Genomic DNA, 144,179 nt, shown 5'->3' with positions numbered 1-144,179 from the left:
AAAACTAGGAGTAATGACCGCAAACTCCTGGAAGATCAATTCGGGCTCAACATTAGGAAAAACTTCTTCACAGTTAGGATGTCTGTCACAGGTTGGCTAGACACTGTGAGTGTATCAGCCATGAGGCTGGTGGGTTCAGTGTCAAGGAGGTGAGTCAGGAGTGAAGTAAAGGCAAATTTACTTATAGCTTAGCATACAACAGTTAACAGAAAGGTTAATGCGACAAACAGATAGTACAGTAATAAAGAGCTAATAGTGAATGATAACAACAGATAGAACGACAAAGAGTTCCCACATGGGGTTGACAACTTATTGGGAGTCCCTCTATGCTAGGTGTGAGCCAAGTTGTTCCAGCGAAGTCAGACGTCCCCAATCAACGCTATCTGAGGGGTCACCGGAAAGGTCCCTTGGTCAAGATCTGGTCTTCACTCACACTGGGAGTCCAGGGTTGAGGCGTGGTACAGCGATGGTCCTTCTGTCCCATCCTTCATGCTGGTCACCTGACATATGTGCTTCTTTATACCTTATTTTATGCTAATCTGTTGGCTTTAGAGCCACTTACAATCTTGCCCTATAGCTGTTACTCTATGGGATCAAAAGGTATTAGAAATTATCATGAAAGGTTACCGCCTGAACTTGGGTTTACTCAATAAGCAAATTACACCACATTACTTTGAGGTTTGAAATTAGCATTACCTGCCTCAGCTCAACTCCTTAGTTTTTTATTCCTGGATTCCTTGGAATGTGCTGATTATACTAGGTGGTCAGATCTCGTTATGGCTTGATCTTTAAAAAACCTGTTAGATCAGCTAATCTTGTAGCTCTGCTTATTTTGGGGGATCAGTGGTCCCATGATCAGTGCAAACAGTTAGATTCAACATTTTGGTTAAATTGTGACAGACAAATTCCACTTGCAGGTTGCAAACTTACAAGCTTTGCATTAGCTAATCTTAACTGCTTAGACAATTACCAGATGCTTCCAAGAGCATATATTTTTTTATTTAACCCCTCTGGTTCTGGCTACCACTTGTGTCCAGACCATGGAATAAGCTTCCTCCAAAGGCAGTGAAATCACCTACCCTGGAAATCTTCAAGAGGAGACTAGACAGTCCCCTTGCTGGGGTCACCTGACCCCCAGTTTTTGTTCCTGCTTGGTGCAGGGGGCTGGACCCAATAATCTTCCGAGGTCCCTTCCAGCCTTACAATCTAAGAACCTATGAATCTAGGTTGTGGCATCTCCATTCTTAGAAGTTTTTAAAGGAAAAACCTCAGGGGTGATCTGATGGCCACCTACAAGTTTATCAGAGGTGACCACCAGGATCTGGGGGAATGTTTGTTCACCAGAGCACCCCAAGGAATGATGAGGTCAAACAGTCATAAACTCATCCAAGACCGTTTCAGGCTGAACATAAGGAAGAATTTCTTTACTGTCCGAGCCCCCAAGGTCTGGAACAGTCTGCCACCGGAGGTGGTTCAAGCACCTACTCTGAACAAATTCAAGAGCAAATTGGATGCTTATCTTGCTGGGATCCTATGACCCCAGATGACTTTCTGCCCTTTGGGCAGGGGGCTGGACTCGATGATCTTCTGAGGTCCCTTCCAGCCCTGATGTCTATGAAATCTATGAAATCTATGTATGCTAGAAAAATACTTGACTGAGATGGTCTAGGCAGGGATGTTTCTGCCTTGAGTAGTGGTAGGACTAGATGACCTTTTAAGGTCCCTTCTGGCCCTACTTTTGTATGATTCTGTGATTTCTCTTGCGTAGAAATGTGGTTATCTTATCAAAAGTGATATCAGGAGTTAACATTGCACCTGTTCTCATGCAAGAAAGAATGATGTCTTATTCCTTAGAGGGCAAAATTGATTTATCTGTTGCTTGGTGATTTGCTTGCAGAAATTTATAGAAATTGGGGACTGGGAGTTGGGAATGGGACTCAGTATTCCTGGTGAGGGTATAAGTAATGGGCACTTTTACCATGCTCCAGGCGGGGTTGGGGGAAGCACTTTGATTAGAGTAGTTCTGATAGCTGCTTTAATTAAAAGACCACTGCATCTCATGTGTCAGCATCCCTGTGCTTAAAAATGGCAGCAGGGGCACTCGAATTAAAGCTTGTTCGACAACCTTTCGTTCAAGCGTCCCCACCGCCATTTTTAAGTGCAGGGATGCTGATACACAAGATGCAGAAGACTGCTGGAGTGCAGTAATTGCCATGCTGCACTCGAGTCTGTGCTGACACGCTGGAAATCCAGCGAATTGGAGCAGGTTCCACACTTTTGTACAGGCACCCAATGATTCCTGCCTTTCATCATTGCTGAGAAGGGGTCAGAAATGATTTTGGTTTAAAAGCCAAGTTGTAAGTCCACCAGAAAACAAGGGTGTTTGTGTAGCAGTTTATTGGGGGAGATTTGATAGATAGTTTAATTTTTTTTTTTCCTTTAACAGTAGCATTTTGGAAAAGAAGACTGCGGTGGCTTCTGAAGGGGCAGTTGAGGAGACCTGAAGAATGGGTGACACAGTGAAGAGGACTGGATGGGGAAGCTTCAGGATGTGTTTTCTCCAGAAGCAGCTGCTGGAGAGAAACTGTTTATGCAGGATATATCACCTGGTAGACATGATGAGAGAGAAGGTCCAAAGGCTTGAGGCCTTTCCGGTGTTCAGAGGGAATTTGAGGAAAGGATGGAAAGCACTAGAGAAAAGGCATGGACAATTTAATATTTTCAGATGATTGCACAGGTAAGGCATCTAGAGTAGGGGCAGGCAAAGTCCGGCCTATGGTGGATTCCATTTCCCAGCAGCCCCTGCCCACATTGCTGCAGCCAGTTTCCATGGAGACCCCAGCAGCAGCAGGACTGTGACAATGGGGGCCCAGGGTTTCCATGGAGACTGGCCCCAGCAGCACTGGCAGGGTGTGCGGCTGGGCAGGGAACTGCTCCGGGGCTGGGATCTTGCAACAGCAACCGTGTCCAAAGCTGGGGCAGAACTGCAATCTGCTGCCCACATGCCCCCGGCATGGCTCTGCCCAGCTCTGGACCATGCTGTCACAACTGCAAAATCCCAATCCAACCTCAGAGCTGCTCCGTGCCCAGCCATGTGCCCTGCCAGTGCTACTGGGGCCGGTCTCCACGGAAACCCTGGGCCCCTGCTGTCACAACCCTGCTACTGCTGGGGTCTCCATGGAAACTGGCTGCAGCAATGTGGGTAGGGGCTGCTGAGAAATGGAGTCTGGGCCCTGGCTGGATCCATAGTTTTGCCCAGCTCTGATCTAGAGGGCAGACTGCTGAAGAAAGGATGACCCAAGGAAGCATTGCCCATACATTCAAGGAAAGGAAGAGCAGCTAGTGGGAGGAGAAATGGAATTGGGGGACAGGTTTCTCGCACTCAGGAATGAGTCGGAGAAGCAGGCAGGAGATGAGGTGTCACTAAACATAAAATCCATTAATGAGAAGTGAATTTTTGAGAGTTGATCATTTGAATGAATTGACTGTAGAAAACTTTTTGGCAGGCTAGAAGATGAGTGTTAATGGTACTGATGGTGACTCATCTGGATCTGGTCTTTGGTTTTATATAGTAATTCTTGATAAACATGTTTTAACACAGGAAATGAGAGAGAGAGTCTGTGGATATTTTAACCATTTCTTTAAACACTTGGATTTAAACCACTGGGTTTGCATTTTGCAAGAAGCAGGTGGCAGAAAAAACAAATTCTAGGAGAGGGTTCAGGCTTCTGAAACTCATTTGAAAATAAGTACTTTCCCAGAGTCTACAATTGGGCATCTAAGAGAAGGCTCTCTACTCTTCTGTAATTTATAAAGGATAGCTTAGGCTACTCAATGTGCTGACTTGTGTGAATCCTCCTCTTATGTACCCAGCTCGCTCGGTGCATTTTACAGGGAAGTGATTCTCAACCAGTATGACAAGACTCCTTTTTAAGGGTGCCACAGGGTGCTGCACTATATTAGCACGGTTGGGTGTGCAAACACATAACATAATTCACAAGATACACCCAGAGATTTTGAATAGGAACTCAAGTTGTGGAAAACATTTTGACTTGTGGTCTTTCTGGGTTCCTTGCAACAGAAGAATTGATCTATTATTTCTCTGTAGTCAAGAGACAAGGCCCATCTAAGAGCTGGTATTTTCCAAGAGGCTGCCTTGAATCTAATCAGGTTGAGAATAACTATTATAGGGTGTGCCTACAGGAGATGCTTTACTGCAAATTAGTGAAGTTTACTGCTCAGTAAGTGTGTGCACATACTTACTGGGTGCGTCTACACAAGATGCTACGTCACTATGGTGATGTAGGCATGAATCGTGATGCCGATGCTACTGCACAGTATTAAAAGAGCTTAAGCAAGTAGTAAATGACTGCACAGTAACAATTTCACAGTCTGGCAAATGTGTAGATGTGCCCATCGTGCAGTAAACTTTGCTACTCCTGAATAAATTTGCTATCTGCAAATGCAAGTAACAAATTTACTTACCAGTAGCTACTGTGCAGTAGTGCATGTGTTGATGCCAAATTTGCTCCCGTTCAGCCCTGCTACTAGATGGCCAGCCTGAGCTCAGCCCCAGGCCTGTAGGGACCCCAGGTGATGGAGGAGCTCTGGTATTGAGGAGGGAGGGAGGGGGGAGGCGGGGGTCTGTTGTTGGGGGGGGTCTGTTTGTTGTGAGGGCACTAAAGGGTTTTTCTGAGAACTGTCTGCAGTGAGCATGGTGTTGGGGGTGGACAGTGGGGTGGGGATCCATGGATGGCTGTCCAGGTGGGCTATAGCTGGGAGTGCAGGAGGAAGTAGTTGGCCAGCACCTCTTGCACCCAGTGCCCTGACCCCTGCTGATGCGTGTGTGGCTTGCCTGAGGCCTTGGAGGCAGGGGCCTGCTGGGGCCAGCAGGGCCAGCACCATGGCCAGCAGGAGCCCAGGACACTGGTCATTGCTGCCAGGGGCAGCGGCTGGAGTAGCTATGGCGTGGGGAGGCAAAGACTGTGGCAAGAGGGCCACCGTGTGCTGGCTCCAGCCTTTGCACGCTGCTTCTGGCCAGAAAGGTTGCTGGCCAGGGAGCAGGGAGCAGGGAGCGGGGCTGCCTTGAAAAGATACCTGCCAGCTGCTGACAGGTGTGGCTGGAGCCCTGAGTTCCTCCTGATGGTGGCAGGGGCCCATTGCAGGGAGCTCTGCTCCCATGTTCCTGAATGTGTAGATGCCTGGCCAAGAGCATTTCCTCATGAATAGTTTACTCACAAGTAAACTGGTCCCAGATCAAGTGCATGTGTAAATGCACCATAGGGATTTAGGCATCTAAGTCAGGGCTGTAGATTTGGTAAGTACTTAAAGGGTAGGTGCTGTAGCATGCAGCGTTGTGGTGCTATGGCATTTTTGTCTATCTAGCCCAATAAGTACCATCAGTACAAAATGTACTATCAGCTCCTGAAAAGACTACATCTTATTGCTAAGTTATATGGCCATTCAGTTTTTCCTAGAATGACTTTTATTGTTATAAGTTTCTCCACCATTATCACTGAGGTGGGACTCTGGGAAGGAAAACTTAATGGCTGTGACAAAAACAGCTGCTTTCAGCTAGTGGCTCCTGCTGTAGCGTCTATAATTCGTGGTCACACTCTGGAAAAACCTTTGTGGAAAACTAAACTAGTGAATTTGGATTTTTTTTACCACTGACTTTGCAAGGAAAAAAAATAAAATTAAGAAATCGCCTTGGCTTTGCTAGTGAAATTTCATACGGCTTTTTGTCATTAGTAAAATTAGAGTTATGCCAGCAAAAACAAAACAAAACAACCAACTAGGAGGGCTATAAAGAAGCTAAATAAAATAGTAAGGTTGACAAGAAAGAAATAAGGATTAGTGGAGAAATTATGTGAGAAGGAATTGAGGGAGCTGAATTTATATAGCCTATTATAGGGAAGATTCAGGAGAGACATCATCACAGTTTGTCTATATCTTCAGTTTAATAATAAAAGATGAACAAGAAGAATTCTTTGATCTTAGCAGATGATAGGACAAGGATCAATGGTTTGAAACTAGGGACAGTTTAGGGTAGATGCGGAAATAGCTTTTAGCAACAAGAATTACTACAGGCAATGACTGAAACACCATCATTACAGTGATTCAAGAACAGATGTTAGTATGGATGATATACTGAAAAGCCTGAAGATCTGATGGGATGTCTGTTAGTCTAGTCCTAGCGTTCTCAGCCAAAATTTCCCCTCTTGTCACAGAGTTTGGTTGTTTCCTTCCTTTTCAGACACAGCTGCATTTCAGTGGTGCTATATAATCACCATCCTGGTTTCCTTCTGCAAAGCAGCAGATATCAAGATCTTGTAGGCCAGCTTCCCAATGTGGAAACCATAGGAAGCAGAGATGGAAAAGACCTTCCAGATCCTCCATCTCTGACAATGAGAGATTATCTTGTGTCACTGCCATAAACTTCAACCTGTGCGGCCAAGAGTGGACCTAAGATATGGAAAGAGGCATTTCTCTTAAAAGGGACGTAACTGCAGCTATATGCAATAGGATTTTTACAAGCAGCCTCCAAGACTATCATAATTTTTAAAAATGAAAATACAATTCATTTTCATATTGAAAGAATTTTGTATTTAGAATTGCATCTTTTGTTAATATATCGTATGTTTGAATGGAAACAAAAATTGCTGGAATGACACTGCTAGCATATTGCAATCGATCCAAAACAGCGTCTTTTACAGAATTCTTTTACAAATAAATGACATTTTTTTTCTGCGTGTTTTTTTCTAATTTGGAATGAAGCCAAATTTCAAAAGCTCAAAGTTCTTTGTGACATGAAACTTCTTGCCCTGCTTCCGCTTTAATAATCCTTTCTTCCTCCCATGCTTTGTCTGTCTTAGGGTAGGGATGATCTCACATTTTTTGCATATATGATGTCCAGCAATATGGGTCACTCAACTCTAGGCACTGCCCTAAACAGTGACAACAGAAAGGGCTTGGCTTTCACAAGCAGCCTATAATTTTGCACCCACAAAAAACAGGCTGACAATTTCCATCTGCTATTAGCTGTGGGCACAAATGACAGCATTTCTGTGTCTAATAACTTGATCTGTTGGCACAGGCTGTCAGCTGAACTATACAGGCTCTAAATTGCTCCTCTGATTAATTGCAGGTGCAAAAATATTGGAGGCCCAGTGGAGTCCTTTTAGAAACATCCAGGTCCAAAGTGTCTCACATACCCCAGAGCATTTCTTATTATTAAATGAACTAGATAAGGAAAAGCATGCTGTAGGCTGGAGGGCAGTCTAACTGAGCAGCGCTGCAGTGAACAGGCTGCTTGGTGGTTGGCTGTTATGTTAATTCCTGTGAATGGGTAAAATGGGGCTGAGACATGACACAGCACAGGAAAGAATGAAGGAGGCAAAATAAAAGGGAAAGTGGGGACTGTCTTGGGTTAATGTTGTGTAGCCTGCTCTGCTTGGGCTTGTAGCAGAATTTGAACCCATGTCCTCTTCAAGATAAAATGACAACTTTTTATACTTGAACTAAAGGACAAACTGTTACCCTGCAAGTTTTTGTGCCAGCTTGTTAACAGCTGTTGATTTAATTCATAGATTTGTAGATTGTTAGGGGCTGGAAGGGACCTTGCAGATCATTGGGTCCAGCCTTCCCCCTCTAGGCAGGAAGACAACTGGGGTTAGGTGACCCCAGCAAGGTGACTGTCTAGTCTCCTCTTGAAAACCTCCAGGGTAAGTGACTGCACCACTTCTGGAGGGAGTTTATTCCACAGTCTGAACACCCTGATTGTGAAGGAGTTTTTCCTGGTATTAAGCCTGAAGTGGCCTTCCAGGAGTTTATAACTGTTGGTCCTGGTCTTCCCCAGGGGTGCCCTAGTGAACAGTTGTTCACTGAGCTCCTGATGCACTCCTTCGATATAGTGGTAAGCTGCTATCAAGTCCCCTCTCAACCATCTCTTCTTTAGGTTAAAGAGGCCCAGGTTCCTCAGCCTTTCCTCGTATGGCTTGTCTTGCAAGTCTCTGATCACACGGGTGGCTCTTTTCTGGACCCTCTCAAGTTTTTCCACGTCCTTATTGAAGTGCAGTGCCCAGAACTGGATGCAGTACTTGGGAGCCAAGAGCAGCGAGGTGAGGAGGTATCCCGCACGCACGTATGCCCCCTTACCGGACCCGAGGCAGAGGCAGACGCAGCAGCAGCGGAGACAGCAGCAGGGGCAGCATCAGCTGATCCCCCTAAGGTAAATGGGCAGAGGGACTGGACACAGCTGAGCCGGATCCAGAAGGGAAGTGCCCCAGAGCCCTCTTAGCTGAGCCGGTAGGGAGCCATGCTCCAGAGCTGCACCGTGTTAACAGATCGAGCTGGCGTTTGCGTCAGCGTTTGCGCCGGTGGGTGAGCAGGAAGGGCCAGGAGGGAGACTCCTGATAGGGCAGAGTAAGGGGGCTGCGGGTGCTTGACTACCTGGGCTACAGTGATCGTTGCCTGCTGGAATTCGCCATCCAGCGCAAGGTGGCAAAGGCCGGCAGCAAGGCAGCAGCCCTAGATTTCAGAAGGACGAACTTCAATGAGCTAAGGGGAATAGTCGGGGAAGCACTGAGGTCCCGGAGAGGAGGGGAGCCAGGTGTTCAAGAAGAGTGATTGCTCCTTAAGAAGATGATCCTCCAAGCCCAGAGGGAAGTAATCCCAACAAGGATCAAAGGGAGCAGGAGGGCACAAAAGCCCCCATGACTAATCAAAAGCATCTGGGAATGTCTCCTAGCTAAAAGGGAGGCACACACCCAATGGAAGGGAGGGGCCATCACCAGGGAGGACTATACTGAAGTTGCTCAGGGCTGCAGGGGGGCGGTCAGGAAGGCCAAGGTGGAGATGGGACTGGAACTAGCTACCCAGATCCAGGACAACAAGAAGTCCTTTTTTAAATACATAGGGGGCAAAAAGAAGGTACCGGGTAACGTGGGGCCCCTGCAAGACACGCTAGGAAATGTGGTCATCTCACCAGATGACAAAGCTAACCTATTTAACAATTTCTTTGCCTCCATTTTCCTGAGCAGGGAACAGATCACCCCCCCCCCCACTGGGCCCCCCTCAGGCCCCAGGGAAGGTGCACCTGGGCCAAGGGTCAGTAAGGATCTAGTCAGGGAACTTCTGGAGGGACTGGATATATTTAAATCAACTGGTCCAGACAATCTCCACCCCAGAGTGCTGAGGGAATTGGCAGAGGTCATTGCGGGACCCCTGGCACGGCTGTACGAGCACTCGTGGTGCCCTGGTGTGGTGCCAGAGGACTGAAAGAGGGCCAGTGTGGTTCCCATCTTCAAAAAAGGGAGGAAGGAGGACCCGGGGAACTATAGGCCAGTTAGTCTTACCTCAATCCTGAGTAAGCTTTTTGAGAGAATTATCCTGGCACATGTCCACGAGGGGCCAGCGGGGGAGATTATGCTTAGTGGCAACCAACACGGGTTCATTAGTGGCAGGTCCTGTCAGACCAACCTGGTGGCCTTCTACGACCAGGTCACCAAATCCTTAGATGCAGGGGTAGCAGTGGACATAGTCTTTCTGGACTTTTGGAAGGCCTTCGACACTGTCTCTCACCCCGTTCTCATTAAAAAACTGGGGGACTGTGGTGTTGACATCTACACAGTCAAATGGGTCGCCAACTGGCTGGAGGGCTGCACCCAGACAGCGGTGGTGGACGGGTCATTGTTGACCTGGAGGGATGTGGGCAGTGGGGTTCCCCAGGTCTTGGTCCTCGGGCTTGCGTTGTTCAACATCTTCATCAGTGACTTGGACGAGCAGGTAAAAAACACCCTGTTCAAATTTGCTGATGACACTAAGATGTTTGGGGATGTGAGCATGCTAGAAGAAAGGAATAGGCTACAATCGGACCTAGACAGGTTACAGGGGTGGGCGGATAAGAATAGGATGGGTTCAACACTGACAAGTGCAAGGTGCTGCACCTGGGGAGGAAGAACCAGCACCATACCTACAGGCTGGGGAACTCCCTTCTCAGCAGTGCAGAGGCAGAAAAGGATCTTGGAGTCATCATTGATGCCAAGATGAACATGGGCCAGCAGTGTAGCGACATGGTCAGGAAGGCCAACCACACCTTACATGCATCCACACATGCATCTCGAGCAGGTCCAGGTAGGTGATCCTCCCCCTCTATGCGGCACTGGTCAGGCCGCAGCTGGAGTACTGCGTCCAGTTCTGGTCGCCGCACTTCAAAAGGGATGTTGACAGCATGGAGAGGGTCCAGAGGAGGCCACTCGTATGATTAGGGGGCAGCAGGGCAGGCCCTACGAGGAGAGGCAACGGGACCTGAACCTGTTCAGCCTCCACAAGAGAAGGCTGAGGGGGGATCTAGTGGCCTGTTACTAACTAGTCAGAGGGGACCAGCAGGCATTGGGCGAGTCCCTGTTCCCCCGAGCACTGCCAGGAGTGACTAGAAATAACTGTCACAAGCTAGCAGAGGGTAGATTCAGACTAGACATCAGGAGGCGCTACTTCACGGCCAGGGCGTCTAGGATCTGGAATCAACTTCCAAGCAAAGTGGTGCTGGGTCCAACCCTGGGGGTCTTTAAGACAAGGATGGACAATCACCTTACTGGGGTCGTTTGACCCCAGTACTCTTTCCTGCCATGGCAGGGGGTTGGACTTGATGATCTGCTCAGGTCCCTTCCGACCTTACTAACTATGAAAATACGAAACTATGAAAGTGCAGTGCCCAGAACTGGACGCAGATCTCCAACTGCGGTCTCACAGTACATTGGGAATATCACTATCTTAGTTTTACATGAGATGCATTAGTTGATGCATGCCAGCATGTTATTTGCCCTGCTAACCACCACAACGCAGTGATGGCTCATATTAATGTGATGGTCAAGCATCACCCACAGGTCCCTTTCAGCCATAGTGCAAGTCAAGCTGTCACCAACAAGCCTGTAGGTATGTTGAGGGTTGTTTGCCCCCATATTGAGCACTTTGCACTTCGAAGTGTTAAACTTCATCTGGTTCTGGTCTGTTCAACTCTCTAGCCTGTCCAGATCTGCCTGTATCTGCAGCCTATCTTCTGACGTGACCACACTGCCCCATAACTTGGTGTCGTCCACAAACTTGGCCAGCAAGATTTTCACTTCCCCATCCAAATCATTGATAAAGATGTTGAAAAGCACCAGTCCCAGCATGTACTCCTGAAGGACACCACTGGCCACTTCTCACCAGGATGACATAGATCTGTTCATGAGAGCTCTCTGGGTCCTACCATGCAGCCAGTTTTCCACCCACTGAACTGTCGAGCAGCTGAGCCTGCAATCTTCCAATTTTCCCACAAGGATATCATGGGATACTAGATCAAAAACCTTTTGGAAGTCTGGGTATATAATGTCTACCTTGCCTTCCGTGTCCAGGTGGTGAGAGACCTGTTCGTAGAAGGAGATGAGATTGGTAAAACAAGACCTACCCATGACAAAGCCATGCTGGCTGTTGTTCAGAATCTTACCTTCCGTGACTGTATTGCACACAGATGCTTAATGAACTTTTCCAGGATTTTCCCTGGGATGGTGGTTAGGCCTATAGTTGCCCAGGTCCTCCCTCTTCCCCTTCTTGAAGATGGGCACAATGTTGGCCCTCTTCCAATCCTCAGGGATCTCCCTGTGCGCCACGAATTCTGAAAGAGATTTGCCAGTGGTTCTGCAATGACCTCAGTCAGCTGCTTCAGCACTCTCAGGTGAAGTCCATCTGGTCCTGCTGACTTATAAATGTCTAGCTTTTCTAGTTGGTTTTGCACCCACCCAGCATGCAGAGTGTCATTCCTGGCATGCCTCCTATGAGCCTTATCTCGCTTTTCTTTCCCCTTGGTCCGGTGAAATTCTGAAGCAAAGTGGGCTTTCAGGAGTTCAGTTTTGTCTGAATGTCGGTTGCCAGCTGTCCCGAGGTGTTGAGAAGGGGTCCCACACTTCCATCTGTTTTCCTTCTACCTAAAAGATGACTTCTTATTGTCCATGACTCCCGTGGCTCACCTAAACAAGTCGCCACCTTGGCTTTCCCACTCATTTCCCTACAAGTGCTGGCCACTAATGTATAGTCCTCCCTGAAGACCATCCCTAGCTAATAGTTGAAGTTGAGCATGTGCAACAGGAACCTTCATCACAAGCCTCCAGAAAGTATGCACTTTTAACCCGCTGTCCTCCTAAGACAGCATGGGCATGTGTGGATGAGTAAGAATGTTTGGCAGGAATTGTATGAGTGAGTCCTGTGGTACTCAGGAGCCAGTGACTGGGTTTGAGTGACCCGTCCAAATCATGTCAGAATCGTGTCATACCTGACAGGGGTTGTGATGTGAGCACTTCTGCTATGGCCCCCAGCATGCAAATGTCTGAAGTCATGCAGGAGCTTCCTCACCAGCATCCAGCTTCTCGATGCCACACCCAAGGAGACACAGCTATGGATGTGGAAAGAGAGGCTGAAGAAAATACATGCCAATGAAAAAATGCACTTTCCACCAGGGCTGACGAAGGTGGTATCGGTGGCGATGCCTCAACCACCCTTGTACCAGAGTCAGATGTTCCAAGGACCTAATGAAGAAGTGGGGTTTTAATGTTGGTTCAGTCACTTGCGATGGCAGCAAAGAGCCTCAGGTTATTCAACACATGCTGCGATGTTCGCTCCTCAAAGGCACGTGTAGGAGGAAAGATCTCACCAAGTACAACAAGCGGGCATAAGCATGTGTAACAAGATGATCAAATGTAGTGCTGAGACATGAGAAGAGGAAGAAGTGACAGGTGAATGTATCAGATGAGAGTACAGATGATTGGAAGATTCATGATTGACAGTGATTGAGTGCCCTTTACGCAGGATTGATGGGTTGCTGAAAGTTGTGTGATGAAAGCCAATAAAACTCGCAGTTTGGCACAGTTGAGGTTGTTCGAGTGTGGTTGTGCATGCAGTGATTGTGAGGGTGAGAAGCTGTTTGAAGCTGTCTGCATTTGAAAGAGTTGTGCCAGGTTGAGAGGCTGGTGTGAGCCGTTCTGTCTCACTCCCTGTGAAGAGTGAGTGGCAGTATTGTTGTGTAGCCCAGTCTCTGGGCACTTTCCTGCCTCCCAGCCTATCAGATCTGCTGACCTCCTTGGATTGTTTGACCGGTTTGGATCTTGGATTGCCACAGTTTTGACATTCTGTTGCTCTGACCAGTTCTTAGTTAGGAGGGTGGTGAAGCACTGGGACGGGTTGTCCAGAGAGGTGGTGCAATCTCCATCCTTGGAGGTTTTTAAGGCCCAGCTTGACAAAGCCCTGGCTGGGATGATCTAGTTGGGGATGGTCTTGTGTTGGGCAGAGAGTTGGACTAGATGTGACCTCCTGAGGTCCCTTCCAACCCTAATGTTCTATGACCCTATGATTCAAGCTGATTTCCATTTATTCACCTGTTTTGTATCTGGTAAAGTATTACTGCATCCTTGTCATTGTATGTGTTACCTGTTTTTACCCAATTGTTATTATCACTTTTTCCCTTTTATTTTCATTTCCTGTTCTTAATAAATTGCCTTTGTTTTGTGAACCCTTAATTTTGTTTCCTTGTGTTAGGCAAGGCTCCCAGCCAGCAGTTTTTAACAGACACCAGGGCTGCTGGTCAGCCTGATTCAGCTTTAACCTTCCTGTCCACTGGTGACAAAATTCATTTCCTAGTGGGTCCAAGTCTTAAAATTTGACTTGCTGCAGAACTTCCTCAACTGGTGTCTGCAGCAGACTCATTAACATTATTTGTGTGTCAACTGCTGAAGGCAACCGAACTCTGCTCTCTCAGGGTAGGCTGCATTTATCTGAGTGATTGTGCTGGGATTTTTAAATGCTCATTTGAAAATCCAGGTTGCAACAGCTAAGATCATCCTTTTTGCATGCTCTGCTTTTTCCTGCTTGATTGTTCCTGTGGGGCTGCTGTTCTGAAAGTTTTATTTTCACCACTCCCTCATGGAGGCCTCACTTTTGTTCCATCTTGTTATTTTCCTGAGGATATAATGTAGGTCAGTCAGGGCAGAACTCTTAATGGTGTATGGAAAGCATAACACCATGGACTGAAAACTAAAAAGACCACAAAGTTCTAATTAATGGAAAGTAGGTCCTTGGAGTCAGATCAGCTAAATGCTCTTCACTTCTGGTGGCTCTGCTATATGGCTCTGTCAAGTGCCGCTGAGAAAAGTCTACGCAGCTCTGTGGAAAAAGCCATTACAGACGAATTTAGTGAGAGAGGCCAGGAAACAGAGGTGGCAATGGACATGTTTTTGTTAATTGTGAGGCACAAACATTACGGATTCAGAAAGAAAGAGACAGGGTTTGGGCGAGGGACAGGCCTTACACAAAATGACATTACACATAAACTAGTTTAAGTGATCAGAAACTGGTTTAAACCTGTAACAGAACATCAGTTCAGTGCACATAAACCAGTTTCAAAATGGCCAAAACTGGTTTGTGATAAACCTGGCTGAATGTAGTATCAGACTTAACTGATGGAGCTCAAATGGGTTTATGCAACTTCTGTCCCAGACCCCTTCCTGGTTTAAGTTAAACCAGAGTCCTCCAGCATTCTGGCATGCTCTCTGGGCTGTGCTCTCTGCTCCAGCAGAGCAGGGCTGGCCCCACTCCTCTGCTCCCCAGCCGGAGCAGGGACAGGCAGGGGCAGGGGCTTAGCTAGGTGCTGGCCTCAGAAGGGAGCAGGGAAGAGGTTCATTCCCTGTCTCCCTCCCCTGTCCCACCAGCACAGCTTGCTTTTCTCCTCAGGCTGCTCACACTCCAGGACACCATGACAGGGGCTGCAGCCCCCATCACAGTCACTCCCGCCTTTCCACTCCAGCGGTGGGGTGGGGCACGGCCAAAGCCTGGCCAGCACGGCTCATTAGGCAAGGGGCAGGGTGGGGGTTTATTTCCCCTCCCTCCGGCATCTGGCAGAGGATGCAGGAGGGGCTCATCCTGTGGTTCACCTTGTGCAGGGAGTGAGTGACGGGGGTGGTGGCTGGGGTGGGTAGACCCAGCTGTGGTCCTCAGGTCCTGGCCTGAGTGACTGTAGGTATGTGCCTGCATTTCCTCAGTCCAGAGGGAATGTCTGTACAGTTGCAAATTGGTTCAACCTAGGCAAGTTAGACTAACCTGAAAAATTGAATCAATTCAGACTTTGACTTTTTGAATGTCGGTCCTTAGCCTTGATGTGATGTAATAAATTCAGAATAGTCCATGGGGCCAATGATCTCTACTACCTGAAGACACAAACTACTGCATTCCTCAGTTTTATTTTCAAGCTACCAGAGATTTCAAAAATGGAAAAAGAGGAAAAAAGCCTGTGACAGCAGGAATACTGTTTTTAATATTACATGGAGCTGCTTGATTGATTACACAAGAGAAAGCCATATGGTTGGGCTGCATTAGGTAGGCTACTTGTTGTCAATGTGTTGCAAATGTTAAACTTACACAGAGAATTATATAATTTTATGGAGATCAACAGTTTTTGCCAGGGACTGCCAAAACTTTGAACACAACAGAAAAGATGGGCAAGCAGCTTGGGTAGGAATTCATCTGCCTCATGGCATATGGTATCTGCCGATGTGGAAGTTCCTAAAAGATCCATCACTTAACTGTACCTGTCAAGCCATTCACTGAACAAGCTCCTTTCATGAAGGTGAAAAGCTCAAAGCATTTGTACCACTTACAAAAATCTCCTTTGTTATTGTTTCACATGCTAATTTTTATATGAAGAGGAAATAACTTGCTGAATCAGAACGGAAAGTTGATTGTAGTCTGATTTGTAATCCCCTTGTTATAAATAAGAGATGAAGGCTACCTCCATTTATTTTTAAAGTCATCAGGTATCATTACAATTGGTGCATTTGAACCTGAAACTTCAGTGTAATTTTCTAAAAGGTTTCCCAAGCTGACGGAGCCTATTTTAGGTGCAATTCCAAGTCTGTCAAATCTCCTGCAGTTTAAAATTGAGGGTAGCCTAGATAGATTTCAGCCACTAAAATGTTTGGTCTCGCAAAGAGCTATTCTGGGTGCCTTGTTGCTGTTAGTTTACATACTTCTGCTAGGATGACTCATTTCACAATCTAACTTGCATTTCCATTTTTACTCCAGCGCTACTCATCCTTAGTTTTCAGCAGTCCTAATAAAGGAACAGCTTCATGTAGTCATGAAGACTTGGCTGTGAAAGAATTTCTTGCACCTAAATTTAACTAAGATGCAAGCATCTGCAGAGGGATGAGCAGGGCCAACAAATTGATCTAGAGGGGTTTGGTTTAAGTCTTGTAAGTTATATTTAAGAAGCAATTTTGACTTGCTGGTTCAGCAATGCTTTACCAGGAGTTCTATCTTCCATCTCCTTGTCCCCTTTGCACAGATTAGACACAATTATTTTGTCATGTGAGTGCTTGGTAGATGTTTCAGTGATCTAAAAATACCGTGCACCAGTATCATTAAATGTCATGGGCTAGAACCTCAGCTCCGGCAGAGACAGGGGAGCAAAATGACAGAAACAGAAGGTGGCTGTGTTTCTCCTTTTCTCCCCTTGATCCTAACCCCTCAAGCTTGTTCCTAGCTAGAAATGGCTTTCTTTTCCTGACAGTGCATCTTTTCTGGGAGGGAATGGTTTCAGGCTAGTTCTGTATCAGCTGTAGAGTTTCCCTGTGCTGGGTACATCCTTTAGGAGCCAAGCGAGTTGGCTTTGAGGCTGGTTTGAACCACCAGACCATTGCAAAACAGTCACAGTGGGGACTTTAAGGGCACTCTATAGATTATAGAGAGAGCTGGAAAGCGTCCCAAGAGATCGTGTTGTCCAACCCCCTGCCCAGAGGCAGAATCCAGACTATGGAGAGCATCCCTGACAGATGTTTTGAATCAGCTAACAATAGGGAAGGGAAAAATAAAATCCATATTATTTCTCCACTGAGCTCCACCAGATGTTGGATGGGAAAAGAGATTTCATGGGAAGCTTGTTTCTAAAGATGGTTGCTATAGTATTGCTGTGTGGCTATGGCCTACCTCAGCAGCAGCCACAGCAAACATTAGCCAGGCAGGAAGGGCAGCTGGAGGTTACAGGAATAATTCTGCTATTCACAGCGATGTAAAGAAGGAGTAATGCTAACTGAAATCCTCTGTAGGTGTGAAACTGTATAGCAAAACAGTCAGGCTCACTGATACACATGTTTGTGCAAAGTAAGAGCCAGCATTGTGACAATAAGCAGGAAATCATGCAGGTAGAGCTGTATTAAAAGAGATGCTACTTTGGGACTACACGGGTGGGAACAGCTAAAACCTTAATTTATAATGGCATGTTGCAAATACTGTAGTGGCTACTATTAGTCACAGGGATTAGGCCGGTGGTTCTCAACCTAATCAGACCTAAGGCAATTCTTTTTAGACTCAAGGCACATGTTACAATATGCCAGCTTTTAGTTTCCACTCTTTATTGACTATACAAAAATAACAGTCTTTTTTTTTCCTGTGGCATAAAACTCAGAAAGACCACATCAGGTCAGAATGTTTTAAACACTCTGGATTCCTATTTGAAATCTCTGGTTTTATCTTGTGAATCATATTTATAGACCTAACATTGTGTGGCACCCTATGGTACCCTTGCAAGGACTGCAGGAGAATCAGTGCATACAGAAAACACTGGAACATCATTGCTATGCAGGTTCTGGTCTGTGGTTTCAACAAAGTGTGCTTGGAAGAAGAAATTAAATCATAATACAAGACTGTCACAGAGCAACTGGAGGGATGGCTGAGGTTTCTGAAGGGTCAAGAACTGCTGGGCCAAGGAATGGAAGTGAAGCCCTGAAAGGTCTTGGACTAGTTCCTATGAGAGCAGTGAATTTGGTGAGAGGTCTGGATGCAGCGATCTAGTGCTAAAGGGTTTTCACCAAAGACACCTTAAACTCAGTCAGATTCTGAACTGACATCTCGGGTATGCAGGAAACAGTGATGAGCTAGCCATAATGGAAGGAAGGAAGGAAGGAATCTTATATTTTATCCTGTAAATGTCAAAGCATTTGCTGTGGATGCAAAGCAAAGAGAGGAATTGGTTCAGCTGAAGGAAGAGCTTTCTGCTTCCCATTCAAAAACTATTTAGGAGGTCCATGAAGAGTGAGTCTATACAGATATTTAGGGTTCACACTGGGCATTGCCCTCTGTCAGCTTGAGGTATGTGAGCCATCTGTGCCTGGCAATAGCTTTCCCTTGAAAGCTTCAGCCCAACCATCACATTGTGATTCCTGTTCCTCATGCTGAGCCCTTCTACCTATCAGCCTGCAGACTACTTGTCTCTCCTTCTGTCTTTGGCTCTAATTATGATTTATAGAGACAGAAAGTAGGATGCAAAAGGGCTGCAAGTCAGGAGCAGCGGACTCAGGCCTTGATGTTCAGCACAGTTTCTGGGGTCAGCCTGAAGGGCCACCAGAGGTTGCAGTAGGGCTTTTCCTTGTAGCTGGCAGTTATGGCCTTGAGGACAGCTTTAAGTTTGATGCTAATGATTAGTGTGTACATAAGCTGAGAGGTCCAAAATTGTAAGGCCCTGAAGCACTTATTTCAAGATGGGCTTTGAGGAACGTCAGTCACTGGGATTACAGTTTTGAAGTTAATTACTAGGCTACACGTTCTGAGCACACAGGCGTGGGGCATGGGATGAAGTAGGCAAGCATGGGTAAATATGTCCTATAGGTATCCTTAAACCATGTGTCTATGGATCTATGAGGACCTATCCAGTGTTAAGAAATTCATGAGAAAAGCATGCTGATTCTGAATGGCACGGTTACCTTGGAGAGTTGGAGATTCATGCAACAATCCTTCAGCATTAACTTTCACACACTAGGTAAAATAGAGCCATCTCCCAAGAGTTTGAAAATAAATCACATTATACAAGGAGAGCAAGTCTTGTGACCAAAGAGAGGCTTTTAGCATAGTATTATGCTACACAGATTGCTTTCAAACTTATGGATATAAAGGAACCACTAAGAGAGTGCAGTAATGCTGCTGTATGTCCACCATGCAGCATGTGGCAGGGTGTCCAGGAGACAAATGCATTCAGGTGGCTGCTCCCTGTCTACTGGAGTCTAGGACAAAAATGCTTCCAGGAACAGCGCTCACATATCCCTGCCATCACTGTCAGATCAAGCGAAGTAAAATGCTGTAAGCATGCTGCAGCTTGTGCACAGTCCTGGGCCCTTGAATTTCCACTCCTACAGGAAGGGAAGGTCTTTTCACCCCTTTACAGATCTGCCCAAAGAAATCTTGGGGGCAGGTGGAGGGCGAGATCCTTGCTGTACTTTCGCCTCTTCACACTGTGCATGAAGTCAGAGTGGCACATAAGGGCCCTAAAACCCCCATATGGGGTCAAAAGAGGATTTGCTGCATAAAATGTGCGCTGCACAATACACCCGCCTGTGGATAAACAGATGCACAAATCCCCAGGGCTAGTGGAGGTATGTCAAGCACAGAACCCAGCTGGGCAGAAGGCCGAGACACTCAATATACAGGTCTGTTCTGTATTCGAACAAAAACATAATAGAGTTCTTGTATCACATGAAGATGATGAAGCACTCTCTAGTCTCTCAGTAACCAAGAAGAGTGTTAAACAAATATATTAGGATTATTTTAAATCACCAGGCCCATATAATTCACATCTATGAGCCCTGTAACAGCAAGCTGCTGATTTTTTTTAATACAGCTAGTAAATCTAGATGACTGGAAGAGTCCCAATGCTACACCGATATTCAAAAAAGGCCAGTGAGATGACCTCAGTATCTAGAGGTCAGTTAGTTTGACATCAGTCCTGGTCAAAATAATGGAAAATTTGAGACTTTATTCATTTAGATTCATAGACATTAGACGTTAGGGCTGGAAGGGACCTCAAAGATCATCAAGTCCAGTCCCATTTAAGAAGAAGTTAAAAGGATATAGTTAATGCCAATTCTTATGGTTTTTTAAATGGCATGCTGCTATTTCTATTGCTCAAGTTTCTAGAAGTCCTAGACACAAGGATCCCCTCAGAGTCAAAGGTCCTAAAGGGACATCAAGGTTAAAAAACACATCATTTTCTATATAGTTGGCTATTGACCCAATAAGATTGCATTTTTCAAGGTCAGAGAAAAGGAAGCTGTAGTAATTAACATGGCGATAGTAAGAACCTAGATGACAACTTTAACTGAGTGGATAGAAAGGAAAAGCTATATCTTAGCTATGTCAAACAGAAAGAATTTGCAATGCCTAGTCACTGCCTAAATGTGAAGGCCTAGAGGAGGATCCAAGACAAAGATGACAACCCGAGTACCATATATTTTTGCATACAATATGCCTCTCCCCGCCCCTCCCCACAAAAAATGGCTGCTAGAAATTTTAGTTCACATTATATATGAGAAATATGGCAAGGGCAGTCTCTGCCACTATCAGGCAAAAGTGAAAGTATAATTTACACATCGCCACAGGGAGCAGAACAAGGAGCAGGCTCAGCTTCCTGGCTTCTTCTACTCAATTAGTCAGTATAAGGAAAGACCTTTTTTTCTTTCATTTGCCTTTCTATAAGAAGTGTGCATTTTATTCTGGAACACGTTGAATATGATAAAATATGGTATGGACCTGAATGATGGGCAGGATGACAGTGCTGTTCACAGAATTAAGGAAGATAGCAGGGAGGGCTTGTGGGAAGAGATGAAGAGATCAGTTTTGGCCAAGTTAAGCCTTTGATGGCTGCTAGACCACAAAGAAAAAATGGAAGAGACTGGCCAAGGTTTTAGTCTGAACAGAAAGACAGAGGCCTGTCTTCGAAAGGTAGATCTTTGAACAGCATAGGGATATGTTTGTGAATTAGATTACCCAAAGGTAAAAGGTAGAAGGAGAAAAGACGACTACCCAGGACAGACCTCTGTGGAACCCCAAAGAAAGGTAGAAGGGAGGGTGAAACAAATCCACTAAAGGACTGAAGGGATGATCTGGGAGATGGGAGAGGCTTCCAAGAAGAGGAGAATGGTCAACTGCATCAAACGTGTTTGACAGATCAAGAAAGATAGGGATGGAGTACAATTTCTGAGTTTTTGCTAGGGATGTCAGTGGGAGCATTGTCATTGGAGAGCAAGGGGTGAAAATTAATTCAGTGGGAGCATCTCTGATGAAGCTGGAAGTGATGAGCTCCACACAGCAATTGCCTACTATGCGTTCAGTAAGTTTAGAGATAAAAGGAAGAAGGGAGATGGGGTGGTTTTTAGAGAATAATGTATGCAGTTTATGGATATCAGGTATTGTGAAACCAAACTAAATTTGATTGATAAAGATACTGAATAGATGCAGTAGACTTAGATGTTTGCAGAGCATTCGATTTAGTGCTATGTGGCATTATGAATAAAATATCAGCACTATACAATCTCAAAAAGCACTAACCATGAATTAAAAACTGGCTAACTGTTGATAGATCTGACAAAGTAGTTGTTGGAGAATATGCCTGGAAGTTATTAGGCTCAGCGCAGGGGTACTTGATAGAGCCATGCGAAACAGCACCATTTCATTTCGACTTCCAGTTTGACATTGTGACAGGACAGTGTTTCATTTTGAGTTTCTTTTCTTTTTGAAACTGCTGTTCCGTTCTGTTTCATCAAACCTGTTTCACTGCTTCCCCGCTGTTTTGACTTTTTGCCCATAGACTATAATGGGGAAGCACAAAACTGCCTATAACTTTGCCATTTCATGCCTGATTCAGATAAAAATCACAGGGATGGTAGCCCCTTCTGAGGCTATGCGGCCTGCCAGGTTTCAAGGAGATAGGTGCAGGGGTTTCTAGGAAACTGCACCTCAAGCTGCTGACAAGCAAAACTAGTGACGCGTGACTTTGTGCATGTGTTAAGGCACGTCCCCACTGGTGTTGGGGCCTCTGCATGACGTGGTAGCGTGCCTCAGTGAGGTAGTTTTGACTGCCCTCATTTTGTTTTGAGGCTGTTTCGATGCCCTTTGCTTTGTTTTGAGCTTTCTGTTTTGACCCCAAAATGAGTCGAAACATCATTGAAACAAAACAGCTGGTGAAATTTCACACGGCGCTAGTAACTGAGTGACACGTAAGGGTGTGTGAAACAGAGACCAGCTATGGAGAATGGATCTAATGATCCATTTTGAATGTATGTTCTCTTCATTTGTGCAACCTGGGGGTTGAGTTTTTGCCCACCTTGGTCCTGTAACTTTAAGCTAAGGCCTGCTTATATGATATTGGCATAAAAAGTGTCCTAGGACTAGATCCTTTCACCACATAATCTTCTGGTTTGTAATGTTCATCCCGAAAGTAACCTGGAACACCCTAATATTAGGGAGCACGGGGAAGAAAGGGTCTATCTATATGGCAGAGGGGTAGGGAAATACAAAGAGTAAGCAAACCTCCACTTCCCTTCTAAGTCAGCTTTACACTGTCTACACCATGCAAGGCAGCCGGACAGAAAGTGAAGGCTTTGAGCCCACTATCTCTAGGTTGTGTTTTGTAGATGAGTTAGTGAATGATTAGCATCCAGTGATACTCATAATGGAAATACTACATAAGACTGAGCTGATATAGGACTTGGCGTAATTTCTTCTGTTTGGACTCAGCATCAGATGACGTTGCAAAGGACTGAACCCTCAGAACATGGCTGTATCACATTTCTGGCTGTTGGCAGTAGGCTACAATTTCAGTAAATGACTAACCTCCCCAACCCCCACAAGATGCTGTCTGCATCAATGATCATAATCATCTGAAAACATTTTGTGTTGCAAATAAAAAAGGGTTACGGAAATTGTGATGCTCTTCCTGTGAAGTGCCAGTGTGGTGGGCCAACAGCTTTACTATAGACTGACCTTGAACAAGCCTGTGCAAATTGCTGAGTGGGCTTGTGGGTTAGGTGTGCAGTCTCACTGATATGCTGTTCTTGTAAGCATTGAAACTTTGTAGAGAAAATCAGTAGTTCTCAGTAGAGCAGTTTCAATACTAGGATGACTCATGGAGTTGTTTCAACATGATGATTCACGGAGCCATTTCAACATCATGATTCACGTTGTGTCCACTTCTGATTATTGCTCAAAAGCATGTAATCAGCAGATGCCTGATATAACCACAAGAAAGTGAAAAGGAGCCAAATTTCGCAGCTCCTCCCAAATGAAAACCCAGGGTCCTCACAGCTCAGGTGTGTGCCGTCAGCATCAGTTTTTACTGACTGCATTTGAACTACCTACAATTGAGTACAGAGATAGATCTTAATGATTTGTAATGGCAAAAGTCCTTGCTCATGCACATATTCCCATTTATGATTATTATTTGTATTATGGTAATGCCTACATGCCATCATGGAGATCTTGACCCCATTGTGTTAAGCACAGTACAAAGATACTGGGACAGGCCTTTCCGGAGCTGAAAGACTGCTCCCCAACTTCTGTTAGTATAGGCCTTAGCAGAATGGATCCAGATCTAAGGCACTAGGCAGGAAGAGAAAAATCTAGATTGATCCCTTAAATGCCTGCTTCCTCCTAAAATTAGGGTAGGTGCCAGGATTCTCCATATATTCGATGTGGAAAGTTAGACAGGTCCAGAGAGTGAATCGGAGAGGCCAGGTGCTGAGCAGGAGGGTGCCTAGACTGAGCCAACTGGAAACATTAGGGCACAGGTTGGTCACTGAACTCCCGTCGTTCTCCAGAACTTACACGCCTGATTCAGGATTAAACATTCGGCTCCTCTGCCGCGGTCTCTTCTGAGGGGAGGCACCTGACAAGGGGTGTCGGTGCCCAGTGTCTTAGGGCTTTCCCCCAGGAAACGGGGGTCCTGGGCTTAAGGCCCTTGCCAGCCCAAGGGGCTTCAAATGCAGGGTCTGCCACTTCCCAGAACTGTGCCCTACAAGTACACAGAATAGGTTGAGTGGGGACACTCTCCACCCCTTCTGGTAAGGATGGGCCACTACACAGCCAAGCATACATGTCATAGAGTCACAGAAAATGAGGGTTGGAAGGGATCTCAGGAGGTCATCTAGTCCAGAGGTAGGCAAAATATGGCCCACGGGCTGGATCTGACCCACCAGGTGGCTGGATCTGGCCAGAGGTTGTCCCTGCAGCTTTCTGCGTGGGGCCAAGCCCTGTCTACTCATATGAGGGCAGCACGTGCTTGGATCCGGCTGGTGCCTGGAGCCCGGTCTGGGCCAGTGCGTGCAGCTTCCAGCAGGGCTGTTCCTCGTGCGGCCGCAGCCAGGTACTACTCTGCTCCCCCCGCCTCTAGCAGTGGCTCCTGCTCCTGATCTTGCCCTTGCCACACTGCGCTGCACTGCTTCAGGTGACCAACTTCAGCTGGGTGGCTCTTGCCCCAGTGAACGGGGCTCCAGCTACAGCTGGAGTCAGAGCCTTGAGTGTTGGGATGGGAGACACCTGCCCAAAACTGCCTACCCACCTACCCAGAGCAGTGCAGTGTGACAGGGCCAAGATCAAAAGCAGAAGCTGGCACTGGAGGCGAGGGGAGCAGAACAGCACCAGGCTGGTCTGGGCCACAGGTGCCAGTGAGAGCATGGCAGGGGCTGCCCTGGGCAGGGGTCGGCCCCGTGTGGAGCGCCGTTTGGGCAGCACAGACTACACTGCCCAGACTGTGCCCCCTGCCCGCTCTCCTTCCCCTCATCCATTGCATCCATCCCAGCTAAGGCTTTGTCTAACTAGGTCTTAAAAACCCCCAAGGAAGGAGATTCCACAACCTTGCTAGGTAACCTGTTCCAGTGCTTCACTACCCTCCTCGTGAGAGTTATCCTTAATATCAAACCTAAAAGTCCCTTGCTGCAAGTTGAGACCATTGCTCTTTTTTCTGTCATCTGCCACCACTGAGAACAGTCCAGCTCCATCCTCTTTGTTACCGCCCTTCACGTAGCTGAAGGCCACTAAAGTTCTGGTTCCAGAGAGGGAACAACCAAGAACAAGAGTAACTCTGGAGTGAGGAGTCCTGAGTTAAGGTCCCTGTTCAAGGGCTATTTCTGTTTTTTTTTTTTATTCAGGAACAGAATGTCTTTAAAATCCTTAAATGGTCATGATACCACGTACTGTTGGTGTGCTGTAGGCATGGTCAGAGCACACCTACTGGGCTGTGCCTCTCTGCTGACATAGGTGGAGTTCAGGCAATGAGCCAGTTTCCATCCTGCATTGCAATGGAGCTTAGGTAGGAGTTAGATCAGGGGCGGGCAATTATTTTGGGAGGAGGGCTGCTTACTGAGTTTTGACAAGCCATCAAGGGCCGCATGATAGGCAGCCAGGGGCAGATAAATATTAATTTTCTAAATTTTTTAGGGGCCCCGCGGGCCGGATACGTGGATTGCATCCGGCCCCTGGGCTGCATTTTGCCCACCCCTGAGTTAGATGCTAGCTGCTCAGGCTGGAGCACTTCTGTGTATGTGTGCAAGCCTGTGCTCAGCTGCCCAAGGGTTGTTGCAGTCCAAAATGTAGAAGCAGAATGAACTGAGGAATCAAAGTGGTTTTGAGGCCCCCTGGAGTGGGGTTATTTGGACTGCTTTTTGTGACAGTTGCCTAAATTCCACGTGTATACCTTTAAGTTGCCCAGTGTACCAGCCTGGATTGGACGCAAAAGCTGGGTTTGTAAAGGTGCTAAGGATGCAGAGGGATGCTCAGTGGAATTTCTGCACGTGCCTAAGCAAGTTCGTCACCAACCTCCAATTGCTTTCATTGGTGTCTCCCCCTCAGGTGCTTTTGGAACGTTGTTTAGACACCTCTTGGCATCTTTAGGTACCCAAATACCTTCATCGCTAACTCTAAATAGACAAAGGGCAGAAAGAGAAGCTGAACTGAAATGAAATGACTTATTTCAAGGCACACAGTAAGTCTGTGGCAAAGCTAAGCATAGAAGGTGCACACATGCCTCCTTCTCCTGCCCTCCAGACATACCAAGTTCTACTGATACGGTGTTGAAGGATGGCTTGTCTTTACTGCCACAGCAGTGGGATGATTCCTGATGTGCCTAAGTGCTTACGTTGTGTTTATGCTGATAGACTCTGACTTCATCTACCCTTACATCAGGTATTAAATCAGCGTTTAATACGTAGCCTCCTTCAATACACTAGGTAACTCTTAGCCATGAACCCTACCATATTGATTGGCATGGCATTTCCATGGATTCACTTGCTTTCTTATAGATTGGGAAAATCCATAAATGCTTTCACAGTAAGATTGAACAATCTCTCGAGAACAACCTTTAACTCTTTTTGAGTGTACTGGAAAATTAACCAAAACAAAACACACAGAAAGCCACAATGGCAACCCTTCTGCTAGATGCTAATCATTGCAATAAGGATCAGGTGCCATTCTCCTTAAGGAACTTTTCTAAACTATGATCGTGACTTCACCTCCCAACAGATATTCCTATGTTTAGCTCTAGGAAGTTAAAATTAGATCTTGCTGGTCACCTTGGTAGGTGGTTCTTCCTTAGTCATAAACATTCAGAGCCCATGGCAGCTTGAATTGCATGGACATCTTTATTTGAGGAAATGACAAAACAGTCATGTAAATTCAGTGTGCGTGCGTGTGTGTGTGTGACTCAAATCATTACTTTGAGAGTTTGGCCAACCCCATACTTGATTACTTGATGGTGTGTTCCACACAATTCCTATGTCTTTCACGAATATTATCTTTTTTTAAATAAATGTTTACAGTCAGACAAATTCCAATCATAGAAACAAACCCAGAAGGTTGACTTATGGGAAGCAACCTTCTTCTTTATGTAAATGTAACTGGGCAGAGCTGGCTTTTCTTTCTCTTCCTAATAGAAAGGACAGAACAATCCATCTGTCTAAGTCTTCTATCCACGGCTAAAAGTGAGAGATTAGCTGGAAGTGCTGGTGTACATAGGATTGTGGGAAAATAGGACTCAAAGGAACCTCACCAGGTCATCTAGTGCAGCCCCCTGCTCAAGGTAGGATCGTCTGTAATTAAACCCTCCTAGCCCAGTGTCTGTCCAAGCCACTGTTGAAAATTTCCAAGGATGGAGATTCCACAACTCCTCTAGGTCACTTCTTCCAATGCTTGACCACTCTCATAGTCAGAAAGTACCTTACCTCCAATCTAAGTTTCCTCCACTGCATCTTGAGGCCATTGCTTCTAGTCCTGTTCCCAATAGCCACAGAGAAAAGCCCATCTCCATCCTCTCTATAATTGCTCTTCTGGTACATAAAGACTGTTAGCGTGTCTGCCCTCACTCTGCTCTTCTTCAGATGAGTTCTTTCAGCTTTTCCTCATGAGTCCTGCTTCCTACGCCTGTAATTTGTGCTGAACTCTTTCTAATCTGTTCACGTTCTTCTTGAAGTGTGGCGCCCAAAGCTGGACACAGGACACCAGGTGAAGCCTCACCAGTACTGAATAGAGGAGAGGAATCGCTCCCCTTGACTTGCACATGACACTCCTGTTGATACAACCCAGTATTCTGTTGAGCTTTTTTGCAACAAGAGCACTGTGAGTTCATATCCACCTTATGGTCTACTGTAACCCCTATGTCCTTCTCTTCAGTACCGCAGCCTATCCACTCATTCCCTAGTGTGTGTGTGTGTGTGTGTGTGTGTGTGTGTGTGTGTGCAAATATTCTATCCCATATGCAGGACTTTGTACTTGTCCTTGTTGAATTTCATCTGGCTGATTTCAGATTCTCTCTAGTCTATCCAGGTCATTCCAGATCCTAGATCTATGCTCTGGAGCACCTGTACCTCCATCCAACTTGGTGTCTTTTGCGAATTTGCTAAGTGTGTACCTGATTCCAGCATCCAAATCATTATTGAAAATGTGAAACAATAGTGGATCCAGGACAGACCTCTGGGGAGCCCCACTTGATCTCTCCTCCCAACTAGCTATTGAGCCATGGATGACTACTTGTTGAACACAATGATTCAATCAGTTATGCATCCACCTTTAAATACTTTAATCTAGTCTGTATTTCCTGTGTTTCTCCTTGGGTACATGGCTCATATGTCCTGCTTGTGCACTCAGGTCAAACTAATTGCCAGAATTCGGATCAGGAAGGAATTTTCCCTGACTCAGTGGCAAGGACCAATGGATAGATTTATCTTTCCCTGTAGTATAGGTATAACAGGGAGCCTTGGACTCCTGTTTCTTTAGGGAAGAAACAGAAGTGAGAGTCTCGTGTGGGGAAGGCTGCTCCTTATGAGCTCCAGAACAGGAGTTCCCTGGGAATTTATAGGCTCTGAGTGCCTATGGCAGTGTTGCCTGCTCTGAAATAGTCTAACAGGGTAGAGCCCTGCATAGGAGACAAGACACTGCAACAGCACAGTACTAAGCTGCCCTAGAGTTAACCCAGCAAGCCTAAGTAGAAAACACCTACAGGGAGCTAGAGAAACCACATGACCAGAAAGGGCAGGGCCTATGGGGCACATAAGCCTAGGGCCTGATTCAAGGCTTCCAGTTTGGGTTGGGACTATCAGGGGTGAAAGAAGGTGCCAGCCAGGCATGGTGAGGCTTGAGCCTTGCAGGGAGTGGGGCACAAGCTGCAATGTAACCCAAGAGGGTGAGAACTAGGGCTGGGTGCCCAGAGACAGAGATAGGGTCAGGGACCCAACACCCTGGAGGGGTGGAACCACGACCAAATGCCCAGCACCTGAGAGAGGTGGAGATAGGGTTAGGGACCCAGCACCCAAGAGAGTAAGAGACAGCATCAGGGGCCCAGTGCCCAAGAAGAGCAGGACAAGAAGACATAGAGGCTTGAGGAGGCATGAGACTGGACTTAGGCTGAGAGGCCACTGACACGATTGACTGGAAACACCTGCAAGGAGGGGCATGGCTGTAGGGGAGGTTGGAGGGCTCCAGCGCAGGCTGCAGGTGGCTATAGCAAGAAGTGCTAGGCAGTGTTGAGGGGGAGGGGATGCTTATCCCCCATGCTGAGCAGCAGTTTCTGCCTAGCCAGCACTGCTGCTGCTGCTGTTTAGTGTGAGCAGGCGAGTCCAGAGCAGGTGTAGGGCATGCCAGGTCAGGGCTGTGGCACAGGTCCCCACTGGTACCATGGGGTTGAGGCCAGAGGCAGCGGCAGATGGAAGGAGCTGCCACCACCTAGTCTGCATAGAAATGCAGTCCAGCTCTGGAGCTGTCCCAGCCACACTGCATGCCCAGGGGATTGGCAGGATGCACCATGACCAGACGATGCCTGGGCCAGGTGGGACTAAAGGACCCACTGTGGGCCAGACAAAGCCCCACTGTGGGTCAGATCCAGCAATATTTTCGCCATATTTTGCCTAGCCTTGCTGTAAGGCAATGAGTGCCCTGAGGGCATTGATTGACTAGGTGGGCCCACTTAACACAAGTGCTAGACAGGGATCAGTGGGAACCAAGGGCTAGATAGGCATCCAAGAAGGATATGTTGGCAGGCAGACCAAGGGTCACTCTAGGATCCTTGAGCAGCCTCTTTTTCCAAATGTAACCAAGTACCTCAAGGCATGGTAGGTGGAAGAAGAGGGAGGGTACCCAAGAGCCAGAGCAGTTCAGGAGTCACGAGGCCACTGGAGGGCATCATGGCTGCCCCTGGGACTCAGTCCTGTTGCAGTAGGGCATGGTCTTTTCATTATGATGGTGCACCTGACAATTTCCTCCACTGAAATGCCTGGGGGTTCATAGCACCCTCCCCCATAAATGGTGGGGGAAAATATTATTTGGGGGGAGAGGCTGAGCCCCACCTGACCCCCTCCCCTCCCTCCTGCAAAGCTGTCGTGGGGCCGGTGTACGCTGGCGCTGTACATGGCAGTGGAGAAGCGCCTGCACACAGAGTGGTGCTGGGCATAGCAGGATGGTGGCACCCGGGTGCTGCTGCTGTTGCCAGCTGCCATGAAATTTGGGGGGGGATTAAGCCCCGCTAGCCCCAGCCTTCCACCACCTATGCCCTTCCCCCTCTCTGTTACACTCTGTAGGGTTTTTCTGATCAGGTGGTTGTGCTGTGAGATGGGCCAGAGCCATCTTTTTATGGATCCTGTTACACAGATGCTTGCCTGTGAATGGAAGAGACTGGGCTTGGGTCCCGCCCAGTCAGATGTTTCTATTTCTTACCATCTCTTACTATATTTCAAGCTGTACAGGGGACCTGAGATTTACTAGACTTGACTACCAACAGTCATGAGCAGTTCCATAGCACCCATTTCAACATAAAAGGAGGTCCCTTAACTGCATTTGGTGAGAGCTTTGAATCAAACTGAAATCTCTGTTTACTTGCTTCAGTATGTCAGGACTTCAGGAAAATAAGTAGGACAATTGCGCTTCACTGCAGGAGACTCAGAAGCACCCAAGCATAGCATCCACTCCCAATTTTCACATGGGTCAGAGGCAATCTTGATCAATCCACTAGAGAGAATTTGGAAGCTGGTCTGATGCCATTTTGAAGAAAAACTTAGGAAGAGAAACTCTGTGAATAAGAAGTCTAACAAGTGAACCATAAATGTGGGATTCACTGAGTCATCTTTCTGGAAAGAACGGTGTACAACAGCAGCAGCATCTCTCCTTATGTAAGATCAGTTTGGCTAGCAGCCAGACCAAGGAGAGATGCAGAAGAAAACTTAAAGGGAAAAACCTGTTTGGACAGGGGCAGCGTTGAATTACCAAGTGGGACCGGGGGGTGTGGCTGGAAGTCAGTGGCACTGGCTTGGTAGGTTGCCACGTCTTGCATTTTTTGGTAAGCTGACTACCCAGCTTCTCTACAGATACATCCATATACTTGCATTTCACAAACCCAAGCAGAACTCAGGTCTCAAAATGACAAAAAAATGCATTTGAAAATACACCCCAGAAGCCTAATCTCATCTCAGCATTATATGAGAAGAAATCTTTTTCTGGAGATCAAGTCCGCAAACAGAATAAGCTGGCAATCTTATAGGTAGTAGGGGCTGCTGGTTCAGAAAGCACATGTGAGCGTGGAGTAATCGTACTCTTTTGAGTGCCACCTTTGCCCTATTTTGTGAAAGAGTAGCAGGGCAGGAGGATGCCGAGGCAATATGATAGCAGTCTTCCTGGGTGTTTTTTTTCCCTGTTCTTCCTGTCTTCTGTTTGCTGTGAGCGTTCTGTCTTTTCAGGTCTTTTCACAGACGTAACACAGCATTCAACCTCAGAGCAATTTTATGTAAAATGCTGATAAGTATGTGTTTATACTTCCCAGTCAAATTTTAACGCTAGTACTGTGCAGTTTTACAATAAACAAACATTTAAGGTCCATAGGGAACATTGTACCTAGTATAAAACGTGTAAAAAGTATTTGAAAGACTGGAGCTGTCTTTAAAAAAGGATCCTATTATACAGTAAATCTACTGCTGTTCCTCTTACAGGCTTCTCCACCATCTTCATATTATAACTATATATATATATATGTTATAGATATATAGATCATAGATTATATTATAGATGTATAAATACATACATACATATCTATCTATATATCTATATATCTAGATAGATAGATAGATAGATAGATACACTTATTATGTGTGTGTGTATGTATATGTGTGTATATATGTGTGTGTGTGTATGTATATGTATGTATGTATATATATATATTTATATTTAAATATAAGGTTTCAACATAGCATTTAAAAGCGTATTCTTTAGTGCACGCAGCCAAACATGCTTCTCTCTGCTGTTTGTTAAGAGGTGGGCTCTCAGTCATTTTATAGTTTCATAGTTTCTAGAGTCAGAAGGGACCTGAGCAGATCATCTAGTCCGACCCCCTGCTATGGCAGGAAAGAGTACTGGGGTCAAACGACCCCAGCAAGGTGTACATCTAGCCTCCTCTTACAGACCCCCAAAGTAGGAGCCAGCACTACTTCTCTTGGAAGTTGGTTCCAGACCCTAGCCGCCCTGACCGTGAAGTAGCACCTCCTGATATCTAACCTAAACCTACCCTCTGCCAGCTTGTGACCGTTATTCCTGGTCACTCCTGGTAGTCCTTGGGGGAACAGGGACTCCCCCAATGCCTGCTGGTCCCCCCTGACTAGTTTGTAACAGGCCACAAGATCCCCCCTCAGCCTTCTCTTGTGGAGGCTGAACAGGTTCAGGTCCCGTAGCCTCTCCTTGTAGGGCCTGCCCTGCTGCCCCCTGATCTTGCGAGAGGCCTCCTCTGGACCCTCTCCATGCTGTCCACATCCCTCTTGAAGTTTGGCGCCCAGAACTGGACGCAGTACTCCAGCTGCGGCCTGACCAGTGCTGCATAGAGGGGGAGGATCACCTCCTTGGACCTGCTTGAGATGCATCTGTGGATGCATGACACGGTGCGGTAGGCCTTCCTGACGGCCTCCCCACACTGCTGGCCCATGTTCATCTTGGAGTCAATGATGACTCCAAGATCCTTTTCTGCCTCTGCACTGATGAGAAGGGAGTCCCCCAGCCTGTAGGTATGGTGGCAGTTGTTCCTCCCCAGGTGCATCACTTTGCACTTGTCGGTGTTGAATCCCATCCTATTTTCGTCTGCCCACCCCTGTAACCTGTCTAGGTCCGATTGCAGCCTATTCTTCCCTTTTAGTGTGACTACAATATGTCACCCAGACTCCTCAGAGCTTGGGAAGAAAGGCCATGCCTTAGTCCTTTCAAAACAATTCAGAGTCCAATCAAAAAAAAAACAAAAAAAAGAAAAATCACAGGTCTCCCTAGCTAGCATCTTTCCTGCTTTTGGGTTAAGAAATGACTGGTCTCCTTCATTGCTGGTGGACCACAAGTCCATAGTATGTATCCAAAGCAGCACAGGTTAAGATCAACACATAAAACTTCCATGCTCTGAGTTTCTATAAACCTCATCTCTGAAGACCCCTAAGGCGAGCTATGTCATGTAAGACTATATAAGCCCCCAGCTCATTCTAGTCTTTCACCATTTTCTTGCTACTCTGAGATAGAAAACCATGGTATCACAGCTATATAATAGCTTACAGTAAATTCAGTAGGGTATGTAGCCTCCACTGGTGGTATTTGCTCAGCCCTCACACATGTCTCCCACAAAACACACCATGGTGAACCAACATTACCCTAATGGAAAGCTTCCCTATTAAGTAAAGGTGGAATAGCATTCACCTGTATCCAGGGTAGTGCCCTCACAGCGGACACATTTTGATCCAGCAATTGAGTCAACAGAGATGTCTTCTGATTTTATATCCTCCTCCCTGTGTTCTGATTGGCTCAGGTCTTGGAGATGTGACCTCCCTGGCAGCTTGTCCTGAAGAATAACTTCCTTTACAACTCCAGAAACAGCTGCTGAATATGTTTATTGACTGCCACACCTTATTTTGTCGATATTTCTGGATCCCCCTCTCATATTTTATATACCCTGTACCCTCCCTGACTGCAGACATATGGTGTATTCCAGCTCAAATCATGTCCCTTCCTGAACACCTCTCTTCTTCCCTTTGGGCCAAATTGTGCAGTACAATGCATACAGGTTGCATATGCTCTACAGCAGCATGCTGTTGGTACTGTGAGTCACGTCAGGTGGCAGAGCCTCTATCTCCTTTGTAAATGAACCCTACTGAAAAGGCAGCCCCTGGCATGTGTGTCAGAGCATGGGACGTGAAGCCATTTTGCTCAGCATGGCCTGGGCTGCCTACGGCAGGTGGTGGGGAGGCTGCAAGCAGCTGCATCGGGATCTGTGGCAGGCAGCCAGAGAGCTGTAAGGCACTGCACTGGGGTCTACAGAGCCCTGGCCTGGCTCATTGCCTGTGGCGGGTACACACATGCCATGGAGCAGATGGTGGGGAAAGGGCTGGGGTGCACTGCCACAAGGATTAAAACCCCTCACAGGTCCCTTGCCATCCACGCCTGGCACACCAGCACCTTACAAGTTAAGGGCACAGGGTTTTTTGATACTCTGCCCCAAAACATTGCTGAGCCCTGCATTACACTGTGTCCGGTGGAAAGACATGAATTTGTCTTCAGCCAGAAGGACCCACTGAGCTGGATTTTGAATCTCACAACATGTCAATGAGCCCCAGTCCTGGAACTCAGTCATTTCATCAAGTCCAACGGAAAATACCAATTCCATTGAGTTAGGTAGAAATACACCAGTCTAAATCCATATTGGGAGCACAGTTTGTCCCAATAACTTCATTAATGGGTTGATGGCCCAAAGTCAACGTAAGCTCCCTTTTTAATAAAGGACTTCAGCACAGGCTTAACACTTGAATATACATGCTGAAAGTTAAGTAGATGTATAAGCTTTTTGCTGATTCAGAGCCTAGAGAGAAAACTCAAAAGTATTAATTAAGTTATTGGGACAAACTGGGTTCCCAGTATGGATTTAGACTGGTGTATTTCTACCTAACCCAGTGGAGTTAGTGACTTACTTTGGCATCATCTGAAACAAAGGTTACTGTGCAAATACAAACCATTATCCTTATCCTTGAGTTCTAGTTTGTATTTGTGGTCTTTTGAGAGGCCCCACTGAAGGAAGAGTAGAAAGGCTAGGTGTCCTCATGGAGAGACAGCCAGATCCACCAGGAGCACAATCATAGAAAGATAGGGCTGGAAGTGACCTCAAGAGGCCCATCTAGTCCAGCTCCCTATTCAAGGAAGGATTATCTCTGCCTGACGCTTCCTGGATAAATATTTGACAAACCTGCACTTAAAATCTTCCTATGGCAGAGAGTCAACAATCTCTCAAGGATATGGTTTGGCAACATATGGCCTGCGAGGTGGACCTAGCCCACAGAGCCAGTGGGCTTTGTCTCTGTGTCAGCAGCGGGGGGCTCTGGTAGTGGTCTGGTAGCAGGAGGCCAGGTCCAGGTGACAAGGAGCTGCCTCCACGTTGCAGCAGGAGGAGTGGGGAGAAGAGGCAGTGGTGGTAGCAACAGGGTGGGAATACCTGTCTAGCTCCAAACTGAGCCAGGTCGTTCCAGCTCCTAGCTTTGAAAAGTTGCTGCCTGCTTCTCTATGTAACTTGCACTGATGTTTCACTACCCTCATTGTGAGAAAGTTAGAGAAGTTGATCATTTAAAGGTTAATAAATTGAGAAGGAAATGGGCAGAGCAGATGAGCCAGTTCATCCTAGTTTGGAGTCACTTGGAGTCTTGTTGGCATTTCATAATGGCCTCTGCGCATGCTTTGGTTGTGGCTTTTAGCCTGTCTTAGAAAGACGCCACGCAGAGCAAGGCTGTTGAGATCTCAGACCATCACAGGAAGGTTTTAACACTGACAGCCTTTTTCACCAAAATGTTTGGATTCAGTCAGAATCATCGTTTTTTATGCTGCAATTTACTCTCCTCAGTTTTTCCTTCTCACTTTCCCTCAAATTCCCCTGGGAGGGCTAAAGAAAAAATTCTGCTGTCAGCTATTTATTCTCGCTCAAATGACCTCAGTTATAACTGTAATGAGCCTGTTTTCCTCAGGGGAGGGTGGTGTGCCATTCTGCTACAGAGACAATATGTTCCAGGGGGCTTTAATGTGTTAGTGGTATAATGGCATGCTTCTGCAAGGCAGCTTTGAGCTCTCCAGGGCTGGGAGATCAGCTTTCAGGGGATGCTGTACAATATGAAGCTGAAGAGAGGAGTGAAGTTAGAGACTGCAACCGTGTGAGGGCTCTGCTAATGAAACAGCCCTGCTGGGTTTCAGTGGTTTGACACCAAGGTGATGGGCATGAGTTACAGGTATGTACTTTCAAACAAGTTGTTAAATTCTTGCTCATTAACACAGACAAACAGAGTAAAGAGGTATAGAGAGGTAGATAAACGGGCAGAAAAACAGACACTTTTTTTCTTCTTTAGAACATTATTATAGAAATATTAAAAGCAAAAAAGTAGAAAGTATACGTGGCCCCTCAAGGAGCTGGGCATGAAATCATTCATCAATCAATCTTATATCATAAGCAGAAAATTGAAACTCCTTCCCCTCTCCCCCTTACATCCTTTACAGAAACACATTTTTTGGACTAGCTGGACATTTGCCACTGTACAGAGTGCCACCGTGACACAAATTCATGTATGTTCTGTTGTTTGGACTCCAAGGGGACACACCTCCGGTCCAGGAGCTGGAAGAGTTGGGAGAGAGTCATCAGCCCCTGAGAACTGGTTCCTGCAGCTCTTTCGGGTTGCCATGCTGGCCTGGCCCAACAGGAAACTCTCTAAGAAGATCACCATCCCCTTGGCTGTGGTGCGGGATAGAGAAAATGCACACACTTTGGGAGAAGTCTAAGTCCAGTGTGCCGAAAAGGGTACTGAGGGTGGCAAAGAGGTCCTCTGCTGCTGTGCCAGGGGCAGTTAAGCAAGGCACAGAAGAGGATCTCTCAGAAGGGGCAGGCCACCAATGCCATTGGGTCTGAGTAACGGACACAAGTGCTGTTGGCCATGTCGCAGTCACCACTAGGGCTTGCCAGTCCTCTTGCAAATGGCCAGCATATACAGGGTGCACCAGTCTGTTCTGGCACTGCTGCCACTAGGTACTACCTCCGTGTTATGTCGGGGTAAGCAGCAAAGAGATGGGTGCAGCATACCCAGATTGTCCATGTGTGCAGCAGTTTTCCAAGCAGGATCTCCCATCACTGCCCTCACTGGGCACAGGGAAGGATAGCAATATACCTGGCTTTCCTCTCTCATTGACGTCTACTGCTTGAGTGACAGGCAGCAATGAAAATAGTGTATCAGCAAGATGCTGTCAGAGAGGGCTTGTCATGTATGGAGGAGGTCCTCCAGGGCATCAACAGTGTTCACAGGGAAGACAACCTTTGCTTCTGCTAAGAGGCATGTAGCAAAGCGATGGCATGAAGTCCCAGTCCCAGCTAGACAGACAGAGGGAACAAACACAGAAACAAAATAGGGCCGTGGATGTAAAGCCCTGTTAGATGGTTGCAAAGAACCCTTGTAACAGAGAGACAGAGGTCACTGGTAAGGTAAGATATCATCAATATTCAATGGGATTGTTGTTATATAATATGATTTCTATTGTGGTAGCACCTCAGGCACTCAGGCATTGCCCAGGACCCATGGTACCAGGCACTGTTCAAATGTATGAGGCTCTCATTGTTTTAAGTCTCTTTAATATGCCATCCCTTCCCCTGGCTTTTATTATTACCACCTTTCCCTGCCATTCAAAATGCTGCTGGAAAGATCATTTTCTGTTTTCATCAGTTGCCCTTCTCTTAGTGTCCCTGCATGGCACCCCCTTCTCCACAGCGGGCAATAGTTAAGCAGCTGTCATGCTGAGACAACTGCTTATCACATTGATTCAGATTCATAGATTCGTAGATGTTAGGGGCTGGAAGGCACCTTACAAGATCATCAGGTCCAGCTCCCCTTCTCCCTTTGTGCCCTGGTGCTTCTGTCTGGTTCTGCCCACGTGTTGTCTCTTGCCTTAATCTTGTCTTATATGGGAACAGGGACCATATTTTTGCTCTGTGCTTGTACGGCACCTAGCACACGATGCTTCAAAGGCTTTGGCAACACAAATGATAAACAATGGCAACAAGGCATCCCCCCCACCCAGTCTGTAACAAGCTTTCCTTTGATTTCCTATTTTAACACCTGCATATTTAGAGCCCAGATCTGTGGAGGCTTAGGGATGGGAAGTGAAAATAGAGAAGGCAGTGACAATACTCTTAGGGCATGTGTACGCCATGAGGGCCATGTGTTTGGCTGGGCAGTTCCCAGCCATTCCTCTCTCAACCAGGAAGCGTGGCGATGAAGAAGCTCAGAGGCATCTTTCAGCAACCACGCATGAGTCCTTGGTCTCTGGTGAGCATGAGAAGGGGTTTCTGTGGATATTACTGGAACAGCCTCACTGACATATCTCTGGGTTCACAGTGTGAGGACGAGGGAAATGCTTGGGCATGGCCTGACTGAGGCATATCACCGATTCAGTGTAGACATGATGGTACTGTAGTTACCGGCTGTTAGGGGAGACGTGTGCAGTGGCAGAGGCCCTGTCAGGGATGCAACTACAAACATCATTCACCCCACCATGGAAGTGGAGCAAGTGATCTCACATTTACTGCAGAGTAAGACCATCCTCATGGGTCGTAAGCAGGGAGTAGCTGTATGTCCACCCCCCAGCTTACCTTGTGGTAACCAGTTTGTGTACCCGTGCCTTTAGGCTTATACACCATGCCTCTGAAGGGGCTGAAAATGAGGCTTTTAAAGCTCAGCTGTTTCTGAGTTGCTTTTGAAGGCATCTTATGAAATACTTTCATACTAGGGCAGCATTACCATGCGCACTTGCCTAACGGGAAAATGACCAAACCAATTTTACTCAAATGTAAAATAGAGGAATAGATAACCTTTGGTTTGCAGTCAAGCCCAAAATGTTCATCCCAATAGCAAGGTTTTTGTTTCTTATTTTTTGGGGGGGCGATTGAGGTTAGGCCCATTTCTGATACCCAGATTCGTACTGGGCTGTATTCCACTACGGTTAAGACGTCTCTTTGTGGAGCGAGTTGCTTTTAAGCCAGAGTAAGGTTATGAGAATCCAGCGCTATGAAAACTGGGCTGTAACCTTGACTGTAACTATTGCAGCACCCTGTCGAATCACCATGGCAACTTTGCACGTCATTCCAGAACGCAATTTGGCCATAGCGGCGGCTTCTCGCATAAGTTTTTTTTGTACATTTTAACTCTCAGCTGAAGCTAAGTAGGTCAAATTATGCCCTGCATGCATTCCACTGCTTAGGAGTTGAATGCAACTGGGGAGAAGAAGAGACAGAGAAGAAAAAGGAGCCACATATGACAGATGGCACTCATGTTTCTTAATACACACAGAGGCAACGTTTTTTACAGTACTGAGCTAACCAAGGGTGCAGACAGGTACCCAGTGATTGTTTTTTTCAAAAGGGTTTTGATATCTTATTCCCACTCAGACATCTAGGATTTCTTGGAAATCCATCTAGGGCCCAGATCCTTAATGATACTTAGGCATCAGCTCTCACAGGCATCAGCCTCTGTAGGCACTTAAACGGCTTTAACATTTGGCCCTTATATGCTATGTTGAGGGCTTTTAAAAAATCTAGGTAGAATAAGACCTGGATTAAAATGTACTATGCATCAGGTGCTGACGGTGCATTTGCAGACATAGGTCCTGGCATTGCAAACCCTTTTCTTTGACAGTGGCCGCATCTACATGAGACGCTTACAGCCCAGTAGCTCATTACTATGTGCAGTAGCATTGCAGGGCATGACCTGTGATGCGACACTACTGCGCTGTAGTAACGAGTTACTGCTCAGTAGTAATGTGCAGTAATGTGAGTTACTGTGCAGTCATTTAGCGCTTGGTTATGCAAGTACTAAATGGCTGTGCAGTAGCAACTGCCCAGTCAGGCCAGTGAGTGGTACTATTCATGGCACCAATGTTTCCAGAATAACATCCAGAGGGTTGCTCCTGTCCCCTCTGAAGAGAAGTAGGAGGTTCCTATTGCCCTTTGGGGCAGGAGTTTGCAGTGCTCACCACAAGGAAGGTGTAGCCCAATGCAGACACAGCAAAAGTTTCTGCCCCTGGGGGCTGGGGAGATGTACTTACAATGGTGCATGCACATCTGGTGCTAGAAGTGGGTTTCACAAAACAAAGAGAGGCACCTAGGTTTTGTCCTTTTTGAACGGGAAGAGTTAGGTGTCTAGCAGTGGGATTCTTGATGCTCAGTAAGCTGCAGAGGGGGTGTATCTGAAAAGCCATCTCTCTCCAGGATTTTCACACCTACCTACAAGTTTCTGCTAGGTGCTTTTGCGAGACTGGAATTCCAGCCTGAAACCGGCACCTGACTGAGGGTCATCCCCATGGGTATAGGCAACTGGTTTGTCATCAGTGATGTTGGGGCTCTAACTACCTCCAGCCTAGGAGACAAACGGCTAGTGTACTTGCTGAAGAAATGGGAAGACTGGATTCAGTTTCTCTCTCAGCCTAAGTGGGTTCAATCCCTCATTTGCCAGGGTGGACTCTAACCACCAGACTCTAGATAAAGCTGGGAGGGGAAAGGGCCACTCCGACTGTGCAGCCAAGAGTGCAAATCATGGGGCCAGAGGACAGCAACGTCGAAGAAGTCTGACAGTCGCCTAGTGATGAGGACACTCCTCCAGGGGACAGGTGAGTCCTGGATTCTGGCCTTCAGCCTGGAGCTGCTTATTCCTTTTGTATTAGAGAGTCATGGACTAAAGAGCATCAGAAGCTGAAGCGAAGTGCAAAGAAAGCTCCATTACTTATGCTGTCAGTAATAGGGGAGACTGTGTGATCAAAAAAACCCTGGAGTCATTTTAGCTCAAACCCTGTGGTCAGAGAGGCCCGGGGGGAACTTGCACCCACATGGATCCCACAGTGTTCAAAAGACCCTCTCTGCAGATCTGATCATTGCTTCCTTGAGTGCTTACAGTACTGCGGAAAATGTCAGCGATGCAGCTGAACAATTCCAAGTCTGAAAGAATCTCTTATAGTTTGGCTTCCCACCAGACAAATTATGTAATTTATTATGATGACAAGTAATTGTCCAAATATTTATTTAAAGGGCAGTTTAAACTCTTTGATTTATATTCATGAGTAATTAAGCAGATAGGCTGTGCGCTCTACATATATTTCTCCTTGGCTCTGTAGTTAATCTAAGCTTCAGTGCAGATCCTAAAGATGTCTTCCTTATCCCCTCTCTCCTCAACACACCCCTCGTCCCCAGGGAATAACAATTATCTGATGCGTGACAGTGGATAGATAATTGGGACAGTGCAGTCTTATACTTCCTTATGGCATTTTGTTATCTCACCGAAGCAGGCGATGCAATGTATTTGTAACCAGAGGACCTGAATTCAGTTTGTCAGCTGGGGATAAATATGTAGCCATGCCTATTTTTTGTGATGGTGATTAAGGATGTCTGCCTGTCAGCTTGTGTTTGTGCTGGCTGGTATGGCTGTCCAAGACCACTGATGACAAGTGTGTAGCATCTACTGTTGTGCACGCAGTTGCTGGACCTGAGGTCCTGTTTGGTAAGCAGTAAGCTCCGGTTTATTCACACACTGTATAGAAGGGTAAGAAGCCCTTTCTTCATGAATGCTCTGTCTTGGGAGAAATAAAATCTGTGCTCCCCATGCCCAGGTTGGCACGTGTTGGCCAGGCCAACGCTTGTAGCCATTGAGTCATGCTATCTGCACAAGAAACTAATTCCTGTAAGTCACCTGGCCAGTTTTTCAGTGCTGAATGTAAGGAAGAATGGCTTCCTGCCCCCTACTGAGCTCAGCACACTCTGAGGCATGTGAGCTGATTATTCTTATCTTATTATGCTTAACACCAGCTGGTAAGACCCACGGACTTACAGAAGGCAGAAAGCAACTGTCAGTGGAAATTGGAAGTGACATGAAAAGAAGAGATGTCACAAGCATATCTGTGGCAATTTGGGTACCAACCTATATATGCATTATAAGACAGTGGGCATCCCACCCACTCCACTGTTACTGTTTCCCAGAGAGCTAAGACTTGAGCCAGCTGTGTGCAAATGGATGGTACGTTTTGGATCAAACAGGAAAACAACTGTAACGCAGGATTCTTAGAGTTTCTTTCCAAGCCCATTGAAAGCAGCAGGGAAACTTCAGTGAACTTAACAAAGGACTTTTAAAGAGCAGTTACACTCTGAGATATGATTCCCTAAACATGGAGTTCAGCATTTCTAGCTTCCTTCAGCTTCTGGACTTTGCTTACAGAAGTTAAAGGGTAAAGACATTTTCTTATAATTATGCTGAAAATCAAATAGCGTTCTTTCCAGCTCTCCCATTATCACCGCTTATATAGCTCTAGCTAGCAAGTCACTGCAGTCAATAGCATCCTTTAGACAGGGGCTGATATGGGAGAGGCCAGAGACAAATGCATGGATTGGAAGGAGAGGATGATCATTTAAGTCTCTCTTCCTACATGACTTAGGCCTGAGAATTTTACCCAGTGATCCTGCAGCAGAGGAAATTATCCTTTTTCAGAGGGAGGATCCTACGGTCGTACAGAAAATCCAGAGCTGATAGTTCAATCCCCTGTTGCCGTGGCAGGGTGCGGTGGGTGGCTAGAGAAAATGTACACTGATCTCAAGCAAATCGGCATTGCCAGGCGACCTACAAAATGTTTCTGATGGGTTCTGGACGCAAGATTTATGTGTTCTTCCTCATCCAGTGGTTGCTGCCCATGGTGTGGGAAGAATGGAAAAGCAGGGACAATCGAGGAGGTAGCAGGAGTGGGGAGTAGGAGGAGTTATTCATGACTGAGGAATGCTTCAACGAGCTCTGTTTCCGAGTCCCATTTGCACACAGAAAACTCTGCTCAGCTGCCAGCTGATGGGGACCTCCCCCTCCTCCCCCCCCAACAAAAAACCAAACAACCAGAGACAGAACATTTCAGATAAGATGCTATTAAACCCTCAGTTTTGGCATCACAGGACCCTTGATCTGCCAATTCCTACAGATGCTGATAACTGAATTTTCAGAAGTCATCTCCTTCTTTATGGTTCATATAAGGAATTGTACAGTCTTATATGGGGAAGGCAAATTCCTTCCTGACCACAGCTGTGGTCAGCATATACCCTGAAGCACATGAACTGATTATTTTGAATGGCAAAAAACTGATTATTTTGACCAGTGTCTTGTTATGGCTCATGAAAAGCGGCCCCTAGGGTTTGCTTACTTTGTAAACTGGATAGCTAGGTGATAATCCGTTCAACGACGGTTATGGGTTCACTGAGCGACTTGGAAAGAACAGTAAATTAGAGGGAAAAGTCTCACCAGCTACAGGAGGACTATAGATTTTTTCCCCCTTGTTGAACAGTGCTAATAGATGTCAAAAGCAGTTAAGTGCAAAGGCGTAAGTATGACTCCTGAAATCCAGAATTAAGAGGAATATTTTTGCAAATGATAGTGTCACAGATGGGCTAGGAAGGAGATTTGCAAATCATTGTAGACAAGTCCTCTGAGGCTTCAAGTCACCGTGCAGCTGCTGTGAAGTAGGTGACTGGAATGTGAAGCACCACGTCTAAAATGGCAATGTATCACTAGGAGAGATGATCCTTCCACGGCCTATTTTACATTGCAGAGGTAGAGCCTTACCCAGGGTAGCGTACTGTATTTTACTGCCTGTCCTAAATTCTCTCTCCTCTGAGGCAGTTACATTTTAATGTGAATCACATTAAGTACAGAAAAAAAGAGAGACAGTCCAGGAAATTATCACACTCTGGGCAGCCAGAAAACATGATTATTCTTAGAAACAGTTTTTTAAAAATAATAGAGCCAGGGTCAATCCTAAGCACTGTGATTAGATAATATATGCCTCCACACATTTTTTGCGTTGGACCCAATGGGAGTTTTACTTAAGTGCAGAGTTTAAGAATAAGCTTATGATTTCCTAGAGGATATTTCTTATTTCCTTTATTAGACTGGGCAGAGGGGTTTGTTTTGATTACTTTTCAGTTAGGGTTTTTTGTTCCTTTGTTCAGATCCTGTGAAACATCCTTGCATGGCTCACTGCAAATCCACCTTGACACATTGGAGCCAACTCTCCTGAAGCTGTCACTGAACCTTAAAATGTCACTGTTCCAAAATTATATGCTCTAAAAATAGAGGAAAAGCTTAAGAGGTTTTAAATTGACTTCGACAGGTTTAATTAATCATTGTGGTTTTACAAAGGAAGTAGCTTGCTCTTCTGTTGTAGCAGAGAAGGAGCTTGGATGCAGATCCATACACACCGAGGGCTTGTCCAGAGATGTCAGCATCCTGAGCAAGAACAATCCTCCCTCCATTTGGTCTCATGCTTTTCTGAAGACACATATAGGAGGAGATTTTAACATATCCCATGTGATCTTTGTCCAGCGGGTCTCCAACATAATCCAATCCCATTGTAGTCAATGCAGAAATTGTCTCTGGGTTTACTGATCGTCACAGAAGATCTTTGAAGAAATCTTTACACAAGGGGTCTGCTTGGAGTACACCATGGGTGACTGGTGCCTCTTGAGTCAGTGGGGGCACTTGCCCCCCCCAGCGGCCAGTCAGCAACCTGCGGGGGGAGGGTGACTCCCCGTGGTCAATCATGCCGACTGGGGCAGGGGGTTTCCCTGTAGCCAATTGCTCTGATCCAATTGCACTTCCCGGTTGGCATGATTGGCTGGGGGGGAACCCCCCACTTGCAGCTGGGACGATTGGCTGCCGGCATTGCTTCTTCTAGTGCCCCCACTCCCCGGCCAGCACTCTCAGGGCCACCCTGACCTTTCTAGAGGTTACCTATGGAAGCGGTTCTCAGTCTTTTAGGATTCAAGGCCCCTCTTCGAAAATGGCAGGTCTTAGATTTCACTCATTTTTTGACTATTATAGAAATAGCAGAGCAACTGTTATGTTGCAAAGAACTCAGCCAGACCATAGCAGGGAACATTTTTTGACACTATGGATTCCTATTTGAAATCTCTGTGCTTCATGTGTAGATGTTTGCATACCTAATGGTGTTAATATTACATGGCACTCCCTAGTACCTTTAAAAGGATTTCAGGTATTTCAGGGAGCTGCCTCACCCTGATTAAGAGTCACTGACCTAGGAGAATGCAGCATTCAATTCTACCCATATTCATGACAGTTCAAGAGGGACCATTCCAATTTATCAATCACATCTAACTTAAATGAAATTATTGATGTGCAAATGGTCAGAAGTCCCCCTGAGGTTGCATAGATCATTAGACAAGTGTGGTTAAGGCAGTCTGCAAGGATGGTAGGAACCACAGGGTAGGAATGAGAGTTACCATACTGTGTGGTAAGGGGACAGGGGATGGCTGTGCACAGTTGGCCTAAGAAGCCATGTAGACAAGGTCAGACTTACATGGCTAAGTTTCTAATTAAGTAAAGAGTTGAATGTTAATTAAAAGTGCCCAGTATTCAATAAAGATATTGCACATACCAGTTTTGTTGCCAAGGGCAGACAAGGGAATGATGTGACTAACATCACAACTAGTCAAGTTTGCCACCTCATCTCCCCCCAATTTGTACCCTTTTATAGCTGACGAGGACCTATTTGCCATGACTCTATAGTAAGGCTGTAGATCCAGATGTACAGGCCTTAACTGCTCATTCAGCACATCCCAAGAGACCCCAGAAATGCAGGTGAAACAGTCACTCACAAGCTGGAACCATGTTTTGCCAAACTCCAGCACGTGGCTTAGGATTTAATGATAGGTTATGTAAAAGTACAAACTACACATACTTAAATATTTTGCTGAATCAGGACCTACCAGATGGATATCAACATCTGCAATCCCCTCCAAAACAGAAATTCAAAACAAACTACCCCCAAGGGTGCCATACAAGCAAACCCTATTAGGAACCATCTGGCCTCCATTACTATAGCAGGGGGAATTCTATTATCTTACAACATATCTGGGAGGTAGGCAGAAGGCAGGGCACCTTAGAGACTAACTTGTTCAGCGAGGCATAAGCTTTTGTAGGTGACAGTCTACTTCATTGGATGTTACCTGTGGGATAGGCATGTCTATTCCCCCTGTTTTACAAATCTGAAGCACAGAGTGACCGCAGAGTAGACCATATTCAGTAAGAGGGATAGACAGTGCCATCACCATCAATACGCCTCCCTCCAACTAGCTTTCATTTGGTGGGCATAGTTCTAACTTTTTAGGAAATAAAGCAATTAAACCTGAGTTTCTCCTACTTCCTAGCTGAGTGTGCTACACATGGAGATACTGTACAACAGGAAGCAAGTGGCAGCACCACACCGCCTGTGTGTTGAAAGAAAGTGGCAGTTGCCAGGGCAAGCTGTGCAGGGCATGATTCCCCATACCTATCTCCTTGAAACCTTGGCAGGCTTTATGCCCTCAGAAGGGGCTACCATTCCTGCAGATTTTATCCAAATCAAGCCAGAAATGCCAAAACTATAGGCTGTTTTGTCCTTCCCCATTATAGCCTATGGGGGAAACGTCAAAACAGCGTCAAAACAGCTAAACGTTTTGACTTGCCTCATTTTGTTTTGAGGCTGTTTTGACCATATCTGTTCCATTTCAATTTTGCTGTTTCAACCTCAAAATGGGTCGAAACAGCATCAAAACAAAACCGGTGGCAAAATTTTGCACAGCTCTACTGAGGAGCTGAGTGTCCGAGGTGCTTCTGGGCTCGCGCAGGAACTGAACTGTAGGTGCCCAGGTAGCTTTAATGTTGAAAACCAAGGTTTCTATACGGACTTTTCAGGAGCTGAATTTTGGACTAATGCACCTAAATTCCACCTTGTCCCATGTTCAGTCCCTGAGTGAGGTTACATGGGAAATCTGTATAGAGCTGAAACTTCTCCCTGGTCCTATGCAGTGCCACCCTACCTACTCCATCCTCCCCCTTCAACAGAGCATGTGGTGAAATACTTCCACAGCTGAACAGTCATCCCCCCAAAAACTGAATTTCTAATGGAAATGCTGACAGCCCCTCCGTTTTGATAGTGCTGCTGGGTGCCAGTGTAATCAGTCAGTGTATATTCAGTGTAGGAATAATGGATAATGTGAGATTTATAACAAAGCCATAACTCAATAAAGGGGGTTTCAGCTCATATCATGAACCACATCAGTGAAGCCTGATTGATCGATGACACCATTAAGACACTGAGATGGAATTACCTGGTAATTTATCAGTCCCCTGTCTCATCATTTTTGTGATATTTGAAAAAGATTTACAAGTTTTTCTGCATTGCTTTCTTCAGGTCTATGCCCTGTAAGTCGGGTGTCAGGGGAGTGCTTTTAAATAAGGGAGTGGCTTGCTTTTGCTTTTGTCTCCCACTGCAGCCAGAGTTGCAGGCAGACAGTAAACTTCACTTTTCAATTATTTAAGATGCGGAGGACTGTGGAATTATTAAAATGTGTCTTTTTCTCTTCTGCTGCTCAACAGAGGAATGGAAAATTCCAATACAATAAGTGGTGAATTTGTTACAGCCCAGCATATTTATTGTACTAATTAAGGAGGAAGACAGACAATTCTTATTTTCCATGTCTGTGTAATTGGCTATTTTATTCTGTATTAATAAATGTCCAGTAATTCTTCTGAGAAGCAGAAATTTTCAGGAGCTGCTTTTCAGACTAATTTGGTGATTATTGCCTCTCTATAAGTTTTTCAGTGCACTGAAGGATGCTTGCGCTTTTATCAACTGAATAGACATACAGAAGGCTTGATAAATTAATGAGGCATCTCTATACTTCCTTGTCGATGGCAGATTTGAAGTTCAAGGCTTCCCTCACCCTGTCCCAGGCCAATGTAAAGGGAGAAGTCCAGTACGCCCAGAGTTCAGTCCCACATTGTGAGAAGGGTGGGCGTGCTGTGATTCCAGCAAGGGTGCGAACCCCAAGCCGAGATAGAGGGAAAAAGAAAAATGGAGCTGCTGCTTGTAATTCATGTTTAATAGAGCAGGAGCCAACCTTTTGGCAGGCAACCTCCCCGAGTGCTTGACCTCTTCCTCCGAGTCACCTGCTGCTCTGCTTTCTGCTCCCTACTCTGCAGTCCCTGCCCAATCTCCTGCTCTGATTAATGTGCTCCCTGCCTGATCTCTTTCTCTGCCTTCTGCTCCATAAGCTGCTGCATCGCCTGTATCTTCTCTGATCCGCTACACCCATCCTACAGGTGGTACTTGTGCCACCGGCTGGCCACCCATGGCCTAGACCAGAGGTTCCCTAACTTTTTCTTATTACGTACCCCCTTCCAGATTTACCAGCTGCCCACATACTCCCACCAGCATACCTTTTCTACTTTAACCCCTTAAATGCCAGTTAGTAGTATAATGAAAATTAAATCCAGCATTACACAATTTCTCCTGTGTACCTCCCAGAGGTGCCTTGTTCACCCCCAGGGGTATGCGTACCACAGTTTGGGAACCCCTGGCCTAGACAATATCATTAAACTGATCCAGGGGTTTATACGACCCTGTTACTGTAACACTTATTCTGTCTTTCATCCTTAATCGTTTAATGAGTGGTTTGTGGTCTTATTTACGGGACACTTTTGAAATCCTGCTCTGAATACATAATTATTAATTCCTAGCAGGGTACTTCTATGGTGCTCTCACCGCAGTACCCGAGTGCTTCACAAGTGTTAATGTATTTTGTCTTCACAAAGCACTCTGAGGTGATGGGCTGGATTATCCCAATTATACTGCTGGGGAGGTGCAGAAGCACAGAGTGATTAAAGTTGAAAGCTTCCACTCATTTTGGATGCCCTTTTTGAGCTGCCTAGGGCTCAGTTTCATTGACATATTGATTTAATTTGGTACTAGTGCATTTCATGTGTCCAAAGCACGGGCCCATTGTAGCCATGAGTTACTGTTTGTTCTGTGAATCAGCCCCAGTCTTCCAAGAGGGCCACTCAGGAAACAGTGCACAAGTAGTGACCACCTGTGGGTACCTTGGTCTAAGCAACTTGCCCGGTGTCACAACCCTGTTGTAGAGGCAGAGTCAAAATCTAGCTTGCCTGAGCAGCATTCAATACCCTTAGCCATAGTTTCTCTCCCTGAAGCCCCTGCCTCTGCTTCCGCACCTTTGAACATCTGCAGCCACGGAGGAAGGAGTCCTACAGAAAAGAGCTTCTTTTACTGGCCAACTTTAATTCATCCCCAGGCCACTGCCCATCCCAGGCACTGAGTGAGATAAGCATTCGCAATTAAGTACCGTATCATAATGCTGATCCACGAGGGAGATGAATTGAGGTTGGATTGGCATTTCTGAACATTTAAGTGCCTGACATTGCTAGCTGCATGTTCCTTCATGGAGTTTTTGTGTGTGAAATAGACCATCATTTGGAAAAGACTATTCAGTGTAGAGCAGATGGCACCCTGCAACCTGCTGGGATATGGGGATCTGCAGGGCAGGGGAACATGAAGAACCTTGTTCATGTAGAAAGCACTTTTTTTCAATTGAATTTAAGGTTTAAGGCTGTTAGAGATAATTGGATGGTCTAACTTTAAGCTGAAGCCATAGCATCAAATCAGTCAGCCTTAGAATGGCAAAACAATTCCCCTCCAGACAAGTAACAAATGAGCTTAAGAGTTATTCTTTTTTCCTTACATCCTTAATGCTTATGGCTCTCCAGTAATGAACCTCTTTATTCTTTATTGTTCCATGGTAGTACATCAAAACCAATACCAAGATCAGAGCCTCATTGTGCAAAGGGCTGTACTGACCGATACTTAGAGACAGTCTCCGATCGAAAGATTTGATGCATAAATTAGCAACAGAGACAATGCAATCATGTCCACAGAATATTGGATGGGATATTGTTAGGGGGCAACACCATGAAACATGTCCCACCCACTTACTCTTGCTCTGAATGCAACTCATGCCAAGAAAATATATTCTAGACATCCTTGTGAGCATGCTCAAGACCGAGCTAGGGTCCATATGACTTGTATTCAGCAATTGCCATGTTCCTAGTGGAAGCAAATGCACAGACTCTGTTTTCATGGTGGTGCTCTCTAGCATGTTGCAAAATGGGAAAGACATCTCAGGGTGCGAAGGGGAGGTGGACGCTCACGTGAGAGGCCAGTATCTGACCTGGTAACAGAGGCCATATCAGAAGTTCTGTATCCTGTTCCCCCGACCACGCTTCCTGTTCTTGGGAAGTTCTACAGAGAGTTAATTGATCAGTGCCTACAACTGCCTCCATGAACTCCTCAGAGCTGGCTGCAATCGTGAGACATTTTGAGTATTTTATGAGGCGAGAAGGGACTATTGTGATCATCTTGTCTGAGCTCTTTCCTAATAGAGAGCCCAAAGGACTTTCTTGAATTAATTGACATAGGAACTAAAGTGTATCTTTGAGATAAAACATCAAAGCTTGATTTAAGATTTGTTGCTGTTGGAGAAACCACCACGCCTCTCAGTAAGTTGTTCCAATGGTTAATTACCCTCAGTGTTATAAATAGTGGTGGAATTGATTTCCCAAGGAAGAACGGAGGGTGGTATCATGAATGCCTTTGGTCATGGGTAGTTTAATGAATTTCCAGCTTATGAATAGTCAAAGACTTCTCATGCAAGAAGCACCCCTCTCCATAAATTGGGTGTTTCCTGGGGAAAAATGGGGGAAAGAACCCCAAACAATAAACGGATCCCCTGGGGTGGGGAACACATGACAGAAAGGAAAAAAATATAAAAATAACTCAAAGGGATCATTTACCAGCAGCAGGTTCTGCAATGCAGCTGGGGGGAGCAAGGAAATCTGCGGTGATCATAAGCCATGTCTTTATCCAGCCATCACCAGCAGGCGGGGATAAGATGGTCTGCTGGGGAAGATGGCAGGGGGAGTGGAGCAGAGACGAGGAGGTCTCTGCAACTGGGCACTGCCTGGAATGTCTGGAGAGTGAGGGAGCTGGAAGGGGCTCTCTGCTATGGTGAGAGACGGAGCATGGAAAAAATAGAGGAGCCAGAAGAGGCTCCCTGCACTGACAGAGGCACGGTTGACAGAGGGATGACAGAGCCGGAGGAGGCTCTCCTTGCTGACAGAGGTGGGAGTGCCGGAGGAGCACAGGAGGCAAGGGAGGTTTCCCTGCTGACAAGAGACGGAATGAGGCAGTGAGGAAAACTGAGGTACAGCTCAGCCAGAGGCTGGGTGCCAGCCCATAACCCAAGGAGTGGCAGATACATAGGAAGACACCCCAGGATAACAGAAATGGGGCGCTCCCTACATGGGAGAAAGATGACAACGATCCATGTCATACAGGGTGGAGGGAGAGCAGTAACGACCTGGGGTGAAGGGCCACGGTTGGCACTGACCCCGTTGAGCCAAACCTCAGTAGTGTCAGGGGGTGTTGCCCTAACATGAGAGATGGGGAAAAGGACCTGTCAGGTCCTCACAGGCTAGGTTTTTGTTAGTCTTTCTTTTCTTTAGTTTTCCCCTTTTGGAGGGGTTGAGAGATAGGGTGAGGTGATATATATAGTAGGGCATTGTACTGTATTTTTCTTTGAGCCTCCATCTTTGGTGAGAGCACAGTGTGAATTTTGGAGTCCCAGGTAGCGACTGTCCAAGCCAGGAGGGCGTGATTTTTCCATAGCCCTACTTCTGTTTGAGTTAGTCACCTTGGGAGGCAGGTCCTAGAGCATGGCAAGGGACATGTTGAGCCAACAGGTCCCAGGGAAGACAACCATCATCGGGGGTACAGCCAAGAAGACCTGCCGACTTGCCGGAGGTTGGTGTGAGGTTGGGGTGTAGGGGAGGTGGAGCCCCACGGACTACCGCTGGGTGGTCACCACGCTGCAGCCGAACCCTGGGTGGCTGGCCCTTCACTGGTGTAACATTCAAAGTAATGGCAGGCAAGATTGGGGGAAGCCACTCAGGGGATAGACGTCAGCCCACAGCCTTACAGGAGATCACAGGACTCCCTCTACCGGCTGCCCGGACCAAGGCTGCACAAGACCGGATGTTTGAGGCAAGGCGGGTACAGGGTACTACAGTTTTTTGGACAGAACCTTATAATTGGCAGTTTCTTCCCTTCATAATGGAGTTCTACTTGTGACTATTCAGTGCTAGTTGAATACTTTTACCTGTACAGACATTAATAATCTTTAATAGAATCTTCTGGGGTTGTCATACTTCGGTACTTTCTTTAAGTATGAGGTTTTCATTGGCAACCAGATGCAATCCAGTGTTTGACTTCTGCATGCAGATGAAGTGACCACTCATCATTTATTAACAGCATCTGTTGTTATTATTTATTGTAGCTCTTATTCTTTCTCATCCTGCAACTCAGTTTTCTTTCCAGCTGGAAAAGTACATCGGCTCTTTGTACCCATCAATATTTTTAACAATTTTTTAAAAATTTAGACTAAGAGGAAGATAACAGTAATTCTTCTGCAATGTGTAAAACTTTGCAAATACAATTCCTTCTTTGGGAAGCTTACCAGTGAATCCTGTATAAAAGAATATGCTATTTTGGATAATAAAGCACATATAAGATCATATAGTTTGTACTCCTAATAGATTACACTTCAAAGCTACTTAAAATGATATGGTCTACAGTGCAAGTATGTTCAGGGAGGTTATACCATGCACAGAGAATTACATCGAAAAAGGTGCCAAAGAGACAGTCTGACAGAACAAACATGGATGAGAGCTAAACCTGGCTGGGAAATTTTCAGCAGAAACCTGTTTTGCTGAAATTACAGCTTTTGATGAAATTTCATTAAAAATCCTGTCCTAAATAAAGCATTTAGATCGGGGTGGGCAATTATTTCAGCTGGAAGGCCATTTAATGAGTTTAGGCAAGTTGTTGAGGGTCACATGGGTAACCCCTCCAAGACTGTTTCAGGCTGGACATAAGGAAAAACTTCTTAACTGTCTGAACCTCCATGGCCTGGAATAGGCTCCCTGTAAAGGTGGTTCAAGCACCTACTCTGGACTCCTTTAAGAAGTGTTTGGACCCTTATCTTGCTGGGATCCTTTGACCCCAGCTGACTTCCCGCCCGTGGGGCAGGAAGCTGGACTTAATGATCTCCTGAAGTCCCTTCCAGCCCTAATGTCTATGAAATTTATGAAATCTATGACAGGAGCCCTGCCCCTGGTTTCCATCTTTGGACTGGAAGTCTTGCCCCCAAACTCTGACCTTTGCCATTGAATGTCCCTCCCCTCACCCCAGAAGTACTTCCTTTGGGAAGGGGGTTTGCTATCTTGGAACTGGAAAAAAACCAAATTCTATACTAAAAATCAAACATCCACAATAACATATTTTAATTTTATTTAAAAAAAATATTTTTGTCTTGATTTGTGTATGTTTGCATCTTGTATATAAAGGTGATTGCATAATAGCTCAAAATGAAGTCTTACTCTTATATATTGTGGATGGTGTGGAGGGGCGTGGGAGGGTATGGGTGGGTGGCTTTGGGGTTTCTGGGGGGGTGTGGGAGTGTGTGTGTGTGGATGTGTGTGTATGTGGGGGAGAGGGTGGGGGTGTGTGTGTATGTGGGTGGGTGTGTATGGAGGACTTGTTGGGGTGTTTGTAAGGTTGTATGGCTGTGTGTGGGTGAGTATGGGGTTTGTGGGGTGCGTGGAGGGGGGCCATGTGTATGTGCGGTGGGTTGTGTGCACACAGCAATGAATGTGGCTCCCCCAGAGGCACATGGGTGTATGTGTAGGAGTGTATTTGGAGTTTGTAGTGGGGAGGGTGTGGGTGGGTGCAGCATTTGTGGGGTATGTGACTGTGTGTGGTGAGGTGTGCATGCAAATTCCCTGTATGCACCCCCCCAAGCCAGGCAGCATCCGCCCCCACCCTGTAATAGTCCAGAACCCACATGCCCTGAGGCACCTTCCTGCCACTGCCAGCAGTGCTCAGCCTCAGTCCCACCCTGTACCTGTTCTGGACTCACCCCAGCATGAGCAGATAAGTGGGGACCCATGCCACAGCCCCAACCTGCCATGCCCCGCACCTGCTCTAGACACACCTGCTCATGCTGAACAGTGGCAGCAGCAGCAGCAGCACTGGCCAGGCAGACACTGTCTTAACCTCAGCATGGGGGAAAAGCAGCCCCACCCTCTCGCCCAGTGCTTCCTGTTGCAGCTGGACTCTGTGCTGGGGTGTCCTGTGGCTCCACTGCTGCCACTACCACCTCTGGGCTGCCCCACAGGGCAGCAGTGACAGTGCAGAGCAGCCAGACAGCACCCCAGCTTGGGCTCTGGGCAGCTATAGCAAGAAGTTGCCGGGCAGCAGGAAGGGCCAGGGGCTGCTTTTCCCCAATAATGTGCAACATTTTTTGCCAGGCTGGTGCTGCTGCTGTTTAGCATGAGCAGGTAAGTCTGGAGCAGGTGCATAGCACTCTGAGTTGGGGCTGTGGAGCAGGTCCCCACCAGTACCACTGGGCTGGGGCCAACAGTGATAGCAGATGGAAGAAGCTGCTGCTGCCTCGTCTGTCTAGAAAGGCAATCCAGCTGCAGATCCACCCCAGCTCCTCTGTGTGGACAGCGGGCAGTGTGCCCACTGTCCAGCCAAGGATGTGCCATGGCTGGACAGTGCCTGGGCCAGGTGGGACCAAGGGACCTGCTACAGGCTGGACAAAGCCCCTCCATGTGCCGGATCTGGCCCATGGGGCCATATTTTGCCCACCCCTGATTTCAATAATTTTGAATGTTCTGCCTCACATTTTTGGGGGCAGGGAAAGTTACTGAGGATGGGAAAAGGAAAGGGTATTGTGAAAAACAACAAAGTAAGATAAGAAGGTATACTATTCAGGTTGTGGTGCCTGTTTTTCCCAGTAAACTTAGGTTTGTTTCTGTATGTTCATTTGGCGATTGACTCAGTACAGAAGATGCTGGAAAAAACTTATTTGGAAAAAAAAGCTTGAGAAATGTTTCTGCCTGCAACTAAAAGGTTAAGACAATGACTCTAAAGGGTTAAAGAATATGTATTTTGTTTTCTCTCTGTGCAGAGGGTTTTATTACCTGCCTTGTTTTTACGGGTACATCATGGGATTTACAACATAGGCTTGGAATGCAGATTATTGCAAGATAGTGGATAGTCTTGGAGAGGGGCAAAGAGAAAAAGAGCAGTGGACACCAACAACCAGAAGTAGTGGGAGCGATCAATCATCCGTGGAGGACTGGACTCCAGGAGCAAAGTGGGGTCAGAAAAGCCCTAGCCAGGTCTGGGACACAGCCTGCTGGGGAGCAGACTGGGACAGTGGAGCTGGTGCAATGGTAGTCACAAGTGGAGGAGAAAGCAAAAGGGTGGAAGCAGTGTCGTCCAGGGACAGTGAGTCTTCAAGGGACTCTGCCCCTTGGAAGTGAAGTTTCCTTCCTTTTGGGTTTTTCCTGCTTATCTGTTTTTTCTCACTAGACTGTGTTACAGGGAAAATGTGGATATTGACTGTCCCAGCAGGGTGGTGGCTGGAGAAAAACCTTTTCCCTGAGAGGGCACATTGACCCTGACCTAGGGGTCTGGACCCTGGGTCGCCGCTGGAATGTAAAGGCTGCAGGTTAATAATTCGGGTGACTATAAGAGGGACTGATATGAACTAACTGGTTAAGATACTGAGAGGGGAGTTGATTTGAGTTGGTTCTGGCATTGGACTTTCTACTTTTTTTCTCCATGAAAATCTCTCGGTAGAAGCTGATAGGCCCAAGCAGTAGGGTAAATTGATTTGAGCTTACCATTTCTGGAAACCTGGATGGATTGATTGATTTGTACCTTGATGGGAAAATTGATTTAGGTTTATCTTTGCTTTTGACTTTTACTGAACTGATTGAAATTAAGTGACATGGACATCACTGAGGGATCAACACAAGTTGTTTGCTGCCTTGGCCTATCTGAATCATAGACTGGAGGAGGGGGAAGCGACTGAGATAAGTTATGGCCATAAGAAGTGGCCAACAGCCCACCAGCCTTAGTGAAATCAAGGCTCAGAAAATCACCATCTACTGGGATGTGGCAAGGGTGGGGCATAAGGGAAGGAGGAGACCTACAAAGAAGATCTATCCGGGCAAGCAAAGGTGGTTATTACTCAGCCTGCATACACCTCCCAATAAGTTACCAGAAACATCAAATCATGGTGGCTGAGAGATGGGCATCACAGGCTGTGTATCTGCGGAACCTTCTAGAGCTTCCCACAGCTCACCCCAATAAGGTGCTGGGCCAGCAGGGACTGCACCTGCACTCAACACCTCTGCACAGTGATGTTTTTCTGGTGGTCAGGAATAGGCTCCTGTCTGCTGATGAGAAGGCAGCAGGTATGTTAGACCCTTTCTGATACACAAGTGCTTTGTCTCTGGTTCAGCTGGATGGCCTAATAAGGCTTCTTCAACTATTCTTATGACACAATGATTCTCAGATGTCAAAAATATATATAGAAAAAATACTTTGGAACTGCAGAAAACATGAGTGGATGAAAGCAGATCAAAAGAGCTCCCCAGACTATTTTATGTGGCTGAGTAACTGATATTTAGAGAAGCTGTGAAAGCACCAGTTGATCTTTTATAAACCGTGGCTTCTAAATTATTTGGAAGATTGATGTAGTTTTTTACTCCTTCCAGCACATCATCTATTGCCTTCGATAGGTATTTGCACTTAGCAAACAGATTTCCAGTGAGTCCATGACACAATGTGACATTAAAGAAAATCGAGATTGCAAAAAAGCATGATATATATTTCTGCAATGAAATAGACTCTTCCCTCAAAATAAGGAACAAAGGATGTTACTGAAGGGGTTCCATTTGTATATATATAACATCTGCAAGCAGCATGCTCAATCCCAGCAGGGTGAAGGCAGGCTTTCAGCCCATACCACACAACTGAACATCCAGGGTGTGGCAGTGCACCTTTGGTGCCTGCCACTTTAAGGGCTGGAGCAGGCAGCTGACAGGTGCCTAATTAAGGCGCCATTTTCAAAGAAAGGTCATCCAGGCAGAGACAGCAGTTAGCTGCTTGCAGCTGAGGGAGCAGCAGCATCTGGCTCACCTGTGGTGTGGAACATCCTGGAAGTAAGAGCAGGAACTAGGGGGATGGCTTGGAGGCTCCTGGTCCTGGGCACAACCTGAAACTGCACCCTTCTGGGTAAGGAAGGGCTAGGGTGAAGTTATATCTCTGTTTGGTGAATCAGCTGGCCACTACCCACGTGAGGGTTGCAGGAGAGGCCCAAGAGACTTCATGTTCTCCACCCAAGGTGCAATTTGGATAAGCCTGATGGCTTTCAGGGCCGCTCAAGGGAGCAGGGCAGAGTGAAGGGGGCGCAATATTATGCAGTGGGCAAGAGACCCTGTAAAAGAGGGTGGAGTGCAAGAGGCTGCAGTGAGAGGGGGTGATATGAGTGTGTGAGTGAATGGGACCTGACATAGGATTAAGTTGGCCTGGCTTCAAGCTGGGAGTGTAGTGACATACTGGATGCCATCTACAAGACATAAGCCACAGTGTAGGGATGGTACAGAGCCGTGGATAGTGCTCCCTGGCATTGGGGCATAGAATGGGCAGCCTTCCTCATTATACTACCAGTTATGGGAATAGCAAAGTCGTGGCAGGAGAGACTGGGCAGACTGTTCCATAGACAGGAGGGCAGGCCGACTAGAGACTCAGCCCCAAGCTTGCATCCTGTCACACAGGCCATCACAGATTGTATGTATATATGTTCATGTTAGGAATTAAATTCATGAGTAGACATCAGTAGACATCAATAACCCTTGTGTCAGGTGACTTAGGTCAAACCTTAAGTAGAGTTCAAGCCAGCTGAAAGGCCATACTGTCTTTGCCTGAGACACTTTTCCTGCCTCCCCTCTGTGTGTCTGGGAGCTTTTTCAAACCAGTTTCCCACTCAGGGGCTTATTTGCTTTTAGCAATTCCTGATTCTTGGATTCCAGTACGTCTTTGTGCACAGTTTGGTCTAGGGTGTTCTTCATGGCCCATTCTCTAGCAGCTGAGCCAGGTAGGAGTAAAGAGCCATGTTTAGTCCCAGGTCTAGTCTGAGGCAAAAGCTAACTCATTCTTTCTCAGTGAATATCAGCATATAGTCAAATAATGGAAATGGAGGCATGCGATGTTGACCGAGAAATGTTACAACAGCATGTTCAGCTTGTGGAAAAGGCTCTTAAGAGGGGACATGATAACAGTCTTCGGATACTTGAAGGGTTGCCACAAAGAAGAGCGAAAACACAATTTCTGTGTTGCTACAGAGAGTAGGACATGGACCAATGGCTTGAGTTGGTATCAGGAAAAAGCTTCTTTGCTTAGAAGAGTGAGGCAATGGATTAGCTTGCCAAGGGAAGCTGTGGACTCTCCATTACTAGAGGTGAGCTGTGCATACACTATACCCTGGGATGGACAGAATGTGGATGTCTAGTGTGGTAATGGGCACACACCAGTAAGCATGCTGACTAGACAGGGCTGAATGATGTGCTCCCAGCCTTGCACTAAGATAGCTACACAAGAAAGGACATTGCATCCTTTACTGTCACAGTCCCTGCCTAGAGCACAGGTATGCCTTTAATGTGTCTCAGCTTTTCCCTCATTAATGATGCTTACAACTAGGTCCCTGATCTCATACCTACATGAAATCTTGATTTAGGGAGAGGTGAATTTTGGGGGATAGAATAATTTCTTTAGGCCATGGAGTAGCATCTACTATAGCAGCCTCTGACCTCTTCAGCTTCTATATTGATCTTCCCCCAGTGGGTAGATTTGGCCAGTGATTCTACCCTCCCCTGGACTCGCAGCTACATTCTGTCATCCACTCACGCATGTGAGGCAGGGACACTTCCAAGTGTTACTGGTGGTCGTGGTGTTTCCCATATTCTTTTCTCTCATCCCTCACAGTTCCACTGGTGATTTGAACTGGCACTCTGGGAATGGAGCCCGTCAGCCCCAGACAAATAGGACAGGCAGTGGAGTGCTCTCACAATAACTGCGCCTGAATTTCTAAGTTAGCAACATCTTAGCATTTATTGCAGAAGAGCCTGAATTGAATTCATGGAGAATCTTCAGTATTAGTTTTGGCAACTGGCTAAAAAAATTGGACCATACTTATCAGATGTCAGAGCGGGGAAACACCTATTAGGAGCACTGTGCCCATAACCATTGCCAATGCAGGAAACATAAAGAGTATATTTTATACTTGTAGGGTGGACTGATGCATGAACAGTCCATCCAAAGACAGCATGTTAGAGCAGAGAACACCATAGAGAGCACTGAGGTCAAGCTGGGTATTTTCATCCAGGTCCGAGGTCTCGAGCCAAGGGTTTGGATGAAATCAGGCTCAAGGCAGGCTATAGGTCATACCAGAGACAGGAGCACTCAGGGACAGGCAGGACAGGAACAGGACAATTCAGGATGGGAATAGGGAGAAGTGAGATATGGGTTCATGTAGGCAGGGGCAAGGCACAAGTCTAGGCTAAGGCCTGGTGCAATCAGGAATGTGGGTATGGATAAGGCAAGGAAGGCTAAGCAAGGTTCAGAAGGGATCTAGGTAGGACTTGCAGGGAGGCCTGTAGATGCAGCCTGGCTCGTGGATGCTCAGACTTTTGCTGTTTGGCCTGAGCTTGTGAAGGCCTGTGTAGGGGTGGCCCTCTTCTTGAAAGCCCTTGGGATGACTTAGGTAGTGCCCTGATTACCTCCAGCTGGGGTCTGGAGCCAGATCAGCTCCAGCTGGGCATAGGCGCCTTATAAAATTGGGATGGTGGCGTGTTCATGTAGCACTGTGTCATGTAGTTCCTCCTTTTAGTGTGCAAGCACATTTTAATGGTTAAGGCACATAGTGTTGCTCTGAAGTTTTAGGTAACACATACTTTTGTGCAGAGGCAGCTTTGTGGGAAAGGAAGGTGTGCAAGCAATAGGGTAGTTTCAGTTTTCTTTGGTCTCTGCAGGCAGGATTCAGCTCTGGGGAGTAGGCAATGAGTGTTGAGCTGAGATTCCCTGGCATACTACATGACTGCATTGTTTCAGGACTGGTGCAGAGGAATATATCAAGCAGATCACACCAAGAATAGGCCTGATTTCTCCTCCACTGAGAAGCTGATTTGCTAGGCCTTTGCCTTGTGCCAATGCTCAGGACAGGAGCAGTGCTTGTGTCAGTAGACATGCTTATTAAACAGATGCTTGAGCTCAATCTGAAAATATTTCAGCTTTCTCCAATACGGTCTAAGAACGAACCCTGCTGAAAAGAGCCTGGCATGCAGCATTACAAGCAGTTCAGGACATCCAAGAATGGGCCACCCGTTTCTAAAAAGAGCTATTGGGTAACATGGAACCAGGATTGCAACCTTTATCTCTTTGTAAGTAACTTTCAGAATTACTGTAATGCTTCAGAAAGAAGGGCAGTCCTCAGACTGCTTTACAAGCATCAGCTCTAGTGCTTCAGTGACCTCTTTATGACCTTGGTGCCAAATGAAGCAGTGGCTGTAGGGCATTTTCCTTGACTTCAGTTGTCTATAAAAATAAATCCAAGCTGAACTGTGTTTATTTAGTAGACAGAACTATGGAATCATAGAAAATTGGGGAATTGCAGGAGGTCATTTAGTCCAGTGGTTCTCAACCTTTTCAGACTCGAGGCCTCCCTCCCTCCCTCCCGACCTGCAGCCCCCTGGCCCTGCTGGTGCCCCTCACTCTCAACCAACAGGCCCCCTCCCCACAGCTCTGCTGCTGCCCCTCACTTTCTCCCTGCCCCCGCAATGCATTGCTTATGCCCTCCCCATGACTCACCTGTGAAGGCTGCAGGAGCTGCTTTCCACCGCTGCCTGGCATACACATACATGTGGTGGCCCCTCTCATATCAGCCTTCTCCCACTCCCCTCAGTCCAAGCAACCCCTTGTTTCCCATGTTTTTTTCTGTTAATGGAGAAAACCCACATTTCTCATGAACTTGGTGGCAGCAGCAGCAGGAGGCTCAGCCGGGGTTTGGGCTGCCCCAGCTGAACTCAGAGATCACAGTTGTGCCAGATTTGCAGCCCCCCTGAAACGTGCTTGCAGGGAGTCACAGACCCCCAGTTGAGAACTGATGATCTAGTCCAACACCCTGCTCAAAGCAGGACCATCCCCAACTAAATTATCCCAGCCAGGCTTTGTCCAGCTGGGTCTTAAATACCTCCAAGGATGGAGATTCCACCACCTCTGTGGGTACCCTCTTTACTACCCTCCTAGTGAGGAAGTTTTTCCTAATATCTATCCTAAACCACCCTTGCTGCAACTTGAGATCATTGCTCCTTGTTCTGTCACCTGCCCCCACTGAGAACAGTCCAGCTCCATCCTCTTGGGACCCTCCTTCATGCAGTTGAAGGTTGCTATTGAATCTCAGTCATCTCTTCTGCAGACTAAATAAAACCAGTTCCCTCAGCCTCTCCTCAGAAGTCACGTGCCCCAGCCCTCTAGCTATTTGTCCACATCCTTTCTGTAGTCGGTGTCAGGAAAATCACAACTTTCCACATTAAAGGAAGCTAGCATCGATCAGGTGAGTGACTTAGATCAGTGCATCTCAGCCTTATTGGGTTGGTGACCTTGTTTAGATGCAAATATTTTCACAACTTCCCAGTTGCTTTTTGGCATCCCGGGGAGGACTTGTCACACACTGATCAGGGAAGTTTACCTTAAATCATCCTAGATACTGATCATTTCATTTGTAATAAAGGGGTGAACTCTATGTAACTCCTTTTCATTTCGATGCAGCGTAGCACTTTTATGACAAACCACCCGTCATCTTCTCACTGATTTGGGATCCATAGAACCACGCCTTCAGTACAAGAACATCCTATGCTATTTTTAACTAATTCCTAATGTGCCGTTAGGATGTCTCTGTGACAGACATGCGAGGCGACTTTAACCCAACTCATGGAAAGGACCGGGATCTCTGCAACCGTGTGGCACGTGGGTAGATGTATCAAGCAGTTTTGGGGTAGTGGCAGTTGCCAGTCTTGCATCCTATCTTGGTCAGCTTCTGGGGCTAATGCCCTCCTCACCCACTCCTAGTTACACTACTGCAAACAGAACAGGGAGCAACGATTGCATGGTAGGCTTGTGCTATCGCACTCTAATACAGATCATTCAGGGGAGGCTTTCTAGACCTTTGTTTTCATGAGAGAGATCTGTGCAGTGCTGCCCTAGATGTGATGCTGGAGGCTATGAACCCACATGACATCTAGACACATTCAATTAGTCTAAACTCCTATTATAGCAAGTCATCTCTATGACCAACTGTGCAATAGTATGGCAGCTTTAAAGTCTTGCTTCATCAGGTCATCAGGACAATGGGCCCAATTAAACAAAGCAATTTACCACATACTTGACTCTAAGGACTTGCTTAAACCCCTTTGAACTTCAGCCTGTGCTGTTTAGGTGTCAGCACCTGTTTACAATCAAGCACAAGTGGAAGTATTTTGCTGAATCTGGGCAGGATTTTTCTGAATCTACTGCAGACTATCAGAGGTGAGCTCTGAAAGGCTTCATGTTGTACAGCCCATGGCTTGGTAGCTGAATAGAGCTGTAAAATGAAGGCAGAATGTGAAATTACTCAATGATGGGCAGAGAGAGATAGACTGCTCTTAGGCACGAGCAGCAGCTGATGGGAGGAAGGGCAATTTCTGAAGAGGCAAGATTTTGTTGCTCTGTGCTGGAGAGTTTTGTTAGCAGAAGCAGAGAGGAGTGATGCATTGTGTGCTGTCTGCAGTTATTTATTCATCTGGTTACGCTTTATAAGCCACTTTTAAGTAAAAGTATTTATAAAACTTGAATACAAGTGCAGAGATGGGCCTCAATAATTCATGCTAGCGAACGATGCCTTTGATTCCAAAGACTTTTACAAATTATACACAGGAATCCCTTCACCTGCCACTGAACCAGAATGCCTCTCTGATGAGGAGTACAGTTCTTTAACCAGTAGCGTTTGGGCACAAAGAGAGAAACAGTATTGATGACCGGATGCCACGTGGGGTTGGGACAGATGTAGGATTAGGGAAGACGGAGCCTCTACAAATGGGAATGATGTGTAGTGAATGGCTTATAGCTAACATGTTCAGCCTGTTGGCTGTTGACGCTAGACTTTAGGAACCCAGGCCTTATACCTTTGTTCGGGGTGAGCACAGCTCTCAGACTGACCACGACACCTGCCAGTTGATAATGGTGAATTTATTGATACAGAGTAAGAACAGAGAAGCAACCATGCAAACAATCACACATGTCTATATCTACCAATCCTAGGGCTGCCATCCGAGTCAGGATGCAGGCTCCACCGTGAGGTTCTTTCTCTTAGGAGTCAGCAGTCTGGAGGTGGGATCCTGAGGCCCACAGCCCCCCTCCAGTAGGGCGCATGAGACGGGCTGCTAGTGTGTGCCCTTTGTCCGTGGTGGCCTTGGGGACCCTTCCCAGGGAACAGGGATGGGGATGGGGACCCCTTTTGGGGAGAACGAGGGACAAGAAGGAACAGGGAGGGACGGGACAAAGGGAGGGACCCTTTGTTAATCTCAAGTCTCTGCTTTTGTATTCTCCTTCCCCCTTGATGACTTCTGATGACTCTTCATTCGTGCTATCTCTGGTTGGCTGTCTCTCTGTGGTCACGTAGCCTTCTGGGCCTTCTCCTAATTTGGTCTGTTCTCCCAAAACCAGGACTCAGCCCCCCTGCTCTCTGAGGCCTTGTTGCTGGTGTCACTTACCTTGTGTTATGGGACAGTATGGAACATACTTCTTTGGTTCCCAGGCTGTGTGTCCTTGTTGTGTTAGACAACCTGACTGTCTTGAAGGCTGTGATCTTGTGTTATGGCATGCCCCACTTAATTCTCAGGCTGTGTCCATCCGTTGGCCTTGTGCTAGATAGCCTGTCTGCTTTCAGGGCCATGAGAAGCTGTGTATGTGTCTCCCAAGCTCTTTAGAAATCCATTTAACCCTTGTTGCCCATCTTGAACCCTTATAATGCATATATCTTTACCTATGAGCCAAGTACCAAAAAAAGCCAGACCTTTAAATGCCATTTCCAAGCCAACGTTGGTCAGCTCCTGGAGTGCCAGTGAGCAGATCAATAACTCCCTCATGTTCCTTCATTATTCCAGTGGTTCCGCAACACGTCTTTCAGACCACCCTGCACTTTTGTCATTAAACTTGTAGTTGAAAAGACCATGTGGTGAGGAGGCAGTGAGATCTGTGGACCCCTTTCCATAGCCTAATGGGCCACCAGAGATCCGTGAACCACAGCTTGGGAACCCCTGCTTGATTTGCTTCACTCAATGGATATGGTTTGCCATGTTCACTAAATTGTGGTTTAACTGTGACAAGGTCACTCTGAGATTTGGAGGTCTTTGACGTTTAGAATCAGTGATATGCTTAGCTGGGATCAGTCACAGAAATCACATGATATGTGTTCCGTTATGTGATTGGGTGATTGTGATTTATTGTCTGGGCTTTGAATTTCATCATCTTTTTCTATAGCAGGGAGATAATCAATTGCAATTTTCTTTGGTGGGACTAAACCGGTAGAAGTTGCACAATGCACAGATAACACATACATGCTATCCAATCTTCTTCAGACCCCATGTATCACTACTTGCATATTCTATATTCCTAAGCTAGTTCTGTGGTTGCTCTTTGTTGTCCTGGTCCCCTCAATACATAGTTCAGCTCTCTGGAGCTGAGTACATAATGATGACAGCTATAATGATGAAGAACTAGATGTCTATGCATAAATTAATGTGCATGCAATCTTTTCTGTTTGTTTCTTGTCCTGTCCTTTGTTTACGTATGGATCAATGATTTTTTTTTTCTCTATGTGGTTTCTTTTTAGATTATGACAGCAGAGATGGTGTGGGCTCAGTTCAGAAGATGAGCACCCCTTTGAGTCCCTGTATTCATGTTTCATAGATTTCATAGACATTAGGGCTGGAAGGGACCCTGGAGGATCATCAAGTCCAGCCCCCTGCCCCAGGGGCAGGAAGTCAGCAGGGATCATAGGATCCCAGCAAGATAAGCATCCAAATGTGTCTTGAAGGCGTTCAAAGTAGGTGCTTGAACCGCCTCTGGTGGCAGTCTATTCCAAACCTTGGGGGCTCGGACAGTGAAGAAGATCTTTCTTATGTCCAGCCTGAATTGGTCACAGGGGAGTTTGTGACCGTTTGATCTTGTCATCCCTTGGGGCGCTCTGGTGAACAGACATTCCCCTGATGAGCACCCCTCATAAACTTATAGGTGGCCACCAGATCACCCCAAGCCTGAGCGTTACTAGGCTGAATAGCCCCATTGCTCTCAGTTTGTCGTCATAAGGTCTGTTTTCCTGACCTCTGATCATGCATGTGGCTCTCCTCTGCATCCTCTCAAGCTTTTCCACATCCTTTTTGAATTGTGGAGCCCAAAACTGACGCAGTACTCCAGCAGCAGCCTCACCAAGGCCAAATACAGAGGGAGAACGACGTCCCAGGATCTGCTTGAGAAGCATCTATGGATGCAAGCCAGTGGTTTGCTTCTTTTACTAGCCGCAGCGTCACACTGAAGGCTCATGTTCATCTTGTGCTCAACCATGACCCCCAAGTCCCTTTCATCGGTAGTGCTAACCAGTGTACCACTACCAAGCCTGTAAGGTGGAGAACCTTGCATTTTTTGGTGTTGAACATCATCTGGTTTTCATCCGCCCATTTCATGAGTCTGTCCAGATCCACCTGGATCATGTCCTGTCCTCAGGTGTGGATGCTTTACCCCAGAGTTTGGTGTTATTGGTGAACTTGGCCAGTATACTTCTGATACCAGTGTCCATATCATTGATGAAGATGTTAAGCAGTATAGGCCCTAGGACAGAGCCTTGTGGGACCCCACTGGTCAAAGTGCACCAAGATGATTGGTTCCTGTCTGCCACCACCCTCTGGGTCCTACCGTGGAGCCAGTTCCTCAGCCAGTGGATTGTGGTGACATCAAGGATGCAGTTAGCCAGTTTAGCCAAGAGGTGATAGTGGGATAGCAAACCAAAGGCTGTTTTAAAGTTGAGGTATACGACGTAGATCTCTTTCCCCTTGTCCAGGTGATAGGTCACCTGGTCATAAAAGGAAATGAGATTGGTCAAGCAAGACCTATCCGCAACAAACCCATGCTGGGTATCCCTCAGGATATTGCCTTCAGCTAGTCTGTCAAGGATGGCCTCCTTGATAATTTTTTCCAAGACCTTCCCCAGGATAGAGGTCAGGCTGATGGGCCTGTAGTTTGCTGGATCTACTTTCCTCCCTTTCTTGAAGATTGGCATGATATTGGCCCTCTTCCAATCATCGGGCACTTCAGCAGAGTGCCAAGAGCTCTCAAAGATCTGTGCCAGGGGTTGAGCTATGATGCTCGCCAGCTCCCTGAGTACCTTTGGGTGTAACCCATCAGAGCCGGCTGACTTGAAGGTATCCAGCCTGTCGAGGTGTTCCTTCACGAGATCAGCTTCAATGGAGGGCAACGAATCTCCTTCACAGGGCAAGGAATCTCCCTCACAGGGCAAGCAATCTCCCTCGCTTGTTGACAAACTACCTCTTATTCCCCAAACTGCTGCAATGAGATTTCAGAGGATGTGCTTTGTGCTGCTTCTAGGAAAACGGGGGGGGTAATTACCGGGTATTCAAGTATCCTTTCTGCACAAGTAGACTTCCCAGTTCATCTTCCACCCAAATGTGGAAACTATCTGTTTAAGAGGGCCTGGCAGAAGGCAGTTAGCACTTGTTGCTGTATTGTGAAGTGTCACAATGTAAGCAATGGGGATCCAGTAGAATTTAAGATACTGAATGAAACATATAGGTCATCAAAGTTATGGCAGGAAAGAAAACATAAGATCCACTTCCTGGCAGACCTGGTGATCCAGAGCCAAGGTCTACCCTGTTGCCACCTGTAGGCAGACGAGCTCAGGGCAGTACTAGCAAGCCCTATAATACCTACTGATGTCACAGAAGGAAATCACCAAGTCAAGAATTAAATTTCTGAAGGGAGGATTTGCTCTGACACCATGGACATGGCAGAGTATCCACAATGCTACAGGAAAAGGAATGTGCAGCTCAGAGGTTGGAGTTCACAGAAAATAATGGCTTGAGTTGCACACATGCCATAGCAGACAACATGGACAAGGCAAAGCTCAGCACTGGGAAAATACTACAAGAATGGCAATGGAGTTATCACTTGGCAAGATGATGTACAACAGAACATGTATAGTGGGCAAAAGGCGTGATAACAGAACCACTGGGGCAGAAGACTTCTTCATAGGAGCAATGGAGAATATCACAGCAGAAGAGGATTGGACTATCTGTCTGGAAGCAAATGGAGCATTGATTAGTTTTAGGTTGGACTCAGGAGCCTAAGTCAGTGTGGCTCATCATACTACCACTGAAAGAAAAGATCAAGGTGGTAAAAGGTAAGTGGTAGAACTCAGAACTTACCATAGTATGCCATTTCCTACCAAGGGAAAATATACATATGAACAATGTACAAACCAGAAAAGTATAATTTCTGACAGTGCTGGGTAAAAAAAATTGGGCTGAAAATGTGTCAAGCCTCTCCCAGGGGACAGGAAACCTCCAGTGTAGTGCAGAATAAAGTTGAAAGAACCCAAATGTCTGACAACTCATCCCCATGTAAAAGCCCCATTATCTGTAAGGCAGTGTCTGAAAGAGGAGCTTGATAAGCTTATTTCTTTGGGATTTATAGAAATGAATGAAGAACTAATGTAGTAAGTACACTTGCTGGTCACTCTAGGGGGAACAAAACAAAACAAAACAAAACACTTTTCTCATTTATGGACTTAAAACAGCTAAATAAGTATGTAAACAGGGAACATTTTCCACTGCATAATAGAAAATATCTTGGGAGATGTAGATGATGCCAATTATTTTTTTACACTTGAATTGTCAGCAAGGTTCTGGCAGATGCCTATATTAAAACTGAACACCTATGTATGCACATTCAACACCTCCTCCAGAAGACACCATGTCCTCACACCACCACTTGAACTGTGTTGGACACCTGGGGTGTTTCACCAGGAAAAGAATGCATTTTTGATAGTATGGATTTTGCATAGATGATTGATCTCAGGATAAAACAGAATAGCAGAAGTAGAGACTGACAGATTTGGAAAAAAAACCAAAACAGGTCTTGTGGGCTAAACTGGAAGGAATAAGTCCATATAACAAATAATATAGCTGGGGAAGTAGTTAATACAACAAGAAAGAGATATAAAATTTCTTGGAATGACTATAAATCTGAGAAAATTGTTGCTTGCAGACACTCTTGAGAGTATTCATCAGAAGTGCAGTGGACTGAAGTGCAGAGCCAATATGGTAAGAAAAATGTCTGTCTGGTTGTAGGAAAATTGTGAACGGTGATTGCTAGAACTACTGCTGAGGAAGAAAGGCTAGAAAATAATTAAAACTATTAGTTCTGCCTGCCTGAGTCAGCACTTTTCCAGTTCCTTTTATCAATGTACGGGAGAGCTATCAGTACTAGATGCGATTTTGTTGATGGCACTAGGATGGTGATTCCTAAGGTGCTAGAGAAAAAAGTGTGTTAAAAAAGCTACAGAAAGGTGATTTATAGATAGAAAAATCTAAGGAAGAGGCCATAGATGTTTTATACTGGAACCAGGTCAATAGGGATATTAAAGAAGCTGTTGTCTTGCAGCATATGCCAAAATTGCAGTCCAAATTAAAGAAAAGAGCCACACTGGTAGAACAAGAAAATTTGGCTCCCTGATGCAAAGTAGACATAATTGTCTAGCTAGGTGAGGAGGAAAACCCTTATTAGTCTCACTTCCTTGATAAAGCCTTCTTAGAAGACAGGACGGCTTCATAAGCGAGTTTACATTTATTTTCATTACACATATCTGTTTTAATTACACAGGGAGGACCTGACATTTTCATGCCTGACATCAAGTTAGAGTTGTTAGACATCAAGTTTGTTGTTAGGCATACAAATTTAAGCAGTCTGGAGTGAAGTAAAGGTTATGACTTATGGGTATATATAAAAAGATGGGCAGGGCAAAAACAAAAATACCAGCACGATTTTGGTTCTGGGAGCTGCCAGCACTTAATGGAAAGGAGGTGGTAACTATCTGAGAAGGGAAACCATGGCCACAAAAACGGCAGCAATGTCACAAGCATATCTCCACAGTTGTATCAGGTTATCCCCCTGCACAGACAATGAAATAGGAGAATTCTTCTCCAAACCCCAGAAAGTGGGAGAGAAAAGGCACCAATTTGGCCATTTGTGCCTGAAGGTCTTAGCCAGCCAGCCAGCAGTCAGGGATAGGTGAGCCCCATAACCCAAGGAGGCCAACAGGAATTGATTTACTGCTATCCAACAACAGTGCTGCAGGTATATTGGATAGCCCCCTTGAGCATCTCAGAAACTAAATGAACACCACTGGTTATTTCGATTCATAGGATGATTATTCACATTTGAGAGCCTCTTTATGTTAATGCTGATTGTTAAGTGTGGTTATTGTTAGGTTTGTCTGAGAAGGGAAGGAAAATGCAAGGACCTGTACCATTTAGAAATTTAGAGGTGAGGTCAGTTAGACCCAATCTAATAAATAAATAAACACATAAATAAATAGTTCAGTTATAATAGTGGGGTCCCCCAAGGCTCTGTCCTTGGACCCATATTGTTCAACATCTTCATTAATGATGTGGACATTGGAGTCAGGAGTGGACTGGCCAAGTTTGCCGATGACACCAAACTTTGGGGGAAAGCATCCACGCCAGAAGACAGGCGGGTGATCCACGCTTACCTGGACAGGCTCAGGAAATGGGCGGACAAGAGCCTGATGGTGTTTAACACTGAAAAATGCAAGGTTCTCCACCTTGGGAAGAAAAACCTGCCATATCTTTATAGGCTCGGCAATGCTACGCTGGCTAGCACTACAGAAGAAAGAGACTTGGGGGTCATCATTGACCACAAGATGAATGTGAGCCTGCAATGCGATGCTGCGGCTAGTAAAGTGACAAAAACGTTGGCTTGCATCCATAGATGCTTCTCAAGCAGATCCTGGGACGTCATTCTCCCACTGTACTTGGCCTTGGTGAGGCTGCTGCTGGAGTAGTGCATCCAGTTTTGGGCTCCACAATTCAAAAAGGATGTGGAAAAGCTTGAGAGAGTCCAGAGGAGAGCCACGTGCATGATCAGAGGTCAGGAAAACAGATCTTACAATGACAGGCTGAGGGCCATGGGGCTCTTCAGCCTGGAAAAGCGCAGGCTCAGGGGTGATCTGATGGCCACCTATAAGCTTATCAGGGGTGACCACCAGGATCTGGGGGAATGTTTGTTCACCAGAGCGCCCCAAGGGATGACGAGGTCGAATGGTCATAAACTACTGTGAGACCGTTTCAGTCTGGACATAAGGAAGAATTTCTTTACTGTCACTGCCGTCCTACTGTGAAAGTTTTTTCTAATGTTCAACCTAAACATCCTTTTCTGCAACATGAGACCATTGCTCATTGCTTTGTCATCTGCCACCACTGAGAACAGTCCAGCTTCATCTTGTTTGGGACCCCCCTGCAGGTAGTTAAAGGCTGCTATTAATCCCCACTCCCCACCTTCTGTCTCCTCTTCTGCAGAATAAATAAGCGCAGTTCACTTACCCTCTACTCAGAAGTCATTTGCCCTAGGCCCTATCCATTTTCATTGCCCTCCAATGGACTCTTTCCAATTTGTCCACATCCTTTCTGTAGTTGGGGGGCCCAAAACTGGACACAGTACTCCAGATGTGGCCTCACCAGTGCAAACAGAGAAGAATAAGTCCTTCCCTCAGTCTGGTGGCAACACTCCTACTAATATAGCACAGTATGCTGCTAGCCTTCTTAGCAACAATGCCACAGCGTTTGCTCCCATCCAGCTATATTGGCCACTGTAACCCTCCCAGTCCTTTTCTGCAAGGCTGCTGTTTACTAGGGCTGTGAGAAATTTCACTGGCTGTTTCGTTCCAATGCTGTTTTGTCTTGTTTTGAGCTTGAAACAGTGACATCGAAATGAAGGGCTTCGAAACAAAATGAGGGCAATCAGGACATTTCAAAAGTTTTGAAACATTTTGAATTTCAAAGCTGAAGCTGGGCTTGCATGCAGGGAAACAGAAAGTAAGGAGGGGGAGGGGGAAGCAGGGGGAAGTGGGGGGAAGGCGTTCTCTTATTATTGACTGTGTAGCTGGCTAGTGACTGTCATCCTTCCCTGAGGTCCCTTCCAATCCCAGTGCTCTGGGGGAGGGATGGAAAACACACACAGTCACACATGACATGAGTTTTGCTTGTCAGCAGCCTGAGGTGCAGTTTCCCAGAACCCCCTGCACTGATCTCCTTGAAACTTGGCACGCTTCATGGCCTCAGCAGTGCCTAGCACGTCTGCGGTTTTGACCCTGCTGCACCTTAACACACACACGTGACACGAGTTTTGCTTTCAAGAATTTGAGGTGTAGTTTCCCAGAAACCCCTGCACCTCTCTCCTTGAAGTTTGGCAGGCTTCATGGTCTCATAAGGGGCTACCATCCCTGCAGGTTTCATCTGCATTCAGGAAAGAAATGACAAAGGTATAGGCTGTTTCCCCATTATAGCCTATGGGCAAAATGTCAAAACAGTGAAACAGTTTTTACAAAACGAAACAGAACAGTGGTTTCACCATGATACAAAGCTTGAAATGAACACAATTCTGTCAAAATGGAAGTCAAAATGAAACAGTGCTGTTTTGTACAGCCCTACTGCTCAGCCAGTTGGCTCCCAGCCTGTAGTGGTGCCTGGGATTCTTCAGTCCGAAGTGCAGGACTTTTTACTTTTCCCTGTTGAACCCCATAAGATTCCTTTTGGCCCAGTCCTCTGATTTGTGCAGGTCACTCTGAATCCTAGCCCTACCCTCCAGCATATCTACTACCCCCAGCTTTATGTCATCCACAAAATGGCTGAGCATGTACTCTATCCCATCTTCCAGATCGTTAATGAAGATATTGAACAAAACCAGTCCCAGGACTGACCCCTGGGGCTCTCCACTTGATACACTGTCTACCAACTAAACATCGAGTTGTTGAATGCCACCCATTGAACCCGATGATCCAGCCAGCTTTCTATCCACCCTACAGTACGTTCATCCAACCTATACCTCCTTAGTTTGCTTGCAAGAATGCTGTAGGAGATAGTATCAAAAGCCTTGCTAAATCAAGGTATGTCACATCCATGGGTCTCTCCACATCCAAAGAGCCAGTCGTTTAATCAGTGAAGGCAGTCAGGTTGCTCATGCATGACTTGCCCTTGGCGAATCCATGATGACTGTTCCTGATCATTTTCTTCTCCTTCAAGTGCTTACAAATGGATTCCTTGAGGATCTGTTCCATGATTTTTACAGGGACTGAGGTGAGGCTGACTGGTCTGTAGTTCTTTGGATCTTTCTTCTCTCCTTCTTTAAAGATAGGCACTATACTCGCCCTTTTCCAATCATCCAGAACCTCCCCGAATTGCCATGAGTTTTTAAAGATAACAGCCAATGCTGGATCTGCAATCACATCAGCCAACTCGCTCAGTTGCATTGCATCTGTCCCCATAGACTTGTACATGCTCAGCTTTTTGAAGTAGTCCCTAACCTGTTCTCTCACCACTGAGGGCTGCTGAGCTCCTCCCCAAACTGCACTGCCCAGTGCAGTAGTCTGGGAGCTGACCTTGTCTTTGAAGACTGAGGTTGAAAATGCATTGAGCATTCAGTTTTTTCCGCATCATCTGTCACTAGGTTGCCTCTCCTATTCAGTAAGGGACCCACACTTTCCCTGACCTTCCTCTTGTTGCTAACATACTTGTAGGAACCTTTCTTGTTACCCTTCATGTCCCTTGCTACCCTTCATCTCTCCAGTTGTGCTTTGGCCTTCCTGATCTCATCCCCTTATACCCAAACAATAATCTTATACTTCTCCCTAATCATCTGTCCAAGCTTCCACTTCTTGTAAGCTCCCCAAAGAGTTCTCTGCTAAGCCAAGCTGGTCGCCTGTCATATTTGCTATTCTTCCTGCACATTGGGATGGTTTGTTCCTGCATCCTCAGTAAGGTTTATTTAAAATGCAGCCAGCTCTCCTGGACTCCTTTCCTCCTCAGACTGGCCTCCCAGGGGATCCTGCTGATCAGTTCCCTGTGGGTATCAAAGTCTGCTTTTCTGAAGCCCAGGGTCCTTACTCTTAGTACCTTCACGTCCAAAATCTACGGTCCTTATGCACTTATATAGGGCTATATGGGAAGCTTGTGTTCCCATGGAACGTCTGACAAAGTCTACGTTCCTATGAAAAGAAAAGAAGAAAGTGCTTTGATTAAAATACTGACAGATTAGAAAGTGGCTCAGTGAAGGTCTCTGATCCAGAGCCAGCGCATAAGAGCAATTTGGCAAGGCTTCTCACTTGGCATAGTCTTTTCCCCTTGATGATTTCTCTCTCTCTCTTCATCTCTCTGTGTGAGTGCCTAGCCTGAAAAAGCTCTCTAATTGTTTGCATTCCAGAAAGCCTCTCATGACTGAAGTGACTACATGGAGCACTTGCCCCATTGTTCTTCCTTTTATTTTTAATTGAAAATAATAATTAAAAAAATTCCAGCAGGTGATTTTGGATAAGAAACCCCCCCCCCCACGAAAAGGAATCAGCACTAAAGTCTTGGAAGATTTATTTGGGAGTTAAACTTCAGTATTCTTCTTCCCTTTTTTTCCTTTCTTTTTCAAGCTTTTATTTGCAAATGCAGAGGATCTCATTCTTTGAGTCACCTGGGAGTTCTTTTCTGAATCGCTGCATTGTTTTCTATAGACATATATTATGGTCTACTTTCACTGGAGAAGGACAAACAAATCATTTCAGGTTTATGCTATAAATATGCAAGTCCCAAGGTGGGGGAAATCACTTTTAACAGCAGCCTCTTGGCTGACATGTAAGTAGGAGGGCAGTGTTAACAACTAAGGCCTTGAGTACATTGGGAAAAAAACCACCTCTCATTTCTGACAGTTGGAGACAGCCGTGAGCCCAGCTGACCTGGTGCTGAACATGCTTTTGGATAAGCAAAGGCAAAAGACTATGATTATTTTCCTACTGTAGTAAGCTCTTCACAGGCAACATTTCAATCATGAAGCAATATATTGGATTGTGAATTCAATTCTGGTCTCATCTGCAAGGAGTGAACTGAAGTGAACACGTAGTCCATATGTGCAGGGAGAGTCACACTTTTCCAAAAAGAAATTTTCCACAAGGACCTGAAAGTAGAATTTTTTTGAAGGATCCTTAAACCCAAACAGACAAGGTTCTTTGGGTGAATCTGATATCTTTTATTAGACCAACTTAAGTAGTTGCAAAACAATTTTTAAGCAAGCTTTCAGGTTCAAAACAAAAACAAAAAAAAAAAGAGACCAGCTCAGCTTTCGGGTTTCACCCACTGACTCCTCAGTTTACATCTTCACTGACTGCCTACCTTGTATGCAGACCAGCCCAGCCTCTGGCTTCTTTACTTTTCACTCCATCCAGGAAGAGCACGTACCAACTGCTGAAACTTCCTTAGCCTGACAAAGGGTTTTTGAATTCGAAAGCTTGCTTAAAAATTGTTTTCCAACTATTTAAGTTGGTCTAATAAAAGATATCAGATTCACCCAAAGAATGGTAGTGGACGGGTGATTTTCAACCTGGAGGGATGTGGGCTGTGGGGTCCCCCAGGGCTCGGTCCTTGGGCCCGCACTGTTTAACATCTTCATCAGTGACTTGGACAAGGGGGTAAAAAACACCCTGTTCAAATTTGCTGATGACACTAAAATGTGGGGGGATGCGGGCACACTAGAAGGGAGGAATAGGCTGCAATCGGACCTAGACAGGTTACAAGGGTGGGCGGATGAAAACAGGATGGGATTCAGCACTGACAAGTACAAGGTGCTGCACCTGGGGAGGAAGAACCAGCAGGAGACCTACAGGTTGAGGAACTCCCTTCTTGTCAGTGCAGAGGCAGAAAAGGATCTTGGAGTCATCATTGATGCCAAGATGAACATGGGCCGGCAGTGTGGGGACGCAGTCAGGAAGGCCAACCGTACTTTGTCGTGCATCCACAGTTGCATCTCTTCTGGGTGCCACACTTCAGGAGGGATGTGGACAACATAGAGAGGGTGCAGAGGAGGCCACCTGCATGATCGGGGGCAGCAGGGCAGACCCTATGAGGAGAGGCTACGGGACCTGAACCTGTTCAGCCTCCACAAGAGAAGGCTGAGAGGGGATCTTGTGGCCTGTTACAAAGTAGTCAGGGGGGACCAGCAGGCATTGGGGGAGTCACTGTTCCCCCGAGCACCGCCAAGAGTGACTAGAAATAATGGTCACAAGCTGGCAGAGGGTAGATTCAGATTATACAGCAGGAAGCGCTACTTCACGGTCAGGGCGGCTAGGGTCTGGAACCAACTTCCAAGCGAAGTGGTGCTGGCTCCTACCCTGGGGGTCTTTAAGACGAGGCTAGGTGGACACCTTGCTGGGGTCATTTGACCCCAGTACTCTTTCCTGCCATGGCAGGGGGTCGGACTCGATGATCTGCTCAGGTCCCTTCCGATCCTTCAAAGTATGAAACTATGAAACCTTGCCTGCCTGTGTCCTTAGACCAACATAGCTACAACCTACACCCCTTAAACCCAAACATGCACCAGAGGTGAACTGACACATCATGGCTAATACACCACAGCAGACATTATGGAAGCTGGAAGGGTTTGTTGAAGATTAAATGAAAAAAATCTCTACAATCATGGCTATATGATTCCTGTAAGGGCCCAATTGTGCAAGCACATAATTTGAATACAGAGTTCTTTATTAGCTGGGAGATTCTCATATATAACACATCTGGAGTTCAAATATGTATCCGGTTAGAAATTTGAGACTATCATATATGTAAGGTTATTTCCATATATAAGTGCATAAAATTAATGAAATACTAGCTCCCTGTATGAGTGCAGATGATAGGTGGCTAAAAACTAGAGTTTAGGTCTCTTAGCAAGCATGTAACATTTTCATAAGCAGTTACTAAATCAGAAGGAGAATGCAGTCCTTATAGATCTGTCTTACATCATGTTAATAATAGCTCCACATTTTCTCTCTTTTTAACTGTGGGAGGGGGGTTTTTTTTGGTTTGGTTATGGTGCTGTAAAGGATGATAAAGCCAATATGAAATTTAAGAAATCAGTAGTTTCTTAAAATTAATGTAATTAAAATAAAAAATACAGCTACTCTCATATACCAAGAGAAAATCTACATAAGCTAATTTCAGCTTCATAATCACAGCTGGGTTGCTGAAAGGTTTTTTTCTTCTTTTTTTGCTGGGTTAGAGGAAAATGGAAAAGTGGGGTTTATTTCTCTCAGCAAAGTGAGAAAAATATAGTTTGTGTTCAGTGGAAGCAATAAACTCAACCCTAACTGTTTTATTTTGGTTTAAATTTTAGGATGAAACAAGACCATTTTGTTTGACACAAAATGAAACACTTTATTCAGGTTTTTTGGTATTAAATATTCTCTACCTTGTTTTGTTACCCATTTTTTAAAAAAAGGGTCACTTTTGAAATGAAAAATGCCATTGCAATATAAAAAGTCAAAAAATGTGTTTCACAAAGGTGACCATGACACATTTCAACATTTCCTCCTATTTCAGATACAATTATATGCTGAATTTGTGAACTGTTTCATCGTTTTAAAACAGCATTTTTTGGCAAATATTCTGTTTGTTACCATGCTTTTTCCTAGTTCCATTTACAATATAATGCAGTTAGGATTAGCTGCAATGTAGGCATGATTCACATCTTATACACTTCAGTGTTTTGTTATATAGCAAAAAGAGATCCTTGTTAAAACAGGAAATATCACCCTGCCACCATCTAATAATTTTAGACTTAATCTGTCTGTCTTTCCGCTAATGTGCCCAAGTATACTGTTGACAATAAGGAGTCTTCCAGTCTGTAGGCACTGCAATAATATTTGACGATAATTATGATTATCAGTGGCCATCTGAACCATCTTATAAGGCAAGTGTCACCTACAATATCAGTTACACTTGTGTGTCTAAGTTGCTTAGATCACTCATTTAGTGATGATAGTGTCCAGCAGACATGGCCCCAAAACAATATCCCTGGGGAGTTAGGAAGGGGCTTTGCCAAGGTTGTGAGGACCGGGCGCTGTCCAGGGAATTCAGTGTTTAGAGAGACACGGCAATGTTAAAGTAAGCGCAGCGTGATATATCTCAACTAAATAAATTAAAGGAACAAATGAAGCAACACATTGAAAAGAAAATTCAGGAGTATTAAGGTTACTTGCAAGGATTAAGTCTTGCACGTAACTTGTGGTATCCGCTGCGTATCTCCTATCCGAAACATATTGCAGGTCTTCCTATAACCAAAGGAAATGTGAATTAGTAGTTGCATTAGTAGGGGCACTGCCAGGAGATTGAGGGAAGTAATTATCCCCCTCTATTCAGCATCGGTGAGGCCACATATGGAGTCCTGTGTCCAGTTCTAGGCTCCCTCCTACAAGTTGGAGGGAGCCCAGCAGAGGGTAACGAAAATGGTCAGAGGGCTGGAGCACATGATTTCTGATGAGAGGCTGAGGGAAGTGGGTTTATTTAGTTTGCAGAAGAGAAGACTGAGAGAAGATTTAATAGCAGCCTTCAACTACTGGAAGAGCCGTTTGAAAGAGGATGGAGCTGGACTGTTCTTAGTGGTCGCAGATGACAGAACAAGGAGCAAGGGTTTGAAGTTGTGGCAAGGGAAGTGTAGGTTGGATATAAGGAAAAACCTTGACACTAAGAGGGTGGAAAAGCACCAAACAGGTTACCCAGAGAGGTTGCTGGATCTCCATCCTTGGAGGTTTTTAAAGCCCAGTTTGACAAAGCTGTGGCTGAGATGATCTAGTTGGGGATGGTCCTGCTTTGAGCAGGGGATTGGACTAGATGTGACCTCCGGAGGTCTCTTCCAACCCTAATGTTTTGTGATTCTGCGATTCCATGAATTTGGATGTGACTAGACATACTCCGAAGGGCCATTCTGTTTTTCTGCTCATGGGATCTCTTCCAGCAGTAAAATCCCCTTCCAAAAACTTTATGCAGTATTTATGGTGTCTGTGTGGGGAAAAGTTCTTCATGTACTTTCCCCAAATGAGCAGGGTAACACATCTAGTTGGCAGTGAACAGAGTTACTTTGCCAATTCTTCCTACATTCAAGGAAGTGGAATCTAGAGTCATGTAATTATTCCCCCAGTTTGCTCATTTACTCATACAGAACAGATCCTCTTTCATACAGAGGACATGGAAATGCTAGGAACTGGAGCTGAGGGGTACTTCCCATGATTAATATATACTGCTAATTTAACTGCTGCTTCTGCTGGGGAAGCATCTGCAAGCAGGTTGTGGCTTTCTCAAATTTACTCAGTATGTGGAGCTATTTAATGGCTATTTTCCCAAATTTGTAACTTTGTGGATTGGTTATAAATATTCAAAATCTGAGTTGTGTTGCTGAGTTACAACTGGTGAGATAAGTCCAATTATTTTTCTAGTCCCTTATTGACACTTCAGGAATGAATGCTTATATGTATGACATGCAAATCTGGTTTCCACAAACACCCAGTACCCACAACTCTGAAATTCACTTTGCACTGGCAGTAAAATTGAATTGCTTAAATGTTTGCAAAAAACAAATGTAATTTGATGATGATTCATTTATTTGTAAGAGCATCCCCTGGGCAAGGGTTGGGGCTTCAGATTGCTGGAACAGACTGCTTCAAAAGCTTACAAACTGGGAGTCAGACAGGAGGCGATCGGTGGACAAATTAAACAAGCAAGCAGGTCGAAATGAAAGAGTATAAGGAACAGAGAGTAACAGAAAGACAGGAAGCTTGGCTTCCTTAAAATACAGAGTAAAAACTGTCCTTCTGGATGTGAGCACACCTGTGCAAATTGCTGGCTGAATGTGCCACCTCTAGCAAAATGGCCTCTTTCGCTGCGTATCTGGCTAAGTGCTGACCGAAGGCTTAACTCTGCCTCCTGTGATCCAAGTTATAGAAGGTGGTTTTGATAGATTTTGGGGCTTTGCAGGAGAATGAGTGCCCTGGTAATATCCAGGCTCAAGTCTATCCCATTAACTTTACATTCCTCATTGCTGACTCAGTGCAGCCAGCAATAGCCCCTGCCATCTGTCGCAGTACAGTAGCAAATTAAGACGGAGTTGAGTCAGTAGCTCACGGCAGGCCAGGGACCTGTGACTAGAGATGAAAAGGAACAAAACGCGTGGCACAGATGATGGCAAGGGTGGCTGTCAAGAGCTCTGACAAAGCTTGGTGCAGAGGGCTCATCCTGACCAGCTGGCCTGTGTACTGCCTTGTGCTCAGACAACAGATGCCTCTTGTCCAGGTCAGGGAAAGACAACAGGAGAGAAACAAAAACGTAAGAAGGAATAATACACAGAGGGAAATAAAGGGGGAAATGCTGAGCTGCATTCCTGGGTGGCTGTATTTCAGGTGTGCATGAAGCACGCTCCTCAAGAGTGATAATATTTTAACAGGCATGTAACTGTTTCTTTCCTATGGACAGCTGAAGGTGATAGGAGAGATTGTCCTTTCTGTCGCTGCCAGAAAGCAAACCCTCTCCTTTCATTCGAGAGGGCCTTTGCTTCTGTATCATTTTACAAAAGAGGTATGGACAACTGCACTGCACAAGCTGCAATGCAGGCAGCTACTGTGTCAAAATGCCCTCTTCTGCTGATACCCTGCCTGCCGTGGCAGCCCTCTTCTTCATTATCCACCTTGTGCCTTCCCTGCACCACACCCAGGTAAGTGCAAAGATATCCACTTCCTCCAGTAGGCTTTGGATCAGGGTGGGAATTTTAACACTGACTTCAGTGAAGCCAGGACTTTACCCTTTGAATCAGAAGGCAATAGAAGTCTTTCCAAAGGCTTTCCTGTTAGCTGGATCATGTATGTTGTACATCTCCTAGCATACAGATCTGGGGGAGAGTCTACTGGCTTCTGTGGTACGCATCAAAAACCAGTTGCTTTTCAGGAATGTTAAGCTCAAAACAGTGTTAGGAAAAACAAAAATCAAAGACAATATGTACTGCTGCAAAAAAGTGCATTCAGTGAGATATTTGGTGATGGCTACATTAGACAGAGAGCAACAGAGTCTCGCTAGAGCTGGGCAATTTTTCTTTCCATCCTAACAGGATAAAAGGTGTTCCTCAGGGTTGTAACTGAGATGTGCAGGTGTCCTACTACCGAGCGTGGGGTAGAAGGTATGGATTAGTGTTAAAGCTTATCCCTGAGAGCTGATGGATCTGGCTCCTGCTCACAGAATCACTGTGTAGCTTAGAGCAAGTTACTTAAGTAATCTAGATAGGGATCCAGATCTGCTTCAGGTGTAGGGGAGATGGACTTGTTAGTGTTTACAACAGTCTGAGTTCTCCTGCTAACCCTGCTGCACTCTGGTCCCTAAACACCCACATTTCAGGTATCTGAAACATTAGCCAGCTCTAGCTAACTAATGTATGATGTGGGAGGCAGTCAGTTGCTGCCAGATTTCCAGGAATTTGGGGAGTTTAGCACCTGAGACTATAGTCAGGTCTTGCATCCCATAATGCTCTATCCAATCAGATACCGAACAGAGACATTTTTGGTGTATTGCTGCATCTAGAAACGTGTCAGCCTGTTTAACTTTGTGCACTGTGTGTTTCCATGCCGCAGCCCAAAACACCGCTCCAGCTCCTGCTGTCCTTGGGCTCCCAGGTCAAGGGGGTTTCTTCCATTTCTACCAGCCCCAGAGACCACAGCATACTTTCACCGTGGGTTGCTTGCTTTATTTTTCATTTCTCCCAGTTTGGGGATGTTTGTCTCAGCAATACAGTTGCTTGCACTTTAAAGGGGCTTTTCCTCAACAACAGAAGAAATATGTTTTCTATCAAGGAACCCACTCTAGAGGGTTCATTTCTTCTTTTCTACACTCAGGAAAACCTTTACATTGCCCTAACACTTGTCCAGACCCCAGGAGGATACATAGTAAAGCCTTTCCCTCTGCAAAAGCAGACAATGCATGCCACTGGATGTTATTAGTGTTTTCAGGATGAGGGGAGCGTGTGTGTGTGGGGAAAAAGCAGGACCCATCTGTAGCAGGAATTGGGAAGGGAGCCCATTCTATATTGATCTGTTTCTTCTACACCAGTCCAACAAATCACCCAGAATAGCATTAATATTCAAAACAAATATGCCTTAAATACATCTCACAAAGACAGTCTCAGAGGGACAGCCTTTTTATCTTCAGCCCCCCCGTGCAAAAATGAAGTGTATTTCCTACTTATGGGGACCTTTTACCATCTTGTACCAACTTTACTTTTCCCAGAGTCTGACAAAGGGACTTTTGCTCCTGAAAGCTTGCAGAAAAGGACAATCTTTTTGCGATTTCCCAGTTGGTTTAATGAAAGGTAACATTTTGGACCCAAGAGTTCTAGCTTGTTGCATGGCCCTCTAACAGGGAAATATATCTGGGGCAGGTATTCCTCTCCAAATGGAGCCCCTGGGTGGGAGAGTACTTCTGGGGAATAGCCCCCCTTAGTGAATCCCCTGCTGAACATTCAAGCTCCAAAAAAAAATCTCCATCTCCAGAACAAACCACTACTAATTAATCATCCCCCCCCCCCCCAACCTTCTAAATGAGGCATTTATCACTTCAGGATGCTCCCAAAAAGCCCGCAGCTGAACCAAGTTTTTCTCTGCTCCACCTATTTAGGTCCAACAAAGTGCCTTTGGTAATGAGCTCTAGCTGTTTTCCTCACTGCAGTGGTTCCCTGGGTGAATAGTCTCTGAAAGGACTTAGCACTGAAGTCTTGGGAAGATTTAGAAAGATTAGAAACCGGCAGGGAAAAGATATTTCACTGGGAGAACACAACAAGAGGGGTATAGAGCCGGAGGAGGAGTGCGGAGCTGGGCGGCGAGCAGCGACGGGTGGGATAGCATACTCCACGGTAAGCGGGGGTCTGAGCGGGGGATCTCTGCGGAGGAGTCAGGAGAACTAGTGAAGTGCCAGGCAGCTTGGAGGGTGGGAAAAAGCAAAGGAGGGAGCAATTAGCAGGCAGAGAGGGGATCATTGGAGAGGGCTGAGTGAGCTGAGACCAGCCTAGGAGAGAGCCCTGTGTCTGATTACATTTACAAACCTGCTTGTACCCTACAGAAGCCGTTCCTACTCGTGCTTGTTCATGCATCTTTTTCTTACATATTATCTATCACTCCCATCTGCAGCACCTCAAATCCCACTTCATCCTGCAGTGGGGAAGACTTTTTAAATGAGTATACGCACTTCCCCCAGTTTCCCCCCAACTCTTTTGCCACCCCATCCTGCCTGCAACACACTCCATCTTTCCTCACTAGTATTTTGGTGGATTCCAAAATCCCTGGTGGTTTCCTATCTGAAGGCAAGGATTCAGATCAGGGTTAACCTGGGTCTGATGGATGTTAAATTCGAAAGGGAGATTTTCACCTGGTACAAGAAGCCCTTATTTCTCCCTGAGAATTTACATGAATTGGTGGCTAACTCACGTTTGCAACCATGAAAAGGCCCTGACAACTGATGGCAGGTAGAGGAGACTACTGGAATAACTCATTAGCAACCTGCTTTGCCTATGACAGCCTCAGTAAATCCCAAACACCTCTGGAAGGAATGCACCCTTCATTGCTCTTCATACCATGCAATAAAAAAAATCTGAGGGCATAATAGAGCCATGCTCACCATAGCCTCACTGTTACCCCATCAAGGATGCGAAAGTTGCATATGATACCCTCTACGTAGTCCTCCTGCCTGGAGTGGTGCAAGGTAGAAAAGTGACCTACCTTCTTACCCCACATCTTTTATGAATCAGGTTGTGAATGCTTATGTACAGAAGTCCTCTCCTCAACCCACAGCATTTGGGACCACCATGATATAGCCAAGTAGCAGAATTAAGGCTGGAGGGACCTCATCAGGACCCACCGCAGATGCCCTATGTGATGAGGGGGGAGCAAGAAATATGTGCACCTCCATAGCAGAGATCCCAGGCAGGTCACACAGCCCATCCAGAAGTCATTCAGAAATTTCTAGCCAACACCTATCTGACCGCTGAAGAATTTCCAGTGATGGGGAGTCCACGGCATCCCTACATAGCTTGTTCTACTCTTTTGGCACCCGATTAGTTAGAAAGCTTTTCCTTCTGTCCAGCCTTAAGTCCTCTTTGTTGCAAATTGATCCAGTTTCTTCAACCTTACCCCCGTGGACATGAAGAATAATCAATCACTGTTCTCCTTATAACAAACTTTTGCATATTTGTTGACTGTCTTCAGTCCTTTTTCCTCTATACTAAACAAATCCAGTTCTCTTCACCTTTGCTCATAGATGATGTTTTCTAAGCCTTGCATCAGTTTTGTTCCTCTCTCGTGGCCTCGCTCAAATTTGTCTACAGTTCTTAACAAGTGGTATCTCAAGCTGTACACAGTACTCCAGTTGAACCCTTATCACTGCTGAGTAGAGAAGACTAATAATCTCCTATGTCTCATGTATGGCACTCTTTGTTAATGCCTCTATCTAGTTTAGCTTGTTTTGCAACAGGAATATATTGTTCCTGGCATTGAGTTTGTGGGCCATTATAAATCCAAGATCCTTTTCTGCAGTCCTGATGTATCATCAGGTATTTCCCATTTTGTATTTGCACTTTTGAGTTCTCCTTCTGAAGTGTCTCGCTGTATACTCGCCTTTATTGAGTCTCCGTCTGGTGATTTCAGGGCATTTCTTCAGTTTATCCAGATGTTTTGGAATTCTGATCCAGTCTTCCAGGGTGCTCCCTAGTAAAGTAACTGTTGTAAGTGTGATTTCCATTTCAACATTGAAATCATTAAAGAGCTAATAACATTACAACATTGACTATGACTTGGCCCAGGTCAGATCTCTTCAGGCCTACACTTGAAATACCTTCCTAGTTTGACAGTGAACTACTGAGAACTACTCTATGATTTTTTTTGCCATGCATTCACCCAGCTGATGATTATCCCATTAAGGTTTCTTGTAGATCTTAAAAAAAAAAAGCACTTTACACTGAGTGTGCTCACACACCAAGCCCAGTGCATGCCCAGACAAGGCATCGTGTTAGTTGGACCTGGCTTGCCCAATGTCCGTATAGATCAGGCGCTTCAGTGGGGTGGGGTTTTTTTGTGGTCATTTTATCTAATAGCTGATTGAAAAAAGCCCCGCTCAAGCAACTGATCTATATAGTGGATGTAGAGCTGGGTTGAAGTAACACACTACTTCTTCCAGTAGAGCTTTTTTTTTTGGTTTGTTTTTTAATATCTGCAAGCAGCCGTAGACCCTATCATCGTAAACTGAAGATGTCCTGAAACACTGTCAAAAGACTTACTGAAGTCAAGGTCTATAACATTTACTGCTTTACTGCTTCTCCCTTATCCACTGGACTAGCTACCCTGACAGAGAAGGAAATTAGACAGGACTGAAGTGATTTGTTTTGGATACACCCATGTTGGCTACTTTTCTTTCTTTCAGATCTCTTTATTGTCCTTTAGGTGCTTATATATTGCCTGTTGAATAATCTTAGCATAATAGGAAAGCCAGGCTGAAAGGATCCTGCTCAAGGCAGGATCACCCCTAACTAAACCATCCCAGCCAAGTGTTTGTCCAACCTGCTTCTGAAAATTTCCAAGGATGGAGACTACGCCATTTCCCTGGGTAGCCTGTTCCAGCGCTTGGCCGCCCTCATAGTTAGAAAGTTTCCCCTAATCTCCAACCTAAATTTCTCCTGCTGCAGTTGGAGGCCATTGCTCCTGTCTCTTACGAATGTGGAGAAAAGCCCACCCCACTCCGCTCTGTAACTCCCCTTCAGCTATTCGAAGGCAACCGATGACAGCCACTTCCATGTAGTGATCCCTGGTAACGTCTCTGACAGCCAAGAGCTCACGAATCGACAAAAATGCCAAAGCGCACAAAGATAAAGTTACGTACACCTTTTTTGTCATATGAAAGAAAGCTATTTGAAGACTATTATCAAATCCCCCTCAGTCTTCTCTTCTCCAAACTAAAGAACCCTAGCTCTTTCAGCCTTTCCTCATAAGTCTTGCCTCCCAGGGTCCTAAGCATTTTTGTTGCTCTGCAACGGACTCTCTCCAAACTAACCACATCCTCCATGAAGTGTGGAGCCCAAAACTGGGCATAGGACTCCAGGTAACACCTCACCAGTGCTGAATAGAGTGGTTGAATCACTTCCCTTCAGTTGCAAGAGACAGTGCTGTTAATACAACCCAGGATGCTGTTGGCTTTTTTTTTCTTTTTGCAATAAAAGCACACTTGGTTCATATCCAACTAATAGTCTACTCTAACTCCCAGGTCCTTTGCTGCAGTCCTGTCGCCTAGACAGTTATTTTGCAGTCTGTATTTGGGCATGCGAACTGAGGTCTTTCTTGTATCAGTGTTAAGCTGATTCATCTACAATTCGCAGGGCCTTCCTTTATTTTCCTTTCTAAAGATAAGCACTATTTTGCCCCTTCCTGTTCCTCTGAGGCCTTCCCAGCCCTCCGTGAGCTCTCAGAAATAATCATTAGCTTTTCAGAAGTTGCTTCAGCTGCTTCCTTAAGTGTTCTACAGTGAATTTGATTGGGCTTTGCCAACCTGAATACATCTAACTTATCAAAATATTCTTTAAATTGTTCTTATCCTATTCAGGCCCGTGCTTCTGTCTCCTATTAAAATGATCAGTTCACCATTTTTGCGAATACTGAAGAAAAGAAGCCATTGGATACCTTTGCTTCCTCTGTATCATTACTTAATTTCCTTCTCTACAATGTAATGGGCCAATAACTTCCTTTTTCCTCTCTTCATTTAAGGTGCTTATGGAACCTTTTCTCATTGCATTTTATGGTCGTTGATGCCTGCAATTTGTTTTCCTCTTTAGCGTCTTTTATGCCATCCCTTCACTCTTCCACGGTTTCCCTTCTTCTCAAGGGATAATGTAAGAACAGAACTGGTGAGAGCAATTGTCCTCTGGCATGTAGTAGTGCCTCAGAGCTCAAGGAGGAATCGCAGCTTCTTACTTTACTACGTTTTCTCTGAGGTCTTCCACTGCTGTTCTCTTAGCTGATGGCAAAAAGCACAGTCTAGATTTATGTGGCAGGTGCTGCAGTCTGATAGAGTGATTATCCCATCCTCCCATTCCTTACATAGGTGGCTATGACACGAGGCATATTATCTTAAAGATGATCTTGTGTCTACACTACTTATAGTATCTTACTCCACCTTTCAAAAAGACTGCAGTTTTTTAAAGGTAGAACAATTTTGCTGAGTGGAAAAAATGAACAATTACTGGAGGCTGATACCACCAAATTCAATCGTGACTCTAGATACTGATTTATCATACTCAGATGCTTTAGTGAAATACTGTAACCGAGATTTCTTTCCAGGTGCTTTTATAATATACAGATGATGGCAATAATTCTGTACTGAGCCATGCATTTAACACCCATAACCAATTCTTCCTTGTGACATCAGAAAGTCATAAAACATCAACAGCAGACCTGATTAATTAGAAAACACCCAGATTCATTAGATACATGAGCATGGTGGGAATTCCAGAACAAATTGGCTCAGTTAAAATGATAATGAATAATATTTAGATAGCAGCTACCATCCAGAAGGATTCCAAGGCATTCCACAAACATTTATTAACTGAAATAGAAAAGGATACATAAAGATTGTTTCCCTTGCAATGAAATGTAGCTGTCCTGGGGGAGACATAGGTGTTGTATAACAATTCACAGCAACTCCACACAAAAAATGCAGTTCCCAGCACTGCCACTGATTTGTGAAAGTGAAGCAAATCACCTTCCATTTTACATACTAATTGCCTGATCCTGCTAGCCAATCAGGTTACTTGACTGAATAAAGGTTGCTTCTATGAATGGAGTTTGCAAGCTCCCTCCCTATATGAAGATACTGCATTCATCATTATGGGATAGGGCAGGGATGGGCGGGCAATTATTTCCGGCGGAGTGCCGCTTACTGAGTTTTGGCAAGCTTTCATGGACTACATGACAGGCAGCCAGGGGCAGATAAATATTAATTTTCTAAATTTTTTAGGGTCTCTGTGGGCTGGATAGAATGGCCTGGTGGGCCGCATCTGGCCTGTGGGCCGCATTTTGCCCACCCCTGGTCATGCCTTTGGGGCACAGATTTAACATGTCTTTATAAATGGTTAAGAACATTATTATTTCTATTCATAGGTGCAGAGTTGTAAAGTGATGTGATGGGAGTCAGCCTTGGAGCCAGCATTAGAGCTCAAGCATCACATGCCCTGCAGGGACACTAGAACAGACTGCCTCTCACGCCATCAGCATAGGCACCTTTGTGGCCAGAGGTCTTATTGCTGCTTGGAGTAACTTGTTATCATCACTGGAAACATGGAGAGCAGTAAGTCTCATACTTGCAAAACAATCAGGCAAAGGTAAGAGTCCTCCTAAGCCTAGAAGGCTCTTGGGCTAGTGCGGGTAATAGGTTACGAATTTTTGAAGTAGTTAGCATCTAGCTAACTTTGGCCTTCTAACCTGAATGGCCCATTTACAGCTGGGTGGTCACTTTTGGCACAAATCTGGATCAAGGTTTGAATTCGTGCCTCTGAAATTGTAGTGTGACTCCTTAATTGCTCTGTCCTCATGTCGCTGCAACTCAGTGACCTCTCACAAATAAAAGCCATGGGCTGAATGATGAATTCTCTGCCATTATAGGGGACTTGGAATCACTCATGAATTTTGGGAGGAGAGTTTATAGAATTGACAGCAATCCCCTTACATTTTCTGGGATTTCCTTTCAAGGACAAAACTTGGTATTTCTATGCTTCCCAAATCCAGGCCTTAAAGGCAGAGTCTGTTTTCAAAGCAGTGATAATTCTCAGCCAAGAGGTCAAGAGGAGGATGCCATTGGAGTTGACCTGTCTCATTCCTTCCTGGCCGATGATTTGGACCCACAGATAAGATAATCATGGAAGATGGTCATCCTTGACTGCAAGGGATTGCCGATGATGATGATGAATTATCAGCCTCTTCGGAGAACATTTTATCTGTAGATCTCATGGAGATATAATTTACATTTTACAGCTAGGGAAACTAGGACACAAATAAGTGGTGGAGGGACTTTCCCAAAATTTTGAAAGGGGCCGGGGGTAGAGGCAGGAATAGAAGCCGTGTTCTGAGTGGTGGGTGCTTGTTGTTCTGACCACTAGAGAACGCTGCCTCTTCCGTCTGCCCCATCGTAAGTAGGTGGTTCAGGAATCCTTCAAAGAAAAAGGACTCAGGTCTGACCTAGGTACCAAAGTTCTGCAAGTGCAACAGCATCAGCTAAGAATGTGAAATGTTCACAGCCTCTAGCCACTGCGAGTCTACAAGCAAAACCCCCAGTCTGGACATAGAGCTGCTGCCAGAAGAGGGCTTCTGCCAGCTTAATACTTTTCAGGTTGGCAGTGTAACTATGCACGCAAAAAAACCCTTCTGCCAACATGCACCAGGTTTCCACTGGAGGGCTCTGCTGCTATAACTATGCTGACATCCCGAAAGTGCCAGCGGTTCCATAATGTAGGCATGTCCTTACAGTTACCAACATCCTTGAGTTATTTTCATTTCTGAGGCAGACATATTTTGGGGAAGAGGGGAGGGCATGGGGAGTAGCCTCATATAATCAAGGTCTCTTTAAGGACATATGGCTAATTAAAATGTTAACCATACAAATATTTGAGCCAGAAGAAGACTGCTGGCCCTTAGATGCATGGAAGATCATACACATGGGAGGATATTAACACTTATTGATGCCATCTGGGCTTCTTTCCTATTCTGCCGGTGTAACAGTTTCTACATTTTAATGCAGCCATGTTGGAGTGAATTGACAGTGAGCAATAACCGCCTTCTAAGCACAGGACAGTTACACAGTTAACGATGTGGAAAATGCACGAAAGAAATGAGGTTGGTGCTTTGGCAATTCAGTTTATAAACAAAGATAACAGCAACAACTGAACAACGTGTCCTTCCCTCTCAAGAGTGAAGGTTTTCAATCTAGGAAAAGAAATTAACATCTACATGAGCAGCAACCGTGCCCTGACCCAGATGCTGAAGCATATTTAAGGAAGGGGACGTTTTCTGGGCTCACAGCTGTTCACAGCTGACTATAGAAGCAGTGAAGATATACAGGGAAAATGTTAATGATTCAGTTGTCACGAGTAAGTACAGCAAAAGCATCAGGGAAAAATGTGGCTGCATGATTTGTGCAATCAAATGGTTACCTTCTCATACAGTTCCCTGCTTTGTATTTGCAGGTGTGGTATGTTGACCACACAAAAGGCATGCATACATTTTTGTGTGTGTGTCTGTGCCCATCATATCTGCATTTTATGTTAGATCCTAACTGCAAGATTAGCATTAGTGCTGGGCAGGAAATGGGAATCCTGTCCCATTTTGAAATTTTAAGTTTGAACATTTTTTCCCATTCGGATCTGAGATTTTTTTTCAATTTTTCCCCCAAACCAGATTTTTTAGCACAACTCGAGACTTTCAGTTTTTAACACAACAAGAGAGAAGGCTTCCCTCTGGAGTAGTTAGGAACAGTGGTTATACACCCATGTGGTATAGGGAAGGCTCAGGTTTAAGTTCTGGTTGTGGCTGATTTTGGGCAAGCTTTGCCACATCCCAGGTTACTGTCCTGATCATGGAGTTATTATACAGTGGGTCTATCATTCTCTCCCATATGAGCTATTCCACATTGTAAAAGTGATCACATATTCCTGGAACTAGGAACTTAAATCTGAATCTCTTGTATTGGAAGTGAGCATCATGTACAGATCTTCAGATCTTCCTTGCTGTCTGGTTTGGCCAGAAATTCCATTGTTGGACCTCAGAAATCTTCTCTGAAGAAAATTGCATTGAAACTGGGTAAAAATTCCAGGACGAAATTTAAATGTTGATGAATCAACATTTTTTAAAAGAAAAAACATTGTCAGACAATTCTCAGCTAGAAAGTTCTCTGTTTAACCTCCTAATTATATATGTTGAACATATATACTGAGTCAGAAGATGATGGAATGGGACTTGGGAGTCATAGACTTCTTGCCATGGGTATCCTGAGTGATCACTTCATTCTTCGGTGCATGAGTTCCCATCTGTTACACCTGTTTTCATATGGGTTTGAGAGCTTCTTGGGTCCTACAGTGCTAGTGGTAGAATCCAAATCGGGATATGCCAGCTCATTCTTTGGTATTCCAGCCAGTGGTCTCAAAGTGCTAAAGGGTCATTTCACTGTGGTATATTCTAAAGATGCATATTATCAGTTCCTTAAGGCTTTTGTTTGTGCATCAGTTTTAAATTTGTCATACCACAGACATCTTTGGTATGCATTTTTACATGTCCTTAACCTTCCAAAGTTTCATAGATTTCATAGACATCAGGGCTGGAAGGGACCTCGGGAGATCATCGAGTCCAGCCCCCCGCCCAAAGGGCAGGAAGTCAGCTGGGGTCATAGGATCCCAGCAAGATAAGCATCCAATTTGCTCTTGAAGGTGTTCAATGTAGGTGTTTGAACCACCTCCGATGGCAGGCTGTTCCAGACCTTGGGAGCTCAGACAGGAAAGAAATTCTTCCTTACGTCCAGCCTGAAGCGGTCTTGCAGGAGTTTGTGACCGTTCGACCTCGTCATCCTTTGGGGCGCTCTGGTGAACAAACGTTCCCCCAGATCCTGGTGGTCACCCCGATAAACTTATAGGTGGCCATCAGATCACCCCTGAGCCTATGCTTTTCCAGGCTAAAGAGTCCCATGTCTCTCAGCCTATCATCGTAAGATCTGTTTTCCTGACCTCTGATCATGCGCGTGGCTCTCCTCTGGACTCTCTGAAGCTTCTCCACATCCTTTTTGAATTGTGGAGCCCAAAACTGGACACAGTACTCCAGCTGCGGCCTCACCAAGGCCGAGTACAAGGGGAGAATGACGTCCCGGGATTTGCTCGAGAAGCATCTATGGATGCAAGCCAGCGTTTTGCTCGCTTTACTAGCCGCAGCATCGCATTGGAGGCTCATGTTCATCTTGTGGTCAATGACGACCCCCAAGTCTCTTTCTTCCGTAGTACTAGCCAGCGTAACACTGCCGAGCCTATAAGGGTGCTGCAGGTTTTTCCTCCCAAGGTGGAGAACCTTGCATTTATCGGTGTTAAACACCATCAGGTTCTCGTCTGCCCAATTGCTGATCTTGTCCAGGTCAGCCTGGATCATCCGTTTGTCTTCTGGCGTGGATGCTTTGCCCCGAAGTTTGGTGTCATCGGCGAACTTGGCCAGTCCACTCTTGACTCCAATGTCCACATCATTAATGAAGATGTTGAACAGGATGGCTCCCAGGACAGAGCCTTGAGGGACCCCACTGGTCACAGGGCACCACGATGAGTGACTGCCATCAGTCACAACCCTCTGGGTCCGACCACGAAGCCAATTTCCCAGCCAGAGGATCGTGGTGGAGCCAAGGCATTTGGCCAAGAGGTGATCATGGGATACCAGATCAAAAGCTTTTTTGAAATCAAGATATATGACATCAATCTCTTCTCCCTCATCCAGGTGATAGGTCACCTGGTCATAGAAGGAAATGAGATTGGTCAAACAAGACCTACCCGCAACAAACCCGTGCTGGCTATCCCTTAGGATGTTAGCTTGGGCCAATCCATCAAGGATGGCCTCCTTAATAAACTTTTCTAAGATCTTCCCCAGGATAGAAGTCAGTCTACTGGGCCTGTAGTTAGCCGGATCCACTCTCCTCCCTTTCTTGAAGATTGGCACCACATTGGCCTTCTTCCAGTCTTTGGGCACTACACCAGAGCGCCAGGAGTTTTCAAAGATCCGTGCCAGGGGCTGGGCTATGATGCTCGCCAGCTCCTTGAGTACCCTGGGGTGCAGATTGTCAGGGCCGGCTGACTTGAAGGTATCCAGCTTCTCAAGGTGTTCCTTCATGAGGTCAGCATTTATGGAGGGTAGGGGATCCCCATCACCCGGATCTCCCTGTCCCACAGCAGGCATGGGCGTCCCATGTGACTGATGAAAGACTGACGCAAAGTACCTATTTAATAGGTTGGCTTTTTCCTGGGTGTGAGTTGTCAGTTGCCCCATCTGGTTTAGCAGGGGTCCAACATGGCCCTTGCTTTTGTCCGGCTCCCCACATATCTGAAAAAGGACTTTTTGTTGTCCTTGATGCTTGAAGCTAGTTGGAGTTCAGTTGCAGCCTTGGCTTTCCTGGTTTGGTCCCTGCAGGACCGGACCAGCGCAGAATAATTCGCCTTGGAGGTGAATCCTGTCCTCCATCCTTTGTAGGCTTTCCTTTTTAGCCACAGGAGGTCCGCTAGGTCCCTAGAGAGCCAGGAGGGCTGCTGTGCCTTCTTGCTGCCTTTCCTTCGTGTTGGAATAGATTTAGCTTGTGCATTGAGGATCGCTTCCTTGAGAAGCAACCACTCTTCTTGAACTCCCCTCTCCCTGGGGTCACGGTCCCTAAGGGCCTGACCGACAAGCCTCCTGAGCTTGTCAAAGTCGGCTTTTCTGAAGTCAAGGACTTCTGTGTTGCTGACTGACTTGCCAGCTTTACGGCGGATGGTGAAGGTGATCAGCTCGTGGTCGCTGTCACCCAGCTTCCCATCGATCACTAGGTCGCTGATTAGGTCGTCCCGCGTAGCCAGTACCAGATCGAGCAGCGCTTTGCCTCTCATTGGCCCATAGACTTCTTGATTCAGGTAGAGGTCATCCACACACGAGAGAAAGCTTTGCGACCGCTCAGATTTTGCTGAATGATCTTCCCATGAGATGTCCAGGTAATTGAAGTCACCCATGACAGCCAAGGTCCTGGAGCAAGCGGCCTCAGTCAGTTCCCGGGCAAACTCCTGGTCAAGCTCGGGACTTTGAGTGGGAGGTCTGTAGTAGACTCCCACCATTGTGTCCCCTGTGCTGTTTTCCCCACGTATTTTAAACCAGAGGGTCTCTAGCTGTCCATGCCGGTCGCCAACATCAGCTTGCAGGGACATGTAGTTTTCCTTCACATAGACAGCTACACCCCCGCCCCTTCTGTCAACACGATCCCTCCTGTACAGGGTATAGCCCTCTATACCTGTGGTCCAGTCATGGGTGGAGTCCCACCAGGTCTCTGTTATCCCAATGATGTCATAATTCTTTGCACTGAGTAGGAGGACAAGCTCCTCTTGCTTGTTACCCAGGCTCCTGGCATTAGTGTATAGGCAGGCAAGTGTGCCCTTAGGGGCTCTTGCCTTGCCCACAGATTGTGCCAGGGCTGGGGCAGGGGTGGTCTCCCTTAAGTGCCTTGGTCTGCTGGCTTTGCAAGAGTCGGTCAGTGGGCCAACAGTGGCAGTAGTCCCCCCATCCCCCAGCAGGCTTAGTTTAAAGCCCGGTGGAGCAGGTCAGCCAGCCTGGCTGAGAAGAGCCTCCTCCCCAGGGGGGAGAGGTGGAGGCCATCTCTTCCCAGCAGCTCACTGCCTCTCTCGCCAAAGAGCGGGCTGTGGTCATGGAAGCCAAAGCCTTCCCGATGACACCAGCTCCGCAGTCTTTGGTTCACTGCATGGATCCTCCTCTCCCTCCTCAGCCCATAGCCCGAGACTGGGAGGATCGACGAAAACACCACCTGAGCTCCCAGAGCCCTAAGCCCCGCTCCCAACTCCCTGTAGCGCCTCATGACCTGGCTGGGGGTGCTCCGAGCCATGTCATTGGTGCCCACGTGAATAAGGAGTATGGTGTAGTGGTCTGTGGGCCGGAGGAGCTGTGGGATCCTCTCGGCAATGTCTCGGATGCGGGCCCCTGGGAAGCAGCAGACTTCCCGGACTATGGGGTCGGGGCAGCAGATTGCCCCCTCAGTGCCCCGCAGGATGGAGTCTCCCACAACAAACACCTTTCGCTTTGAGTTGGGGAGAGCGGGGGCAGTAGCTGTGGTTGAGTCTGGGTTGCCTGCAGGAGCTGGCAACTGAGCATGCTCTGCTGGGGCTGCAAGAGGTGCGAACCTGTTGCTAAGCTGTGGCAAGGGGGGGGCCTTGGTGCGGCAGGCCTTCGGGCCCTTGACCACCTTGGTCCATGCCCCTGACTGGGAAGAGCGGGAGGTCCCAGAGTCCTCCTTAGTCCTGGAGGGAGATGGTGCTCTACCCTGCGGCTCCCGGGGGAGAAGGGCCTGGCAGTAGGAATCTATCTGCTGCTTGCAGTCCCTGATGGTGTGCAGTCTCTGGACTGTGGCCTGGAGCTCCTCCAGCTGGCGCGCCAGATACTCCAGTAGGGAGCAGACCCCACAAGGGGAGGGGGCCATGCTCCCGGGCCCCAGAGCCTGAAAAAGGGACAGGCAGCCCCCGCAGCCAAGAGCCAGGGGCTCCGTCTGCGTGGAGCCCGGAACCATGGGCTCCATCTGGGTGGCCGTCTCTGAGGTGCCCGATGCAGGGGCTGCAGAGCCCGAGGGGACCCGAGGGGTGCGGCGTGTGCCCATCCATGTCATGCCTCTGGTAGGCTGGCTACGGCTGGGGCTGACTACTCTGGGGGGGTCGCAGGCAGGGTCTCGTGCCCTCCCGCGGCCTCTCCTGCGTGAACTCCATGCTAACTCAAGCTCCTGTTTACGCAGCCTGTTTGCGCGGCTCCAGTCGCATGGCTTCCTGGGGGGCTGGGCCAAGTAGGGGCCTGGGCGGGGGCTTGACCCGGCCCAGCTCCACACAGCCGCCTTGTCCCAGGGAGCGAGGAGTTAACCCCTTCCCACCATGAGCCTGCTTACCTCCGGCTGTGCTGGGGGTCGGCAGGGGGCTCTGCGGCTGCTGAGGGGGTGTCTGGGGATTGAAGCTTTGGGTTTCTCTGCCCAGGGGAACTCTAGGCACTGAATGGAGCAAGTACTGATATGAAATAGCTTGCACAAAATGCTCTCTCTCCTTTGGACTGCTCAAAAGATGTTGTGTGCTTTGACAGTTGTGATGCTTCAGTTACTCTTGTTCATCTTATCTGAAGTTAGCTATATTGTATCCAAAAAATATCTTTTTTATTATTTTCTCAATCTTCTGGCACATTTTTCTTCCTAAAAATATAGCAGCAGCAGGAAAAAAAAATAAACACCTGCTGTTCCTGTTCTGAGGATAGAGAAAATGAGTCATTAGTCCACTGCCAGTTTCAAGTCCACTTATGAGACCATGAGTGCTAACCACCCATTTACTACCCTATCATTTTTCAGCAGAATGTCTAGCTATAGGCAGGCTGCTGGTGAGATCTCCAAAAAAAGGTTTCGCTTACTTTTTGCTGCTATTGGGATAGGATGGGGGGGTGGGAGGGTTGGGGCTGGACAGAAACTATTAAGAGGCTAACTTGTTTTCCAGAAATGAAATATGTTCAATAGGGGTGTGAGAAATGGGCCCTATTCGATTTGGATTCAGATTCGGCCCAAATCAGGGACAGTGATTCGATTCGTTGATTCGGATCACTGTCCCTGATTCGGTTTGGCCAAATCCAAATCTGAAGCTTTGATGCTGATTTGGATAATCAGCAGTTCGGCCATAGACACAGCTTTAAGTGTTTTTTCTACATGCCCTGAGGTACCAGAGTGGCTCGAGATCGCTGCGATGCTGAAGCAGATGGAACATCCCACAGGGGAGTGGTGGGGCCCTCCATGTGATTGGTGGCAAATCTGGAAGTGGACCAGAAATACTTCTGGTCCACTTCTGGGACTACTGGGGAGCACATGGGGGGGGGGCCCTGCACCCCCCCAGCTCGGCATTGGCCGCAGGGGGACCCCAAGTGCCCCCCAGACCCAGGAGGCACCAGTCACTGAGCCAGGGAGGGTGCGGGGGGTGGCCCCCCAGCGTGCTCCCTGATAGACCAGGAAGTAGACCAGAACTGCTTCTGGTCTACTTCTAGGTCTGCTGCTGAGCATGCTAAGGACCATCCCCACACACATGCTCCTGTGAGATGCCCCATCTGCCCTGCCATCGCAGCATTGATGAGCCACCTGGTACTTTAAGATATGGAAAAAAAACATTTAAAGCTGTGTCTAAGTCTGGCTCTCTGAATCTTTCCAAATCTCTCTGAATCGATTCAGAGGGTTCCAATCAATTCGAACAGATTAAAGGGTCTCCTGATTCAATTTGGATTTGGAAATTTGGCCACCGAATGGGGTCCGGGACTGAAGCTTTGTACAGCCACAGTGTTTGGGAGATGAAGGCAGCCCCACTGGGCTAGACTTCCAATTGCACCCAACGGGCCTGCTACACATATATATGCATGCTAAAAAGTCATTTGCAATACCTCGCTGCTGGGTCAGATCTGTGCTGACTTTAACATAGTGCAGAGCAGCCTCAGGGCTGCTCCAGTGTCCTTGCTGGATGTGGTTCTCAGGGGCTGCCATATCTCCTGGGAAGTATTTAGAACAGCAGAGCTCTGAACTTGCTCCCTTCCTTCCCTTCTGGTCCCAAATGCTCAGAAGTGTGGAAGCTGTGGGGGATAGGATAACTCACACCTGACAACATAGCCTGCAGTTTTTCTTATGCTAAGGGCTCTGATATGACTGGCAAGTCCTTTACATCCTTCCACTAAGTCTTCTCTGAGACCTCTCTGTGCTGGCAGCTTTTTACCAGGACATTCAGGACTTGGAAATTTGTTCCAGACACTAAATCTGTAGCAAGACCACATTAAGAGCGGTGTATTAGAAGCAACAGATTTCTAGGGTGTAAGAGGTCCTTCCAGACATCTGTGAGTGTGGGAACGTGGTTGCCACAGTTCACCAACATCCTGACACTTGCCTATTTGGGGGCAAGAAAGAAACATATCACAACCACATTTGGGCTCTTTCAAAATGCTGCCTTTCCCCAAACACTTATTTTCCTTATTCCTTATTTGTACACTGTATCCATGCCCCCAGTGTATCACTATATCCTTGTCAGCCACCTTGTGATACTAGCTGAGACGGTCAGTCATCAGGCCAGTGGAGGAAGCTGGATGGCGGAGGGGGGAAGGTTCCCTCTGATGGTAGGAGTCAGTTCTTCTCTCTCCTTCTTCCACACATCTAAGCAGATTTTCTGTCTGGCATCCACTGATTCCTTCAGCTCCTTCACAGAGCAGTGGGTAAGGTTCAGCGCTCACTGTTCAGCATCCCCAGCCAGTGCCTTTATTCAAACCCTTTGACTGTACCTGTATTTGTTTTTCATTTATAATTACAATAAACTAGCTCTGCCATGACTCTGTGGACATGGCTTTGGTTGAAGGACTAGGTCTTTAGCTTTTGGCGGTAGGCTCACGTTTCCAGGCATCATATAGGCCTGGCACCTTTCACCGGCATTGATGTTGGAAGCAGACAGACTTTTTGATAAATTCCCCCCCCGCTCCCAGCTCATGGGAATTACAATCTCCAATTGACAGGAGATGTTAGAAATCCCTTCATGAGCTCAGACAGGGAAGGTTATAATGGAAGTGAATAATGAAATGATTATATGTAGGTCTTCGTGCTTGTTAGAGGAGTTAGGCCTATTTTGTTCTATTTTGGGTCTTATTCTGCTCTCATCAACACAGTACCTGAGCTCTTTCCAGGAGCACAGTAATTGATGTGACTTGCATTTGTCACATTGAGTCTTTCTTCTTTTTCTCCACTGTAGGAAAATTGTGAGGGTTTTTTAAACTTATTTTTATTATTTGTTTATGTTGGCTGCGCTATGAATGATGGTTACTAGAGTCAGGGCAAAGATGTGCACCCTGATCTCAGAATAAAAAGAGGTGGTGTCGGATAGTTCCTACCTCTTGTGGGACTTTGTTTCATGCTCTGGGACTGGCCCCTAATGCAGTTTTTTCTCCTGTGCAAATAGACATTACTCTTGTTGCTGACGGATCCATTATACCTCAGGGGTTCTTCCCTGCACTCCTCATCCTGCAACTTTTGGTGGTCTTTGAGGCATCCTGGGCTTAGGCCACGAAGTGTCTTGAAGAGATGTACTAAACTGAACTTGATATTTGATGTGGGGCTGGTGCAAAGAGGGCAGGTTTTATATAGTAGCCTATTCTGCTGAGGAGATGCGTTGCGGTGTTGTCCTACCTGGAGTTTCTTGAGGTCAGATAGCTTTGTGCCCAGGCACACTGAATGGTATGTAGTCCAGAAAGGAAGTGCAAGGATTTCTTAGACATTAACAGAATGGTATTCAGTTGTTGCTATGACTCAGGCTGCAATGTTTCACCCAGACACCTTACCTCAAGTCCAAAGACTTGAGTCCGGTCAAATATTAAGTCCTGTGCCACAGAGATCAGTGAAGATAAGAGTGCCACTGATGCCTGAGACTGCTGCAGTGACTGGAGATTGATTAAATGAGATATGCCCAGAAGATGCCATCAGGTGAACCATGGCCTGTGCTGTAGAGAAAGGAAAAATCCTCCTTCCTAGAGATCCTTGCCCATCTGACCTGGAGGGAAGTTCTGTCTTGGCTTCAAATCTGGCTGTTAGCATGACCCTGAGCATGTCAATGAGGTGGGCCAGCCAGACACCCGAGAAGATTTTGGGCACCATGGTTCAGAGCACAGAACCACCTGTCTCAGTCTCTCATCTCCAGTAGATCTCAGGCCTGGTCGCTGTCCACCACGGGGCCTGGGTATGTCCAGTTTAGGGAAGGGTTAAAGTCAGGCCGTCATTTTCTGCTGAAAGCCCAATGTCGAAAATGACCTAGAGAGAAGGGCACAACTGTAAAGTTACATTTGCTGGTGGCACCAACTGGGGGGAAGGAAGTGAACACACTAATTTTCACTTCATCATTTCACAGTATCATGTCATTACGTTGTGAAGCCTAATGTAATGATGTGTCAGCACCAAAGCAACCCACTGCCACCATCTTTCCAAAACTTTAGAGAGATGCATGGCACACCTGTTTTCAGATGAGAAAAGCTGTAATTAATGCCGAGAGCTTGTTTCCACAGCTGAAAGGATGATGCAGACCAGTACTTGCTCACCACAGTAAATGTCTGCATCATTTGCGAGGCACCGAGTTGTTCATGCTTAAGATGCTTTTCATCTTACTGTGTTGGCAGCTTGACTACAATTACAATTAAAAAAAAGCTTTGCATGTTTATAGCATCTTCCCCGCAATGCTCTCAAAGTACTGTACAAATTGGAATTAATAGCGCTACACAGAGCACTTGGACAGGGCATGGAAGTCCATTTTGCAGATGGACTAAGAAGGGTTTGTAATGTGTTCGGGGATGCCAGAATCCCTAACAACCCAGTATATGATTTTGTAATGTATAAAAAGGTACAGATGGAAGAAATTATGTATACTCCAGCTACACAACATAAGTCAACCCTAGGTTAGATCAGTCCCTCTCTGCCATCTCTGTTTCTGTCAGGGATCACTAAACTGCACTCGATACCATCAAAGGGATTCTCAATCACCTTTAAAACAATCATTTTTTACCCACCTCATCTGTTCATGAATAATTTTGGTTTGGTTTCTATGACAATGTGCACAGCAGAACACATGTGGCTATGGGAATATGAGCTGAATTTTATTCTTTTTCAGTTTTGGGGGGACAACTGCCAAGGTCCACATTTAGATCCTGAATATACAACCCTTGCTGACACTGAGCAACAATTCCTCATGTAAGCATTTCCACTGAGTAAAATTTAGTGAGGGCATAAGGAATTTTACCAGGGTTGATACAACTGTCAGCTAAGAATCGGAGGCAACCATCACCACCAGGCAGTCAAGGTACCTAGATCATCCTTCTATGAAAGTGTCTATGGGTATGTCTACAATGTGGTGCAATAAACTGGTGCAAATTGCCTGGGATGGCTCCAACCCAGTTCAACGTGCTGCAAAGGGGCTGGCTGGGGCACAAGGATGCTCCAGTGCGGGGCTCGCCAGCAGGCAGCCCCTGCATTGAAGCACATTCATACCCTAGCCAGCCACATCAGCAACTACACGTGCGGTGCTACAAAATAAAAACCTCCACAGCAGGATAGTACTTCTATTTACAAGGACAACACTGCTGTGCAATTTATTAGTTCCTGCAGCCTAATAGGGCTGCACGTGTAGATGTCAAGACGTTTACTTTGTAGCTAATTAGGCAACTGTAGGTGTGTCCAAAGCCACACAGGGAATTTTCATGGGAAGTACAGAAGACACGGTGAAAAACACAAGTTAGTACAGGGTTCCCCACCTTGACAATATTCAGTAGGATGTATTGACTATGTGCGCCCATTGGGGACTACTGCACCTGGCACCACAGCTTGGGGAAAAGGCGAGATGCCAGCAGTGGCAAAATAACAGGTTAGGGACAACTGAGAAAAGCTGGATGTGTACAAGTCCACAGACAGGATGCACCTGAGAGTGCTGAGGGAGTTGGCCAATGTGATTGCAGGGTCACTGGCCATCATCTTTGAAAACTCGTGGCAATCAGCAGAGGTTCCAGATGATTGGAAAAGGGCAAATATAGTGCCCATCTTTAAGAGAGGGAAGAAGGAGGATCTGGGGCACCTCATACCCTGGAAAAATCATGCAGCAGGTCCTCAAGGAATCTATTTCTAAGCACTTGGAAAAAGTGATTAGGAACAGTCAGCATGGAGTCACCAAGACCGAGTCATGCCTGACCAACCTGATTGCCTGCTATGATGAGGTGATTGGCTCTGTGGACATGGGGATACCAGTGGATGTGATATATCTTGACTTCAGCCAGGCTTTTGATATGGTCTCCCACAACTTTCTCACAAGCAAGCTAAGGAAGTATGGATTGGATTTACTGATCAAGATGGATAGAAAACTGGCTGCATTGGTTGGGCTCAAAGGGTAGCAATCAATGGCTCAATATCTAGTTGGCAGCCAGTATCAAGCAGAGTGCTCCAGGGATTGGTCCTGGGGCTGTTTTTTTTCAATATCTACAGTGACATGGAAAATGTGATGCAGTGCACCCTCAGCAAGTTTGCAGATGACACTAAGCTAGGTGGGGGAGTAGAAGATACTCTGGGGGATAAAGGTAGGATTCAGAAAGACCTAGAGAAATTGGAGGATTGGGCTAAAAGAAATATCATAAGGTTTAATAAGGACAAGTACAGAGTCCTTCATTTAGGATGGAAGAATACCACACACCATTACAGGCTGGCAACCAACTGGCTAAACAGCAGCTCTGTGGGATAGGAACTTGGGGTTGCAGTGGACATAAAGATGGATATAAGGCAACAGTGTGCCCTTGTTGCCAAGAAAGCTAACAGCATACTGGACTGCATTAGGACCATTGCCAGCAGATCGAGGGAATTAATTATTCCCCTCTATTCTGCACTGGTGAGGCCACATCTGGAGAACGGTGTCCAGTTTTCCCCACTATAGAAAGGGTGTGGAAAAATTGGAGAGAGTCCAGTGGAGGGCAAGAAAAATGGTTAGGGTGCTGGGACACATGACTTCTGAGGAGAGGCTGAGGGAACTGAGCTTATTTAGTCTGCAGAAGAGAAGACTGAGTGGGGATTTAATAGTAGCCTTCAACTCCCCGAACAGTGGTTTCAAAGTGGATGGAGCTGGACTGCTTTCAGTGGTGGTGGCAGATAAGAGAATAAGGAGCAACGGTCTCAATTTGCAGCAAGAGAAGTTTATGTTGGATATTAGGAAAAACCTTCTCAACAGGGGGTAGTAAAACACTGGAACAGGTTACCCAGAGAGGTGGTGGGATCTCCATCCCTGGAGGTTTTTCAGACATAGCTAGACAAAGCCTTGGGTGGGATGATCTAGTTGGGGATGGTCCTGCTTTGAGGATGGGGTTGGACCAGATCACTTCCTCAGGTCCCTTTCAACCATAACTTTCTGTGATTCTGTGATTAGACTCTTGATCTGGACTCCATTAATGCATCATGAATAAAAATGGTACCAATCCTGCAAATACTTCCATCCTTGATTTTTTATTCAGATAAGCAGTCTCATCAAGTTCATCTACAGGAAGCCATTCCTTGGACTTAGGTTCAGGCCCTCAACCTGTATGTAAAAGTTAAATATATTTATTATTATTTAGAGGATATGAGTGATAGCACACTCTCCAAGCAAGTCCAAGGACATATCATATTAGGCAATATCCCTGCACATAGTAAGAGACAGTCTAAGGACCAATTACCAAACCCCATTTTCCTGAGCCCCACTCCAGTGACCCACCCATAAAAAAATATTCTGCTTTGTCAGCCCTTTTCCACATCAGCTAGTGTTGCTACACTATAGGTAGGACAGATCTGTTCTATGTAACTTAAGGATTTTCCTCTCTACAGTCCCACAAGGGCTCTTATTTTTATCCTTTATCAATAGATGCTTGAAAAGCTTCTATTTTCAGCTTTGCACAGATGACAGGCAAGCAGAAATAGACATTGGAATGGGAGGGAAATCCTCTGCTTATATATTAGGGCCATGCTGAGCTTTATAAACACAACTCTCCTGGAGAAGTTTTAAAGCAAAAACTCTGGAGGTCATTCAGGAAGTAGTGAAATGGCCTTCTTGCAGAATCAACCGCTAAAAAGTAACGAGGAAAGAAGAGCCTGAAGGTCAGAAATCTACCCAACTCCATCTCTTTTTGATAGGGGGAAATAAAAGGTGGCATTTTATCAGACCTTGAGCAAATCTTTGCCCTGAGACAAGCCCGTGCAGAGGCTAACTTCTTCATAAGCATCCCAGTGAGGACTGGTTGAAAAATGAGGAAAGAGTTTCAGTATCAGTTCCCTTGGCAATTCAGGCTAAAGCTAGAAATCCCAATGCTGGTTGTGCTAGGGTGCTGTTGCCACTGGCCTTCTTGATGCCTTTGCCAAGGTCATACAGAAAATCAGTGAAGAACAAAATTGGAAGCATAGGTTCTTGACTCTCAGCTCATCAGTCTAATCACAAAGCTTCAGTCTTGAAGTTTCTGCATCAGCCTCATGTTCCCAGTTTAAGCAAACAAGCACTGCCAGCCTGCTGAAAATGCGCATTTTGAAATTGTAGAAGAGTTTAAATAAACCACAAGAGTTTTTATGATTAGAATAGATATTTTACTTATTATTTCAAGATCAAGGATGACTATAGTGGAGCCAGATGATCCTTAGTATATCAGCTGTTGGAAACAAAATCCTTTGCTGAAATATGGTTCTGGTGTTTCAGCCTCCCTGGGTAAGAATGTAATACATACTAATCAAAGTAGCCTTTTGTCTTTGAAAAACAATGTATGGTTCGAGTATAAGCCACTGTTATTCTGACATTTAAATGAGATGGAAGTTTAATTGATAAATAAAAAGTTGACATGTACTTTTATTTCACTGTTCAAAGGGACACAATAAATCTGCAAAAGCTGTAAAAAGGCAACGCAGATGTTAAGAAGCTAAGAAATGAAAGGAACATGAAATGAGAAGCAGTCGTTTATGGTGTGAATTTTGTTGCCTGTAGAATGAACCGTTAAATGGATGATGACGACAGTGGCATTCCACACAAAGATGTGTGTGGTTTTGCTTTCCGGTGCTTTGCAGATCATGTGCTCTGAAAAATGCAATGAACATTTTGCAAAGCAAACAGTGAGTTTCCATTCATAGTAAGATGAGCACAAGAGTAAGTGAAAGGGAGCACCTTTTAGAAATATTTGAATTGGGGAGCCTGTCATTAAATGCTACTGACACCAGCAACACTGGGTTCATCTACACGTGCAATTAATGGGAAACAATAAACTCCAGAGCGGCTTGAGCTGGAATAAACTACTCCCAGGTGCAGCATCTACATGTATGCCCAGAACAGCTGCAATGTGAGCCAGGGTGGAGCAGGCCTGGGCTGACAGGGAGAGTGGGAGGTATTGGGTGGCAGAGGGGCTGGCTGGGGCATAAGAGTGCTGAAAATGCAAACCTGTGTGGCTAGGCAGCAGGCAGAAGTTTGGCCCCTGGCTGGCTGGGTTTACCAGGTGCAAATTACACCTGCGGTCAGCAACTACACATGTGTTTAACTGCAGTAAATTACCCTGGTGTAAAATAGTACTGTCCCCAACAGTACTGTCTTACTGTGGCGTTAGTTAGTTTACTGCAGCCTAACACCATCACATGTATAGACAGTGATGCTTTACTCTGCAGCTAATTAGTGTACTCTGCCACTAAGCACATGTGTAGACACGATCGGTGATATGGATATTATACCCTGTTTTACATCTCCTTCTCCCCAAGGCTAAACAATGCTCTCTCCCTGCAGGTCCACCTTGGATCAGGACCCAAGTAAAGGAGAATCCTGTACTTCATCCCAGAGTGCTGAGGGAATTCAGATACATGGAATTCAATCCCTTGACAAGAATTGGCCAAGGCACTACAGTTATTATCCCAATCCCACAAAGGTAGTAGCCCTGGTAACTTCAGGGGTATGTTACTAGCCTGATTGGTCATTGGTCCCAGCTATTTCCTGTGGACTGAGTTATATATTCTTAAATCAGAGATGTGCTCCAGCATGGGTGCTTGGTCAGCAAGAGCGGGGAAGACACAGGGGTGTGCTCCTTCCTATTAGAGGAAGGGACAATTTGCCATTTTTGCAGTACACCCAGGATAGCAGCAGCCATCTTGGCAGCCAGACAAAAGGGATGCATGGTAAGAAAGGCCTGAAGAACATTTCTGATTGAGGGTGGGGCTCATAGATTTGCCTGTTAGAGATGCACTCTGAGGAGGTATAGGTGTCTCTCATCTTCCTCTCCAGGAAGACTGCACTTGGCTCAGGCTCCTAGAAATCACAGCTAAATGGACTGAGTTAGGACAGAGGGATGGGATGGCAGCAGGACCTCTGGGAAGGATTCTACCTCAGAAGGCACAGGTTTTCCTCCTGCTCCCTTGGGCAGGATGACTGACTAGTTTTGCATGTCAATGCCAAAATGGAGGGGAGGTATTGACTCCGCCTCCTCTCTGTCTGTTCCTCTTGTTTGGGGTGTAATATCCTCTTGGGAAAGTTAGTGTAGAGAAATCCCTGAATTCCTCCTCTCCTAGGATGACAGATATTTTGCCTGGCTTTTCTCAGGGCATGTGCAGAAGGGCCCCTTGTTCTTCCTCCTTGCTGATGCAACCTGAGGTTATTAGTTAAATACTAGGGAACAATTAAAGGAAAATAACTCAATGTTTCTGTTACATTTTTAATAGATGATCGTTCCATTAGGTAGTTTGGTTTGTATCAGTTCATTTTTGGTGAAAGTCACCCTGTATGGGGGCCCAGCACAGACATACATCTCACTTAAACCCCATAGGGTCTTGACTCCCACTCTTGGAGAACACTTGACTACAGGAAAGCAGTAGGTCCGTGCAAAGTGGCTGGTATTTGCTACCAATTTGGATTTGGCTGATTTGAATCACAGTCCTGAATCAGTTTGACCAAATCTGATTCGGAGATTTGGACACTGCCAAATGGGCTGAATCTCCAAATTAGCCTCATCACCTGCCCATTCTCCCAGCCCTGTCAATGGCTGCTCCACCTGGCCCCAGCTCCTGGCTCTTTAGAAAAAAAGCCCAGTATTCATGGGCTGCTGCCAGGTGGGGGGGGTGGGGGTGATCCCTACTGCCCCCCACTGGCCCATGGTGCTTGGGGGGGCTCTGTCATGAGCCTCCATTCCCCACTTACTCTCACAGCCCCAGCTCCAGGCGCTTTAAAAAAAAAAGACCCCACTCACTGCCTCCTTCCAGGTGGAGGGGGGCAATCCCTGCTGCACCCTGCTGCCCCACACCATGAGGGGGGCTCTGCCATGGGACCCCCAACCCCATCCACTCTCCCAGGCCCCCCATGGCTGCTCTGCCTGCCCCAGATCCCAGCTCCTTAATAAAAAACCAAAAAAATCCCCCGCCCCACATGGTCCCCTCCTCTGGTCCCCCCTTCCTTACCCCTACTTACCAGCATGGAGTCTGGGTCCAGCTCCCTGCAGCAGCACTTGCGGACTGCCTGAATCTCTGAAGCTCTCTGAATCTTTTCCAAATCAATTTGATTTAATAGATTTCATAGACTTCATAGACATCAGGACTGGAAGGGACCTCGGAAGATCATCGAGTCCAGCCCCCCACCCAAGGGGCAGGAAGCCAGCAGGGGTCATTGGATCCCAGCAAGATAAGCACCCAATTTGCTCTTGAAGGTGTTCAATGTAGGTGCTTGAACCACCTCTGATGGCAGGCTGTTCCAGACCTTGGGAGCTCGGACAGTAAAGACATTCTTCCTTATGTCCAGCCTGAAACGGTCTTGCAGGAATTTGTGACCGTTCGACCTCGTCATCCCTTGGGGCGCTCTGGTGAACAAACGTTCCCCCAGATCCTGGTGGTCACCCCTGAAAGACTTATAGGTGGCCACCAGATCACCCCCGAGCCTGTGCTTTTCCAGGCTAAAGAGCCCCATGGCTCTCAGCCTGTTGTTGTAAGGTCTGTTTTCCTGACCTCTGATCATGCGCGTGGCTCTTCTCTGCACTCTCTCAAGCTTTTCCACATCCTTTTTGAATTGTGGAGCCCAAAACTGGACGCAGTACTCCAGCTCCGGCCTCACCAAGGCCGAGTACAAGGGGAGAATGACGTCCTGGGATTTGCTCGAGAAGCATCTATGGATGCAAGCCAGCATTTTGGTCGCTTTAGTAGCTGCAGCATTGTATTGAAGGCTCATGTTCATCTTGTGGTCAATGATGACCCCCAAGTCTCTATCTGCTGTAGTGCTAGCCAGCGTAGCGCTGCTGAGCCTATAAGGATGCTGCAGGTTTTTCCTCCCAAGGTGGAGAACCTTGCATTTTTCAGTGTTAAACACCATCAGGTTCTCATCTGCCCATTTGCTGAGCCTGTCTAGGTCATCCTGGATCACCTGCCTGTCTTCTGGTGTGGATGCTTTGCCCCAAAGTTTGGTGTCATCGGAGAACTTGGCCAGTCTGCTCCTGACTCTAATGTCCACATCATTAATGAAGATGTTGAACAATATGGGTCCAAGGACAGAGGGGGGACCCCACTGGTCACAGGACACCATGGTGAGTGACTGCCATCAATTACTACCCTCTGGGTCCAACCACAGAGCTAATTTCCCAACCAGCAGATCATGGTGGACCCAAGGCCACAGTTGGCCAGTTTTGCCAAGAGGTGATCATGGGATACCAGATCGAAGGCTTTTTTGAAGTCAAGATATATGACATCAATCTCTTCTCCCTTGTCCAGGTGATAGGTCACCTGGTCGTAGAAGGTTGAGATTGGTCATGAGCTTTGTATCAGTTCGGACCTTTTAAATGGTCTCCTGATTCAATTAGGATTCAGAGATTCAGCTGCCAAATCAGGCCAAATCTCATCCAAATCAAATCAGCACCTGAAACTTCGCACAGCCCTAGAAAGCAGAGGTATCTTGCAACAGCAGAAAGCCTCCTACCTGTGTTTTCCTTCTGCTCAGACTTCAGACAGAAGACACAGCTGAATGAAGGAATTGTGGGTGGTGGCCACCGCTTCAAAATGAAGAGAAAGAAAAGAAAAAATTCCAACCTTATCCATGTTTTGAAAATAAACAGGATGTGTGGGTATTTAATATATGAAAAGCCCTTGAGAAAGGTGACTTAGAGAAAGGGGCATTGACATGCCATGGGATGAAATCCTGCCTGATTATAGGTTGTTAGGAATTAATTAATTAAATGAGATGGGTGCAGTATTTAAGAAAAAATATGCGTGGCTTTTATTGAAAAATGAAGCTTTCCCTGTGGCAGGAGAATAACTGCAAGGTTAAAAAGTGGAGAGCCAATTAAGGGCTGGAAATGTTTTGATAACAGTCTTCACAGGCTTAAAATAGCAACTGTTCCTTCCTCTAAGAGGCCGGCACTATGTACCACATAAGAGATCTGCAGGCAGTGAAGCTTCCAGACTGGAAACACTTTAAAGTATCTACTTTTTTGATAGCAGCCTGCTCATCCACAGCGATTTTGAGTCAGATCCCTTTGAAGATAACAAATCATCTATTTTTATGCTCTGTCTCCAATCCCAGAGGACTCCAAAGCACAGCCTAATACTGTGAGGAGCCAATCCAAAGCCTATATGTGTTAATGAGATTCTTTTAAATCAGATCCTAGATGCACTTCTTGATGTATCAAGAAAAATAGGCAGTAATATATTCATTATAACTCCCCTGGATTTAAATTTATAATTAACCAATATGACTGGATGCTTTATCAGACAGTTCTTATTTACTTAACGTAGCATAATTGCCTTATTACATTAAAAATTTAGAAACTTAATTTGATAATTTTTCTCTTTCATTACTGAGATCCTTGGTGATTTTTTTTCCTGAAGTAAATTTACCATTCTGAGTGAATAATATATTAAAGACGTTAACAAGGAAATGCAGGAAATATAAAAATTATAAAACATTTTAGGCAATGGCACTTCTGACTGTAGCAGAGAGTAGTTGTGCTTTCTTGGCTCTCTGGGTATTACAAGTATTTGAATGTCATAATGGAGTGAAATAATTCCATGATGGTAAGACAACTTCCATATATAGTACCCTATTGAAACTATAGGGTCTATGATATAGACCCCATTGAACATGAATGTCAGAACGTTTTATTGCTTTTTGCGGTGGGCTTGATCCAGAATTTACTGAAGTCAAAGGAAAGACCTATTGACTTCAGTGGGCCCTGGATGAGGTTAACAAATTTCAGAAATTGGCAAGGCACTAGCATGCACAGTAAAATGTTCGTGCCATGTCATAAAGCAAGACAGGAAGGATGGTTGGTTAGGAAATCTGTTTAGGGTGCAAGAGACCTGAATTCAAACCCGAGTCCTTGGAGACCTGGATTCTAGTCCTGAGGTTACATTTCCGGCAAGTTCTCTGCCTTTGTTTCCCCATACGTAGAATGGAGGTAATACCCCCTTCATATGTGAGTGGTTTTGAGAGTATGAGTGTATCAACATCTGCAAGGTACTTGGTTACTGCAGTAACAGGAGGCATACAAGCACCTCAAGTAGATGGATCATATCACTGCACAGCTGGCTCTTCATTGCCTCTTCATTGCAAATCTGGGTTAACTCCACAAAACTGTATCACATTATTCCAAGTGTGATGCAGCTGTAAGAAGGGTTTGGCACAAAAAAAAATAATTTAACTTTATCTTAATTTGATACCCAGTTCACAGTTTCCCAACTAAGATCGAACAGCCAAATTCTGTTCTTGGTTCTCTCCATACAAGTCCACCTTGACTGGATATCTGACTGCTCAATCTTACACTTCTCTAGCTGTCTCAGACGGTCTCAGGAGATGTGACTAGCTCCTGGCTCTGCCCCTGCACCTGCTGTGTGACTTTAGCCAGGCTGCTCAATCTCCCTTTCCTTCAGGTCTACAGCTATTTAGACAATAAACTTTTCTTGGGGGGGGCGGGGTCTGTCCATTGTTTGTAGCACAAGAGAGCCCTGATCTTGGCTAGGACATAAAAACCTCAGTGTAATATAACAAACTTAACACTGCACAGTAGAGCAATGATTGACAGAAGTTGACTTTGTACACAAGATGATACTTTCCAATTGGTGTAGCTATTTCATGTTACTTTAGCACTGGTAGAGTTCTATACACTGTCCTCAAATGTGTGCGAAAAGCAGTGTAAATAACATGCTAATATCATCTAAACATCTGAAACAATCTGGAAAGGGAAAGGAACCCAGGCCATTTAAATCTGTTAGGAAAACCTGGTTCTAGCTAGCAATAATAAGGTAGAAGCACTTCATTATAAAGGATGCAGAGGAGTATTTTAATTTCTTTTTCCTTCCTTCATTTGACCCTTCCAGTAGTTAGCAGCCACAAAGTTGGCCATCATATTTCCAAGTTTTAAAATGTCAGCTCTCATTTTCTCTGGACCTGCAGAAGGCAAATTTCTTCTCCAGCACAATGGTTGAAATATAGGAGGGCACTTGCATTCATTAACAGATTGACAACATAATTGTATTAAGTCCTGCCAAGGTTTATTTATTGCTGGTTATTATTCTATCTTCTCCTCTACTTTCACCTCACATATCGTTCACTCCTTGTTTCCATGGGGATGCTGCACCGTATTAGTCTAACTTTAGGGTAGCCTTGTAACCTTGCATAGTTTAAAATACTTCAGGTTTCTTAGCAACTAGGCTGAATCTCTAGATCATTCAGCTATGCCTGAAACCAAATTGCTGGATGAGTTTACCACCCTCTGAGCACAGGGGATGCTTAGTATCCTGTCCTAAAGGCCTAGGAGAAGGTGAGAACTCAAGCGAGTAATCCATATTCACCTGAGTGCTCCTACTTGGTTTTATGGGGCTGCCTATGTACATTTGTGTTCAAGTGAGCCATGGTTCAAGGCTAAAGCTGTAGAAGGTAACAGGATGCTTAGACTGTTGTGGCATCCCCTCTCAGGGGTGCCAACCATACATAAAAATGTGGTTAAAAATACTTGTCCATAAAGTCAGGGAGTACGGGTATGGCTGCCAGGGAACATGTCTGAACACAGGGGATGGGATTCAGAGTTCCCCTGTTCCTCCTGCTCACCTTGTGGAGCACACATACCCCAAACTTCCCTTTTGGTAGTGCACATAGCATACGGCCAGCCAGGGGGAGGAGTGAGGCATTTCAGGGGCTGGACACATAGACCTTGTTACCATGGCCAGGGAGGCAGCAATGCCCAGGGAAGAGTGGACAGACACTGAAGTTCAAGGTACCTCTTGGTGAAGGCACCACTGGGCTTTGCATGGGTATCCCAGCCCTGTGCACTGCAAGGAAGGGGACACCCCAAAACCAGCAAGACCAGGTCCCCCACCACTGATTCCACTGCACAGGCTTCCCACAGGGCATTGTTAGCCTAGACACCCTCCTCAGGGCGATGTCTGGAGCTGGGCTCCAGCATTGGCTCCCCTTACAGCAGCAGGCAGCTGTTGCCTGCATCCCAGAGTGATGTAGCTCCTTTCCCTGGGCTGCACATATCATGGCAGCTTTGGAGCAGCCCAGGATGCCGGGGCTCAGTCAGAGGATGTTGGTGGGATTTCATGCTGGAAGTGCATAGAAGTGGCCCAGGGAACTCCTGGGTTCCTTTGGCACCAGCCTTCTCAGGGATCGCCTACAGTACATCCCCTATGGGGAACGGAGGCCACACCCCTCCATGGATTCTGCATGTGTGCATGCATTAATTCAGATTAATTACATTATGCAACATTATTTTTAAAATGTCAGTAAAAATTTTGCAGACTGTCAGTAAAAAAAATTCTTGGGTTGGCAAACCTGACATCAGGTCACAAGAAAGAGAAACTGGACACATCTATACCTTCATTAATGTGCTTTTGCTATTGTGCATTGTTTAGTATGTAAAATATGAGGTACTAAAGGCACAGTAGCTGAGCTAATGCAAAGGAAAATGGTTTTTTTGTGATGCTTAATGCACAGGAGACTAATTCTGATATTCATTAATGCATTAGCACAGTTTTTTCCGTGATATGCTAATGCACAGTAGAACAGCCCACCGCACATTAAGGCATCTCATGTAGATGCGCCCACTGAGACTAAAATAAATTAGTATGTAGGCTTTTAATATCCACTAAGGTAAAATCTAGAGAAGTGGAGATTTGATTTGAATGCTGAATATACATCCACTCCTGAACCTGAACAGTGTCTAAGAAAACTGAAGTTCAGAAATTTCATAATTATTACTTTTATTAATTACTTGTCAAAGAGGCCTACAAAAGATGGTAACTGTTTTAGGACACTGAATATAAATTCCTCCCTCATGTACCTAACTGAAGACAATACAGTTATACCAAGAATTAACTGTAATTAATCAGTGCCATATTGTAAGTCTCCTCTTTGAAATGCAAAGGTCATTTTCTCCAACATAAAAATGGATGTTGAATTTTCCCTGGGAAAAAGCTTTCATTCTGCAATCCTACAGATGTACAGGCCCATTATTCCATACCCGTGAAATACTTGTGAAGTACCAATAAAACACTCTCCCCACCCAGACAATCAGGGCTCATTCAAGGTAATTTCCATTCAAGCTTCCTGTGTAGATGAATGTCCTGCAACTGTTTTGATGTAATTCAACACCTGGGACAATCAACCCTGGGATAAACCCAACATCTGTTTTTAGCTTTAGATAAGAGGTGAAAAATATCCTGAGTTCTTACTCAGTCTTCTCCAGTCTCTTTCTTTGGATTTGAGATTTTATTCTCCCCGAAAAACATTTGTCCCCTAGAAACATATACTGTGGATGTGAGGACACAGGTCAAGACCATTGTCATGTGTGTTATGATGGTGTCTGTGTACTAGGTTTTTGACAACTTTAGGGGATATGTTTTGGTCCTTTTTTGGTTACAGTGGGAGGGACACATGAATAGAAACTATTCAATCAGTTCCCAGGAGCTCACCTCATGGAGAGGTTATTTCCTCTAGTTTTTAAACCTTCTATCCCAATCCCTCCCTTCCTGATGGTTATTTCCTGCTATGAGAACTCCTGGAGGAATTTCTGTGCTTGTTGGAGAAGAGAGAAACATGCTGTAGAGAAACTAATCCATGTCTCCTTCAGCCTTGGACTACCTGGACTAGTTTTCTTCCATCTGTTCCAAGTCAAGAGAAGCCTATAGCCTCATAGCTTTCAGAAGTATGTAGTACCATTTCAGATGAGTGGAATTCCAGAGGTATCTTAATACCTCTTTAAATATGACCCTTAGGCCCCCTATACACATACAGGTAAAGATGTGAATGGATCTAATGCATGATCCACACAATCCTGTCTTCTGCCATGCCATAGACCCAGGCACCCATTACTGGGAGCCCCTTTTGCTGAGGAGCTCCAAGATGTGGCTGTCATGCAAAACCAGGACTAAGAGGCTCCACAGCATGGACTGAGAGACCCTACAGAAAGGTGTAGGACCAACAGCTCTGCTAGCTGTGGGACCAAGAACCTCATGTAGGCCGGGGGGTTTCATGCATCCCCATGCCCTGGGGATCATGGGAGACTCTGCTACAGGCACAAATTAAAGCTCAATAGCAACCAGATATAAAGTTATTACATGTTTTTGAGGTCTAATTTTAACGTAGCTTGGAGCTTTTTATAGTTTAACAGCTACATTGCAAGTGTAGCTGGTATCAGGGTAATTGTGCAATTAACCAGCTAATTGCATGATACCTGTAACATGTAGAGGGGTCCTCTATGCCTGATCCTGTACTATGAAAGTGATTCTCAACCAGGCTACTGGAGAACCCGGGGGTGCCATGCGATCCTTTGAAGTGTGCATCAGGAAGTGCGAGAAGATAAGAAGATAAAGTCAGGCTTAAGCTTCAGGTGTGAGGACATAAGCAGAGAAGGGTCGGCTGAGGCTCTCCTTGTCCCCCCCTTAATCCCACTGCTTGGCCCTTCTGCAAGGAGGTAAGTCCTGTAATAAACTTATTTTTGATATGGGGTGCTGCTCAATTCATAGATGATATGGAGGGGTGCCTTGAGTCTAAAAAGATTGAGAATCAGCGCATTCCAGCCTATGGAGGCCGCATCATTGGCTTTATTTCCTTAGTGATTAAAAAACAGTTGAGTTTGTGGCTGTTGTTGTTTTTTGAACAAACAGGCTCTGCATTGAAAAAATGACCTTTTATGAAAACTGACTGGCATGATCAACAGTGTCTTTTTGATTTATTTTTAATTAAAAGAATTAATTGGTTCCCAAAACCATTATTAATAAAAAAATCAGAAATATGGAAACTGTTAGAGAAAGGATGATAAAAATTTTTGGTTTGCCCTGGCTTTTGGTAAGCAAAATTCTAGTAGTGACCATTTTAGGAAAAAGCTCATTAAAGGCAAAATGGATCTATTTTAATCCCTATACATGAAAAAACAACTTCAAATGTCTCCTTTTTTCATTGTTTCCCTGATCTATAAAATTACTTCCTTTTCTCTTTTTTTCCTTTAATGCATGGCATACTTTACATCAGTCAGCTGCAGCTGATGTAATCCCTAGCTTCCTGAACATTATCTAAAAGACTGAGTTGTCTTAGAAAAATTCAAGAAGCTCCTAAGAAACAGGTGTTCCTAAATCCAAAGTCCCAAACAAAAACTGCCTGCATCTACATTCATCTCCTATCCGTTCAATTTTTATTCCGTTAATGAAGTTAATCAGAGAATGTGATGAGACTACCTCTCTTCTTTAAAGCATGTCTTTAAATTCAAGCTACTGGGGTCAGTAGTCATCCTTTCAGGGGAAAAGAAAAGATATCTACAGAAGGGAATGCCCACTGCAGGGAAAGGAGGGTAGATTCAAAGGGTAAGGGAGCTTTTAGAGCCAAGCAGTAACAACCAAGGTTTTCCAACTTGTTTTTCTTGGCTAAATACAGAAAGTCAAAAAGCCCGAGGTTGAATTGATTCAGTCTTTGCAGGTTAGTTTAAGCTGTAGGGATTGAACCAATAAGCAAATGAGCAGGCAGTCACTTTTCAATGAAGAAATGCAGTTCTATGCCTGCAGTGGCTCAAGCCAGAAGCTGGGGAGCACTAGAGGATGCCTGCCAACCACTGTTAAGGGGAGGGGAGAGAGAAAGCCCTGATGGAGTAGAGGAGGCATGGCCAGGCCGCAGCCCATGCTCTGCCTGGGGTGGGGGGCGGGGGAGGTGGTGAGGGGAAGTAGTGGCATTGAATTCATAAAAGCTTGAACAAGAATAGTTCTTTCTCTGAAAAGCTGAGACGTAGTCTGGGCTTACTCTTCCTGCTGCCCCCAAGGTCTCTGGGATTTGCAGTCACAACCACTGCAGGAGAACTCTCAGGGTTGCTCATCACTCCCTCTTCCTGCTTCCAGGTGCCTCAGGGATTTGTAGTCCACAGTCACAGCCAGCAGTATGTTTTAGCAGAGCAGTTCTGTACTCAAGAGAAGGTGAATTTAACTCCCCTCCCTGGCCCCAGACCCTAGCCAGGGTTTGCCTGGGGGGAGCTGGCCAGTGAACCAGCCCTCACTGCTCCAGCTAGGGAGCAGAGAGGTGAGGCTAGCCCTGCTCTCTGGAGCAGACAGCACAGCCCATTCCAGGGCTGTAAAGCATGATGGGATGCTGGAGGACTCTGATTTAACTTGAACCAGGAAGGGGTCTAGGACAGAAGTTTCATAAACTGGTTTGAACTAAATCAGTTAAGTCTGATACTACATTCAACTGGGTTTATCTTAAACCAGTTTCAGCCATTTTGAAACTAGTTTATATGCACTGAACTTCTGTTCTGTTACAGGTTTAAGCCAGTTTCTGTTCACTTAGACTGGTTTATATGCAACTTCTGTCTCTAGCCCTTGAGAATTTTACAGATCTGACTAAGGCTAACTCACAGCTCTGAGAAAAATTAAACAGCTCTGAGGAAAATTAAACTGTTAAATGCAGCTCCAGAAAAGTACCCAAGGGAGCCAGTTTGGGTATCAGCCAGATTCAATCCTCCCTAGCAGATACCATCCATCTGTCATGTGGCTTCCCACAGGTTTGACCCCATTCTTTTCCTCTATAGGCTGAATTTTCCTCTTTAATTCATTTGTTAACTAAAAAATAGGCAATAGGACAACAGTTATTCTGTCCAGAGCTTCCAGTGGGAGGTGTCAGCTTGATAGATAACTGATCTCTAGAATATGTCTTAGCAGACAAAAGCAAGCAACCTTTATTTCTCATTGTTGTTTGGGAATTATTGGGACAATTGCCTTTTTGATACCAGGAGAGCACTGTCCCATAATGAGGTTGGTGGGGTCTTACATGGATCAAAAAGGGAAGAATCTACCTATTTCCTGGTTTGTATTATTATTTTTTTATAATGTTATAGGAAAATGAGAGGAAGGCAGAGTGATTTAGGAAAAATCTAACTCCATGTCAAATGAAGCTTATATTACTTTTTAAGGGTGTTGATTTGAATATTTGGCACTACCGCTTGCCCCTTATTCTTGATCTTTGTCTTTATGTTTGAAGATCCAAGAAGTTTGACAATCTGTTAAGACGGCAATTACCTTCATCAGTCATGAATTTTGAGTGGACCTTTTCAGGGTCCACTGATTTGTAGATCTAGAGCAAGGAAGAAAGCATCCAGATATGCAAAAGGCAAAACTAAATGAGGAGTATAAATAATTATATAGAATAAATTCATGTAATATTCTGGCATAGGAAAGTTGTGTCTGTTTATAAGAAACTGAGATTCTGGGAAAATAGTTTCCAAAATTATGCAGTTTTTAGTTGATTGGTTATTAGATCTGTGGATAGCATGGGAAGGCCACTGTGAAATACAGTGGTTCTGAAAAATGAACTACAGTTAATTAATGGGTTATGGTATTATAAAGGTTTGGTTCATCTTCCTTAATGTCCAATATGCTGTGGCATTGAGAATTTCTAAAATTATAGCTGCTTCCTTTGCCTTTATTTAAATCCACTATTAAGGCCTGCTAGAGTTCAAGACAATGAAATAATGGATTTGGGAAGAAGGACAGGGTATGGGAAAGGTAGAAAAATGGTGATAAGTACTAAAACTTTCCACTGATTTTCTGGCAAGCCTCAAAAAACCTATAGAGTATGGAGCCATTATTAATTTCATGAGAAGTGAAGACCCATCTAGTGGCATAGGACTATGAATAGAGGTAGCTGACAGCCCGGAGGACTGAATTAATTTGGGGCTTTTGGACTTATGCTGACTACGCACCAACGACTCAGAAACATGGTGCACTGGTGACTCTAATCACCTAATTAAGGCTGACAACATTAGGTTGGTGCTTGGATGGGGTGATAGGGGAGGCGGAGCCCTGAGGAACACTGCTTGACCAAAACAATGACTGGTACAGTAGAATAGGAACCTCCCTCCTCTTTAATATTTACATCAAAGCATGGCAGGCAAAAAGAGGGCTTGCACCATTAGAAGTTGGCATCTGTGGTCAAACTGTCAGGCCTGAAGACCATTCCTCAAGTCTTAGGCATCTGACTAAACTATCACATGGATGATTACATACGCCTGTTCTAAAATTATAGATGTTTCCTCTGCCTTCATTTAAATTCACTATTAAGGCCTGCTGGAGTTCAAGACAATGAAAGAAAGGATTTGGGAAAGAAGGCTGATGAGAAAGGCTGATGAGTACTAAAAATTTCCACTGCTTCTTTAAGTTGAACCTGCAAGTTTTCCTTTCTGTAGTAAGAACCTATGTGTAGTTCACAAGAGTAATATTTACAAACCTACTGCATGTAAAATAGCTTAATTTAGGTTAATTAATACCAGTCAAGCAAAGATCACCACTTTTAAAAGAACTGTTTTGGCAAAGTGTGCAACTGAAGTAATAAAAACCCACCTTTAACATTTTAATGTTGCCTCTGTAGGTGAGCTTTCTAATATAACCTTTTAATAAAAGAGGTTAAACATACCATTTTAAGCAATTCATTGTCTGCATCAGATTCAGACTTTCTGTAAGTGGTTGGAACTCTGCTGAGATGAATAGAACTATGTTTGCTAATGTTTGAAATAGGATTGGTAGATCCTATTTATTTAAAGTATACACTTTGCCACTATCAAGCATGAAGGTACAGAAAGAAGCATACTTTGCCTAGCTGTAATTCAAGTGATTTCATTACAGTTAGACTCAGGGTGCATTTCCTCTGAGATTATATTACAGGGGGTGAGCAAGACAAATGTAAAGTGAGCTAATTGACCAGTCCTGAATTGCATTCAATATAATTAATGGAGAATCAATGCTAGAGCTCTATAAAATAATCCTAGACAAACTGCAAAACATGAAAAAAACCATTTGGTTTTGTTGAAGCTCCCAGGTCTGAACAAGTCCATCATAAGCTTTGCTAAAATGTCATGCTTCTCCATCAAAGCTGAAGAAATAGTGGATGCATCTGGACCACTATTAAACCAAGTCTAAACCACCTTATGGTGTGATAAGAAGCTGGGTTGCTGATGTGAATCAATGATGAAGAACATCCATAGGTGCAAATAGAATTGACAATTTTCACCGAACTGGCGCCTGAAAGCACTTTGAAGCCATGACGAAACAAAAGTGCAAGGTGCAGAGTGCTTTAAAAGTGCCTGATCCCATGAAAATCTTATGAAGATTCTCCAAAACCCTAGGAAGTCTTTTCTGGATTTTTTCAGGCAGCATTAGAGGGTGGGGTGGGAGAATTTGAGTCCCCCCTCCACCTGCACTGGCTGGGGAACCCCCAGAACAAACTCCCTCTGCTCCCTTTCCCCCCTCCCATTCTGAAAACAGTGCTATGGTTGGGAGGAGGCAGGGGCATTGCTAGGGGAGAACAACTGCAGGCTCGCAGCAGTTCTAAACAGCAGCTAGATTCTTCAACTCCTGGGACCCAACATCAAACTTCGTTTGGGTCCAGTGGATCATTGTAACTCATGGTGCTTCCTGTGAAGTGCCATGAGTTATAACAGGGAGCTGCTCTTCTGTCTGCACCTCATGTTAACCAGATCTTCCAAGATTCGTAGCAGTCTAATTAATACACTGCAGGAATGTTAGTTAGAAATGCCAAATGCTAGAGATACTTGACATAAACATCTTTTTAATATCTTTTTGTCAAAAATTCATATTATTCTAATATTATAAAAGCCTAAATCTGTCTGTCTAGCTGTACAACTTTATTTGCATTGTAGCCAATCAGAATGCCCTACAGAGACAGGGACAGGGACAGACAGCGAAGCACTGCCATGACAGTGGGGACTGAGGGGCCAGAGGGGAGGAGCGCAAGGCTCCTTGGAGGCAGAAGTGGGTGATAGAGCAGGGGGTTGAGGGCAGCAGCGCTGGCCTTGTCCCCCCGGGTCTGCTTCTTGGAGCCAGAGGCCGCCGCTCCGCCCTCTCCAACAACAGCTGGCAGGGAGGGGAGGCAGCAGGGAACAGGGGAGGGAGAGGAGCAGAAAGCGGAGCAGGTGTTAATGGTGGTTGTGCCCCACTGCCACCATGAACTCTGCCACGGTCACAGGCCCTGGCCCTGGCCCCAGCCTGAAGTGGCAGGGGTAGGCAAGGAGCAGCCCTGGTCCTGGCCTGAAGCAGCGTGGGGGAGGCAGGGGGAACGGCCCAGCCCCCTTCCCCCCTGCCCCATTATTCTTGATGGGCAGTTGGCCAGTTATAAAAAATCTTGATCAACTTCCACATGCTATTAATGGTTATATTCCACATTAATAGTTATACTTAATATATCGTGTCATTATTATCATATCAATAGCACTGAAAAATTAGCAACATTTTGTCTCACTGTGGCACAGTTTTACTTCTGTCTTCATTAAGCCTCAATCTTCTTTTAGTAATGAATGCAGTTAAGGCACCAATTCTTGGATGCCATAAAGTATACCACAATCTTTTGTTGACAGATGTGCAGTTGTCCCAAGGTCAGTGTAGTTTAGTGCCCTGAGCATGGATTAGGATGCTGGAGACACCTCAGTTCTGTTGGTTAATGCTGGGCAAGACACTCCCTCTTGTAATGCCTCTTGTTTTCATACCTGTAAAGTGGGGATAATGACACTTCTTCTGTAAAGTTACTTCTGACAGTATGGATGAAAAAAGCCAGCTGTTATTATCTAATGGTTCTACACAAATTCATCTGGGAAAGTCAATGCTTCACCTTTGTGCAGTGTTGTAAATAGTTGCAATAGTCCAAATCAAGTGCCTTTTCCAGGAAAGGATTAAAAAGAATGATTAATTTTAACCCTTTCCTTTGGGTTTCTCAATAGATCTTGTTTTCACTTTGGCTGTGTGGGATAAGGAGAAAGAAACAAAGGATTGGAAAGGGCCTCCTAGGCCACCAAGTCCAGTCCCCCAGACTTACCTAAGTCTTTGCAAGATTGGGATCTCTGTGTAACTTGAATAAGGCTGAATATCAAATCAGGGCCTATTTTAAAATCTATGGAGGCTAGACTATCAACCTATATTAACACTGTTCCTAATTTTATGCAAAGACATGGCATTACATGGCATACATCTACAAATGTATACACTGCCTCCATGGTGAGCTGGGGAGGGCTACCCAGAAGTTTGCCTCTTGTGATTACTCTCACTTGGTATGCATCCAAACCCCAAAATTGGACAATATAGCCACTTTAGTGTAGTCTGGAGCATGCACCAAATTGTATGTCCGAGATGGGGTGAGGATCTGGATGTGTGCTTGGGACTTCACTAAAATGTTGATACTGCTTGATTTTCTGGGCTGAACAGGAAAAAGTAGACAAGATGTTCTCCACAGAAAAACTCCCAGAAGTCCTGCAGGCTGGTTCTGAGGTCTTCACGTTTCCTGGGCAGTTAATGTAGAGCCTCTCCTGTTCCAGTGCTACACACTGGACAGTCCTCACTTACCCCAATATAGCTAAGGAGTAACACAACTGAAGTTGGTAGAGAGGGGTAAATTGGAGCCCATTTTCTCTGAAGCTGGATTGGGTCAAATCACACTGTGCAGTGGAGAAGAGTATTGGCTCAAAAATCTTTTTTTTTTATTACTTCCAAAACAAATAAAGCAGACCAGACAGACACTGTCTCTGAAAACAATTCTTCACAGTAATACTTTCCCATTGTTATAAATAATATAAGTGAGAGTACTATTCTCTGAGCTGTGTGTTCTTACTGCCGGGAGCACAAGAGTTATTTATCTTCCCAGGCGATCATTTAGTCTCTCAGCGACTGCCATTCCCTTTATATAAAAAAGTCTGCTTGTTAAACGAAGGTTTTATTCATTCCCTAGGAATGGGTCAGCACTCTTTCTTGGCACCAGTTCCATCTGCTGTTGGGTTCACTGTATCAGTTTATAGTTAAAGGCAGATGGAGATGCTATCCTTCAGGAGTCCATAACTCTCTCATTGTAAAGCAAAGGGTGGTGGCTTGGGATGTTGGCCGTTTGTTTCTCTCATATTATTCTTGGTATGGAGCTACGAGGTGTTTCCATAAATATTTTGTGATTTGAACTTCAGTCCTAGCATAGGGAGGTAAAAAGGAAAGAGACATTTTAAATTATCTCATAAGGAAAGAGTCTCCTAGAACAACCTACTTGATTTACTGGAGTTGTGCTGTCCATTTCTTCTACTCTGTCTATAAAACTAACTTCTTGAAATCTAATCTTGCAGAAGTTATATAACTGCTAAATGGGACCTGGGCTTAGCCAATCTCTTCCATCTCATTCAGATCATTTCTTCAAGAAAACTTTCCTATCAGTAATTTGTTAAGTGGGCTTCATCACTGCCATGTTTCTTTATCATCCATCAACTGTTCTGTTTTGTGAGTTTGGATCTTAATACTTAGGTACAGATACTTGGACAATATTTTTGGTAGACAGTTTTGCATGCTTTTAATTAGAGTAAAAGACAAGAAGCGTGTGTTTTATCTAGAGATGACCTGGAGCGTGTGATTGTATTGGAAAGGGAATGTAGTAAATGTAATAGAAACACACGTCTTAGCTTGAGGTTTACCACAAGATCATTTTTACAAAACCTAAAGAAAGGGTCCAGTCAGAACAGCAGTCTTGTTTTCTCTGCATTGTTAGCTTGAGCTCTAACTTGGGCTTTGCCCATAAATTAGACTGACACCCATTTATAAGCACAAATCTGGAGCTCCTGTTAAATGGTCCTGTTCCTGCTGTTCAGGAGTGATGGGAGGACCATGAAGCTCAAGGGGTGTTGACTGCTTGAGCTTGTCATGCCAATGGGGATGAAGTGTTATGACTCACCAGCTGGTAATTCTGATCATCCACCTCTTCTGTGACACTACTCAAATCATTCTGTGACCCCAGAGTGGCTGCTCTCCCTTGGGATAGGCTAGCTCAAGTGGAGTAAGAAATGTATAGTACCATGAGTTTAGTGCTGCAGTGAAGATGAAGCCATGCATCTGACGACAAAAGCCTGTATTTCTCTTTAACCTGAGTAATGGGTGGCTAGGCATTGTCAGCAGGCCCCCCTAACCCCCCAACAGGGTTAGGAAGTCACAGCAAGGGCTGCATTTTGGGGCATGGTCCCACAGTGCTCATTACCTTAGGGCAATCTTGGGCAGGAGATAAGATGATTCATCATTTTAACAAATTTAAGCTTTTAACCACACACGTGCATGCATGCACGTGCGCGCACGTGCACACACACACACATATTCACTCACTCACTCACTCCCTTCCTGCAAAAGCGGCTCATAATAGTTGTCACTTTCTCACAATGTTCCTATTAAAATTCTCCCTTAATTAATTCCAACCAAACTTTTAGTGTCATGTGTCTCCCCAGGGTGTCATTAGAGCCTTCTCATGTTGTGTCTGATGTCATATTCTCCTCTTCCTCATATTTCTCAAATGTTTCCTGTGCTGCTTCAGCCAGCTCTGTCCCATTAACTGGATGGAAATATTATTGGCTTCATTTAGATTTCCCTGAAATCATCCTATAAACTGAAATCTTTAAAAAATATGAACAATTATTACATCTTCCCATCAAGTCTGATAGCAGATTTCATGTAACTCTCACCAAAATATTGCTGTCTATGGAAAATGTGGTGCCAGTCTTCTAGTATATGCTGTGGAAATGGCCTTTTGTGCTTTTTTCAATTTAATTCTCTCAGTTAGTGCTCATAATCTCCACATCATGGTATTTCAATTTTTTTTTGTATTTCATTCTTAAGACCAGTAGAAGAGAACAGTATTTTTCTTGAGCTTTTTTTTCAATACTTCAATATTTATGGGAAAAATGACACTTCATATTTATTTTTTGATATCTTCATACAGTGAAAAAGGAAGGTACTCCATATTATGTTCTATACATTTCTAGTGGTAGTTGTGCCACAGATCCTTGTTGATATGCCTGCTACAGTTTTAAGTAGCAGAGGGTGCATCTACACGTGCGCTTTACTGCAGAGTTGACTAGTTCTACAATAAGTGTCACCATCTATACATGCACTGATATTAGGTTGCAGTAAATTAATTAACTTTGCCATAAGATAGTACTGTCAAGGATCGAACACTCATGTAGACAGTGACTGCAGGCAGTCAGCCCAAGCAGGGAGCCAGACCCCTGCCTGATGCCTAGCCACATGGCTCCACGTTTGGCACTCTTATACCCCAACCAGCCTCTCCACCACCTGAGGCTGTCACCCAGAGCCCAGGGCTGATCCCCCAAGCCTGCTGCCAGCCCAGGCCTGCTCCTCCTCAGCTTACAGTGCTGCTGTCCTGGGCACATGTGTAGATGCTGTGCCTGGGAGTAGTGTATGTCAGCTCAGAGTGCTTCACATAAATTGCACATGTAGATGCACCCACAATGTCTCATTTGGTTTGGAAAACATCTGCTTTTTACTGTGAAGTAGATGACAGAGGCTCAAACTTCTTCCGGGTAAGGGAGACCCTGGGCAAGTGCTGTAAGCAATAAGCTACTGGCCTTAAAGGTTGACATGCCTTTCTGCAGTGTTAAAGAGTTGGTACAGGACTTACCCAGAGTTACACATCTTCCCAGGGAAAACAGGATTGCAAGGGAACGTAAGGGGCCACAGTGAATCCTTTCCAAGCATGCTTAGTAGGATGAGGCAAGCTACACAGGGGAACCAGGATATAAAGTCCTTATAAATGCCCCCGAATGCCACTTATGCAGCTCACTTTAGCTGCATAAATGCTAGTCAGCTACCAGAAGGTGGAATTGGATTAGACCAAGAGGTCTAAACTATTCACGGGAAATGTTGGCAGCTGGACTAATGACCTTCATTGTTTCACAAGCAAAGGGGTCCAAATTTGAGTTTGGGAGGAATTTCCTTGTCAGCCTATAATAGGGGCATATTTCTAGTCATGTTGCTTCAGGGAATACATGAGAAGCAAGTTTTGTCTGTCTCTTATTGGACTAAGCATGTAGTTGGAAGAGATGTCAGACAAATGTTTGGCACAAAGCCCACTTCCCAGAAATGGCATCTTGGTGAAGGTGAAGGTGTAGCAAGAGATCTATGCTCCAAGAACTGTGATGGAGTCCCTGGCAGTCACATAGCTTGTGCTCGGGATCCTTGGTCTCCCCTTCATTCTCCAGCTGCCACACCTTGCTGGAACTGATTCACTTGGGAACTGGAGGCTGCCCAGGACCCCAAATGGCTGCTTGTCCACCACTGATTAGTGCACTAGCAACACTGTACTTTATGGGTCTATTTTGTGGTCTCCAACCTCCCCTCTAACCACACCCATGGCTCACAGATGCTACCAGTTAATATCCAATCTGGCCTTCAGCCCCAGTCAGTCTGCTAGCTCAGTTCAACAGGCACTTGGCCCCCAGTCCAATAACTTGGTTTAGTGGGCACCCAGTCCTGATCCGATAGCTCAGTCAGGTGGGCCCTTGGCCTCAGTCCAGTATCTCCATGCAGTGGGCACTCTGCCCCTGTCCACTTTCTCTCTGTGCTGGGAACTTGACCCCAATCAAAACCCTGGTCACTTTTTCGTTCCTGTGTTCTTAAGAGCTTCAACCAGCCTTTAGTCCCTCCATTCAATACAGGGCTTTTCTTGGACTCTGTGTCTTTAAGACCCTCTGCAAACCTTTGGGCCCCAGACTCCACTTCTAGAATCTTGGCTTCCCCCTGGCTGATCCTAGATACGTATCTTGCTGATTCAAAAAGGGTGCCCACAGACTCCATGGATAGGGACAGACATTCAAAAAGCCTGAGCCTGGCTAGGCTGAACCAGTTTGTAATTGTAAAGACATCCCCTCTGGACTGAAGAAATGCAGGCACATGCCAGCAGTGGCTCAGGCTAGAAGCCAGGGGGCAGTATAGCATCCTTCCCTTCCCTTCTATTTAGCTCACAGGTTGTCCCTGCTGGAGCCAAATGGAAAGCCCCTTCTCTCCTCCACTCTGAGACCAGTCCCAAAGGCTATCACTGTCCCCTCAGTACAGCAGCAACTGCCCCACCCCACTGGCTGCTTTACCCTACTGCCTGCCTGCCTGCTCTGGGTGCCTACAATGTGCCAGTCCTCTGCTGTTCAGCCTCTCCAGTCTTCCAGTAAGCAATTCCTAGCCTTTGAGGTTCCCCATGTCTGTTTACCACCCTGTAAGTAAGAGGGCATTCTAGGGCCCCTGTTACGGAAGGATATAACCAACCAAACCTTATCTCTCAGTCTGGAACCTGCTTGGAGGTGGAAAGAGCTGCAGCGGCAGTAACAGAGTAGGGCTCATCTTTTGGAATCAAATGGGCATATCCCAGACTGTGATCTGCAGTGATTACAGCTAGATTGGAAGGATGGGGCCTCGGTTTTTCTTTGTAAGAGTCACAGCATCAGGTTTGGTATTTATGAAATAAATTATGTGGCTCAGCTCCAAATCTCATAGCCTCAAGCACAAAAACAACTCAAGCTGGAGGTTTCACTTCAGTGCACTCGTGTACTTCTATTCTTGTACAGCTCTTGGCGCATCAGGAGGCCATGTACTGTATAAGTGAAGTACTGTTTAGCAGCAGAGGCCAGATGGGCAAGGGGATGTATCATTCTCTATTACACTTCACCTTTTACTGGAGCTTAATAGGAAACTTGGGCAAGTTTTATTTGGCAATAAAATATGTCCACATAGGAAATCGATACAAATATAATATATTAAAGTGAGGTACTAATAACAGACCTAATTCTTCCCTGGTTATTTCAATAGCATCGCTGCTGAAAGGCATTCATCCTAATACCTACAACTGTTCATTGTTCTTGCCAGGATTGTACCTTTTGCCAAAATGCAGAAGCTAAGCAGATGCCTGTCATTACATTGAGCAAAAAAAAAAATAAAAAAAAATAAATCACAGAATACAAAGCCCATGTAAAAATATTTGATAGAATAGACTTGTATTATATCTCTGGGATCCTTTAAAAATAAACTATGAACTTAGAACCAAGTGAGAAAGAAGAAGAGATGGGTGGAGGGAGAGGTAGGTGGCCCAGACCCATATAGGTAGTACAGCATGGGGAAAGGAACCATTTTGGGGAAGGGATTGTGTTTTTGTTCGGTGTTTCACAGCGCCTAGTACAATGGGGTTTGGTACTGCCTGGGTCTCCTATGTGCTACCTCAATAGAAACAATAAATTTTAATAAATATGTTCCCTCTGCCTTTTCTCAGCATCATATCTCAGTCCTTTGGTGACTGTGCGTTGCAGCGTAGTCATGGATTATAGGATATGTCTACATGGCTATTTAGGGTTGCTTCCACTCCCAGATCCACCAGCCATTTGCACTTAAATTGTCTATGTCCAGCCCTGGAAGCAGCCCACCCCAACCCTGGAATCTCTGCTGAATTTCAGTTTGAGACCAGGAATGTTCTTAGGCTGCTTGTCCTTGAAATGTGTTTGAAAAATCTAGGTCCTGCAGGCCATAAGTGCAGAAATTCATCAGCAGCACCCCCACAACTTCTGGCCATTGTACACCCCACTTCCTGCCTCTGATGCCCATAATTAAACCATGCACATAAGTAGATATTGGTCAGACTGATTCTTAGAAGGACTTAACTCAAGAAACAGGAAGCACGATGTGGATGGCTTTGGGGCAGAATGAAAGTAACATATAGTAAAAGAAGGGCAGCTTACCCTCAGTATGGCTGGAGGGTGCCCATTTGGGTCAGCCCTAATACCACTATAGACCTGTCCAAGGATCACATGCTATAATAACTGGTTGAGGTGTCATATTTTTCCCCATAACTGTAGGTATAGATGGATGCCAACTTGCTATTTTTTTCATCCTTTCATACTTTGGTAGTCCCATTGTGCAACAGGACTCAGGCCCCATTGCAGTCAGTCATCTCATCCCTAACCCACTCAGAAACCTCCCAGTCCTTGCCTGCCATGCTCTGCTGGAAAAAAAAAGGTAATCCAGGTGTATTGTCTCTGCCCAAAGCAGGGAGGAATTGTATAGCAAGGTCTTACTGCTTGGTAGGACCCTTGGCATTTGTTGATCCCTGGGTTTCTTGTGATGTCATCTTGTCAGCTCCCCTTGGGGCTTGGCCCTAGCTCCAGGCCCCAGTCACTCTAGGCCCTTAGTTTTGGGGCCTCCAAATACTGTCCTTATCTCAGTTGGTCTGTCTCTATCTCTGAGTTGCTCCCAGGCATCTGCCCAAGACCTTGGGCTTTGTAAGTACACTGGCAGATGCCTTAAGCCACCACAGCAGGTCCTTCAGCCCTGACCTCAGTTCGGGTTCCTGTCCTCAGACTAGTGTGCCTGTGGCTCCAACCTTCATGGTGGAAAGGATATCAGGCAGTGTGTTGGGGCACCTTGCTATGCAGTAGGCCTGTGTGAATACAGAAGTACTCGATTCGTATTCAGCCAATTCAGAGGACACCGATTCAATTCAGTGATTCAGTGAGCCAAATCAGAGTTGGAGATTCGGTGCTGATTTGGATTGGCCAGGGAGAGGCAGGTTCTCCCGCAGCTCCTCCAGCTATGCCTGCCTCTCCCTGAGCAGGGTGGGGAGAGGTCCCCATGGCTGCCCTGTTGGGCTGTGTGAAAGCACCATTGTTTCAACTTCTGTTTTGCCATTTTGAAGAGACAGTGTTTCGTTTTGCTGTTTCGAAGCACCCTTCTGTTTTGTTTCATTGAAACTGTTTTGCTGTTTTGATGCATTTTGCCCATAGGCTATAATAGGAATCATGAAAATACCTATACCATTGTTATTTCTTTTCTGATTTCAATGAAAACAGTAGGCATGGTAGCCCCTGTTAAGGCCACAAAGCCTGCCAAGTTTCAAGAAGATAGGTGCAGGGGGTTCTGGGAAACTGCACCTCCAACTGCTGATAAGCAAAACTCATGACTTAGTTCAGGACTTCCCAGAGGGATTATGGGGCCTGGGACAAGTATAATGTTGGGGGCCCCACCAATGCCCCCTACAAGGACCCACGTGTGTGTGTTCAAAGCTAGGGGACCACGTGCAAGAATTGTTGCACGCACGCATCACATGTGGGAATTCTCACATGAGGCTGCTCCTTCCCTTACCTGGGAAGTGGGAACAAGTGGGCTTTCCCCGTTTGGTCTTGCAGCAAGGAGGGCTAGGCAGAAAGAATTTACCTTAGAGACAGGTTACTAAAGCAAAATGTCATTAACAGTTTGCAAATGAAACATTTATTAAACATGCTACAAAGTTAGGAACTTAAGAACAAAACGGGAAGTGGAAAATTTAAGTAAAGTATTTCTTTCTTGCCTTCATGGGTGCAAAATCATCAATTACATCATCATAATTTATTGGCTTTGCAAGTGCGTTCTCCACTGAGAACATGATTAAATAATTCAGCCTATCTTCTCTGATCGCTCACCCCAGGCAGTTCTTAATCATTTTAAGTTTACTAAAAGTGCGTTCCCCCGATGCAACAGAGACTGTCAAGGCAATGTGCATTCTCAAGCAAATGCACATCTGAGGGAACACAGATTGTACACCTTGCCATAAATCCAGTTGAGAAGTTCAAGCGCAGTGCCCATGGCTCCTCCAGAGCTGCACACATTTGAGGCTTTCCTGATTTTGTAAAACAGGCAAAGTTCTTCTTGCAATTCATCCTTGTTCACATTTCGTGGGTATGTACTTGGTGTCCCCTCCAGATCCAGGAGGCACCAGTCACTGAGCTGGGGGCCCCCCCCACGTGCTCCCTGGCACACCTGGAAGTGCTTCTGGTCCACTTCTGGGTCTGCTGCCAAGCGCGCTGGGGAGCCCTCCACATTTTTGTGGGATGCTCCATGAACCCCACCATTGCAGCATTCATAAGCTGCCTGCTACCTAGAGGTATGTAGAAAAAACATTTACAGCTGGGTCTATGTCCGAATCTCTGAATCTTGCTGAATCTCTCCGAATTGATTCAGAGGGTTCCAATTCAATTCAGAGAGACTGAAGGATCCTCTGATTCAGTTTGGATTCAGAGATTTGGCCACTGAATTCGGCTAAATCTCTGCCGAATCGAATCAAGGACTGAAGCTTCGCACAGCCCTAATAAGCAGGCCCTCCACCTGTTTAAGGAAAAAGAAAGTAACTGCAGAGAGAATAGACTGAGGAAGGAGGATTGTCTTTGTACTGTTTCTGGAGAATAAACTTGTATATTTAACCTTAAGCCCTTGATTAAGGGCATTGTGAGACTGTTTGGATTCTTATGGGCCTTAGTAAGCAATTGCTGCAGTTTGAAGGACCAGAAAGCAAGCCATCTCTGCAAGACTGAAAGCAAGATTTGTAGTTGGAGCACAGACTTCTTCAGTCAAGAAGGACTTTAATTTTTTTTTTCGCAAGAGTTTATATATAGACACTTTACATTTAAGTTCTTTTGAAGTGGGGAAATATGTGAACCTGAATATGTGTTATGTCAAATGTTGTTATTTTCCTTGGCAAATATAAAGAAAATAATATATATCATTTCAATTATTATATTCTTGCACATTCATTTCTGACTTTGGCCCTTAAGAACCCACAGAGCTCACATTCAGTCACATCTTGAACTCCTTCCCCTGGAGGTCTTTCTGTGACAACAGGCCTGCTCTGCCACAGATCCCTCCTTAAAGCCTTCCCTGCTCCTTCTCTCCTTGCAACAGACTCTGTAACCAGGGCTACTTGGCCTAGGCCTAGGCTAGGCCAATCATAAGCCTGACTGGTCAATCTTGTTTCTACTGCTGCCAAGACATAAAGAAAGATGTCACCTTACCGTAAGGTGACTTGGTTTAGACTCCCCCGTGGACATCAATGCAACAATCACTTAAGCCTCAAATTAACATCTGTCTCACAAGCAGCTATATATAATATTCACTTCATAGTCAGGGATGGGTCCCATAATGTCACAATGACATGTTGAGAATGATTCAGTGTCATCTTACACTCTAATACACCAATTTCCTCCTTTTTATGAAAAAAAAAAGTACCAAGAATTCTGGTGAGCCATGTAGCAGTACAGGGGCCAATGGTACACACAGGAGCTGGTGCAGGGGGCCCTTGCTGTGCAGGGGGCCCTTGCTGTGCAGGGTCCTGGGGCAAATTGCTCCCCCCGTCAGCAGCCCTAATGACTGTGTGTTTTAAGGTGCAGTGAGATAAAAACTGCAGGCATGGTAGCCCCTGCTGAGGCCTTGCAACTTGCTAAGTTTCAAGGAGATAGGTGCAGGGGTTTCTGGGAAACTGCACCTCAAACTGTTCAGAGCAAAACGTGTGTCACTTGTAAGTGTGAAGGCACAGAGGAAGCTCAGTTCAAACAATATTGCTTTTTATGCTGTTTTTCCATCCCTCCCCAGGGCACTGGGATTGGAAGGGACCTCAGGGAAGGATCACAGTCACTGGCCAGCTACAGATGTCAATATCAGAGCAGCCCTTCCCCCCTTTTCCGCTCCCTCTCCTATTAGCTTCTAATTGCAAGAAAACCTGGCTTCAAAGCGCAAAACATTTCAAAACTTTCAAAATGTTTTGAGTGCCCCCATTTTGTTTCAAAGCTGTTTTGAAGCCTTCTGTTATTTTTTGATTTTGCTGTTTCAAGCTCAAAATGCATTGAAACAGCTTCAAAATGAAACACCCAGAGAAATTTTGCACAGCCCTACTGCCCTGCCCAGCCCCATCCCCTGCTTGGCCCCAGGCTCCTGGCACTTAAAAAACAAAAACAAAAAAAGAAGGCCTGCAATCACCGGCTGCAGCACCAGCAATCAGGGCCTCTGAGGGATAATGACAGAGCCCCCCAACAGAGTGTGGGGCAGTGGAGATCGCCCCCCTCCACACCTGGCACCGGCATGGCAGCTGCTGGAGCTGCCCCAGCTCCCAGACAGTGTGTGGCACCTTGCCAAGCCATGCTGCACCTGCATCATGGGGCAGCTGCTGCACAGGTGCCAGGCAGAGGGGTGATGCCCGCTGCTCCCCACTGCCCTGTGCTGCTGTCACACCCACATCAGTGCTGGGAGTGGGGGCTGTGCCCTGCTGCTGCTTGCCAGTCAGCATGGAAAGGTGTGGGATGTGGGTGCAACAGTGCTGGGAGTGGAGACTATGCCCTGCTCCCACTTGCCCCCTTCCACCTGGAGCAAGCCATGCCTGGAGTGAGCTGTGCCAGCATCCTGCCCACCCCCTCCTTCCCTGACTAGGCAAGTGGCAGCAGGGCAGAGTCCCTGCTCCCAGTGCTGCCGTGCCCGCATCCCAGGCCCCCCACCCCAGTAACATGCCCCTCAAACCTAGCTAGGCAGCTTTTCCCAGCCCCAGCCCCAATCCCTCCCTCCACCATGCCCCTTCCTTCCCCCTCCTCCAACCCCAACAGATTTACCAGCTGGAGGCAACTGTGTCAGCTGCCTGTTTAGTTTATGGCTGGCTTGCCGAAGCAGCTGAATCTTTCTGGAAGCTTTTCTGAATCAATTCTGATGCTTCAAATTGATTTGGAGCTTTTACTTGGTTTCTCAATTCGATGTGGATTTGGAGATTCAGTTTACCGAATCGGGCCGAATCTTCTCTGAATTGAATCAGCTACCGAAGCTTCACACAGTCCTATTATGCAGCTTCTACATCACCCCTTACAGCTGCTCCCAGTCCAATGGGTGTCTGATGAATAAAAGCAAAATATCTCAACTTTAATTTCCTCCCCTCCTTGGGGGAAACAGACAGACTTATCTCAGGGTTCTGCTATTCAAAAAACTAAGGAAAAAAGAAAAATCATAATAGAAAGTTATTCCCCTTTTGGGCCTACTTTATGTCCACCAAGGCCTTCCCTTGCTGAGGCAGGGACAATCTGGCTTCCTCCACAGCTAGGACTTGAGGACCCCCTTCTGTCTCTTGGGACACACTTTTGTCTCTCCTACACGAGGGCCGGGGTTTCATGTGACCTACTCTGCTGCACCTGGTTCTTCTTGACTTAAAAGGTCCTGGTCTTAAAGGGCACCTATACACATGCTCCAGAGTAAGGATGGGGAGGTGTTTTAATTCAAGAGGCTCTGGGGAGCTGCTCCAATTAAAATGCCTGCAGTGCCTCATGTATTTAGTGTCCTGCATTTCAAAATGCAGGACACTAAAACCTCGTTCAACAAGTTTTAGTTAAAGCACCCTTACTGCCCTTTTGAAATGTGGGGACACTGAATACACGAGACGTTGCAGCACGCTGGAGAGTTCTGACTGGAGCTCCGGCAGACTCAATCAATTGAGTCTACCCCAACATGTTTTAATCAGAATGTGTCGGACCATGTGTCAAAGTGCCCAAAGAGACCAGGGACACTTTACAGTCTTTTCTTTACATTTCATAACAGAGGCTTGACTTTCTCATACATACAGGCATAATAGACTAGCCTAGGTTCACTGGATGTTTAAATAATAAGTTGCATTTTCCCAAGAAATGTATGGCAACTATTTTAGGTGTAATCCAAAGCCCACTGAACTCCATAAAAAAAAAAAATCCATCTGACTTCAATGGGTATCGGCTCAAGCCCTGACAGGCCCAATCTTTCAACCTCAATTATCACATGCTTAATTTTGTGTATTTCAATAGGCCCATTAAAGTAAATTGTATTTAGCAATTGTCTAAAATGAAGCCTATACCTATAAGAATATATTTATAGGATTTGAGCCATAGGTGTGAACTTACTTACCCATAGCTCAAATCTGCACTGTGAACATGTGCAAGAGGGCAGAGCTAAGATTGAACTAACCTCAACTTTTATTTATTTTGCAAATAAGCAAATAACTTTTATTCCCCATTGGCACCATCTGTGTCTCCTTTGTTCCATTGGCACTTCAAGCCTTGACTCCCTAGTCGTCCATATTGCCTGCATTCTTTCACACTGGCCACTGAACTTGTAATAGCCTCCCTGAGCTAATAGGCTTATTAATCACAACTTTACAGCATCTTCCCAACATAATATATTATCAGGGAGAATTGTCTGAGCATTGAGCAGCACTTGAAATGTATCTTATTGTCAGACATGAGACAGTATATATTTTTATAACTTGATTTTAAGACTGGCAGAGAGAAAACTGGCACATGAATGGTGAGGAAGGGAAAGTGGGGCTTGCAAATGCCATTTAAATATATGAAATACCTCCATATTATTTTGTCAGGATATTTTTAATCTCTTCAAAGTATTATAGTGGCTAAGAATTGTGACTCCCAAAGCTCTCAGTATGAGATATCTAAATAATACATCCAAGAAGATTTATGGTATCGAAATTGTAGCACAGATGTAAAACACATGTTTAGTATGGAAAGTGAGAGTATATCTACAAGAGGCTGCAAACTGTGGAAGACACACTGATCTATCCAGCTTTGCCACCCACTGAGTTAATGGAATACTAAAAGTAAAAATACAGGGCATGTCTACTCATTCAATTAATGTGAAGCAATAAACTCTAGCACATATTGTGATGGAGTTTATTGCTCCTGAGTGCTGCATTTACATGTGCATCTGGGACCACAGGACTTTGAGCCAGGCTGGAGCTTACCAGGGGGCCCCAGAGATCAGCCTGCGAACTGAAGGCTGCTCCACCCTGGCTCAAAGTGCTGCAGAGGGGCTGGCTGGGATATAAGGATGCTCCATTATAGGGCTAGCCAGCAGGCAGCCACACACTAAACACCCTTGTACCCCAGCCATCATCGACATGTGCGTTGCTGTGCACGAAAGAACTCCACCAGAGAAAAGTACTTGTACTTCCAAAGTACTAACCTATGGTGAGTTAATTAGATGCCTGCAGCCTAAAAGGGCCACACATGTAGACATGGAGACCTTACTGTGGAGCTAATTAGGCAGCTCTGTAGTAAACATCGCCTATAGACATGCCCACAGGGTACTTGCTGGTGAATATGTATCATGGAACCTCCTGTAACTAATGAATTGTAGTCTGTGTAGCTGTAGTTGCTTCCTAGCCCTGTATTTTACCTCTCCACCTTCAGCAATGCCTGTGATGGACTCCATGCCATGGCCTTGCTGGAAAGGAAAGAGCTGAAGACATTTTCTCAAGGAGCAGCCATTGCAAACTCTCCCGGCTTCAATAACATCCAATTCTTATTTTTATGCAAGAATGTTGGATTCAAATGCAAATCCCATTTACAGTCAAGGTTCATTTGCCTTATTAGCAGTATAGGCCTCACCCAGCACTTAGAAAAATCATTGAAGAATTGGACTTTCAAAGACTGCTAAGTCTAAAGAGAATTAAAGACATGATATTAGATCTGTTCAGTCCAGGGATAACACAGCTCAGAACACCACAGAAAGAAGAGACAGTAATAGATAACAATTCCTAGGACAGGGGTCAGTAACATATGGCCCATGGGCTAGATTTGGCCCACAGAGCCATATGGCTTTGTCCATGCCACACTGCAACTGGGTTACAGGAAAGATTTGCACGTGTGCTGCCAACAGCCAGGCAATGGTGCGGCTTTGCCCATATTGCAGTTGGGCAGCAGGTAGAAATGGTGGCAGTGGGCCAGTATAGAAGCACTGACCCACCTGAGACCCAAATCCAGTTGAACTGACCTGTCACTCTAAATCATCTTGGAACAGCAGCGGTTTTGGAGGGAACCTCCTCACATTATTATGGGGAAGCCATAGTAACTGATGTACAGGGATTCTGATTTTCTCTGTTTAAAATTCACAAATTCTCTGACATAAAGATTGCAAATTTTCCGATTAAAACCCCCCAAATCCACATTTTTCTGTGATTAAAGTGAAACACCACTATATATATAGGTATCAGTTGAACACAATATTTTATTGATATATTTACACCTTTAAAGCAATTTGGAAGCCTACCAGTGTACCTCAATCACTATAATAAAATACATTCTAAATAAACTTTGGCCCTGGAATATGGGTTATTTATTATGGAAAATCTGAGCTTTCCCCTGTCCCCTTCGCTCACCAGAACAAAGGTTCAGCAGTAGCCGTACCCCCACCACCCATTGCTTTGCAGCACAGAGCCCTACCCATGGACAGTGTCCCACACTCCTGACCCCCAGCCACGCTTCTGGAGCCCCTCACTACCTACCCTACCCACAGCACCCTGCTCTCCCCAGCCATACTGGAAGGGAGCCAGAAACCTGGGTGCACAGCCCCCTGCTCTCTGCAGCAGCACCTGAAGCCTGGCTGCCATCTGTGGGAAGCAGTAGCTGCTACAGCAGAATAGACCATGGAGCCCAGCTCCTCCTCCCCCATGGGTGGCACGGTCAGAGCACAGCCTGTTGGAGAGGGTGGATGTAGGTTGCCTCCTGTGGGATTTGGGTTCCCTGCCCTAATGCCTTCCCCCCAAGGCCACCATAGAGCAGTGGGTGGGATCTGACATGGCAGGGAAGAACAGGACCAGGCAGGGAAAGTCGGTGCCATTGTTATGAGCTCCATGCCACCATGGCAAGGCACCCCCTACCCACCTGGCAGCAGTGAGGGACACAACCCTGTGCCACCACCCCCACTGCTGCTGTGTGGGCAGGGGATGCCTCACCATGGTGGCAAAGAGCTCCCAGCAGTAGCACTGAGCTTCCCCACCCAGTCATAGGATCATAGAAAGTTAGGGTTGGAAGGGACCTCAGGAGGTCATCTAGTTCAATCCCCTGTTCAAAGCAGGACCAGCCCCAGCTCGATCATCCCAGCCAAAGCTCTGTCTAGCCAGGTTTTGAAAAACTCCAAGAATGGAGCTTCCACCACCTCTCTGGGTAACACATTTCAGTGTTTTAGTACCCACCTAGTGAGAAAATTCTTCCTAATATCTAACATAGACTTCCCTTGCTGCAACTTGAGACTGTTGCTCCTTGTTCTGTCATCTTCCACCACTGAGTACAGTCTACCTCCATCCTCTTGAACTCCCTGTCACTGGTCAAGAGTGACTAGCTGGCCACTCACCTAGGGAGAGGGATAGTTTTCACCCAAAATGTCCCCAGCCAGTGAGGAAAAGTAGCCTGGGAAGGGCAGGTGACAGCAGGTACTGGAGCAGAAAAACAAGAGCACCATGCACCACAGTCATGCCATTTTAAAAGTATGTACTCCCTATGCATTGGAGGGCATGCAAAGAATGACATGGAAAAAAAATGCCTGGGACCACAGGGAAGGTGGATGCTGGGGGCAGCAAAAGACCAGTGGGACCCAGAGCAGGATGGAGGCAGCTGTGAGAGGCGCTGTGCTCTGACCCTGACCTGAACCCATGCTGCTGAGCTGGGCGAAAACCACAGGGAAAGCCATAAGGCTCCAGTAAGCCTAAAAGCAAAAGGCTCTGGAGTTTGACTGGGGAGCTTGTCAGGAGACAACGTGGAGGAGTTCTCACTTACAGACCAGACAAGCCTGAAGTGTTAAGATGACTGCAGGGCTGGAGACTAGTGAGGGGCAGTCTGGATCGGTCACGTGAGTCTGAACCCCACTGTAGCAGGATGGAACCCTAGGGTCTCCGTGCTCTCCCCTAAGGTGCCCTCAGTACCGTGCCAAGTGTTCTCTAACCACCCTCAAAATCTCGCCGGCCACGTCTTTGATCTTATTTATGTATTGTAGGGAGGCTGCCCTTCATTCCCTTGGCTACATTTTCCTGCTATATGCCGCACCTGCCTCGGTATCCCTGGCACTTGGGTGCTCTACAGCCCTGCCACACTCTGTGCCCTGATGATGCTCGGTCCCTTCACAGTCTTGTCTTTCTTGGGCTGTCTGGAGTCCCGCCTCACTCTGCACCTCACAGTGCTCAATGTCCATTGCTGCCCCTCTCTCTCTGGGGCTTCTCGCTTCACCCCGAGCCTCACTGGCGCTCATGTTCTCCATGACCTTGTTTGTTCTTCCTTCCAGGGTACTTGGGGTCAGCCCTGTCCCAATACTGCGCCTTGGCCTTGGTGCTCTGGGATGACACCTCCCCCTCTGCTACACCCTTGCGGACACTCTGGGTCAACGCTCTCCCTGCACTGTCCTTTGTGGCAGTCTGGGAGGCAAACTCCCTCAGCTGCCCCGCTCTCTCAGGGCTTCTCAGCGGTGCTGCCCTGCTCTTGGGGGCTGAGGTCCACACTCTAACATGGTTCCCCTGTGAGGCCTCCTCCATCCCCTTATGGCCTCACCCGAACCTCCAGTCTAACAACAATGAAAACAAGCCCCTGGGCTATAACACAAATCTATGCTTTGTGGCTAAAACATCCCCTGAACAACATCACAGGTGTTCCATCTCTCACCCGTGTCACTAGCTGCTCACACATCCAGGCCTCTTCCTTTTCATGCATTCAGAACCGAGCTCCTTCCTCCTTGGCTGCAGGATGCCTTTTTCCTTTGGGCTTTGGCCTGCAATTTATGTCTGAGCCAGGCCCTGCCACTTCCGTTCAGCTGACCAAACAGGTGTGTGTCCTTAACTCCCTCCGGTTGCCCCTAGCAACTGGCACCTGAGCCGCTACTCCGGTTCTCCAAGTAGCAGGCACCTTAGTGCCCTGCTACACCCACATAATGCGAAACAAGGTGTGGCAGGGTGACAAGTATTTTTGTTCTTGTGTGTTGTTTTTTTGCTTGACACTTAAGGATCAGACATGTTGGAAGCGTGTTTGTATTTGCCCATCATTAGTTAAAATTAATCCAAGTTAAGAGTGACACTGGATGTGCCTGTCTGGCCTCAAACGTCCGGTCACATGCTGCTCGAGCCCGGATGTTTGGTGGTGTTCGTCTGTCCGTCCCCGATGGTCTGCTGAGTGGGTGTCTCCCTCTGGTGTAGTCTTGCCCCAATCTCACCCGCCGTGACTTCAGATCTTGTTCCGGTGGTGGGTGTCCGACCACCAGGGGTCTCTCGACTATGGGGCTTGTGTCTGATGATCTTCTGCGAGGCTCCACCTCCCCTCTACCTTGCCCTTACACCCTGCCTTGATGGGTTCCAGATGTTCTTCAGCCAGTTCCCTGACTGTTGAGGCCCCACAAACGTTTGCAGAGATGGTTTTATTGGCCTGCCGGGCCTAACCCTCCATCTACATGCCGCACCTCGCAGCTGCCTATCCTCCCCTGAGGCTGTAAGTCCCCTTCAGGTTTAAACAACACTCAGGCTCCACATGCCCTGCACCACAACCCCTCCACTAGTGGGAAACAGAAAATACAAAAAAAACCAAAAACCCACTGAGATATTAAGAGAGGCCCGTTGCTTCCTTATCACCTGCTCTCTTGGCCAACCCATTAACTCTGAGCCCCAGGTACCCAAGGCCCCTCTTTGGCTCTAAAATGGGTCCAGGTAGACTGTGTCCTTCTCTTCACTCTTCACCCAGCCTGTGGGTTCGCTGGACCCGCGGTGGTCCTTCTCTGTACGCCTGCCCCACGTCCCCAATCGGGGTGGCTCTATGCCACTGGGGCCCGTATTCTACAGCCCCTCATGCTGCTTGTGCCTTTCATGGGGAGCCTCCTCAAGCCCTCTGGAGCCCTCCAGAGTCCTCAATAGTCCCACCTGGTCTGGTGTCTTGGTATCTGGTGGACCCTCCGGCTCCTCCATGGTAACCCCTAGCGTTGAGCTCCTCCTGCTCCCCTCTGCCTTCCAATCTGGGACCCCGGTTTGGAAGAGATGCCTCTGGTCCCTTGCCAGCAGCATCTTTCCCATGGTGCACTTTGCTGTGTCCTCCCATGCTGGGAGAGGCAACTTCTTGTGCTTTTTCCTCCCAGCATATCTACTATTACCCTCAGCTTGGTGGCATCTGAAAACTTGCTGAGGGTGCACTCTATGCCATCTTCCAGGTCATTAATGAAGACAATGAACAAACAAGCTTTAGGTAACACGCACCCACTGCCATTTTGAAACATGGGATGCTGAATACATGAGGTGATGTGGGTATTTATTTGGAGCAGCTCCTGAGGGCTGCCCCACCCTACCCCACATGTACAGACACCCTCAGGTCTATGGGTGGCCTGAAGTCCTCCCTGAAGCCTACAACTGCACCAGAACTATGTGGCTAATGGAATCAGTAATCTCTAACAACAGTTGTCTGCTGAATAGTGACATATCAGACGCTCCTTTGGGGTCTGATGTACACTGATTTCAGTGGTGACAGTTAGGAACCCTTAATATTTCTTTCATTACATGTGTAAAGAGGAAGTTGCTTGTTGGTGTGGTACTGTCATGTTTGTTTGCATAGCTTTGATGATTCTCTGAATTGTTGTACGAAAAAGTGAATGGACAGCAGTGATTAATAGTAGTTGGCAGGGGAGCAAGAACTGATAAAAAATGTTTTATAGTTCATCCTTGTTTTCTAGTTAACCTAGATCCTTACAGTGCCACATAGACACTTCCTAACCTGTGCAAGGTTATAGCTTAAACTATACATAAAAGTATTCAGACAACATATGGAAGAGACAAAAGCTAATAACAAATGACCACGGAGTGCACACAGTGGTCAGACAGAGCTTTCTCTTGCCTCTGATTTATAACAAGCAGCACTGCAGTGGCCTGGCCAATTATTTGTTTTTGACTGTGCTCTGCTCTTTCTGCCACAATGATTTTTGCTGGAAGGTTGCATGGTGTTATTTTTACATTTACAGGAGAAAGAACTGCAATCTCTGTAGTGCTTGATAAGTAGACAGGCATGGTTGCCATCTAAGTTAGCAGCAACTACTTGTAGAGCTGTATTCATGCCCAAGTTAGCTGTACTGTATGGGGTTCACCATGTAATTTTAAATTCCCTCAAGTCCCATTGGCTTCATGGGGAATTGAGAACCTTCAGCATCCTACCCCCTTTTATTCCAGATAAAAGCTAGTACTAAATTCACAAATACCTTACAGCAGGAGTGGACAATTATTTGGGTTGGAGGACTGCTTAAGGAGTTCTGATGAGCTGTTGAGGACCAGAAGGCATGCTGATCCCGAGTTTTGGTGAACTGTTGAGGACAAGGGGGAGAGAGGAGGGGTTAGCACCCCTCCTGACTTCAGTGCCCCCATCATGGTGGTTTACACTGCCCAGCATGGTGGGAAGGAGGGGCTGGGGAGATGCCAATTGATCCTATATTGCCATGGACCCATCCACTCCTCACCCACTGCGGGGGATGCTGAATGAAGCAGGAAGGCTGGTAGGCAGGGTCTCCATGCAGACTTGCTTGGGACCCCAACGAGCAGGGTGGGCTCGGCTGTGTGGATAGATTGGGGCTGCTGGCAGGCAGGGAGTAGCATTCAGGAGTAGGCAGGCAGGGCCAGGGCTGGGGCTAGTATCATGGGGCAGTGACAATGCAGGGCTGGGCTCTGTGCAGAACCACAATTCACTCCTTGAACATCCCTGCAATGGGTGTCAGTTCTGCAGGCAGCAGCCTGTCCCGCTCCCAGATGCCACTGCCCACCCACCTGTGTCCCCATCCCATCTACCTTCCTGTATCCCCATCCCATTCCCCTGCCTGTGGCCAGTCTCCATAGAGACCCTGCCCACTTGCCTACTCCATCCAGTACCCCTGGAGGTGGATATGGGGCAGACAGGCTGGGGTGCCCAGGCAGCAGGGCTGGGTCTGTAGCTGTGGCAGTGACACTGGCAGTGGCATCCAGAAGGAGCCACCACTATGGGGCTATCAGAAAGCTGAGTCTAGCTGCTGTGTTACACTGCTCCTGCCCTGATGCCATGCCACCCAGCCACACAGACTACAGCTCCCAGCATGCCTGAGAGCTATAGAATCATATAAACATAAAAAATAAGGGTTGGAAGGGATCTCAACTGGTCATCTAGTCCAACCCCTTACTCAAAGCAGGACCATCCTCAACTAGATGCATGCACATAGTTTAAAAGGGCCTGTCAACAGCAAAAAAGCCTCAGTTAGGCTCTAGGAGTGGCAAAAGATGCATGGGTGAAAGCCCGCTGAGTCCCTGCTCTCCCAAAGCCCCCCAGACACCCCCCAGCAGCCACAGAGCTGCCCCACCAACCCCCAGCACAGTCAGAGGTAAGTGGGGCCCATGGTGGGAGGGGGTTAACCCTTAGAGAGTGGGAGGAGGTAGCTGAGTGGGAGCCGGGCTGGCTCTCACCCCTCCCAGGCCCCTACTTCACCCAGCTCCCCAGGGAGCTATGTGACCAGAGCCATGCGAACAGGCTGTGCAAAAAGGCATGCTTATCTGTCAGCGCGTGAGTTAGCACAGAGTTCATGCAGGAGGGTGCGCGGGAGGGCCTGAGGCCCTGCCTGTGAGCCCCCCCCAGGGTAGATAGTCCCAGACGTAGGCAGCCTACCAGTGGCATGATGCAGATGGGCAAGCACCACATGCCTTGGGTCCCCTCAGGCTCTGCAGCCTCCCCACCCCGGGCACCTCAGAGATGGCCACCCAGACGGAGCCCATGGTTCCAGGTTCCATGCAGACAGAGGCCCTGACTCTCGGCTGCGCAGGCTGCCTGTCCCTTTTTCAGGCTCTGGGGCCCGGGAACATGGCTACCTCCCCTTGTGGGGTGTGCTCCCTTTTGGGGTCTCTGGCACCAGCTGGAGGAGCTCCAGACCGCAGTTCAGAGACTGTGTGCCATCAGGGACTGTGAGCAGGAGATTGACTCCTACTGCCAGGCCCTTCTCCCCCGGGAGCTGGAGGGTAGACCACAGTCTCTCTCCAGGACAAGGGAGGACTCTGGGACCTCTCATTCTGTCCAGTCAGGGACATGGACCAAGGGGATGGACCTAAGGCCCACTGCATCAAGGCCTCTGCCCCGCTGGAGATTAGCAACAGGTATGTACCTGTTGCAGCCCCAGCAGAGTGTGCTGAGTTTCCAGCTTCCACAGGCAACACAGGCGCAACTGCAGCTACCGTCCCTGCTCTCCCCAAGAAAAAACGTAAAGTATTTGTTGTGGGAGACTCCATCCTGAGGGGAACTGAGGGGGCAATCTGCTGCTCCGCCCCCTTAGTTCGGGAAGTCTGCTGCTTCCTGGGGACCCGCATCTGAGACATTGCGGAGAAGATCCTTAATCTCTTCCAGCCCACAGACCATTATCCCATGCTCCTTATTCATGTGGGCACCAATGACACATCTCAGATTGCTCCCAGCTGGGTCATGCGGTGCTACAGGGATTTGGGAGTGGGGCTAAAGGGTCTGGGAGCACAGGAGGTGTTGTCATCAATCCTCCCAGTCTCGGGCTATGGGCTAAGTGGGGAGAGGAGGATTCACATAGTCAACCAAAGACTGAGGTGCTGGTGTCATTGGGAAGGCTTTCACATCCATGACCACAGCCCGTTCTTTGGCAAGAGAGACAGTGAGCTGTTGGGAAGAGATGGCCTCCACCTCCCCTGGGAAGGAGGCTCTTATAGACAGACTGGCTGACCTAATCCACCAGGCTTTAAACCAAGCCACGCTGGGAGACGGGGGGACTACCACCACTGCTGGCCCACTGAACAACCCTTGCAAAGCCAGCAGGCCAAGGCACTTAAGGGAGCACACCCCTGCCCCAGCCCTGGTACAATCTGTGGGCAAGGCAAGAGCACCCAAGGGGACACTTGCCTGCCTGTACACAAATGCCAGGAGCATGGGGAATAAGCAGGAGAAACTCACCCTCCTGCTTAACACAAATAATTATGATGTCATAGGGATAACGGAGACCTGGTGGGATACCACCCATAACTGGAACATGGGTATAGATGGCTATACCTTGTACAGGAGAGATTGAGTAAATAAAAGGGGCGGGGGTGTAGCTCTCTATGTTAAGGAAAGCTACACATCCCTGCAAGCTGATGTTGGTGACCAGGGAGGACAACTGGAGACCCTCTGGGTTAAAATCTGTGGGGAACACGGCACAGGGGACACTACAGACCTCCCACCCAAAGTCGAGAGCTTGACCGGGAGTTCACCTGGGAACTGGCTGAGGCCACATGTTCCAGGACCACGGTTGTCATGGGTGATTTCAATTACCTAGACATCTCATGGGACAATCACTCAGCAAATTCGGAGTGGTCGCAAAGCTTCCTCTCATGCGTGGATGACCTCTACCTCACTCAAGAAGTCTACGGGCCAACGAGAGTTAAAGCGCTGCCCAACTTGGTACTGGCTACTGGGGATGACCTAATCAGCAACCTGGTGATAAATGGGAAACTGGGTGACAGTGACCATGAGCTTATCACCTTCACCGTCCGCTGTAAAGCTGGCAAGTCAGTCAGCAACACTGAAGTCCCTGACTTCAGAAAAGCTGACTTTGACAAGGTCAGGAGGCTTGTCAGTGAGGCCCTAAGGGACCACGACCTCAGGGGGAGGGGAGTTCTGGAAGAGTGGTTGCTCCTCAAGGGAGCAATCCTCAATGCACAAGCTGTCTATTCCATCTTGGAGGAAAGGCAGCAAGAGGGCACAGCAGCCTCCTGGCTCTCCAGGGATCTAGCAGACCTCCTGAGACTAAAAAGAAAGGCCTACAAAGGATGGAGGTTGTGATTCACCTCCAAAGAGGAATATTTTGCACTGGTCCGGTCCTGCAGGGAGCAAACCAGGAAAGCTAAGGCTGCAACTGAACTCCAACTAGCTTTTAGCATCAAGGACAATAAAAAATCCTTTTTCAGATAAGTGGGGAGCCAGAGGAAAAGCAAGGGCAACGTTGGACCCCTGCTGAACCAGATGGGACAACTGACAACTCACACCCAGGAAAAAGCCAACCTATTAAATGGGTACTTTGCATTGGTTTTTCATCAGTCCCATGGGACACCCATGCCCACTATGGGACAGGGAGGTCCATGTGGGGGAGTTCCCCTGCCCTCCATCAATGCTGTCTTCGTGAAGGAACACCTTGAGAAGCTGGATACCTTTAAGTTAGCTGGCCCTGACAATCTACACCCCAGGGTACTCAAGGAGCTGGCGAGCATCATAGCCCACCCTCTGGCACGGATCTTTGAGAACTCCTGGTGCTCTGGTGTAGTGCCCGAAGACTGGAAGAAGGCCAATGTGGTGCCTATGTTCAAGGGAGGAAAGTGGATCCGGGCAACTATAGGCCCATCAGCCTGACTTCTATCCCGGGGAAGGTCTTAGAAAAGTTTATTAAAGAGGCCATCCTTAATGGACTGGCTGATGCCAACATCGTAACGGATAGCCAGCACGGGTTTGTTGCGGGTAAGTCTTGCTTGACCAATCTCATTTCCTTCTACGACCAGGTGACCTATCACCTGGACAAGGGAGAAGAGATTGATGTCATATATCTTGACTTCAAAAAAGCCTTCGATCTGGTATCCAGTTATCACCTCTTGGCAAAACTGGCCAATTGTGGCCTTGGGTCCACCACGAACTGCTGGCTGGGAAATTGGCTCCGTAGTCAGACCCAGAGGGTAGTAATTGATGAAAGTCATTCATCATGGTGTGCTGTGACTACTGGGGTTCCCCAAGGCTCTATCTTTGGACCCATCTTGTTCAACATCTTCATTTATGGTGTAGACATTGGAGTCAGGAGTGGACTGGCCAAGTTCGCTGATGACACCAAACTTTGGGGCAAAGCATCCACACTTGGAGAGAGGCGGGCAATCCAGGCTGACTCAGATAGACTCAGCAAATGGGCAGATGAGAACTTGATGGTGTTTAACACTGAAAAATGCAAGGTTCTCCACCTTGGGAGGAAAAACCTGCAGCATCCTTATAGGCTTGGCAGTGCTATGCTCGCCAGCACTACAGAAGAAAGAGACTTGGGGGTCATTATTGATCACACGGTAAACATGAGCCTTCAATGCAATGCTGCGGCTAGTAAAGCAATAAAAACACTGGCTTGCATCCATAGATGCTTCTCAAACAAATCCCAGGACGTCGTGCTCCCCTTGTACTCGGCCTTGGTGAGGCCACAACTGGAGTACTGCATCCAGTTTTGGGCTCCACAATTGAAAAAGGATGTGGAGAAGCTTGAGAGAGTGCAGAGGAGAGCCACACACATGATCAGAGGTCAGGAAAGCAGACCTTACAGGCTGAGAGTCATGGGGCTCTTTAACCTGGAAAAGCACAGGCTCTGGGGTGATCTGATGGCCACCTGTAAGTTTATCAGGCTTGACCACCAGGATCTGGGGGAACATTTGTTCACCAGAGTGCTCCAAGGGATGACAAGGTTGAACGGTCATAAACTACTGCAAGACCATTTCAGACTGGACTTAAGGAAGAATTTCTTCACAAGGTCTGGAACAGCCTGCCATCGGAGGTGGTTCAA

The sequence above is a fragment of the Crocodylus siamensis genome, chromosome 3 (assembly GCF_052110815.1).
Source record: "Crocodylus siamensis isolate JL-2025a chromosome 3, ASM5211081v1, whole genome shotgun sequence".
NCBI classification, from domain to species: Eukaryota; Metazoa; Chordata; order Crocodylia; family Crocodylidae; genus Crocodylus; species Crocodylus siamensis.
Note: the sequence above shows the minus strand (reverse complement) of the source record.